Here is a 138,402-nt window from a genome sequence, read left to right as displayed (position 1 = left end):
TAGAAATGAATGATCCCTGGTAGGGAATCGACAACGAATGTGTTAGACACTGCATAAATCAGTTTGCAGGCGAGCCCGAGAAGTGTTATCTCTGAATACATGCAATAATTAAAGTTGATGCTAAATCGTGTGCAATCACTTCTGCCTATTTACTGTGGACTCCTCTGGGGACAAACTCACTCTCTCCTCTCTCGGCTCCCCCCGTCACCACTTGCAGCTTTCAGTGGGGCAGATAAGTGCGCCCCGTGTTTACCTTGGCGCACAGCCATGCGCATCAAATCTGGCAGAGTAGAGGAGGAGGAAGGCGCTCTGATAAAGTGCAACATAATGACCCCCCGACTGCACAGCACAATGACTGAGCCACCAACAGTCTCGACGGCGTGCGCGCGCGCGCGGGCGCGAGGCAGTGAGGGGGCGTACGCGAGGTCCTGCAGGGATGAGGCTCAGTGTGGGTCGGAGCTGTCAGCATCAGATATCACCGGCGAGGTGTGACTGAGTGTTGCGGTTTGGTGCTGCTCAATCAAACACGACATCCAGCGGAATTAAGCTCCGTCTGGGTGTGTGTGTGTGTGTGTCAGTGAGTGAGTGAGTGTGTGTGAGAGAGAGAGAGAGAGAGAGAGAGAGAGAATGGTTGAATAAAGTGGGGTAGAAGGGGACTCTCCTGTGTTTATAATGAAAATATTGTCCCTGGTGGCCCATTCCGACTTTTGGCAGTAAGACTGCGGTTAAAGGGGCCTTCCACCCAACCTGTTTCCTTCCTGATAAGGAGTGACACCTCCTTGTGTTCAGAGCCCCCCAACTCTCTCATAAGAGACCATTCACACAAACTAAACACAGCCTTTCACGGTCATGGGAAAAACACCAAGGGGATACAAGGCATAAGATCGCCATCTAGTGGTCACACGACGAATCTGCAAGGGGGGGATTTTTTTTTTTCCAAAAAGGACATGGACCACATAAATTCATCACACACACACAAACACACGCCCGCTCACAGAGAAGGAGATTCATTGAAACAAGTCACTCTGAAGAAATAGTAATAGTACATGAGTTAGTCAGGAATGCACTTTATTTATTTCACACTTAGAAAAGGACGTCAGAAGGCACTAGAGTGGTTTAGCACACAACCTTACATTACAGGAGATACTGCAAGGTCAAGCTAAGGTCAAAAGTCAGCTCACTCTCAACTTGTCCACTGCACCCACCATGGCAAAATTGAAACAAATCAATAAATCTTCTTCCTGCCATTTTAACTGAATGTTTGACATGAGAGGAATCAACTTTATCAACGTTTTGACAAGAAATGAGCTAAATTCCTCTCTGTAGCTTTTACGTTTAGACAAGGATGACAGTGATCCTGACCTGAGTCAATTCTTCTTATGCCACTGACTACTGTCTTAAGAATGACAACCTTTGACGTCTCTATCAAAGGTTTCAAAAGCCCCAGCCCGACCTATCTGTTATCTAGCAGTGTGCTAAAGTGCAGCTGTACAATTCATATGATCCCACTATCTGTTAGGAAATCAGCTTCTCAGCAATGAAATGCAGGGTGGACTGTTAAATGGCTAGGTCATCTTGTTGTGTCCTTGACTAGATGACAAAGAGGGAGAGTATAAGAAAGACTGGACGCCGAGCCAAGGAATTGTACTCAAGGAAGCAAGGTGCAGAAAAATGCAACTGAGGATCTGGATCAATTTCAAGTTCAGATTCTCTAATAGATTTTCCCTCAAAAGTTATATCTCCCAAAAAGATACACCCTTGACATCCAGGCAAGACATTCATGACATATCTGAACAGAAGCTAAACCTGCTGAGCAACCTCCCCTTTCTGTCCTGTCAAGTTGGACCCTTTGGGTGCGCAGGCATCCCTGGGTTTTAACTAAGGTTTGGCACTGGGTGATTAAACCATTACATAGTGTACATGTAGAAAAAAAATAAGGACGGCCACAGAGATCATATGCAGAGAGAGTGTCTGAGGAATAGTACAATGTCACATGCTGACAGTGGGCATCTGACTGGCATGGCAGTGGAGACGACTTGCACTGTAGATATGAAGCAGCAGCATTCCTGTTCCAACTGTGATGAAGCTGGAAAAGCACCAGTGGTCTCTCTTTCCTTTCCTGATCACATCAAATATGGCGGTGGGGGAGGCAATTATCCTGGCAAATTGATTTTACTTGGACAACAGCCTTTTCTCATTGCTTTTAAAAGCAAAACTGGTTCCTTTGTAATTTTCTTAATGAAAACATGAAGCATTGTATACATGTTGCAAATATGGCAGATGCTTGAAAATAACCAGATGTTCTCTGTGTTCATGTGCTGTCTCTATGGTAAGCAGCCCGTTGTAGTTTTTCACTCTAAAGCTGGCCCATTTTTTCTTCACTTTTTTGTTTCTTTAATAATCTCCCCTATATAATACAGTTTTTCCTGTTTTACTCAAAAACAAATAAGTAAAAACATGTCATATTTGCTATTAGAAATGGTAAGGAAGCACAAAATGTCTCTAGTCATCATGGCACTCAAAGGCCATAGTCAGTCCTTCAAAATGTTCTGTCTGAACAAATTTCCTCACAGCAAGAAAGGAGCAACTCCCAGGAAGGTTTGCAGCCATGGTTCAAATCTACCAGTCACAGCTAGGTAAGAGTTCTCTTCCTAAAGGCAGTCAACCACATTATCACATTTGCAGTACTCTACAATTGGACTGGGCCTTTGGGGCAAATCGCCAGCCCAGTTTCCTGTCTAAACTCCCCTTCATGTAGAGTTAGAGGAGCATAATGCTACATGGTACTGAATAAAATAACATTAAAAATAAAAATAATATTATTAGAAATAATAACATTATAATTGATTAAACTCTAAAGATAAAAACAGTACAATGCTGCATTCTGTGAGGAATAACAACACAATAGTTCATTTCAAAATGTAAACAGTCTCATCTTTCTTAAATGAAAATCATGAGTGTTCTCAACTGTACTCCGTTTCTTCCACTTTATCTTGATTCCAGGGCATGTCCGAAAGTGCTCAGCTGAATTTTCAGTGCCCGGCCACACAGCCATCCTAACCCAATCATGTTCTTCAAACATCCTGCATGACTGTGGCTACCGTTACATCACCTGGCGTCACCAAAGCAACATGTGCTGGCTTCGGTCTGGTCATCCCGGCGGCTGCAGAGCTCGGTGTGTGTACCCCGAGAGAGCGTCCCAGTTTCTCCACAAGAAGGCCAGCAGGAGGATAAGGAGGAGGGTGGAGACTGAGCGCGAGCGTGTCTTCATCAGGGGGACCACACAGTTGGCCACAGTTGAGACAAAGACCAGAAGGACAGCCATAAGGGCCAGTAGCACATTGATAAGTTTTCCCAGGAGGGTCCTGGCTGTGGCATTTTCCAGCCCCTCCAACTGGACGACCTGCTGTTGCTGCTGCTGAAGCTCCATTTTAGAGATCCTAGTCTGACAGGCCTCCAACGCCTCCTGCAGAGGACACGCAGAAGAAGAAAAGTCAGCCAAATCACATATTTCATACATTTAAAGAAGAAAATCAGAATACATCTACAAGAAGAAAACCCACAATATACCACACACTCAGTGGCCGCTTTATTGTGCTGGAATGAATTATATTGAATTGTGTTTCTAATATTCTTCCCCCTCATGTCTGTAAGTAATGTAGAATTACACCTCTGAGCATAATGCAGTCCAGTTCAACACCACTGCAAACTACAACCTCATTAATAAACAGAGTTAAATTAACACCTCTCCGATAATTTCATTTAAAACTTAACATTATCTTCCTCGTAAAGGTGGAATTTATGGCTGAACTGTTTCATTGGACTGTATTAGAGTTTACAGGCGTACCTAATAAAGTGGGCACTTAGAATATATTTCATAGACCTCTACCACCCCCTGCTGTCAGGGAAAGGAAAATGCGGCAAGGGGCAACTTGAGCTGTAAATACACCTCATACAGGTATACATGTGCAAAAACACATAAACCTGAGCCCTCATAGACAACAGGAAAGGACAGGAGAACTGTGAAGCATTTACAAGGAAACGCTTATGTTTTGAACAAACAGACACTGATGTACAGACTGGATTCTCTGTCTCATCATCCTGTTTCAAGTGTCAACATGCATAATGAGATAACGCCTTTTAACTGTTCGCGGGTGCTTGACCTCCTGAAAGTTTCGGTTTAACTAAAGACGGACACCATGACGTCTAGTCTGAGCAGCCTATATTAGCTTACCACTAAGTAAGGCAGTAAGCTAGAGAGGCTGAGCACTTTTCCTTGCAAGACCTCTTAATGTGAAATAGACATGAAGAAATATTGTGAAATAAAGAATATTTACTGCAAACTTAAACCAGCAATTTGTGATATAATTTAAATGATTAAAACTCCATTTATCATTATGATAAGACTTTTTGTCACTCTTGTTATCACAGTAACTCAGTGTTACTTGTTGCTACAGTTAACAGGAGCTACCTGGCTAAATTCAGCTGTGCTTGCTGAGAGGTAGGAGGGCGTGTGATTGACTAAAAGTCCAGGAAGCAGGGATTAGTGACAACAGCATTAAAATAAAAGCATCACTGTGAAAAACACTACATTGAAATAAACACAGACTTGAAAAATGGCATTTTGAAATAAAACTACTACATAAGGACTGAAACAAATGATAAAATATTGATACTAGTTTTAATAAAATATTGAATTATTTCAAAGATTAGTGGTTCATTTATGTGTTTCCGTGCATGTCCTGATATGTTTATTTATTTATTTATGTTTAATCTTTTCATGGAATTTATGTTAGATTGGAGGTCAGCATGTGAGAAGTGACCATAAAATTCTGCATTTAGCAGCTTATTGCTTTTTTTTAAATGTCAGAAGACAACAATTATATACACACAACTACTTCTATGATTGAATGCTTAACTCCAGTTAGTATCTTGCTATATCCATATGAAATGTCATGGAGCTTGGTGTTGTTTATAAGGTATTTTGTCATGGCCTTCAGCATGACTCAACCGTTCAGAAGTGAGGACCTAAACTGTCTATTTCAGTGAGTACTTTGCTTTACCCGCTAAAATTTCTTATCATCCTTACAGCACACTGCCATTCCTGTGTCCATTTATGACACATCCAGTTTTAAGTACAAAGACAGAATAAGAAAATGTAATTCTAACAGAGCTGATTTTTGTTCCAGCTAACTCAATTCAAACATTTGGACGGTGTGCTTGTGGACGTGAGCCTGACAGACGAACCTGGATGTCTCTGGCTCTCTCATAGGACTGGTAGGCGATCTTCTCCTCCATACTGGCAAGCTCCTGTTTGAGGTTCAGGATCTCATTCTGGTGAAGTTCTGTCAGGTCGTTCAGCTGCTCCTCCAGACGTTCACACCTGACCACACGGACATAGAAAACAAAACGCACACGTGAGTGTCGGAGGCATAATTAGCTTAGAAAAAGAGAAGCATGCAGGAATTAGTGGTAACAGACCCTGAAGGAATCTGACCACATGGCCACTGACTGAAATGATGACCGGCCCTGACAAGATTAGGACATGGTTACTCATCTGCTGATCCAACTGACCAATCAGAGACAGTCAGCAGTATGAGACTGGCCAATGGCATATGCCCAGCAGGAAGAGATGGATCTATACTGCTGTTTATTTTGGCAGGCACTAACTATCGGATGGACAACATAGGACAAGAATAGACAGAAGACAGCCTCTGTGCATGTTTGCCTAAACCTTTTCCCCTTTTAAAAAAATTATACAGATATTCTTAAAAGAGATACAGATATACTTGTATACTTATACAGGTAGGTAATATAAACATTATATAGTATGCAATGTGAGGTTCTGAGATGTGATTTAAAATGCTTTGCTTGTTTTTTTTTAATCTCACTTCATATCTTTATAAATCAAATACTTCTGTTTCTTTGACAGTTGATGTATTGTTACTAGTGACATTTCATACACATAATAAACACAATGAATCTGTCTTCAAAAAGAATCAATAGGTTAATCTAGGGCTCCAAATAGTGATTATTTTCAATATTGATTCATTTATTATATTCTTGATTAATGGAATATTTGTGTGATCTAGAAAAAGTTAGAAAACAGGGAATAGCCCAAGTTTGTTTTAGTTTAGACAGTCACAATTTAGGAAATATTTGGTTATGCTAAAGATGGATTCAGTCCCTGAGGAGCTATGTGGCAACATGATCGGTTTACGAGTGATTATTTCCCATAGGCAGGCTGAAAAGAGCTCCTTAGTGGTTGCTATTATTTTAGTCTTAGGGGACAAACACAGACTGCTCTGGATTCAGATGGACATTTTAGGGAGAAAAATGCTCTTTAACCCCCCCCCACACACACAAATTGTCCTGCCCCTTTGCTGCCCCTCTTAATCTTTGTGCCCTCTCATCAGAACATTCTGGAAGAATGTGAATGTGCTTTTTTAAGGCCAACTGCCCACTGAGTCTAAGTCTATATGCAGAGCTGGGACAAGGGCTGAAAAAACACTGAAGATCTTTGTACTTAGAGGACACTTGTGCAATGTGCAGATGTGTCTGTCCCTTTTGTGGAGCACCCAGTTTAAACGTAAACTGCTGCCTAACAAACAACAAAAACTAATATTCTCTTATATGCAGTGAAGAGGGTAGTAACAATTTAATACCCAGTTCAGAAAAATGCAAAAGCTACTTGTTAGGGGAACAGAGTTAGTCACTGTAACAGTCCTTTTTATTAAGGATACAAACAAAACAATAAGACTGCCACTCAAAATCCGAATAATGAATGTGACAGTGGCACATATGCTTTGAGACTAAGTATAAAAGCAGCACCGTTATGCAAGCTGTACATGTTTATGTAGATGAGGTCCATGTCAAGGTTTTGTTTTTATCCACTTTGAACTAGCTTTGATAAAAGAGCTGCCCAGAGCACAAGCAGAAGGAGTGTTGCCTGTGATGATACACCAGATAGCACAGTGATATGAATGACGAGTATGTGTTCAGAAGTTTCTTTCTAAATATAGTAGTTCTTCCTGATTACACACTTAGTATTTTAGGGGATTTCAGGATTTTACTGGAAATGCTTCAGGAATGTATGATACACACGTTGTTGTATGTTCTCTTTTCTCTCTGTACCTGAAGCGTTCCTCCTGTAGTGCTTGCATAACAACTGTGTAGTCTCTCTGATAGTGGCTCTTCAAGCCATCAAGGCTCTCCTCTAGCCTTGCCTGGCCCTCCCTCAGCTCCTGCACTTCCTGCAGCAGCATGTCCAGGCTGGAGCTCTGGCTCCTCTCCAGTGTGTTGCCCTTGGAACTGGGGGGGCCTCCAGGGGCCCCTGTGGTGCTATTGGCCCCCGCCGAGCCCGATGTAGCACTAGAGCAGTCATCCTCACTACCATACTTGGGACTGGACTGGAGGTGATGCCCAGCACTGCCCAGTGAACGTCCACTGGCCCCTGTCACACCTTCTTCCACTGAGGGGTCATCAAGCGAGTCTTTGAGTGAGGGGATGTTGTCAGCGCTGCCGAATTTGTTGCGAATCAGGGAGGCAATCTCTCGAGGTTTGGAGACGACGGCCCCTGCAGCGGAGTGGGTGGCCTGGGAGAAGCTGGACAGGCCTCCCTTGACGCTGTCCACCACACCTTCACTGAAGCCCGTGACTTTGGCTCCGACATCCTTCAGGCCCTGCTGCATGTCCCGCAGAACATCCTTGGGCTGGCGTGGAATACCATTGTGCTCCACCTCTCGCAGCTTCCGATGGTAGTGCTCCAGTTTCCTTTGCAGCTGCTGGATGGTCTGTGCTGACTTCTGGTTCTTTTTCTCAAAAACCTGACAGGCACAGACCAAGTTTTCATTAATGAGGATAATGCAAATGACACTGCAATAATCCACTCTACTTCCATATATTTAGTAAGCCCCCCTCCAGGCCTCTAGGGACAAACAGAACAAACAGGTTTAGCGTTAATGCACTAACTGTCACATAGGCTTACCAGTCTGTTGACTAGACTAGGTCAAAACCTAGTCTGTGGCTGGACCGCCTATTATCTGTTTGCTTCTCTCCTACTCTCTGTGCTCACGTATACAGCACTTTAATACAGCTGAATTTCCAAATAAAGCTGTTCTCATTTACATGCTTTTCTATTTCTGTTGTCAGACAATGGATCAAGTATGAAATAATGACTGAAACGCGGCCCATTAAGACCACATGTTAACCAGCAGTTACTTCCAAGCCAATTCCAAGCTGCCGCTCTATGGAAAAGTAGCTAAGGTTTGTCAAAAAGCTGCTAGATTTGTCGCTTGGTGCTTTTGTGAAGAAAAAGTCGCTAAGGGATGTGACAGGTCTGTAAATCTAGTGACAAAGGTGCTACATTTCATTAGCGCCAATTCATTTTGAAAGAGCAAAAGCCAGTGGGGAAACTCCAACACTCTGCCGGCCGACCAGTGGTGTACCTTCAGCCCTCAGTCACCTCGCATTCAGCTGACCAATGGTGTGACTTCATTACTCACTCACTCTGTCACGTTAATTCACGTTTAAAGAGCCGGCCCCATTGTTGCAGTCAGGCCAAAAATATGAGCAGATTAGTCGCCCAGATTAAATCTTTCACAAAATTGATATTTTATTAGTTTTAAAAAGAGCACAATAATTCTTAATTTTACCTGTTTGATGCGTGTGCTTTGCTGTTTGTCGGCATTGTTGGCCAGTTTGAGGTACTCAGCAACGTTGTCATCCCTGGCTGTCTGTTCGATCTTAATCTGCTCTGTGAGCTTGAGGATTTTCTGCTGCAGCTGGGCAATTGCCTGTTTGGTGCGCTGAGGGTCTGGGGTGCCATCCTCACCCCCTGGGAACGAACTGTCTGCCCCACAAGACACAGCCAGGGGTGTTTGGCCCAGCCCACTCACCTCCAGCCGGTCGATCTGAAGAGAGGACACAGGAGAAAATGAGACGGAGACTGGTGTAGGCACAGGGTCAGAGGAATGAATGAGGAATTAAAGAAAATAAAAAGGAAGTTTTGGGGGGGGGTTAGGGAAGAAAAAGTGTGAGTTGCATATTAAGGTTTCTGAGTCATTTTGCTGACCCACTGAAAACAGAGGCTTCTGCATTTCTGCGACCAGTTGCCTGGAAAGAGGGCAAATTGAGGCATCTTAAAAGGCTGCTTGCAGTTTGCAGTTTGTATAAAGAGGAAGATGAAAGATATTGATTTTTCATTCGTGGCTTTACAAAGAAAAGAAAGTGCAAGGAAAAATTAATTTTCATATTTTTCAGCACATCCATAAAAATATATCTACATTGTTTTATTTCAGGGAGCGACAATATAGGACAAGACTAGCAGGATATTAGATTGTTGTTTACAAGAGTGTCACAGATTGAGAATATTTGTCTGTGTTGCTTTTTCAGATGTTGACCTGATTTTGTCAATAGGCCACAAAGCATTTGTGGAAAAAAAAAAAAAAAAAAATCAAAGACACTATTTAAATTGTGTTTTTCCTGTATTTTCCCAAAACTAGATAAACTCAAACGGAGCAAATAAGGAACCTAGCACCTTCAATCACAGGCAGACGGTGTGATTCATTTCCTCAAACGCCTCGGGGGAAGAACACACGGATCACTGTGATACTGCGGGAGCCAATCGTGCTTCAAGGGGGGATTGTGATCAGAATACATCTTCTCATGAAGTGCATGCGTGCAAAAGAAGCAGCTAAACCAGACAGCCCACCGTGGGATTCAGAAGCCAAGCCGGGACACCGAAAAGCCGAGGGACAGGGGAAGACCTCGAGCAGAGACGCCCCGTTGACAGTTATTCACCTTTGCACGTAACTCAGCTTAATATTAACACACACGCACAGGACAGGTAAAAACATAGAAGCGCCAGAGGCTCACCTGTTTGCACATTGGTATGACTAACTGATGACACACATCGCAGGCAACAACAGAAACCACAAAGCCTCCGGGAGAAAGCCACAACTCCCGATAAAAGTTTCTCTCTACCAAGTGCTAGACGGTAAGAACTCGCAACATTCAGGGAGTCATCTTCACTCACGAACGCGACCAACATCATGCGCGAAAAGCGTCGCTCACCTTTCCGTTCGTCAAACGGAGAAATTGTTCCCAGTGCATTTTCTCCAGAGTGAAGTCGAGCTATGTGTTTTCATCTGTCCGGACGCTTTTGTTTAAGTTAAACAGCAGAACCCGAGCCCCGTAAAGTTCACCCCCGACCCCGCGCGCCGATTCCCCGAAGTTTCGCCGGACGCTCCTGCCGCAACCGACCCGCCGGGCTTGTTGTGAAAGTTGAAGCGCACCTGAAACTCAGCAAACTGGGCAGAGAGGAGAGCTCCGCCCACCTCCCTTCCCCTCCCCGCCCCTCCGATGGGATGACATCATCCTGTGAGGCTGCACGGCAGGCGGCCGCCAATCACCCGCGCAGAGAGCAAAAAATAGATCCTCAGTCAGGGACTTTTCATTTTACTGTATGAGGTTCACCGACGGACCAAAACGAAATCCACAACACTTAATAAAAGATATTGCTCGGCTACAATCGCCGCGTCTATCACAGCAAGAATCAGAATCAACTTTATCGGCCAAGTATATTGACAAATGAAAGGAACTTGACACTGGATCTGAGTAGCTCTCTTTATACTTACACACGGTGCAGAATGTAACCAAGTAGCCTACATTTAGGGAAGCACTGTGCTTAAATAGAAATTTGAGGTACTCGTACTTTACTCTAGTATTTCATGCCACTTTATACTTCTGCGCCCTTACAATTCAGAGGGGAATGGACCTCTTACTCCATTCATTCTACAGCTGTCGTTATTCCTTACGTTTCAGATTCAGATTTTACATACGAAATATATGATGACTTTATAACATATGATACACTGTTGTAGATTAAACTACCCAATAGCATATAAAATAGTTCTTGACCAACAACAGCAGGAAAATGCCACTTACACATAAAGTAAATGCATAAATATTATTCCAATAATATAATATTTAATTGAACATCTCTAACAGGGGCCAGCTTTCTGAATTATAAGTACTTTCACTCTTGATACTTATATACATAGGTAGGTACATTTAAATGATAATACTTACCTATTTTTATTTAAGTGATATAATGAATGCAGGACTTTTACTTTTAACTTTTAACTTGAGTATTTTCACATAAAAATATTACAACATGGACAATTTTACAGGACGATACAGATACAGACATACAAATAAAGATATTAAACTACACAAATGTAATTAAAATGAAATATACAGCTATGGAACAAGGAAACAGGTAGTCACCCTTGGGAATTATTACTAGGGAATATCATTAATAATTGATCTCATCTACTGTATGTGACTTTTAACAACAAACAAATGACTGAACTACAGATGAATGAGCAACAGAAACCCACACTACTGCAAAAAAACAGTTCAAATGCTTGATTATCAGTATCTCAGACTAAGATGAGAAAGTTTCTTGGCTAATTTACAACATAAATTGGTAAACAATTACAGACAGGGGCAACAAATATTTGCTATCAGACAGTTAGTGTGTGAAGTGAAATCCTATAACTGAGTTGAACAAGAGGCCAAAGGGCAGACTGGGAGTCTGTGCCGCAATGTGAGACTATACCAACACCCAGTCTCTCTGTCTGTGTCCGTTCCAGCCAATAGAGAGGAGTACAAGAGGGCAAGTAAAACCAGTCCAACATCTCTTTACCACATACACACTCACTTAGCCAAGGGCACATTCCTCTGAGTGCTAGAAAACACTACACATTTGGCAATTTATTTAAACTTTTCGGGTAATTTGGCTTTAAATCAACGATTTTGCATTGTGTTGATTACTGTAGAGCGGCATTAAATAGAGGAAGGATCACATCCATGAGTTAATTTACCTAATAAATGTGTACAGTAAGTCTCACCATTATTAAATCCTCTTGACGGGCAGCCAAGGCGATCAAATGAATCACTGAACTAGAATAGCCTGCCGGGTTGGCACAGAAGAGAACTAAGAGGTGGCGTTTCAGAGCAGCACATGGTCTGTTCTTGGCTATAAACACAACAGTATTAATAGCTTTATGAGAGCAAGCATGAATGAAATGCCCGTTTCATCCATATGAGCGCTCCATGAGGTAAATGTGAAGATGTCCCAGTTGGCTCCTGTCTCACAGATGACTCAATTATTTGAATAATCAAACATATGCCCTCTGACTAAAGATATAGATAAAGAGGTCAAAGGACGAGTCAGCTGAACCCTTTGAACTGGATTACCCTTCAACGTGGAGCAGATAGAAGTTTTAGACACTGTGATAAGAAGGCGTAATGACCTGTACACACTGGCACCAAATCAAAGCATTTTCATTGATCAAAAAATTCACTGTCAGCAGAGTTCTTCAGTTACGTAAGCGAAAGAACCACAAATGGTTGGTCAGTTATGTGGTTTCCATGAGTGTGCACTTCTTTATAGCTCTCACTGTATATTGTCCGTGATTGGTCACTGCACAGTTATCAACTTTTATACTGGCTAAGGGTACTGTTATGTTACCACACATATCAAAGAAATGCTTCATCCCCGTCCCTGTTCCAGTTAGCAAACAAATTGTCTGTACGATCAGTGTCATCTCCAAATGGTTGAGTTTTTCTCTGACTAATCGTGTATGTAATTAAAGATGGTGAGCTGAAGGATTAGGCTAATTTCCCAGGGTTAACAGAGCCAAACAGGTGGATGTACTGAGCCACTGAAGCAAGAAGCGATAGGCACCGCATCACTGGAGCCTGTGTAGCCTAATGAGGGAAGCTGAGTGTGTGTGTGATTGTAATTGGGGGGCTGCCTGATCCCACTCTGATTAGACTTTATCAGTAAGATGGAAAGACAAAGGGTCTGCATGGACCTGTCCCCTGCTCCTTGCATGCATAACACACACACTCTTGGAGGGGTGTTTTTTCTCACTCCACCCATGTCCCCAACTAAGATCGCCTGCTGGTGGGCCTGGTTGTGCAACAGCCTCTGATCCAAGTAAAGCTGGTTAGAACCATGAAAGGGCAACCCCGACTTACCTTGGATCCACCAGAGGCCTGGGAAAACACCAGCCAAACCTAAACATGCAGACCCCTGCCCATATATCTAACACAAACAGGCATTTAGTCTGCATTACTGGGCTAATGTTATTAGATATGAATCACATATAATTAGATACACAAAACAAGAACATCTTGTGCTGCCCAATTTCAATCTCTCTCAGCCACACGGGACACAAATATGCCCCAAATTCTTGTCTTTTCAATGTAGGTCATAGATGATGATGGACCGATGCTCTCACAGAGCAAAATGGACTGATGCTGTCAAAAACATATTCCTATTTTCGGGGCAATCTCTCAGTTCTTTCTCATTTTGACCCGATAGCTTCAGACATCCCCTGCTTTCCTCTCATCTGAGTTCTGTTTAATGTGTCTGTTGTTTTGACAGATGACTCAGGTGAGTTTAGGTTCAGTTAAGGCCGAGATGTTCTGAGGGACAAACAGTGGAAACAGACACAATCTTAAGATTCTTGTTGTACACTGATGGATATCGACACTCTAACCAGTTTAGGGTGAGAGGAAATTTGAACCCGAATTCTTCGCCTTACAGTTGCTTATTGTTTAAAGACGTATAGATTTTTACATCACGTTTAAGAATGAAACAAAATCATCATAACTTTATGTTTTAGACTTACAGATCACAAAATGGTCTTAAATACAGTATTTAGCGTAAACATGGCAATCATAAACCACATCATAGTGCTGTGCTGTGACTGTTTTGGATATAAACATTTTGGTCTGAAACGCTTAAGTTATCTTAACCTCTTTCTGTTTACTTTAGCATTAGAAACCGTTATGTGGTCAAAGTTGGGCTTTTGCTAGTTGCATGTGCGATTGCAGAGGAAAAGTACCTTTTTGGTTGTCATGCCTCGCATTCCTGCTGAGTGGCTGAGGGCTTCCTGTGATGTCAGCTTGTGTCTCTTGTCAAGCAGTGATTTCACAAATGAAGAATGAGACCGTGAGGATGTAAATTCAGGTTTCTTTCTGAGAAATCTGGTCTGCTCTACACATCTCCTATTACAGCATTCTCTGAAGTATGGAAGCGGTGCAGCGCTGATATGTCATGGAACAACAGATTTTTAGCGGTTGTAGGCTACCTTATCTACAGAGTCCAATATCCATGAGGGATGGGACCTTGGATCCATGGAGGACATAAGATACAGGGTTTTTAGGTGTTCGTCTAGAGCTGCAGTGAAATACTTTCTGTAATCTATCCACTTGTAAACAGTCATTTCACATTTTACAGCTGTCTCCTCTCCCTTTATACCACTTGTATCTCTGTGACTTCATCACTCACCCTGCCTCAAGGCCAATCATCTCTGGCAAACTGAACTTCACACTCCTGATTAGTTGGTCTGATCTTTAACCCTGCACCCTGGGGATCAGAAAGTGAACACTGTTGTCATAGCAACAACATGACAGTACTGAGTGATCTCGATGTATTTTATTAAACAGATAAAAACGATTGCTTTGTGGTGGTGGGTAGCAGAGTATGCATGGCGAAGGTTCATGGAGTGTGGAGCTGCTAGGGATGGGCATTATAAGCAAAAATACTATTCGATATTCACTAAGACGTGACCCCAAACTCTTTTTCTGCTGCCCCTTGACACAAAAGATTTGTTTTTCCAAAGGGATCCAAAGTGGGAACAATGAACCCCATTCACCAGATATGGAAAATTACATAACTCCATGTGATGCTGGACAAGGGGCAATTTACTCAACACATGCACTCATGAATGAACACGCAAGACAAAGTTGTTCTAATAATTATGCACAACAGATAGACTCACATACACGCACAAATAGCCGATGCCCGCCCGTGAATTTCTGAAGGAATTCAGAGGGTGTGAGAAAAGCCCTGCATGTTCACATCCAAAAGAAAGAAACTGAGAATGCTGAGAGTGCAGGTCTAGGGAGAAAGAAAGAGAGAAAAACACAGCCTTTTGTAGTGCTCCGCTATCACAACAAAGACTTTAAATCCCTGTGATTTCAAGAAAAAATCTGTTTCACACCAAGAGCTTGGTCTCAGATTCTATGGCTTCTAAGTTTCTGGAATGACTTATGGTTTCAACACAGTATTGTATTTAGTTACAAAACACATGATAAGTAAAACAGCCCTTTTAACGGGTGAGCAGCCATCTAAACTTTATACCAAACACATGTACTGGTATCATGAAATACCAGTACCAATACCATAAAATGAGTCAAAACCTCAAAACATAAACAATAGAAATGATGAGCATAAACACACACACACACACACTATAAACATGTGGAGACTCACGGTGGTGAGAGTAGGAAGTGGAGAGCTGTCAGCAGCTACCAGGTTGAGGATTACCTCCATGGCAGGGAGGCGCATGTGCACGGCTTGGACTGATTTCTGTCTATCTGTTTGTGTGTCCCTTCGGAGACGACCACAACCGGGGAATAGGGGAAGAGCGGGACCGCGGCCCTGGGAGAGCGCTCATCACTCAGGACACTTCTCCCAAACAAAGTCCACTTGACTTAAAGTCCACTGGACAAAAACTCCACTTGGCAACTTGTAGGAGTTAGTGTTGGCTTGACTGAATATCCAGAATCCATAGAGGGCTCAGTCCCTCCTGCAGTGAACCATGACTATTGATAGCTGCAGAGTCTACCGAGTGCTGTGCTGCCTGTTCACAGAGCAGCCGCTCCTCAAAGCCCATGACCGCTTCAGCATAAACACATGCTCTGCAGTACACAGCAACCAGCAGACAGTCTACAGAACACACATATATGCACTTTGACAACAAGGACTCCTCTGGAGCAAAGGGTCTGTCAGATGCAGGTTTGGGGTGACAGAGCCGAGGCGGTTAATCGGATGAAGACTCACAGGGTTGGATGGAGGTATGGTTAAAAGAAGGAAGAGTTTACAGTGAAGTGTTCAAAGAGTCCATCGGGCATAAAATCCTCAGAGGAAGAAAAGAGAGGCAGAGACCCAGAGAGGACGGATGTGAGGGGAACGGGGGAGCAGGCAGGAAAAAAAGAGCCCACCAGGAGCTGTCACTGAGTGGGAGACGGAGCGAGGGAGGGAGCAAAGGAGAAAGGGGTTTTGAGAAAGCTTCGTTAAGGGAGGAGGGGGGTGGGCTTTTCTTCTGTTGGAGTTTCTAGGCCAGCTCAGCTCCATAACAGTGGCTAGTTCAGGCAGAAAGAAAGGGAGAAAAATCTTCCACTCCCTCCTTTCAATTATCACACAGTTTGATTGTCGCAGCCAATCAGTTTGGCGAGTGATCATGCTGTAATGAATCACCTTCCGCTGCCTCAGTGCACTAACAAACAGGGTTAGACCAAGTGTGTCTGCTGACCAATAACACATACTGAACTGACTGAACTGTTTTTGAAGTGGCATGTTTTTAACATAAGTTGTATAACACTAAATACATACATGTAAAGGAATGAACAGTTTTGGTTTAAGGTGGAGAAAAAATTTCCACAGTCTTACTTACACAGATTACACAGTATTATGATGATTACAAAGCTGCCATTCAAAACTGTGCATATGTGTGCACACATGACTATGGCCTGTAGCTGCGTCACTGCATTACTTATCCACTGACGAAAGAAGTGCTTCAGCACTGCTTCGGAAATAATCTACTCCAATTTCACAGCAACAGTATGGTGATCACTTTCACTAGATGGCTAAATTATGTTTACAGACAACAGTTTGTTAGTAACTTGCCAGGTCGAAATGAAACTATCCACTTCAACTACCATTCAGTGGATATTTTCATTTTGACCTGAGGTAACTATCAAAATTAAGTGCATAGCAGTTTGATGTTGGTCACCTTCACTGCATTAAACACATGGAGATTTATACTCAAATGCTCCCCATTTTGTGAGTTTTGGTTCATTGCTCACCACAATAAAATCTTGGTGTTTTTGAGCCATCACTTCCAAAAGTGTACAAACCAATTAGGGAGAAAAAGCAAGGCAGGGAGCGTAGAGGGTAACACCGAACAAGGGCCAGTAAAGACTTCTGTGCAGAGGCCGACAGGAGGGAGGGGGAGAGGAGAACATGAATACAGGCTTTAATGAGAGAGTGGGAGGAGAGAGGGGACCGGGAGACAGGGTAGGATTTAGGGGGGAAAAAAACCTGCTTATAAAACCTGCTTATATTAGAACAAACCCAACTTGCTCAGATCAAAGTGCAAGTGTGTGAAGGTGTAGGTGTGTCCCCAGTATTGAATAAAAAGGACACACGGCAGCATTAGTGGTTGAGAAACTGAGGCCAGTCCTTCATTGCAAGAGAAAGCCAGTTATTCCAAAGCTGAATATCAATAAAGCTACTGTATATCTTCGTTATATCCCTTCACTCTCTATTCACATCTACACAGTATATTCTTTTTACAGTCTTTGTAACTTTATTTAAACCAATGGCCTTTTTAAGTTCTTAATAACTACTAGCTAGTTTCAAATTACTGATTCACTAAATCTAGTAAATTAGCTAGAAAAGACTGCAATGAGCTGTAACTCACTGGAAAGCTCCATAACGCCAAGGGGAGGCTGCAGATTCAGGTGATAATTCTCTTCAGGTTCATCACTACATGTGACACTGTTAACATTGCCACGTTGCCATTTGATTCATTTTTAATATAAAAATATTTATTATAGCTGCTTGAAGAATAGCTGGTGTAACTAGTTCATGGACTGTATGTAGTGGGAAGTAGATGGTAAGTAGAGTACAAAAATAAATAAAAGTTAAAATCATCATTAGGTCTTCTTCTTACAGATGACTTAACCGTCAATTATTAGTCACTTAGGGTAATCCCCCACTGGATCTTTTGACCAACAGGCTCTTTTCAGACATGAATGCATTACATACATTCTTTGCCCTTCTCTCTGCCTCATTCCAGCCTGAGGTCAAAATCCCCCGTGTAGCCTATGTAGCAGCTCATGGCAGTCCAGGAATACTCAAGCTTTCAGGGTGACTCAGGACATCTTTACAGTCTTTACTCTCTGGTAGCAAGCCTTAATAACATACCACAAATAGCAGAGTGGCACTGCAGTGAGGAATTCACAGGGGGGGGGTATACTCTTGTCCTGACAAGTGACTGATGCCTGAAAGGAAATAGAAAATGGAGATGCTGGCCTCAAGGGCAGTTTTACCTTATTAGTGGCACATTAGCTGGTCAAAATTATAGGATATAAAGAACAGCTGTGGCTTGCCATAGGTGAAAATTAATGTTAGCTACATGTTAATTAAGATTGTAACTATGTACTATGTAGTACTTTGTACTATGAGGCTATTACAAGGATAATTTATCTTTGCAATGTGTTCCAGAGTTTGAAAAATACACACCATTAGGCCTAATGGGGTACTATAATTAAATAAAATTAATCGGAATTAAATTTTCAACTCAATTACAATATCACAAACACAGTGTTTCAATTTATGGGGTGAAATTTGGCATAATCACGCATCTTTTTACTGACTGCCCAAACATAAATCTTTCTATATCATTCATTAGATGCCATGTTTTCTTGATCTATTCTCCACGTAATGAATCTAGAAACATCCAGTCTCTGAGTTGTGTCACAGTCCTAACACATGAATGAAGAGTTGCATTGCACTGTTAATTTAGTTAATCTCTAGAATTTACAATAGATTAACCTTTATGTGCAAGTGTGTAAAAATTTCAGGAATTTTTGTGCAAACAAGGTCAGTAAAAAAAAAAAACAACCTCTTTTGAGATCCTTTTGTGGCATCTCATTTAACGGGTTTGAGACAGACAAAACAATGACCCATTACAATCTCTCTCTCTCTCTTGCACACACATGCATTTTGCGCATTTGTTAAGGGGACACGACCTGCTGAACTGGTGATGTATTTGGCCAATCCCGAGCAGACATGCTTATCTACTTAAATAACACACCCGGCAGTGGGAGTTTAGTAGGTGATATAGCATCACGTGATCAATAGCTTAAGAGCTCCTACTGCAATGAATGGGAACACAGAACATATACTGTATGTATATAATTTTCAGGAAAAAAATCTGTCTAAAGTACCAGTAATAGAATATACCATTTGAATGTTTTAATGTCATAACTTTTAAGGCTAAGGCCTGTATTTTACTTTGAACATTTTGGAATATGAAGCATTGAATGTAAACATTTTCTTAGACAAAAAGCACTAAAAACAACCAAGATGAAACTTTAATGGACATCTCTAACAGCTACTTCATTGTTATAGTAAATTAAGACAGATTTCAAGTATTTCTATCCCTTTGTATTTCAAGTGAGGGCCGGGCTACACGCAAACACGACAAACAGTGGGAAGTATTGAAAATCAAGCATTTTGAAGACAGGCAGTTGCAATTAGGTACAAGATGATTTATAATCAATGATTTAGAGAATGTTTTTCACTTGGTTAGAATGCTGTTGTTTCTATAACCGGAAACAAGTAAGCACCAGTACCAGGATTTGGTAAAATATGACTGTTTGGAAGCAAATACTGTTGCCCTTTTCTATCAAACTACCGTGGTGAAATTATTAAAAAATCTGATGTTTTACAGAAAGCTATAGCTACATAAGATTTCTTCAGTTTGACAACAGAGATACTGTACATTTTGAATAGACAATGCTCTGGCTGATGAGCCCACAGATGAAGGCATAGAAAACAACTTGTGTGGAGATCTTTCCTCAGCCAGCAGACTGAGGCAACAAGACACACATGATACATAGTACTCATTGTCACTCTGAGGACAGAGCCCAGTGCTGAACTGAGGCCAGGCGGGTACCACACAACCAGAAAGTTCTGGAAGCATCCAGAAGAGAAAGGGAAGAGACTGGCTCTGATGTAACTGGACTGGGGTAGGAAAAAGGGTGAATTGAGTAAGCGTGATAAACAAAGACAGAGTGTATATAGAGAATGAGAGTAAAACATAAAAGTTGACTTGAATTAGGGGTGTGAGAGCAATTACTGTTGGGACAAGGTGATGCTATAAGGCTTTAGATTTTTTTTTCCTGAAAATTACACATGTAACCATAGAATTAACTTAAATTTGTTTTACTGTGCCAACACCATGGTCACCTCCATGTGATCGTAAATTGTGATGGCTTGTGCTGTGGCATGGTTTGGGGGTGTGAGAGGTTACATAAAGGCAGAAGAGCGGGTGCTTTGTCTGCACAGACGGGGGGTAATTCAAGTCTGAGAGAAGAGACAACCATGACTCGGGGATCAGGCCTTTTTGAACAATACCTTCCACATAAAAAGAAACCCGCAATCCAACCCTGGCTGTCCGGTCCTTCCGAGTCTATGCTTCAGTGTAATCAATGGCCCTATGAGCAGTTACATAAACCACTGGGCACTTTATACACAGAGGCCATTATGACTGACGAAGTGAGAGTGCGTGAAACAACTTGGTAGCCATCTCTAATATTGGCATCTACAAGAGCCAGACAGGAAGGAAAACAAAGAAATGACAATAACAACAGCCCAAACAATTAGTGTTCTCAGCCTCATTCCCTTTCTGGAAGCTGGTAACAGTGAATATAATCAGTTCTACGTCAGAGAAGTAGGCATGTTAATGCCATTAATACTACTGATTAAAATGTGTTTAAAATGTCAGCTCACCCAAATAAAAATAAAATAAAATAAATAAATGTCTCACTTTAATGGTATCTAGCCATGCAGATAGATATAGTCCCATTTGCCCAGATTTCAAGATACATAACTTGGAATTTTGTTTTTGATGCTCAAAGTGCTGAAAATGACATTCAAACAACTTAACATAGTCTATCCAGACACAATTTCCTGTTTACACTGGAAAACCACATAACTTACTGTCAACTGTTTTTGTCGGAACCACTTTCTATTAAAGACCTACAGCTAATCAATGGTAACTACAGGAGGCTACAGGTCAGTATTCATGAAAACATAGCACATGTGTACACTATGAGGGTTTGCTAATGTTCGAACCTTTAACAGCGAGTATAGTTCATCTGTTTGGGGTATTGTGCACGCTGAAAGTGTAGGTAGAAGATATTGGAAAAAAACATTTACATAGAATGCCAATTTACCTTCAGTAGAGCTAGATTGATAAATTGGAAAGGTCTCTATATTGGCTGATATCAGCTTATTGCAGATGTATTCTTATAAACATATAAGTCAGCCAATAAATAACGAGAAATTGCAGCATTGATATGCCAAAGATAAGATGGAGGTGATTTAGGTCATTCACGTCTCGCTCAGTACACATTATGGTGACAATTCTTTTAATATGACATATATCTGATATTCTGTATATCATTATCTACTGACTCTGTATCAATGAATATTGGAATCAGCCTAAAAAAATCCAACATTGGTCTGTTTAAAACCTCCAGTGTTTCGTATGAATGGATGTGCAGGCGATAGTGTGATATGTGAAAGGGTTAGTTTGGGTATATCACGTCAGACAAAGAGTGTGCGTACTGCGAAGCACTGTCTGCACGTGAAGGGATTTGGAATGGGTACGTGGGGTGACACAGTGTTTGTCATTTGGTGGTGGTTGGAATTTGTTGGAGTTGTTTCTGTTTACACTAAGCCCATCCCCGTTACACATCATGGAAACAGAAAGAGCTCTAGCCCAAAATGCAGAGTTGGTCTGGCTGGACACTGTACAATACCCAGAGTAATATAGGGTAGTATCCAAGCTCAGACAGACTGCGAACCCATTCATACGCAGGAAGATGAAGAATCTAGAACAAACAGTCCCAGCTTTTAGGCCCTGAAAGATTATTTGGTCTGGCACCTTCTCAGTTTTCTTGTCCTCCCCACCGAAACCCCATACCATACAATGTTGCCCCATGTTGACCTCACTTCCCACTGTCAAACAGTTATTGGGGTTCTCGGGTCTGAGTACTGAGTACTGGGAAGTTTTAGTAATACTCCACTGTGTGAATTAGGCCACTAGGAAGCAGTAGATTTCATGACAGGAGGACAGATAATGAGAAATGGCATTTGGCTGATAGGAAGTTCTCATCAGTGCTAGACAGCTATTATCTAATGAAAATCTTAGAGGTTATTCTCAAATTGCACAATTGCGATTATCTAACAAAACAATGGTGGCTGTCTTATGTACTGAGGCTAACTTCCAAAACCATGCTCATAGTTTATAATAATCCTGAAATTTACATTTAATTTTGAACTAGTAATTTAGGAAATACATAGCTTAATTCTTAGGATTCACCCTGGAAAATCGCCTTTTCACAGCAGACATTTTGACTTGTCACAGTGAGAAAAGCACAGGTGTAATTAATAACATTAATTATGGCCTAGTTCTGTTTAGGTGTCTCAGTGGCCGTGCATATGAGCCAGTATCCACAATAACAGGGCCACAGAAGTTGCACATGTAACTGGAATATAGCCATAATTAAATATGTTAGCACACCTGTGCTTTTTGTCTAGACGCAACTTCGGGGCCAGCCCTATAAACACGAATGTCCATGAGTGACTGACTGAGGGCTCAAGTTACATCATCGGTCAGCCGGCAAAGTTTTGGAGTTTCCCCATTGGCCGTTGCACTTTCAAAATCATTTGGCACAAACAGTTGCAATTGCCTCATCAGGGGAGGCATTTACAGGCAGTGTTACCAATTTAGAGCCTTTGTTGCTATTTTTACTGAATTTTCAAACCCTTTAGCGACTTTTCTTCTTAAAAGCACCTAGCGACAAATCTAGCAACTTTTTTGACAACCCTTATCTACTTTTCCGTAGAAGACAGTCGCCAGTATTGCCCTGCGAGCGCAAGGTCGTGGTTTCCCTCCAGGGGCACTCCTCTCTGTGCGTCTCATTCAACTGACTACACAGCAGCTGACATAGATGGGAATTAACTTCTAACCTTCTCTCTGAGTGATCATTTTACAGGTAAATACAGCCGAAATCACGGCACAGTCGTTGTCTCTAACTTATGTGAATGGTGATTTTGTCAGAGGACGTCGCGGTTATAAAATCAGGCTTATGGCAGAGCAGAGCAGCAGCTTGGAAATGGCTCGGAAGTGACTGCTGGTTAACAAGCAGTCTTAAAGCCGTGTTTCAGTCACTATTTCATACTTGTTCTGTCGTCTGACAACAGAAACAAAAAAACATGTAAATGAGAACATTTTTTGGGGAATTCAGCTATATTAAATTACCGTATATGTGAGCACAGACGGTATGAGAGAAGCAAACAGATATAGTCCAGCCATACACTAGTCTTTTTCTACTAATAACAAGTCAAAATTTCTGCTGTGAACAACTCCTGTAACCCTAGTCATGATCAGAGTTGACACCCAGTAGAACTTGATAGTTTAGTCCGTTCCCCATTCTGCTCCACGTCTGATGCATCATATCATCGTCCATAATGAACACAGAAGGTATACAGATCTACTTTCAATAATATTAAATAGTCGTAGTCCTGCCTGTACAAAGCTTGGTGAATTTCTGTTCCAGGAATGAAGTTGGACCATCATATGATTAAACAGGAAAACAGGAGACAATATAGCAAAACCAACTACAGTCTAAACCCACCAGGGGGAGCCAGACCACAAACTATGCTACATGGTGCTTCGTCTCTGCTGCACGGATATCCAACTCTGTTATTGGTCTGTCTTTACCTGCAGCCATTTCCTGTTTTTTATTGCATTCTTTCATTATCACTCCTCCTATTGACAGACATGCCGCCCTCTATGTAACATAATTGTGACCTGATGTGGCAGTCACGTCAAGGCACACAGGTGCCTTGTGGGCTGATACTGTGAACAGAGGGAAAGGGAGGATATGTCAAGGAGTTGAACAGCAGAATGAGCCAGAGGGAGGGCGGAAAATGGTGTATGGTTGTATAGTATGTCTATACAGGAGATCACGAGAAGAAATTAAAAAGGTTGGAGATAAGTTTACATAATGTCAGTTCATGAAAGATATATGTCTATGTCAGCATGCAGAAAATGCCTTATTATGATTCTGTGTCATTTCATATTGAACATTTTCAAACATCTACATTATCTGAGTGAAAAGAACAAATATACTGTAACGTTTCAGTAGTTTAGAGTTAATTTCCCGGCGGGAAAGTGAGTCTTTCTGATGGGATGCAAATGGTGAAAAAAATGAATGATTCCTAGGATTCCTACTGGCTGACACACATGAGAATGAGAGGAGTGGTTCTAGTTATTAGTGGACAGAAAATATGATGATATTTCCCTAGAGGATGTGATCAGATTTGAACTCTGTGTGTGTGTGTGTGTGTGTGTGTGTGTGTGTGTGTGTGTGTGTGTGTGTGTGTGTGTGTGTGTGTGTGTGTGTTTTCTAAGTGGGTCAGTGGAGCAGAGCTGAGCTCAGCGATCTATAGCCTCATCCATAATTCATCACAGTCACACAAATGATATAGAGTGAGCAGGGAGTGGCAGGGATGCAGAGCATGCCCTCTCTGAGTCTGTCTGCCTCTATCCTCTGCTCTGAGCAATTTCCCTTTGAAAACAATCTACCGGTCACTCTGAGTAAAGAGAGGGAAACCAAACACATCACTTTGTCGGAAAAGTGTGTGGTAGTGTATTTTGACGACACAAGTCAAAGAAGTAATATTCAGAGCTAATATTGATAACTGCCTCAGTCAAAGACCCTAGAAACGACTCTAGCTAGAGGACAGTGTCTGAAGAACAGACATGGTGCTCAAGGTTGACCAGAATATTCTTTGGTCATTCTCTGACCAAGTATGTGGCAATCCTGAAACGGCTGAGAAAACAGTATAGATACACATGCATACCCACACTAATGTCCTCTCTCTCTCTCTCTCTCTCTCTCTCACACACACACACCAACCCAAAGAGGAAGGACCAGCTGCAAGCCAAAAATAAATACACAAAGGCTGACCCATAGTGACTCATTGCTGACATGTACACATTAATGCACATGACCTCATGCACAGAAACCAAACTTAAAAATATTCATTCAGACTACAAAGTTTCCTCATAAAGCATCAGAATAACTAGTTAAACCTGCCAATAGAATATTAGGCTATTTCCTGGAAAATCAATCAGCTGGTATTGTTATCTGATAAACATGACAACATGAATGTCATTCATCTGTAGAGAGGAAAATATGTAGAAAATCTGGTTCTCAGGAGGGTAGACTGTCAATCTAAATGAATTTTTCTTTACTTAAGATTTGTTATACATTCAAATGTCCTTGAAAAGTGAACGTGACGAGCACTGGTTCAGACCTCTGTCTATTAATAGCAGCAGAGAAACAGGCAGAGAGCTGCAGCAGACTCCTTCCTCATTCAGACCCAGATTAGAAACCTATAAAACTGGCTAACAGGGAAGAATGGCTTCAACTTCACAGCTTTATCTTCCTCTTTCTTTCCCGTTTCTTCGTCCATCTTGCTGATCAACCCACCCCTCCCACAAATACACAAACCTACATTAATTTTTCAAACATTCATCTGCCCCATCTCTCATCTGAGCCATTCTTGTAGTCCATTCTTTTACACCATTGCATCCACCTTGATGGCTTCACACGTGTGTGTGTGTGTGTGTGTGTGTGTGTGTGTGTGTGTGTGTGTGTGTGTGTGTGTGTGTGTGTGTGTGTGTGTGTGTGTGTGTGTGTGTGTGTGTGTGTGTGTGTGTGTGTGTGTGTGTAGAGTAGCCAAACGCATTCCCAGTGTTGTGAATGCTAATAGTAACCAGCACCGGATAAGGGCGTTGGCCTATATGTATAATCACATGAATATTCAACAGCCTAATTAAACAGGCTGGGGCTATGCTTCAAAGGGAACACAAACAGTTGGGTGGAGAGTTCAGGCACACACAGACACACAAGCACATGCATGCATACACATGCAAGCCTGCACACAAAAGATGAGCATCTGACTCAAGGCTACGCTCAGGATTTTACATGGTACAACAACACGTTTTACAGTGCATCTATTTACTTTGTTTTGTTCATTCCCTTTGAAGTGGAAGACAGGAGTCCCATGGAGGTCTGCTAACTGTCAAACACAAACTTTTCTTTCGCCACTCCTCCACACAATTCACAACTCTCTTTTTACATCATTCAGAGGACTCAATTTAAATATGCATCAGAAGAGGAACAGGAAACAGCGATGTCTCTTCAGCACCCGAGATCTAAGTGATAAGGTGCCATTCTAACATGTCTTTGTATAGCTTTGGCAATTTAAATACTTGACGAAAGAGAAAGCATAATTATGAGGTTTAGAACAAACAGTATTTAACACAGTCTGCATATTTGGCAAATTGCACAGGGGTCTAATTTTAGAAAACACTTTTTCCACACTGTAAGAGGTTTTTCTTCCACCATGCAGGCTGATGAGGTGAACCTCTGAGCATTCAGCTGGGTAAAGGTGCTTCGGCCCTCTTTGAACAACACCCTGTTACCATGGAGATGGGCAACCAACTCCACTCTCTGAGCCTGGACACAGATGAGAGGGAGAGGGATGAAGAGAAAGTGAGAGCTAAAGAAATAGAGTCTCTGAGACATGAAGAAGTAAGACAAACAGTGAGAAGGTAAAAGGTTCAGAGCCAGAGAAGGGAAGTAAGAAACGCTGCTGATATGAGGCACAGAAATAACAGAAAGAGTAGCAGATTGAAATTGAAACATAAACCTCAATAAATGAGTGTAGAACAAATGAAGATGCTTTGGAAAGAACATGAGAGTCAATGAAAAGTTTGATGTGTATAAAAATTTTATTAGTTATTATTACTGCTATGGTCTTCACTGTCTACCCGATTGTACACAATGGGAGATTTTGGATAGATACATTTTTATGGTTTTGGGCTGTCCAAGGTGAAAGTTGACAATCCCGAGAGAGGGTGTCAATTTAAAATGGTGGTCCCACAGTAGATCACACTGTGAGACATGTCCACCGATGATCAATTTGAGCTTTGGTGACCAAAGACAGCCTGCGTCAAAATTTAGACACAAATTCTCAAAATATGACTTGTTACAACCCACCTCCACAAACCAACCAACTGGAATATGTCATGATATGACACAAAATTAACTGGCCTGCATGACAATTTAAACTCAAGTTTTGAATAGAGTGTAAGATCCACCATTAAAACACCAAATGAGGGGATATCTTTCTGTGTTTGATCCCTCTAGTAGAGTTTGGAGACATCCAGTGGATCACTAACAAACATATACAGTAAAATACATACATACACACACACACACACACACACACACACACACACACACACACACACACACACACACACACACACACACACACACTCACACACGCGCACAACCCATTGATATTAAGTAATGTACTATAAGTAAGGAGAGAGCAGAACAGGACAGGATAAAGGACCAGAACAGGAGATCCACTGTGTTTAATTCACAGTCGATACCGGTGTTTGCTCTGCTGATCAATAATTGTCTCCCTGCCACATATGTATGCCCACACTATAGAATACAAATCGACTTCAACACAAACATACCACTAATAGTTTATTTGACTTATTGCCTGTAGGTGAAATGTAGGCGAGGCAATATATACACTTTTCATAAAAAAGATAAACGAAAGAAAGGAGTATTTTGTTTGTCTGAGATGAGGGATAGAAGATGATTGAGAAAAGACAGGAAGGAGAAACAACTAAAAGGTAGATAAGAAGGGAAGGACAAGAGAGGGGCAAATATTTACAGAGCAGAGAAGTGAGATTAATACATTTGAGAAGAACAAATTTTTTGGTCTTTCTCTGAAAGTCAGTACAAACGACAGGCCACAGATCTGCCAAGCCATTCCTCATCTGACTTTAATACTGTGATGAAGTCTCATAGTTAATGTCAACAACTCTAAACCACAGAGATTCATGATCATGCACTGACAGCACACACGATTTGCTACGGGCTGGGAGTTGGCAAACACAGCACTGGGATGACATCACCTTCGGTGCGGACTAAGAGCACATGCCTCATCATCCCCATGGCTTTCTCTCTCTCCCTGCTGAAAGTCAATCGAAACTCAGTTGTTTGATTATGCACTGGTTTGACTGTGTGCTTCTGTGACGGTTTTTACTATGACTAGAGGGCAATCTGCTGTGGCAGTGGTTTGATAAGACTTGGTTGTTGTCATATGCATCTGCAGCCCTGGTTGTGAATAAGTGAATGTGACCTATCAAATCCCCCTTGTTTGTCTTTTGCAGCTTTTCAAACAACTCAGTGTCACTAAAATAGTTCCAGGACGAGCTGTGGTGTTCTGCTGAAAAAGGGCAGAAATAGTTTCATCAACACACAGCCAGTAGCCTGGGGATGAGAGCGCAGTGATGAGCATGTTAAACTAGCAAGGATGGAAAAAGAGGACCAGGTAATGTTTGACACTTCCCACTGACACTCATCCTTACTGCTCTCTTACAGGACAACAACACTGGTGGAATTATACAAGAGGACGAAATCCTTCATGAGTGAAGCTTGTCTAAAAATGCAGAAATTAATTCTTGTAATTCATTACTTTGTTCGTCATTAGTTTGTTACAAATCCTATGCATGACAGTCATTACATTTATTACAAATATGTGGTCAAAATCTGCCAGTACAGAACTAATTTCTCAATTAAAACATGGACTCAAAAAGTATGGAAACTGTAAGAGATATAAAAAATTAGAATTGAAAATATTAACTGATGAGTCGAACAACAAAAAAATAATCAGCAAGAATTTTGATAATCTATTAAGTCCATTTTTAAACAAAATTGCATAAAATTAACTGCTTTTATTTTCTCAATTGTGAACATTTACTTGTTTTCTTAGTCTTGTATGACAATATATTGAATATCATGGGTTTCAGACTCTGAAAATATCACCTTGGGCTCTAGGATTTTGTGATTGAAATTTTTTCACTATTTTCTGAAATTTTATAGACTAAATGCTTAATCAGTTAATTGAAAATATAATCAGCAGATTAACCAATAATAAAAAGTATTGTTAGTTGCAGCCCTAGAACAAACATCCTTTGTACTATGGCAAAGAAAGCCAAAATTTAAAGAGTTTTAGTCTTCTGACGGCCCTTTTAATGAAATTAACTGTATTTAATTCATCAAACGATTTCTTCAACAAACTTCTATGCAATTTCTTTTTTTTTTGAGAGAGAATATTAAGCAATAACATTTCTTTTTTGTTCTTTCCTAAAAATAATTTTACAGTATGCCATTATGGACATGCTTTTTCACTTTTCTATAATAGTTAGTTACAGAAGTATATGGACAGTGACACAATTTTCGTAATCTTACCTCTGTACATCACCACAATGGATTTGAAATGAAGCCATCAAGATGTAACTGAAGTTTAGATTTGAAGCTTTAATTCAAAAATATCGCATTAACCATTTACGAATTACAGCAATTTTTATACAGTTCCTTTATTTTCAGAGGCTTAAAAGTAATTGGACAAAACAACATAATTATAAATATGAGGATTATTTTTAATCCTCATTAAAGGAAGAGTCTGGAACCCATGGACATCACCAAATGCTGGGTTTCTTCCCTTGAGATGCTTTGCAAGGCCTTTACTGCAGCTGCCTTCTGTTGCTGCTTGTTTGTCGGTATTTCTGCCCTCAGCTTTGTCTTCAGTACGTGAAAAGTCTGATCAACTGGGTGGAGGTCACGTGACTGACTTGGCCACTGAAGAATATTCCATTTCCATTTCTGCCAGCCTTGAGACGCTCTTGGGTTGCTTTCACAGTATGTTTTGGGTCATTATCCATCTGTACTGTGAAGCACTTTGCAGCATTTCACTGCAGTTACATCATCAATAAACACCAGTGACTGAGTTCCATTGGCAGCCATACATGCTCATGCCATAACACTGCCTCCATCATGTTTGACAGATGATGTGGTATGCTTTGAATCATGAGCCGTTCTTTCCTTCTATATACTCTTCTCTTTTCATTATTCTGGTACAAGTTAATCTTGGTTTCATCTGTCCAAAGAATCTTGTTCCAGAACTGGGCAGGCTTTTTTAGATGTTTTCTGGCAAAGTCTAATCTGGCCTTTTTTTCTTTCTTGAGTCTTACCAACGATCTGCACCTTGTGGTAAACCCTCTGTTTTTAATTTATGAAGGCGTCTCTTGATTGTAGACTTTGATAATGATACGCCTACTTCCTCGAGAGTGATGTTGTGAAGGGTTTTTCTTCACAAAGGAAAGAATTCTGTGATCATCCATTTTGGTTGTCTTCCGTGGTCTTCCAGGCCTTTTGGTGTTGCTGACCTTGCCAGTGCATTCCTTCTTTTTAAGAATGTACCAAATTATTGATTTGGTCACTCCTGAAGTTTCTGCTATCTGTTTGATAGTTTTTTTTTGTTTGTTTTTTCAGCCTAATGATGGCCTCCTTCATTTGCATTTGACCCCCCTTTGACTGCATATTGAGAGTTCTGATGGACAGCTACCAAATGCAAATTCAACACCTGGAATCAACTCCAGACATTTTATATGCTTAATTTTTCATGAAATAATGAGGGAACAGGTGACACCTGGTCATGAAACTGACTGCCAGTCAACTGTCCAATTACTTTTGAGGGACTATGTATAAAAATGGGTGTAATTCCTGAATGGTTAATGCAATAGTTTTGTTAAAGCACTTGAATTATAGCTGAAAGTCCACACTTAAAACACATCTTGATGGCTTTGTTTCAAATCCATTGTGGGGGTATACAGAGACAAAATTACAAAAACCGTGTCATTGTCCAAATACTTATGTACCTAACTATATATCCAGGATTACAATGTATTAGTCCACGTCTGTCATTTTATACGCTCAATCCAAAGGCCAACGCAAACATAATCGAGTTAACTATACAGATAAATTAAAGTAAATCTGTTCCCTTCTGACTTAATATATTATTTTTCTTGGCTTTTTTAAATAAAATGAACTCATAGAATGTTCTAACTAATAAATCGGCACAGGTATTAAACGTTGGGATATTTGGACTCTACCATCCTCTAAAGACCAGCCTGATCCTTGCCACAAGACCAATACATAATATATTTTCGTGTATTTGATTTAACCCAGGTACATTAGAGAAATCACACAGTAAACTTAACCCAAGGCAAATCCCCAAAGGTACAAATCCCCACACACTCTTCCATGTAATTTGGTATTTTTCCCAAACACATATGTATAAACTAAGCTGTTTCTAAGTTTCTTTTATGTATAACACATATCTTGCATATAATAACGTTAATTTTAAGTAGTTATAATCACACGAAGAGCTGACAATTTGGTAAGGAAAAATTCACGTTAAAATGTGAAATTGTGTTGCTGTGTTTGAAATATAAGTTTACAAAGTAAGCATTTATTATCAGACCACATCCCTGAGTGTAATTTCAGTTCTAGAGAGATTCCAGCTCAGCTAGTGCTGCTGCTCCTAACTGTTTAAATTTGAGACATGTTTTGAGCTGGTTAGGGATACTGCATGAACAAAGCATGTTATCTCTAACATGGAAAACAAAGTATGATGACAGACAATAGAAGACAAAGGATAGGCAGGAAGACAGGTGTGCATGTGAAGATGTGGCCTGAAGGAAAGAGACAGGGTCATCTACCCACCCCCCCCTCCTTTCCAATATTTTCAAACATCCCACTATTGGAGGGGACAAGGTTTGCGAAAATTTGCAGACAGGCCCTTGGGGGAGGTTATGTTCTCCAAAGAAAAACACAGGTTCAGTCTTTCTCACACATAAAAATCTTATCGTGTGAGAGGACTAGCCTCAAGGCTTGGCTTCTGTTTTGTCTCAACTCTCAGCTCATATCCCACTAGAACATACTCCTCTGTTCTTCCCCATCTCCTGTCCTAAACAAGTCTTCCATCCTGACACTAAACATTTTACAGCTTCCAGCCCTTCACTTCCTCTGTCTGTTTTTACTACTGTTCTATCTCTCCATGCCTCTGAGGAGAGAAAAAAGACCAAACTAGGTCAGACTCCATCAGTCTGGGTTCAGGCCTTCTAGTCTGGAAGTTAGATTGTGCCTCTGTCTGCCCATGTGTGCATCTGTGCACGTACATGTTGATGCTCCAGGCATATGAACATCTACCAGCACCATTACACAGAGCTTAAGATGAATAAGGAGGGTGTAGTCAGTCAATCGATTAATCAGCAGCTAATTGCAATTAATCCCACAGGCTGAGCACCAGCTGCAGAACAGACCTAATACTGAGTTTTCACCCCCCCCCCACTACTCTCTTTAACAGAACTATCACCAGGGGATAGATATATCAAACTCATGGACAATTACAGAGCATGCTAAAGTAGCCCGTTATTGCAAATGAGTCATAAATGCTCCCCGATCAGCAATAATCAAACATAATGTTTACTAATAATTACATCCATTAGTGATGGTTCCTACCGACCTTTTAGGCTACCACTCTGCCGCATGAGTTACTGTTTAACAAGAGTTGAAATAAAGTGCAAAGATGGCCGCTTAGTTACTGTATGGATCGAAGTACCTAAAAGTGAATGGAAACTCAGAAGAACATCTCTGTTTACCAAAAAACTCTTGATATGTAAGAAGTCTGCAAACTATTCTTTCTCCCCAGTTGTCACGTGGATGATACTTTTTGTACATTGTTTCTGCACATGACAACAGAGTCAATTTTTACCATTTCGACTGCTGTCCTGAGCAAGAGGAGAACTCTTGCAAAAACAAAGCTCTGATCAGGTAGCCAAAAACACAAACTCTTGGCATAATTCCAAATAGCTGGAAGACAGAGAGAAAAAGGTGGAAAATGATATACAAAAGCATCACATAAGCATTATAAAAAATATAAAAGAGCTGGCAAGCAGCGAACACTTAAGTCGACTGTGTCTTTAGTCATGAAGCAAGCTGCAACATGAAGGTAGGAAGACGGTTTTAATGAAAAACAAGCTTGTGTGTTTTACGCTTACCTTGGAGTACTGTCTACGAAGACTGAAGCGCTGCACCATCCTGACTGACTGACAAACCTACAGCTGGACCCCTGTTCTACTCTTCTCTACTCATATCCATCCAAAGTACACACTGCTCACATAGTACACTCCTAAATCAGACACACACACACACACACACACACATACACTGAAAGCACACATGCTACCCTCCTCTCCAAACAGCCATGTGCACACACATTTCTAGTCCACACCGCTTTTCGTCTACTATACAAACATGAATAAGGAGAGAGAAAGAGGGAGATGAAAAAAGGGAGGGACAGCAAGCAGAGATAAAGACTCAGCTGTGTTGCCCGCTACTCATATTCACAGTGATCCCCTGAGCTCTGTCTCTTTCTCTCACAGACAAAGTCACTCACACAAGATGCTCACACCACATGGCTGTCAGTGCGCAAATAATTTCCCGTACACACACACACACACACACACACACACACACACACACACACACACACACACACACACACACACACACACACACACACACACAGACACACACACAGACACACACACACACACACACACGTAGATAAAAATTTGCTTTTACAGTCACACCGATGCACACCCTTCCACATCCTCTTCTGAAAACAGCACTGATATGACATTCACACACGTCTGGTGCTCAGCTCTCACTCATCTAGTACGAGGCAAGGTTGCCTCCTTCTTCCTGTCAGTGAGCCGAAGGGTGGGGCGAGGAGGCAGTGGTGGTAGAGGAGGAGGGGGAGAAGGGAGAGGAGGAGGGACCAGCTGACTGTCTATACTAACTCTCTCCAGGGACAGAAGGAGGGGGACAGGGAGGGAAAGAGAGAGAAAGAGGAAGGAAAGGCAAGGGAGGTTCAGGAGGGAAAGAAAAAAATAAAAGAATGAATGAAAGAAAGAATGAAAAAAAGACCGAGGGTGAGGATGAATTGACAGAAGAACTGATCGCAATATTCATCACTCCTGCCACACACACAAATTCAGGCAAACTATACAATCCTCAATCTACACTAACAGCAGGATGTCACACACCTCCAAGGTCGATCACACTGTTACTATGGCAACCCAAGCAGGGCATAGTTCTAGGCAGGAAGTTTCGCTGTAACCACAGCAACTGCTTGGATGACCTGCTATGTTGCTCTGCAGCGACGGGGCTTTGATATTAGCTAGAGGTGAGCAAGACAGGTTATCATGTCTGCCAAGGCTGAGCAACAGACCACAGAGAGGTTGATGGTCATCTATCACAGCAGCAGTAGGACTAATGGAGCACAGATTTCTGGCTCTCAGCCCTGCTTCATCATCCCAGGTGAGGTCATTTATACAAGACTGAAAGATACTTGGTTTTACAGATGAAGAGAAGGGGAATGACTATCATAAATGAGGCTCACAGAGTTAATGTGGATATCAATGCCCACTGGTCTAGACTTACTTCCCACTGCTGGATTGATAGCCAGCCACATCTGTGACAAACTGATGCGGAGACACTGGCTTGGCTTACTTCATTAACCCAAGAATCATGGTTGTCTACCACAAACATGAGCTCACAATGCAAACTCAACCTCCACATGAACCAAGCCCAGTGCTGCTCACAACAGGTTAGCTGATCCGACAGTGACCTCTGGTGGCAAAGGGATCAAACTGTAGCCTGGAATACCTACAGTAAAATGTTAAAATTAGGATTTGAAGTTAAATTTAGAGATTTGATTGTAAAAGGCTGGATTTTACTAAACCAATACCGACACACAAAAAACATCTATGCTACTTATTTTCCAATACAGTCGTTGCAGAAATGGCAGTCCATGCACTATTCTTATTAATCTCTGGATTAAACACAACTCGGTTTTAGAACAAGGCACAGCCTTCCACAAACAAGCTATATGGCAATCAAATGCTATTTCAAATAGACAACATATGTACTACATAAATAGATGATTATTCAAGCAGAATATAAAAAATAAGGACTTTGAAAGCAAACTGATGTACAGTATATTGAAGCATTTATATTTTAAGAGTAATTTGGCTTTAAAGAAGAGGTTCACAATATTTCAAATCTGTCAGGTGCCCATATGTACACTGAAACAATTGTTCATTCATTCTGTTCATAGTGGCCCTTAAAAGATGCCTTCCTGTAACACTTCCGAAGGAAGCCATATGGCAAAAAAATTCACAGTCTTTGTTTTGTTCAAAAATATATTTCAAAGTTTATCTAAAATTATTATGAGACTTCAGCAGTCTAAGTTAGTCAAATCAGATAAATATCTTCCAAAGTTAGCTGGTTAGTTAGTTTTAGTACAAAATTCCCTCTTTTTGTCAATCTGGTCTCTACACTGAGCTACAGTGAAGGGATGCTAACACAAAGAAGGAACAAAGTACTAAAAAGACTGACACTGACTTGATTTGTGGATGGACCCTCGTAGTAGTTTCAGAAGAAGACTAGCTCAAAACCTAGTATTTGGCTGGACCATGTACGGTCAATGTGCAAAATTGAGGACGTAGTTAAAAACTGTTGTGGAACTGCTGTAAACAACTACTTTCAATGGAAATTACACCTAGCCCGCTAAGTGTTGCCAGCCGATGGAAGCGTTGCATCACTTCCATTACTTCCATTGAAAGCTTCTGGGAAAGGGAGCTGTTAATGGCTGGTAACAGAAGGAATAATTACAGCAAGCAAAACCTGTTTCAGTGTTCATATGAGCAAGTGACTATTGTTTTGAGACATAGTTCAAAAACTGTGAACCTCTATGGACCTATCCTTTAACATTACCGTATCCATATGTGTATGAATGCATGTGTTTTTTATTTTTACTTTTTTTATTAAAATACAACAAACACAGACATAAACACAAAACACTCAGTACTATTAAACAAAATGTGAATGCATACGTTTTCAGTGTTTTCTTTGTTAGCAAGCTGCAACATGGATACTTGTCCTCAGCTTGGATTTTGCCATAAAAAAAACACATTTTTGTTCTTGATCAATAGTCAGTTTTGGGAAAAATCAGAGAGCAGTAATGATAGACAGCAGTGCAGGCCCGTTCCCTGCACTCCCAGCTGACACAACAAGGAAGGCCACATCAGCAGCAGGGTGAACCTCAGCATTTGATTGACAGTCCACTGACATACAAGGCTTGACAGCAGTAACAGGGGAAAGGAGGGGTACATCGATCAGCCTGTGTAGTGATAATATGATTCACAGCTGCTGTCACTTACCCTGTCTGTCTCCTCCGTTGACTGGTAACCTGATGACAGCACCACATCACTGGCAGTGTATCCAGGGGCAGGGCTGCTGGGTGTGGTGTCGGTGGTGGAAGAGGAGCGGGGGCGGCTGGTATGCTGCTGTGGATCATTGGTATTGCGGCGGCGTGGGGCCTGGGGGCTACCTCTCAGGAGAGGATCGCGGTCGCCGCTTCCTGATCCTGACCCGGACCCCTTACTGCGCCGGCTCTGCAGGCTGGTCCCACGCCTCATCATGCCCGCAGCCGCCAAGCCCTGGCTAGCTGCAGAAGGAACCACAGGAGCAGAGAGGTGGTCAGAGTCAGGACAGCAGGACCCTGAGGCATCCTCAGGGGCAGAGGGGGAGGTGCCACCTGCTGACACTACAGAGGAAGATGAAGAGGACGACGAGGAGGTGATGGTGGAGCGAGAGAGGGAGAGGCGTTTACGCTGCTGCTGGAAGAGCTGTTTTAGTCCCTGGCCAAGTACCCCCATACTCTCCCTGGCGTTCTGGCTCATCTTACTGAAAGAGGGTGGCTCTGACTGGGATGAGGCCCTCTTCATCCCTGGGCTTTGTGACCCCTCTGCATCTCTTCTAGCTCCAGGACCTGAATTGGGACCCACCCCCTTTGGCTCCCCTTGATTTTCGTCTCCATGCTGCATGTTGGAGGAATGGAGGAATTGTCCTATTAAAAAGCCTTCTAACACTTCCCTCTCTATCTTTCAGACATGCAGAGGGTCACAACTGGACAATGACTGTGGAGGAGAGAAGACATGAATATAGTACAACAGAGAACGATGGAAGTGGAGATGGGACTGTCTGATGGAGGGTTCAATCTGCTCAGTGGCGGTCAGGAAGATGAAATCCAAAGACGGATCATGCATCTTTGATTCAGGAACAAGTAGCCATGCTGGTCTAGTACAGAAAGAGAGGAAATAGATTATGAGAGGCTGGAATATTGCCTAGATCCAGTGATATGCAATCACTAATTTTCACTTCAACTTGTGACCATTTGCATCTTGGAAATTTCATGCAAATGGCAGCAAATGTGATTGCAAAGTAATCAGACTAGAGTGTGTGTGTGTGTGTGTGTGTGTGTGTGTGTGTGTGTATAAACACACAAACACACACACACAAACACAGAAATAATAGAGGAAAACAAGCTGGATCCAGGTTTGCTTGCATGATACGAAGATCACAAAATGGAACATAAATTATTTAAAGGGAAGCAGGTACATGTAGGATAAGAAAATAAACAACAGCCTAGAGGGCGATGCAGTCAAAAAGGCACAAGAAGCTGAGGAAAAGGATGCAGAAAAAGGATAGATGAGTGAGAGAAGGAAAGAGATAATGACTCACATCAGAAGAAGAAAAACCCACCTACCATCAGCTCAACTGTCAGCTTAGCGTGACTCACTCTTGTTGATTACCTGAGAGGGAGGTGGATGGATGAGGGGGAAGAAACAAAGAAAGGAAAACAAAGAATCATTTTAAGATTTGAAACTTAAATCTTCAATGTCCCCACTGACCTGAAGATACTCAAACCACTGTGTCTCATTCTAATTGCAACCAATAATCATTTGCACTAGGAGCTATGAACATGCTGAGAATATTAAACAAAACATGTGTGATACTGTGTGACACAACTTTGTGTGTGTGTGTGTGTATGTGTGTGTGATTCCTTCAGGAGCTCATTTAGTATCCCTGAAGCATCCCTTCCTTATCCTGTGGCAGTATCAAGAGACAAGGGTTTCCTCACTAGAAACGAGTGTTGTGTCACAAACACAGATCACAGTGCATGGTTGCTGCCTATAGCCTTGAAAACTGCCTGGCTGAATTTTAGTCAGTGAAAAACCCAACAGAGTAGACACATGGTAAAATACAAACTGTCCTCCTCAAGAAGAAACCCTATTGGTGGAAAAGTGATCACCTCAGATACAGACCCACAGATAGGCAGGCTGTCAGCCCAAGCCTCCCTGCAGCATCGATAGCTGTTCCCATTGAGGGCAGCAAAACAAGAGAGGCAGGAACATTCAGAGCCCGGGGAGGGACAGTTACGCACTCAAACTATATTCCTTCAGCTGCACTGTCAGGTCATGAGGAATAACACAAAATTGTGCGACAGACATGCTCACATACACAAACTTCTCACAAATGCAAGAGTTTAATCTATGCAAAAGAAGCTGCAACAGGCTTGATTCAGTTGCTATGAATACAATCAGCTGTTCAGTTTTACACTAGGCCCAGAGACAGAAGAATTAGAGAATGAGCATGAAGCTACTTGCAGGTAGCATATCACTTTTCACCACGGCCACGCTATCATTGCCAAGAAAAGGCGCATTCACAAACACATTCGCACAGAAGCTTTTACTTTTCGTACAAGCTGATGTTAAGTCTGATCTTGTCTACACTTTTCTCTTCAATAAGCAGATTCAGGCCAGCCGATACTGATTAGCTTAATACAGAGGTTGCGTGTTAATATGGTGATGCCAATCAGTTAAATGCAACTGTTGCTTGCCAGACAGAGAGAAAGAGCAGGTGTTCAACAGGTTTACTAAATTTACTCATAATACTTTGGTGACCCTTTTGACCACCTGGCAGAAGCCAGCTAGCAGGCAAGATATTGTGCTGACAACCGTTAGGCATGCCTTTCATACCAATAATAACACAGCTTCCTCTTGGTGTTTTTACGGATCAATTTTCAGTGGAAATGCAGTATATCATGATGAAAAAATGATATTAAGTTATTATAATACACAGTTCTGTTCCAAATACTCAACAATATATTTCTCAAATAATGAGATATGAAGGAAACCTGCTTGCTTACAGTACGTTAAAATTTATAAAGAAATGTTAATATTTGATAATAAAGTTTTATATTACTATGAAGTTTAATACAATACAAAAATTGATTTTATTATTCAATATGACCGTGTGTTTCTTCACTGCCTGAATCTAATTTTAGTTGTCAATGTGACTTCATGAGCCCAAACCGGTCTCGTAATTTCACCAGCACAATCACGTTTTACTACTCATGTTTTATGTGCTGTATTGCAGCAATAAATAATAATGCAGACTCATGTTTGAAAATATCTGCAGTATAAGATGATATGATTCTAGTAATTTATATTTTCTATTATTTTCTATAAGACCAAGGTCTTCAATTGAACAGTGCCTCATGGAAGGTGAACACTCATGCTTTCATGTGTAACATAATCAAGTATACAGTACAAGCATACTTGATAATGCATGCATGTATAGACCCTCACACTGAAACAATTAGTAAGTGGCATTTTCTGGCAGTCGCGAAGTGAAGTGTGATTGATTATGACAGTGAACTGTGCTGTTGTTCTGGAGCTGGTGAGTGGTGGTGGGGGTAAACCCAAGTTAATCATGTCCTGAAGCTGAAGTTGAACCTGAAGCCGTGTCCCGACTCTGGTGCCCATCTCTCCCTCTGTGTCTGTAAATCCCCTCCTTCATCCCCAGGCTGATCCCAGTGCTTGATTGGATGTTTTCTTGATTGCCTATTGTTTTATATTCAAACTAAATCCTCTTTCAGGAGCCTTTAGAGGACAGAGCTTTATTGTCAGACTTGGTGTGGATGCCTGTGTGTGTGTGTGTGAGAGCTCCTGTATCTTTGTTTAATTTAAACAAGGCTTGTCATTCTAACTTGATTAGATGATCACACAAAAGAACAAACACCAGATAAGCCTTCGACCGACGACTATCCTGTTCTGACACAAAAATGACTTCATTTCACTACATATACTACTCTGACAGTGTACCAACATGCTACAGCGTAAGGCCGCACGTCTGAGAATTTGCAATCTAGTATTCATCTGTATCTAAGACAGAATTTTGTAATATTTCTAGAAATATAACATATAGCTAATAGGTTAAAACTACTTCGATTTTGAAAATTATGAGACAGACAAAGAAATCTCAAATTAATTATCCTTTTAACCCAACACTGAAATGTTAAACAGTGTATGCTTCAGACTAATTTCAACCTAAACATTCGATACTGTGGTGATCCTCAGAGGAAAATTCTTTCTTCACTTGCTCCTCAGATCAAACTCAGAAAAATGCCAGAGATAGTGATGTATTTTGATGTATTTAATCCCTGTCCACCACAGAAACAGATGTGCGACAGACAGTGATTATCAGTGATTAACAGGTGTCAGTGACCGCCGGGGTCAGCAGCCTCTGTGAGTCAGCATGTTTCTCAGAAATTTCACAATGATGTTAAAGGTGAATGGCAAACGACCGCATGGGCAATGGCTTCTCTGGAATCGTCACCCTCACTCGTACCCTTGCATAAGTTCAAACACACACACACACACACACACATACACATACACACACACACAGACACCTTGTGACCCCTTGTCCCTAACGCTGTAGCTCATTGCATTCAGCTGAGCTGCCAGTTGTCCAGTCCTGCTGTCATTGTCTTTGGCCAGCTAAACTAGAGAGATGGTGAAAGCTCGGCAGAGCTCTGGCACTGGCAGACTGTAGAAACACAACTCACACATTCACAATTTGTCATTTTGCCAAAAGTGACAAGCATGTGTGAAATAATATGATAGATCCAAGATTCAGTTTTATAAAATAAAGCAGTATTATGATAAATACTAAACAATCATTTTGTTTCTTTAACTTCCAGACTTCTTTGCTTCATATAAACAAGCACTGTCACGTGTTAATGTTTAACAATTAATCAGAGTATCACAGCTCTTAAATGTTCACTTCAACTCTCTGGATGTAACTGCTGCAGCTTCACTCTGGCACTAAGGTTATATTGTTGAAATTGTGGCACTTAAGTGTTTTAAAATCACATCCATTATCATTTTTGAACAAGGTAGACTATCAAATGTAATTATTAAATAGGACATTAAGCCCCAGAGTTACAAATGTGAAGGTGACAGTTCAAATAGCTAAGCAATAAAGCAGACAATCTGTAATTTAATATAATGCGAGATAAATTATGTGTGTGCAATGCGCAAAGTATTATAGTCTTTGAAGGCAAGTAGTAGTTACAGTGAATAGTTACAGTAGTTCCAAACCAAATATATGCACAATAACATGACCACTGTTTCTTCTTTACGGTCTTTCTCTTGACTTAAAAAAAAAAAGTTGTAAACTGGGCATGACCAACACAAGTGGAGGTCAATCTGGCCCGTGCACTTTGACACTGAAGCAGCCATGTTGTTCACTGCTGAACATACAGTCAGTTGATTCAAAATTTGGCCATAGCTTAAACAAGCCCATGCAGTGTTTCCAGAAGGGTCTGAGAGCTAGCGTGGAATAGACTGCTCTTTGTTCCCTCTGAGCCACACACAGGCCCATCGCCGCTCTTTGTGCTGCGCCTCTTTCACTGACAGACACACATCAATAAGAGGGGAATTAGGCCAGAAAGTTCTGGCAGCGATGTTTGTGTGTGACTACATCCATGAATGTGTGTGTGTGTGTGTGTGTGTGTGTGTGTGTTTGTATCAGACAGAGACAGAAAAGGAAAGAGAAAGAGAGAGATAGCGGGAATTATACTGAGCGGAAATGTGCATATGCGCACATACGTATGTGCCTGTGTGTGTTTGTGTTGTCTCTGACCAATGGAAAACGGACCATATCTCATTCAGCAGCTGCATAATGACAGCATAGGGAGGAAACAGGAACAATCGTTATTGTATTTATGTGTGTGTGTGTCTGTGGGGCAGGGAGGCAGAGAATAGCACAGCTGTATCAGTCCTGACAGTGCAGGAGATGACTTCAGCATTCTGCAAAAAGTGTGATAAGAAAAACAACTCTTCGTATCAGCCAGGGAGAGTAAGTGAGAGACGGGTTAGACAGAAGGTTACAGAAGGAATGAAATAGGCCAGACTGGATCAAAAGCATCCACTGGTCCTCGGCGTGGTCTGCCTGGCCGTGTCAGGTTCAGGCCGGGTGCTGAGCAGAGATTGTGTCTGAATGAGAAGATGAATGGCAGGTAGTTCCCTAACAGTGGTAGGCGAAACGCCCTATTGTGCAAGATGAAACCCACAGGGAGGCCCTGCTGCCAAAGCTGCGCTCAGCTTTCCAGTAACAGGACAAACCAGGACACACACCATCATGTACTCATATATAAATGTAAAAAAAACACGTGTTCGCACAATGAAACCGCAGACTTGTTCACAAAAGTTAAAGAATGAAAGATGTTGTCTGTGTATAAAGCTGCCAGAAAGAGTGTTATTGGAGACACTCTCCAATAACACCTGGTGAAACTGACCTGTATACACTGTTTCAAAGACATTTTTCATCCTGAATATATGAGTGCTGAGTTAAAACCTTCAGGATGGATGTAGAAGTCTGTCTTACCTAATATTTCCGATTTTATTTTATCTCTTTGCCAACAGGTGACCATCTCTAACTACTTCCCTCATTACCTCCGTCACTCATATTGCTGTGAAAAACAATAAAAATGCTGATCACAAAAAACTACTACAAATATGCATATTTATACATATACTCAACACACATGCTCACACAAAGGGAACACAAGTTGGTATACAGGGTGAGAAGCAAGTCTGAGTCACCTAAAACAATGTAACAGAGCCTGTGAAGTGGGAAGCTGCAAAAACAAAGGAACAAATTACTTACAGGGTTGTACAGGGTTGTAAATATCACTTGTATCTCTGAGTATAGGCTGTACAGTGACTAAATCTAGACAATGAGAGTGATGTGAAACATAATTGAAGACTGGCTGTGAGTGATGAAACATTATGCTGAACGAGTCTGTACCTTTAATGGGGAAGCCTTGTTTAAGGGACACCTCTGCATCTGTGCTCAACACCACAGCAAGTGTCCTAATGAATAATTCACCTTGTGCATGGAACTGTCATTGGTCCTTGTTGACGACAGCTACAACAACACTCAGTGCAGACCTAATGTGTCGACCTAATGGACAGTGTATTGAGGATCTGAATCATTTGCTGTTTACAATTAAAACAGATGATCTCAAAAGGGGATTTCCAGTGGACAAGAGGAGAAATTAGCAGACTATGTAATGCATTTCAAGCCCTGCAAAGTGGCCTTCACTTACTAACCTGATAGGTGTTTAACAGTGGCCAGGCTTCAGTGGTCAACATAGCACATATTCAACCCGCTCTTGCAGAGCATCATCGACTGTCAACAGGCTGGAAACCACCTACACACCAGCTGAAATCTCACACCAGACACTATTAAAAGGCGCACAGCCATAAGGAATAAGAAAGGGAATGTGTGTCATGGTCATCGCACATTGTGTGCAACTGAAGAGAGTAACCTGCCAGGTTATCAGGCCATAGGGCGTCTGGCCCTTAATGGTGCCGGCAGGTGAGAACAACTTTACACCGTAAGATATAAATCATCTGTATTATCACCTATTTATATAACTCTTCAGTCAGATCTCTGGGCTCACGTAACGGACACCGCTCTAGCTCAGTAGGGGGTTAGTGGGGCTCAGCACATTCAAGCTCTGGTCTTGGAGCTTTTACTATAAGTATGATATTGGGCTCAGTAAGTAGGGTGAAGTAGGGTCAACAATATCAAGTCTACAATCTGAGAGAGGATTGTAGTTGTAAGATAACACCTCACCAGACCTCCAAACCTCAAAATCCACTCTTCTAAACTCCACCATCTAAAGACAACAAACTGAAATGACCAAAATGATGTTGTTTTGTGCAGAAGGTAATGTCTACATATGCAACATAATACCGGACTGAATAACTCCGTGAGCCTGATATTGATACTAACCCTAACCCACAACCCCAATGGGATGAATATAAGCTTGTGGCTGACTGATTGATCACTTTATTTTTCTAATGTTCATACAATTTATTTTAAAGGATAGGTTCACAGTTTTTCAAGTCTTTCTTGAAACAATAGTCAGGTTCCAATATCAACACTGGAAATAATTTTGCTTGCTATAATCAATTCCTCCTGTTCTTACTAGCCATAGAAAGATCCATTCTTAATGCACTTCCAATGTACTGCAAGTGATGGGAGACAAACTCTACAGTTCTATTCCTGTCCAATAATTTATTCAAAAGTTTATCTGAAAAATCAAGCAGATATTTTCCAAAGTTAAAGTCTTTTAAGTACAAAATTCCTTTTCCAGACATGGAATACGTAATATTGCTGGCTTAATTTATCTGTTAAAGTGATGGCTTTTTGTCATTCAGACACAGGTGACTGTTACGTTAATCTTATGGCCTCATTCAAATATGACAGGTATATATGAAATGCCAGTTTTACACTCTCCAAAAGTGCACAAGCACTGAATGACAGGACGTTAAGCCGGGACCCTTTTTTAATTGCTGTTTGCTCACATTCTGTATGCAAAGCATTCTGCTGGATATTCATTTATTGATTTGGGCAGTTGGCATGAATGAACACTGAAAATACATGGAGAGACTGTCGATCAGTTTATTATTGCAAGAGGGTTTTTTATGTAAAATTGACCATGGTACGTATTCTGACATAAGGCTAATAAATAAAGATTAAAGTAAAGGGGTGAATGTCTGAAAAGGGGTTTGCTGCTCAACATAGAAACACTGTCCAAGGAAACACACTGAGGAAATTTTATACTAAAAAGCCTGCAACTTTAAAAGGTACTGACAGACACACTTAAACACGGACCCCAGCCGTGTTTTAAAGTGCAAACTCTTGTGACGCTGTGCGATCCCTGCTTCTTTTTCGCCTCCGTCTTCAAAACAGGAAGGGATCAGAGGGAACCAGGCAGCTTGTTGCCACTAGAAACCACAGCCTTTATAGAGGAATTTCACCTTCGTTCTGTAAGTGTGGGAGTCAGTCCTACTGGAGAGAAGAAACCCCGTCTGTCCAGAGCTACAGCATAAATGGCAAGGATGGTAAAGACAAACCTTTTACTTTTACGTGAGTTTTGATGAACGTCTGATTGCATCAGTGATAAAGATGATCAGTCAGTCTGTGGCATCAAAATTAAGCTGCCCTATGGCCCTGTTCAGACCTGGCATTAATATGCATCTTGAGTGATCCAATCCAATCACAGCTCCAAGAACAGGTGTGAATGCACCCAAGACACACTGAGGACGCATTGAGAGCCAATCGCTCAGACCACATTCTGAGGTGGTCTGGGCCGCATATGGCCACATTCTATTAGCAGTGTGTATGCAACTGTGTCCTGGGCCCCACTGAAGGACCTTAGACTCAACTGACGTTGTCTGTGTAAGCGGATGTATGTACTCATTCACAAACAAATACAAGTTGTACAAATCACGTAAGCTGGTTTTGTCCACGACATCTGAAAATGTTTAAAAGGCCCATAGACATATATATTGAGTGCGACAAAAATCTTGGGCACTTTGCTTTCCCTGGAACACGCCAAGGAATAGACTCAGTCTGTATTGGCTTGATTTCTTCTTCTTCTTTTACTTTCCGGCAGACTAGGCACATGATGTGCATTGGTGCCTCCTGGTGGTTAAAAACAACAACACATTTGGTGTTTGCAAACGAAAATGATATACAGGTTTATTTGCATATAGAGCAGGGAGGTGAGATCCAATCACAAGTGGTCACTCGAGACGCATCAGGAGACGTATTCTAATGCCAGGTGTGAACTGACGTACTTAGAGATGTCCACTTGTGATCGGATCACCCAAGATGCAGGTATGAACAGGGCCTATGAGAACTCTGTTACCCCATGGGTCATGGGCAAACAGCAAAGCCCTGCTGGAAGAGGAAGAAGGTGAGAGAGAGAGTGAGACAGGGCGAGAGAGTGAAATGAAAAACAGTGTTTCCTTTCTGAGATACATCACTTCCTCTTTAGCCATGGGTGTACCTTGGGTTGATAGAACAGTGCCAAATCATTGTCTGAATGATGCTGAGACTTTTTTTGACTCCACTGAGGTGAAAAAGCTGATTATTTTAATCTTTTTTAATCCCTTACTGAACATTTTGCATTTTTGGGAAAAAGTACAAAGAAAATTAAAGCTACAAACCACAACTTCACAAAAACAACATTAGATGGTGGGGCATCACCTAATTCAGTATAAATGATTTTGACCAACATTTCTCAGTCAAGTATCAAGATTCTTCAATAAAGGTAAATACGCCAATACTTAAGTGTTTCAACAATAAAAATTGATATAATGTTGATTTATGATCATCTAAGAAACCTAATAGATTCCCAACTTTTTTACAAGATTTTAGCTAATAAGTGCTAAGTTATCAAGTTTTTCGCCTACCAGCAAAGAGCAACAGTGAGAGTGTGTAATCGAGGTCTGTCCAGGTTTCCTCACCAACCAGAATGAATCACTAGTGCAGCAACAGAGACATGATCCCTCACTGGCTTCCCACTCGCAAACACTGCCAATTATGCTTGTTGGAATGCACAACCAAGCTGGGGCTACTACTGCCAAGAATTTAACCCAGGCAACCCAGGATATTTTGCACCCATAGCGCAACATACCCTCTACAGTCGAGGGGAGCAACCAAGGATTAGGCACTAAACAAGGGAAAAATTGAGAAAAAATCTCCCCATTATTACATGTGGCAAAATATTCTGTAACACCATGTAAAGCATCAATTCATCCATCTTCTATACCACTTATCCTAGTCAGGGTTGCAGGGGTCTGAAGACTTTGCATTACACACACTGGGCGAGGAGTGTGGTACTTCCTGGAGACAGCACAGTCTGTCACAGGGCTAACACATCTGTATGAACAGACAAACACAGCAATGTTCACAATGACAACTTAGAGGCCCAGCATATTAGAGCACCCAGAGGAAGTGTAACTTATTTAAACAAACACTATAGTATCAAACAGTTTTGTCTCTGCAGGAGGTTCACGCTGATCATAAAAATAAATGAAACGGATTGTTGCATGAACAACAATTAATGCATTACAAAACAGTTATTTCACCTACTGATTAATCAATAAGACCCAACCACGATTGTACATAGCCCATTATACACACATAGCTTGTAATATTTCATGTAAACAATCAAAAGATTGCAGCCAGTCTACAAGAGCCATGATGTCACACACCAGTGAAACAACACTGTATGTGTAACACACAACAATCTATCTTCCTCTCCTATCAAAACAACTGAAGTCTTTACAAGTCTCCACCGATATGGTAAATAAATAAAACCATCATATGTATAATTTTAATAATAATCCACTTCAGGTCTTTATATTTCTAATCCAGTGTCTGCAGCTTTCTTGTGAGAAACGCAGGCTTCCTGTACACACAGCCAATTAATCAGCACCTGCGACAGTCAGGGGAACATTCAGTAAGCTGTGTTAATCTTGTGATCTGATCTAAGATAAGCACATCTTCGCCACATCCGATGCTTGAGTGTTGCATTAAGCTGAGCACAAATCAGATGACTTGGCAACTTCATCTTAAGAAACCACTGAGTTTGCAAACATCGTGTATGCAAACACACACATATATATATATACGAAAACAATCGCATTACACTCATACAAATACTCTCAATTCTTAGCTCCGCTCCCACCAGGGAAGGCACAACGTGAGAACAGGAGGAGGAGGAAGAGGAGGAGGAGGAGGAGGAGGGCAGCGTCATCGTGGTGGTCTGACCATCAGAGTGAGACATGAATGGCTGCGTTAGCAGAGCGCTTGAGGGGCAGCCAAGCTCTCAGCCACTTAGCAGAGTATGCTGAACGGACAGTAGGATATATCATCTCATACCGGACCCTTCCAACCCTATACATGCGTATCTACTGTACATGCAGTGCAGTGTCAAAACCACCAGGTGAAAAAAATGGGCACACATGAGAGATGGTAACTGTTATCAGAATCGATGAGCAGAGTAAGAGGATGAAAACAAACCTTCAGTCCATTATCACGACGCTGGAGCAGCTTTCCTTCACTGCTGACAACCTGCTACATCAGGCCCACAGGTCTTCAACAAAGAAGAGAAAAAGTGAGATGGAAACTGTAATCCCCTAAATGCTTCCTTGGCACACTGTACTCACTGCGTCTCTCTGCCTGCTATACGCCCAAGTGTGAGAGTGTGTATTTCTCTGTTTGTCTCCCAGACACTAATAATAAGAGGTTGCAGAAAAAAAATAAATGCTCCCCTGTGAAGAATACTAAGCATCAGATGTAGCGAGGCCTTTCCAGGCCATGAAATGTCTTTAGCCCATAAGATTGTATTAACCAGTTGAGCCAGTTGAGACTGTAATTAACCCTGCTGAGGGTTTATTAAAACTTGAGTGGGTTGCAATAGACTGGCAGGGCCGTGGATAATATCGTGAGCTGCGGAGATACATCAATATGACACTATCATAGGAACTAAAAACAATGTGTCATCAATGAACTGGAAACAAGCCCTTACTTTTCCAGTCCGTAACAAGCTGGCAAAGTCATAAAACTTGAGGATAATGTGAGAGCAAATAATCTTATTTCCGGACGCCACGAATTGTATTCGTTTTTACTGTTTATTTCCTACCATTTCCAATTTACAGGTAATGGGATGAATCTGTTGAACAATATTCTACATTTTAATCATTTGGTTATTGAAGTACCTCAGCAAAAGGCCCGAACGTGAATACTATGACACCACAGGAGATGACATATATCGTTACGAAAGATAAATCTAAAATTTCACCGTTGAGTAACACATTACATACTTCACGTTGTACAGGAATGAAGTAATGACAGACGAGCCTTTGTGCGTGTTGTGAAAGTACACGAAGCGATATGTAAAAAAAAAAATTAAAAAAAAAAGCTTCAAAAGCCGTCGAGACGATAGTTCGGTGACAGTCAGTGTGGCTGCCAGTGCGGAGCTGCTTCACGCAGCAGCAGCAGCAGCGCGTTAACGGACTCAGGTTGACAGTCCCGTCGGTGTGTCTTCGTTCTGTGCTGCTAAGACGATGAAACATCAACATCGACACTCTTGACAGCTTCTCCTAACGGCACACAGACGCGCCACACGTCAAACAGACGCATAAACGGACGGTTAAACAACCCCCCCACCCCCCCCCCCAAAAAAAAAAAAAAAAAAAAAAAAGCTAAAAATATATTTCACACTTACACGGGCGATAGCAAACTGTTGGAGCTGACGCAGGCGTTCGGCGCGCGGCACCCTACCTCTGACTGCTGTACGCCCCGCCGTCCGCCCTCCCGCCCCGTGCCGACGTCATGGCGTAACCTAGCGGGAGGTTAGCCAAAGATTGTCCCGTGACAAGATGCATCACTCGCCTGTTTAGGAATCGATAGCTTCGCCCCTGGTGCAGGCCTCGTTTCAGTAACTACATACTCACCAAATACACGCGTTTTTCTTTCTTTCTTTCTTTTTTTTTTTTTTTTTTGGTTTACCCAGCAAGCTAAATTAAAGCCTGTGCATAATATCGTTCCAAAAATGTTATGCTGTGTTTACTTATCCAAAAAACTTTTTTCTGTAACACGGATTTTGGCTTCCCTGGAAAACGCAGAAAGTCATGAAATCATCTGTTAAAGTAAGTGCTAAAATAAAGATAAAGAGATTAGCATGTATAAAACTGAAGGTATGATAACTAGTGTTTTGGCAGTAGTGAGACATGGACACTGTTTTTCTGTATGCAGTGACTCTTTGATGCCTTAGAGATTTTGTATTGAAAGAAAGATTGGCAGAGTTCTGTTCTGTTTAGCCTTTCTGGACTTTGACATGCTTTGTGTTCTCTTGTTATCTATTCTGGATTAGTTGGGATTAGATTTATTGACTTTATTACTCTCGGCTACCTCTGCACAGAAAAATACAACCAATTAGACCTGACAGAGAGCAAAGTTTGTGATACTTCTTTGGTTGACCAAAATGATATGGCTGACCTGATCCACAGGTCTGAAAATAAGCTTTTGAAACCCTAAACAATGGCTCCTTGGGACTCTGTCTACACAGTGACACTCTACAGCAGGTGTATTTTTTTAAATAAACCTTTAAAAGTTAGGTTGTTTGGCAAAATTCAGTGAGTGTCACTGACTCCTGGAAAACAAGATGGTCTACAGGGTTCTACTAAAGCGTGAAACCATTCTCTACTGCTAGAGATTTTGTTAATCTCTGCAGGGAACCAACAAAAAACAAAAGAGATTATTACATAACTGAACTGATTGCTGTCCACCCAGTGGGAAAATATGGTCCAAAAGAAGACTGAAAAGGACTGTTAAAGCTGAAAGACAGAGAGGATACTGTAAGAAATGGCACAATGGATGTTCTCCTTGACTATCATCTGTCAAAGACCTCTCTAACCATTCTCACGTCTCTTCTTCAGTACTTCTCTTATAGGGGTCAACAGGGGTCTTTATTCAGTCCATATCCATTGTATGCAAGCAGACTGAAGCTTGACATCTGACAAATGAAATGTCATCATGTGTTCTCCGGAGCACCAGTTCCACATCAAGCCTACTTTAACTTCAGCCTTCCTGTTCTCTCACCCACTCGGAAGATATCATGATGTGCCGGTAGAATCATTTCATTTCTGAATAATAAGTGCAAGGTCTCCTTCTCCCCGCCTCGGTAGCTATGGTAACATAAAAATCGTTCTTTTCATCCATACCTTTGAGATTTCAGGTCTGAAAGTGAGTTTCAAACACAAACCAACAAAAATCTGACTTCATGTTTAGTAAAGTGAAACCTGGACACACAGCGCATGCATTTTCCGTCCAAGATTAAGTATTTCTCGAGTGTCAACACACTGTGGCAACAAGGATGTACAGTATGTCAGCAGTAAAGTCAAGGACAACTTATCCTATATGAGGTGAAGAGCAGTAATTGGCACCCAGTGAAATTCGAGCCACTGCTGATCCAGGTGTACCATCTCAAGATATATTTTTATATGCACATTATCATGTTTGAAGTGTATTTTTTTATGGTTACAGTCAATCAATAAGGCCTGGCCTTTTGCCTCATAATCTTCTTTTGATCAACAATATATATATTTAATTTTTTAATTTTTAAATATAGGATATCAAAAATCAGTTTGCCACAGTTGTTTCAGAATCTGTGACATGGCTTGTTAGTCCTCAAAATCAAAAACTGCTGTAAGTATATATGCATGTTTTACTTATCTAAATGAATAAAATCCAACAGATCCTTCGTGTAGTTAGAGATATTACAATGCTGATTGCTGAATTAAATACATCTGTTGCTGGAGTTCAATGCTGTATGATGGCATTTGTTGCTGTGCTATAATTTCTCACCACTAGATGGTAACATTGACTCAGAAATGCTGGTGAGAGCAGAACATATGTAGCCCATATCTCCCTGTTCAGCTCAGTTGAAATTTAAACTTCTGTGATTTTTGTCATGTATGAAAACCACACTGAACTGAATGCTTTCAACCTGTCTGGAGGACACAATTTTTGATTTATAATCACATTTTGTCTTTTCCTTTATCAAAATTTTAACAGTAGAACTGTCTTTATTTTCATTTTTTGTCTTTGTATTTTTTTAATAGTGCTGCATTAATCCAAATTCCCACAAACTGTTTCGCACTTTACTTTTAGCCCACGTCACAGTAGTAACAGTAACATAAGTTCATAGAGTTTCTTTTGCACCTGATCCCGAACAACTGGACCTGGCAGTGTGACTGTCGTTCTTAAATTCGCTGAGCATTACAGGCACCCTGTTGATTATTAGAGGCCAACTGACTCAGAATCAATGATAGAAAAAAGAAGTACAGTTTGGATTTTAAAAAAAAATATATATATATTGGAGAAGAAGAAGAACCAAAGAAAATGCAATCTCATATTACCGTATATGCCTTATACAGTATATGCACACGTAACAATGGCCATGGCTAAAAAAAATACTTTCATGTTATTTTTCATTTATATGTTATAAACACTCAATTCATTTGCAAACCAAATAATGTGATTTAAACATCCCTATTTGGGATAAAACAACAAAATATCAATATAGTTATAATCCAGTCTTTGGTGTCGCAAACATATTTCACTGTCCTATTTATCAGTGTCAATGAGTTTCAAATTGGACTGTGTCAGAGGACATAATTCATTCATCTAATTATTTCCCTCACTCATGCTTAACTTCCTCATAAGGATCTGTGAGGTTCTTGAACAGGTCATTGTTGAAGATGTACGGTACAGCAGCAGAAAAGCTTTAACATCTCATCATCATCTTAGCCACAAAGTGCTCTTTTCAAATGATAAATCAGAACGTTTTTCCCCCACGTCGCATGCATTTACAGAATCATAGTACTTTAGAGAGAATGTCTTAAATTACAATAAGAGTTTTTTTTTCATTATTATTATGAAGCAATGCTAGTGGCTTTATGGATGGCAGTGTTGGTGGGGCAGACAGTTGACTTCTTTGGTCCAGACTGAAATATCTGTATCGGATGCACTGACATAAAATTTACTATAGATATTCATTATCAGCTGATGAATCCTAATGACTTTGGAGATCCCGACTTTTCCTCTTGCAACCCTATGAGTTTGTGGTGAAACAGAGTAAAATATCTCCGCAACCACAAGATTCATTGTCATAAAATTTCCTATAGATATTCATGGCCAACACTGGATGAATCCTAATAACTTTCGTGATCTCCTTACTTTGCATCTAGCTCCATCATGAGGTTGATGTTTTTGATTTTTATTGAGATATCTCGACAACCACTGGATGGATTGCCATTACATTTGGTACAGAAATTCATGTTCCCTAGAGGATTGATTGTAATAAGTTTTATCCATCAACTAGTGCTGTCATCAGGTCAAATTTTGATTTTTGTAATTTTGGTTTGTGACCAAATAATTGCAAAAGTAAAGACATTTCAATCGGCCTCTTCATGTTTTGTGCTAATCAGCAAATGTTAGCATGCTAACATGCTAAACTAAGATGGTGAACATGGCAAACATTATAGCTGCCAGAAATCAACATGCTAGTATTATTATTCTGAGTAGCATTTAGCTCAATGCACCACTGTGCCTAAGCACACCGTAGCTGTAGACTCTAGTTGGAGTTTTGCTGAGACAGGTCTCTCCTACAACCAGATATATCCGAACAAACATTTAACCTTGGACTGGTAGGTTTTATTGGCGCTTTCTGCCATTGGAAGGGTCAAACAAAGCCTGTTTTTCCTCATTGGTTAAAATAAACGACAGATGTTGCCTATTTCGAATCTTTAATCACAAAGACTAATAATTATCAAGGGAAGTTTTAAAAAGTTTGGTCTCATTTTTAATGTATATAAAGAAAGAAACATAAAATAGAGAATATATTTCTACTTTTTTATAATGAAATAATGCTACCCCATTTATTTTATATTATGTGGTATTTTATTTTTCTACTTTATGCCCCTTTTTTGTCTTTTGTCTTTTTTTCCCCTTATTTTATTGGTTTCACTTGCTTTACTTAGATTAGCTACTGTATGTGCTCAGATTTGTTTTGTTTTGTTCTGTTTGTTTTGGTAACTGTTCTTCAGTGACTTGCTGTAATATGCTGTTTTGTGTTGAATTATGTTTTTTTTTTTATCCATCGGAAAACATAATAAAAAACTTGAACTGCAGTAAAACCCAATAGAAAACACTTCAGACACATTTACACTGTTTTTACCCCCTCCATCCCTTCCTCCCACTACCTCCTCTGAGCGCTGCCCTGACCCTCAGTGACTCCAGCTCCCTTTTTCTGTTTATTGCCCTTGACCCAGAAAGGGTCTTATAGTTTCATCTAATTTCTCATTAGGCCGTCCAAGATTGTAACTGACCTGCAAATTATTATTATTACCATGCTGTAAATTGCTTTAATTTCTAAATGAAAACGTTCATTCTTAATGATTAAGGAATTAAATTGGACCTATGAGAAGTATTAATCACTAGAGGAGCTGTGAATGAAATGAAATCAGTCTACTACCATGTGAAAGTTCAATGGTGACACAGATGTAACATAGTTGTTTTTAGGATTTATGTTCCACTCTGCCATAAAAGCTCTTAATGAATGTGTCAAAGTTGCTCACACAACAGGAAGTACAGTGCTAAGCAGCAGAGCAAGTTCACATGAAAAAGCAGAGAAAATAGCCAGAGATTTTCTCACAACATCGTCCTAAAATAGTAAACTGTCAACAAGTGTCGTAGATAGTTGTAATGATGCTCTGTTTCTCACATGATCTGATCAGACCTGTGCTCTCATTAGCCAGAGGACTCAAACAAAGCTTACACATGGTCACAAACAAATAGAAACACGCTGAAATATGTTATACACTCCGCACACAGAAACACAAAAACCACAGGGAAGCTGTTTTTTCCTTCTCCCATAAAAGAGCGGAGGATAATGGGAAAGATTAGTGTGAGCGGCTGATACCTGGCGACCCTCTCTCTGAGAGTGCGGCAGACGAGGATGCTGGCTCTCAGTGGCCCTCGCCAATTACAGCATCCTCTCTAGCCGGCGGGGCCTAATGAAGAGTCTGGAGCATGGGAGTTGAGGCAGGCAGGCAGAGATTGATCCGCAGCCTGTTGAGGGCCAGCTGGGGGGCCAACATGGGAAAGCCTGGGGACTGAGGGACCACATCTTCTTATTCTGTCATACATAGGTCACTCTCAGGGAGACAGGGCTCCATCTCTGTCTGTGTATTGCGTTGGTCTGCGTTTGATCTCTCAACATCTTTTTCATGTTATAACTTCTTCTCCCTCTCTTGATTTCCAAACTTCTGTTGCTGATGTGCGTCAACAGTGTTATGCAGAGGTGGATGCTGGTGTTCCTTGTTATAAGTCCTTCATGCCTCCAGCATTATTATGTCAAAATAAGATTAAGGGGAGTTTTTCAAGCCGCATGTTTTTTTAGAATAATCCTGTGAGAGTGAGAGAGTGATTGTTCATCCAGACTGGGAGTTGCTACAACTTCTCATTTCATTGGGAAAGTTAATGAGCTCTATTCTATGAAGAACAGGTTGACCATAAGCTCTAGTGTCTGTTTCAAGCATATACTGTAGCTATATCAGAGATATCGTATCTGGGAGGCAACTTAAAGAATAAAGCTGGTGTTATTTTATGAGCGGCGTGGCTCTAGGGATGGCAATGGGTATATCTTGGATACTACTGGATGGACTTCCATCTAATTTTGATGTGGTGGAGGCAGTTACGTTCCCCAGAGGATTTAGCCCACTGATTTTGGTGAGCCCCTGACTTTTCTTCTAGTGCCACCAGGAGGATGACATTTTTAGGTTCCTAGTGAAATGTATCTTGATATGAAATTTGGTAATGACACCCATGTCCCCCTCATGATAATTTGTAATAAATTTCTTGATAGATGAAATTTTCTTCTAGAACCATTATTAGATCAGAATTTTAATTTGTACAGTACTTTGGTTTATTACCAAATACTTGCAAAACTAATGATGTTCCCATCAGCCTCAGCTGTAGTTTGTGTTCAGTGATAATTAACAAATGTTAACATGCTATCAACCGATATATAAAAATCTTTATATAAAGTCTATGGTACAGCCTCAGAGAGTTGTTAGCAAGACTGAAGATGCTACAGCAGTGTCATCCACAGACACATTAAAAAGCGGTACTGTTGCTTTGTTTCTGGTGTCAAATCCTATTCCTTCATGAAATTCATTGTTCTGTTAAAATAAGCAAGGCCAGTGTAGTTTATTCTGAAATAATTCTGCAACTTCATTTTCACTCTAATAAATATAAGTGTACAGTGGCCATGTTGATAGAGATGAAAAATATGTCAACCAAATGCAACGGTATAGCTTTTTTACATGTAACAGTTTTGGGTGACAATGAAGTTCCAAAGATATTTGTTAGGAGAAAAAATAATTTTTGGTTTTGTTGTTTTAATGGGATTTGTTGACAATAACAAAAAGTTAAAATAACACCAGCCAAGCCAGCCATTAGGAATTATGGACAGCTGGACAAAATTTTCCAAACTGGGCCCCTCATCCACACCCACTCCAGCACCACCACCACCCATCCACCTTTAGCTCTGATAACAGCACGGTCAATTTTAAATAACCTCTTGGACATTAGCCTTGTAGTGACACAGATGGAGTCTTTAGCAACCATTTCCAAATCCAGTGTTATAGACCCATCCAGGCCATGATCTGTTTGGCATACTTATACTTAATATGATTATAAAGCACCAAAGGTCAAGTCAGTTATTTCAAAGAATTGTCTTTCAAATTAGATTGTGACAGTTACATTCATCCTTTTACGTTAAAAGAAAAACAGGAGGGGGAAAAATGGAGGAGAGAAAAAAATACAATATAATACCTTTATAAGGGCAGTGCAGCAGTGTTTTTTTTTAATTTAGTTAAGTGAACGTGCTAACATTACTTAAAGATTAAGCTAGCTAAAGTTTCATTTGCTAGTCTGCCTAGCTCCTCACCTTTGCCATTTTCAGCTTTGCCGGTCATACCTGGTGCTTCTTCACTTTTTTATTTTTATTTTTATTTTTTTTAGCCAGAAATTTGACCATTGCCTCTCTGCTCTAGTTCACTCTTTACTCTAGCTTTTCTTTTTTTGGGACCTGATTGATGGTGACTCAGCATTTTGACTTGTCAATTTGTGGCACATGTGTGTTTTGCACGCTTGACTGGCCGAGTGTTTCCACTGCAACACTTTCACAGTAACTGTGGGGGATGGGGTATCAGATGACGAATTGAAATGTGTTTTCAACACATATTTATATGTAAATACATATAAATTGTATTGTCATTGATATAACCTCTGCATGGGCCCCCCGTGGGCCCTGGGCTGGGGTCATCTGTATCCTCTGACCCCCCCAATGGTGGGGCTGACTCCAGCCTCATCTACTATATGACACTCTGTTAGGACCTGGGACATCTAAAAACCAAACAATTACAGCATTGCTGAGCACAGTTTTCACTTTTTGTGAAAAAAAAACACAGGCTCATTCTATATTCTGAGTATGCCCACTGCTGCTCAGTCTTTGATAAGGTCAGGAACCCTCTGCCTCCTCCTCAGTGTTTCTGCATGTCCCCGGTGATCAGCATTCTAATAGGACTAATTTCCATTTCTAGTTTTAGATTAGCATTCAGAGGGAAGGGCTAGCCATCAGGGCTGACAGCTGTTATTGCTAATGCTAACTCCAGAGAAGACGTTCCAAATATATCTGTTACTGTATATACCATCAGGTCCGCAAGGTTTGACTACAGCTGTCAATAATGGCCACTGCCAAACCCATTTCAATAGCTGTTTAATGCTGCAGCTTGATTATTGCCAAAATTACCTCAATAAACCTGTCACCATGGCAATTATGGGACAATTTAGACTGACTGTCAATCACTTTTTAACAGCAACTAGTTTTGCCATGGCCACCATGGGTCCAGGAGTCTGAACACTGTTTCAAAGTGCTCTATTTCCTTGATGACTGAACTAAAATATTGTTCAGCTGGTCCCAGCATCATGGCATTTTTATTAGTCATGCTAGTTGCCCTAGGGATGGCAAGATCTGTCTGTTTGTCAGTCATTCGGTCACCACTTTGGTCCAGACTGAAATTTCTGAACAGCTACTGGATTTAAATTTTGGACAGACAGTCATGTTCCTCAGAGGATGAAGTCTGCAGACTGTATACATACAGTATGTACAGTAAATGGCTGGTTTGTCATAAACTCCCTCTGTTGCATGAGTCACTCTTTCCTTTACATGACCGTCTTTATATAACACATCTGCATTTGTGGAAATTTCTGCCTGTGTTTTGGAAAAAAAGACACAGGCAGTGTTTGACACAACAATTAAAATGTTATTGATGCCAACTTAAATGGAAAATAAATTCCTCTGCATAGTGTTTTAGAGAGACAACTGAGGCATTGGTCAAGTCAATTTTATTTATATATTGCCAAATCATGACAGAAGTTACCTCAGGGCACTTTTCAAATAGAGCAGGTCGACAATGTAATATCAGGAGCTTTTTCTGAATGATCCATTTCAATTTGAGGCACTATATAAAGGGTAGATTGATTGTCATGGAATAGAAGAGACGAGACTGGTGAGATATTTTGAGAAATACTGTGAAGATAAGGCCTACTTGCTTTTCTTAGAAGCCAATTTAAAGCCACGGGCTCTTAGGGTGTCCCCATTATCAGGCAATAGTGGTGGGCTGTGATACAAATACTTCACAATTTAGTGTGAGTCATGGTATGAGTTATATCATACCTCAAGTTAGACAAGAGGGATTTCCATTAAGGAGTCCCTTGTGGTCCCTGGGGAATCTTTGACTGCATGAGATAAACAGTAAATTAACCAAAACAACCACTTTTAACACAGGCTAATACATGAATGTGGAGGCAAGTGTACAAGATACAGAAGTTTCCCTTTGAAACCCACTGGAAAAAATATCACCATCAGTTTTTTTCCGTGGGTGGCACATAATGTTCAATTGTGCTTTACTCATGACAAAAATATGTTGTTTTAATATTATTAGTATAACATAGCTACTGGCCAACTGGTTTTAATTGGCTTTTAACCAATAAGTGCAAAGCAAATACAAGAATTGCTGGTGTGGGTTACAATGAGCAGCAGCGTGTTTTATTGATCTGAGACAATGTAATGAGAGAGACTTTGGAAGAACAGAAGAAATCCATATGGCATCGGACCAATATAATGACAGTGCAAATGGATGATTCAAAGATGAGTCATATCCTAACTGTTGCCAAGTTGCACTCACCACATTGGATTAAGTGCCAAAATCTACTTGTATGGATTAATTAATCAATGGTGAGAACTAAAGCAACGTGCAAGAAAAAAAATCAAAAAACAAATGAATGGATATATAAGAATCTAACCATTTGTTATCGGTCTCCTTGCTTTGGATCAAAATCAAGACACAGAGCGTGTTCCCCTAAGAAAGCTGGGTAGTCTGAAGGCGAAAAGAGAAAAAGTAAGATTCAACTATTAGCTTTAATGAAGGATGAGGGCTGCTATCAACAGCTGAAGCGGAAACCTCATCTGACGGTTCTAATCTGACACACACAAACACAAGGACCGCGTGAGCTCCTCATTACCAGACGTCAAACCGTAGATCAGACTGGGATTACACACTAGACTTTATTCAGGGGAACTGTCACTTAACTATGTGGGTGTAATCTGAAAGACTGCTTCAAGCATGAAGTTATCAGATTTGTTATTTCTAGGATCTAAATTGTCATAAATTTTCAGAAATGCTGAGTTTAACACTCTTTTATGCCTGTTGGAATAACCTGATTTTAGTTAATGTGTGATGTGAAGCGAAGAGGAATCAGGATAAAGACACCCCTCAGGCAGCTAACAATGCTGAAGTCCTCTTATTAGCATTACAAGCCTGTTTCAACTGGGCAAAATGTAATGTTTCTTTTTTTCTTTTTTTTTAGCCACTGCAACTTTTCTTAGTCAATAACAAATGTAGTCAAATGAGTGCGGAGTGAGAGACATTGAGTGAGAGCGTGAGTGGTATCATTCTTCTCGTCTAAACCAAAAAAGCTTATTTCCCGAAATGTAAAACTACTCCTTTAAAAACGGATACGCTTCACAGAAAAACAAATCATCCTGAAGTCATCCTCTTTTACCTCTTAAGAATTTCAACTTTATTATATTTGATTTTTCTGTTATCATATTCCAAAAGCAGCAGGCTCGCAGCATCAGTAACTAACACTGAGCTACTGTGAACTTGTTTGTAATTTAGCTGATTTAAATGACCCACTGATACACTGAATGTAAATGTATCAGCCAAACACTGAAAAATGAGCAGGAAGGAGGATAATACCTGCTCTGCATCGCCTTTACAGTTTTCAGTGACTGCCCAGGCGACAGGCCGATTTACCTAATGTGCTTCAGTCTGTGTCAGTGACACTGAGATTTCCCACTCACTTTATGTTGTGCTAATAGGACATGCCACTTTGGTTTTCAGCCACATTGTGTCTTATTAAAGTTCTTGGCTGAAGTCTTTCAAGTCCTTTTGGGACATAATGTTGAGAGCAATTAGAAACCGCGTATAAAGTCTGTTGGAGGAGAAGGCTTTTCTGAAGAAAACAGTGTCTTAGCACCTTTATTCTAATATAATGAGGATTACCACAACTACCACTACTACTACTTCTGCTATTACTGCTAATAACAATACAATGCAAATTCTTCTCCAAAGTATTATAAAATGTAACATTTACTTTACACTTTAGATTGCTTGTGTATGTTCACTCTCAGTTTCAACAGAAGAGGCTTCATAGGTGGTGAATGTCTTCTCAAAGAATCTCATTTGTTCAGATTTATTCAAAGGCAAGGCTCTTTGCAGTGGGGTGATAGTAGAGCTCACTGGCTTTGTCTTTACATGCAGATCTTAATCAGTTGACACATGACAGCTCTGACCTTCCCAATGACAGGAGCCAAGCAACTGCTCCATTCAGTACCTTATTACTCGGTCAATTAAAGTGAAAGAGAGTTGGCAGCTCCAGCAGAAAGCAGTTGTGCGCTTTGTATGTTGTAGTGTGTGTGTTTGTACGTTTATTGACATGCGGATCTATAGCACCTTTCTACTGAACACACCTCATATTCATGATTTTACTTTCAGTATCCCTGGAGGCAAAGTTAATAAAGTCATATAATTTCTGTGACAACTGGCTACACAGAGACCACAGTGGCAGCCCCTTGTCAGTTTGCTCTTGTGATCCCAGGATTCACATAAAAGAGGAGAGATTTGCACAAAGAAGACAGTCAGGTGCAACTTTTACAGGTGCAGAGCAGCTCATTCACCAAAAATTACATTAAAGCACATACTGTCCTTAGACTGATAAGGCAGAACTAGGCTCAAAGTTAGTAGTGTTACTGTACCTTGTAAGACGACTCCAGGAGTAGAGGAACATCAGTCTGGATCCATCCATCACCACAGTGCAGAGTTGGCACTCTGCGTTAGGGCCCCACGTCTCGTCCTTTCTTGGCTTGGCTCCATCTTTGAAGGATGGCTGGATGGATGTTGAATTAAAGAGTAGTTTCCTATACTAGCTACATTACGTCAGTCATCCTCTAGCTGCTCCATCATTCCTGCTCCTCAAACCTCATTAGAGCACACGGATACATGTTAACTCTTATGTATTAGGCACAAACATTCACCGAATCAGTATTATTATTACTATTTGCTCTAGGGACGGAAAGTTTGACCCATCGGTCCACCACTTTGGTCCAGACTGAAATATCTCAACAGTTACTGGATTACCATGAAATTTTGCACAGACATGCATGTCCCCCTCAGGATGAATTGTAATAACTTTGGGATTCCCCTGACTTTTCCTCTAGCGCCATTATCAGGTCAAATTTTTAATTTGTCCAATACTTTGGTTTATGACCAGTTACCCTGTTGTCACTGTGAGCATGCTAGCTTGCTTGCATTAGTATTTAGTTTCAAAGTAACGCTATGCCAAAGAACAGCATTACAGAGCCACTAGCATGGCTGTAGACTCTTATTAGACTGGGGCACATTTAGCTATAGGTACATGGATACAGTGAAGTGACGTAGGCCGCTGGCACACAAACTGTAAAGTGGCAGTGTTTGTAACTTTGGCTAAAATCGCCATTAAGACGGCAAAGAAAATACAGGTAAATAATGAGTTCAGTATTTACACATCCCGTTTTATTTTCAAATCAGCATTAGATCAGCTGATTAAAGTGCAGCTTTGAGATAGTCCTTTGGCACAAAATTGTGGTAACATATTTTACAGGTAGTTGTAGTAAGTACAGTTCAGGCAGCTTAGGTAATTGGAGTCAGTAAATTGGAGTGTCTCTCTTTCTCTTTCTCCGTGTCTCTCTCTCTCTCTCTCTCTCTCTCCCTTCCACTCACACACACACACACACACACACACACACACAATGTTGAGTAACGAAATCAGCAATCTTGTTATCATTTACCAGTTCTATTCATTTATTCATGAATTGGCTCCTTAAGGGAGCTGGGGGGGAAAACCATCGACAGAAAACTATGCTGAGACCAACAGACAAACGGAGAGGAAGGGGGAGGTGAGGAAGACAGACAGACTCAGCAAGTGGGGAAGAGTTAGATGAAAGAAGAGGTGGGATAGGAAGCGTGGAGAGGAGTTTAAAGTGACAGGGTTATTGTTATATGTGAAGTACACTGTTTGGGAGGAGTTGTGCTGGAGCGAGATATTACTCACAGGAGTCACCTTTGAATGATGTCACAGCAGACAGATGTGTGCATCTGGAGAGGCAAGTACCACCATTTGTGACCAGCTAACAGGACTTTATTTCTTTGAAAAAGTGTCTAAGCATTTGGAACTAGTCTTCTGCCTAAATTGGCCACACAATAAAGAAATTCCTTGCACATTCCTGCTCGTTATTGTGGCATTTTCTTATATTCTTCTGTACATGTTGTTGCTTTACGTGATATATTTTAATGTAAGCACATTGTAATGAACTGTGCTACATAAATAAAATTGCCTTGCCTTGAAATCTGCGCATGTATGCTGAGGTTCCAAACAACAATATCACAGAAGGCAAACAATATACCTACCTAACAAAGCAGCAAATTAATATGGATGTATATAAAATAAAGTTAAAGGAGGCAGCATAGAAGGGGGAAAAAAAGGAAAGGAAAGCAGTGATAAAGAAGGAGACAGGCGGGAGAGAGACAGGGATTGTTTGTGTGGAGGAAAAAGAAGGTGTGACTCCCCTCTCACCCCGCTGATTACAGATGGAGAGGACTCTGTAGAGTTCTGCTGCAAGTTCCCGCTGCTTTAGTGTTGAGTGTGCCTAATGCTCTCTCCTCTCCATTACAGCCCACAGCACTGCAGCCTTCACACACAGACACAAAGAGAGAACAACAACCCCTTGCTATCTTTATCTTTTTAATTCTCTCCTGCAGATGTCATACTGTTGCCTTCAAACAATATGAGATCCCACTGGGTCTTTCTCTTTTCCTCTGCAGTTAATAAAAAGTGATATGTGGGTGGAAATGGGTATCAGGGAACCCTGTTAATTATTAGTTACATGTAAGCCTACCTTACAGAAACACTAACGGTAAAGACCAACAATTATTGCTCATGTATTATACAGGGACACCTTCTTCAAACGCAGTTGCAGAAGCTGAGCTCAAGATCACTGAACGGCTCTATGTCACTATCATAGATGATACTCATATTCGGAAATTTATAGGTGATAAATGCCGTGTGTGTGTGTGTGTGTGTGTGTGTTGTGTGAATATCACATCTCTGCTTCAAAACACAACTTGGTCCCATAGCTTGTAAAAGACCAAAGAGCAGAAAGTTAATTAAAGGCAGATTCACATCCACAGCGAAGACTGCATACAGGAGCAGCAACACACACACTTAGAAGCACACAAATACATAAATTATCGATATACATCATTATCATATAATTTTAGCACGATGTAAATGCTTGGGATTTAGATTTGATTCCGTGGTAGCACAACTCATAATAACATACACATCCACATCCATACAGCTTCTAACTAAACCTTAAAACCTTCAAGAGAACGAAAAAATATTTTCCAATTGATAATAATTTATAGTGCATAAAACTGACTTTAAAAACCTACATGACTGTGGATTCAGATACAGGATAAGACACGTGTTTTGCGTTAACACTTTCAAATATCTATTAAGGGAATCTATCTCAAATATTTCAGGGGAGGCAAACAATGAAGATCTCTTTTATTCTGCCTGTGTTCCTCGTGGCACGCATCTAGAGCCGTATCTGTGCCAGCTGTGCTCATATAAAACCACTCAATTACACCTGCACCTACTGCGAGATCTGTGAACAGACCTGCCTGTGTTTGTTTGATCAAGCCTGCCTCAAATGTCCCTGACACCCTTCCCTGCATCCACAAAGTGCATCAATTTTTCAAGTATATGCAACTATACATTCATTTGGACAAAACTGGAAGAAATCTTATGTGAATCAGAAATGGAAAATTACTTAAAGCAGCTATAATCAATATATTTCTATTAACAATGGATCTAATGACTAAGTATAATGTCAAAGCAGTTGCTAGTGAGGAAGTCACAGAGAATTATCACCCAAATCTGCAGTTTCCCTCCACTCTACAGACTTTTATAGTGTCTTTTTAGCACATTGTTTTGGTTTTCCAGGCCAACAACATTACTTTTTTGGTTCACTCTCACTGCTCTCACAGCATCCTTTTCAGATGAGCTCTAAAAACCCATCGAATTACTTGCTCAGTACCAAACTGCAGACAGACAAAGTTAGCGACTAGCTGGTGAACATAGTTCACCATAACAGAGATACAAGACAGTGAATATTGGTTTTATATCATCAAGTGGCCAGATACACAACTTCAAAGGAACGATACAGAATATGACGATAGTATGTTAGGAAATTTTCTAAAATTTTGATTCCTGCTTTCTGGGATTGTTTTCGGTTTAACATTTAAAACTGGTCATCAGATACTGAGGGTGAAACTTAATTTTAATCCATTAGTTTGTGTATTTCAGGATATATTATGGGACACAGTGACATATCCAAGGAGCTGTATTATATTTTCATCAATTGTATTTCACAAACTTATCCTTAAGCATCGGCACTCCATGTACCCTGCACTGGAAAAAAACTTATTTTTTGACTGACATGAAATTATTATTTTTAGACAGAAAAGGTATTTCTTTAAATTAAATAAATCAGCTCTATTTGAAACCATATGGAGAGAAGAATGACAAGAGTACCTATAATCCCAGAGCTAGTTTGTTTTGGGTGTTTTTAAAATTGTTTTTTTTTTTCATTTTTGTTCTTTTTCTTGTTTTGTGGTATCATTTTTAAATCTTAATCTCCCGAAATCACAGATCAATAGGTGGATAAAACACAAACTTTCCGTAGTATTAGTCTCCACATTTGGTATTGTTCCTATTTTGGATGAGTTGGGGGTATTGATCGTGTACGTACTGTACTTTTAGGGGTTAAGGGTGTCTTCAGAGAACCCATTTGGGGCTTGTGAGTCATCCTGACTGTCAGCCTCGCTGTTTCTCAGCTCCATCAGCGTGGCAGCAGGCAGGCACTTGGTTGGCAGGTTGGCAGGGCAGCAGTACAGTGACAGGGGTGTCTGACAGGGAGCAGAGACAAGAGAGGGCTTGAGACTGGTCACACAACTACATGAAGTCTAGACCTTTCCTCTATGTCAGTCCAGTAAACTAGGGAGGATACCATGTGGATTGTATGTCAGGGGCATGACAGAGTAAAATAGTGATGTTACGACACACATTTTCTTAAAGGGTCATGTAATTAAGTCTGACTGAAGTGACTAAAAATGAAGTATAAAGTATAAAGTAGAATAGGTTCAATTTCTGTTTTAGTGATTTCTCCATTTAACCCATTCACTGACACCAGTTACAGTGAAACAAGCCTAAGTGCATTTTTTGAAAACTATTATCTCACCTCAGCACTCCAATGGTTCTTAACAAAAGTCCATCAAAGTTTTGACCACAGACCGAGAATCAATCTCAGCGGCCGTGTGTGAAGCATGGCCTTGGTGAAAGGCTGGAAGTCTTCTCTGAGCACTGGACCTCATCTCAAAGCTATTATCTGTGAAAGCTAAGTCACACGAACTGCAGAGAATCAACCGTCCTGCCCTGTGTGTCCGTAACATTCGGAGGCCTTATTCACCTCAATACATCAAACTGGCTGATATTGATGACAGAATAAAAGAGATACCTACGTTTGGGAAGCATCAGGAAAGAATGATGAAGGAGGCAAAACATGGTAGGAATACTAAAGAAGGTTGTTTAGACAGAATCGGGATTTATTTTTACCTTGACATTTGAACTTTTTTCCACATGGAAATAACTGCATCTCGCACAGACAGGGGAATAGGTCAACTACAAGTAAACAAGACGCCATAGACATAATTCATTTTGAGCATCAGTTTTAGCCAACAATTTGATTGATGTGTTATTTAGAACACACATTGTGAAAAAAAGAAAAGAAAATCCTATCTTATTCATAGCATCAATCTCATGAAACAGTATGTGTGTGGGAGGGCTATGTGAGCAAGATTGTGGAAAACTGTGTGTGTTGCTGCAGTACTAAACAGTACAAACACATGATCTGGACAAAAAGGAAGCCAACTAAACCTCAATCACCCGGCCATTATGTTTTCTTAAGTGGCCTTTTTTACTGAAATCAGCTTACTTTTTGAGAAGCTCAATAGTGCTTCAGCTGCAACAAAGGACCTAAGTAAAGTGATTCAGTTGACTCACATGTGATAGGATCCCATCTGTCCCACCTTTGTTGGTCTTCCCCCTCTTAACTTCCTGTCCCTAATGACAACATACCCATCTCATTCAACTACACAAAGACTCTAAATTAGTCACTCTTTATTATGAGCAGCCATCTATAGATGATGTTTTTTCAGACATTCAACTGCTATGTAATGTCCTGAATATGCTTATGATTGATTTTGCCATTGTTTTGTTAAGTTAAAATTCTAAGAGCAGGAAACAGCAGGCAGCTTATTCTTAAAGGATGAGGATCACAATTTCAACCTGATTGTGGCGCTAGATTAAAGGTCATGGGGTCAACAAAGTCATAAAAGTTCATCCTGAGGGGAATATGAACATCTCTACAAAATTATAAGGCCATCCATTCAAAAGTTGTCAATAAATTTCAGTCAGAACCACAAATGTCAACCCTGACGTGGTGCTATTGGAAAACTAAGGATATCAACAAAATCATTGGGATTCGTCCGCTGTGGGTATCTGTACCAAATTATAACTAGCCATTTTTACATCTTTACAGGAACCAATTGGCTTGGGACTTAGTTCCACAGACAGGGTAGGGAAGATGGAAGTATTGAAGGACAGACGAACGTGCTGCTGGTTCTGATGTTTTCATGGGATTTGATGAAAGTAAGAAAAATATAGAATAACACCAGCCTTATCCTTTTACGCTGTAAAACAAGGCGCACAGAGTGGTAGCCCTTATTGCAAAAAGTTGTTAATTACATGAGTCAAATAATATCCATTGCCACAAGACCATTATGTTATTCCATTTGTCTAGTATCATGTTTCAAGAAAAATGTAACTAATGACCAGCTCACTAATGACAAGAAAAAGCTGAGAGTAAATACACTTTTCAGTAAATACATTTTTCCTCCATCATGGCTCCATGTGAGGCTGCTCAGCAGGAAAACATCCGTAAATTTAAATGCTTCACTCGGAAGAGAATGGCTTGAGTTAAAGCAGTGCGGCACCTCTGATTAATGCTTGCCTGTTCTTTGTCTGACTTCCAAGTCTGTACAACTCTGTAAGCATCTTAAAGAGCTGTGAGTTCAATCATAACAAAACATGATTGTCTTACCCTTAGATAAACTCTTTGCAGTCTGACCTTTACAACCTCTCCAAACACTGCAGAGAGACAATGTATCTTCATCCACGCCTGCCGACAATTAGGTTGGTGGAACAGACAACCCTGTCAGTGCTGCTCTTTACAGTAAACAACGGCTGTGTCTTCATCCCAAGAGACCACAGACTTGCCTGATTTCGGAGTGATACAATACGGTCCAAATTCAGATGGAATGACAATAGCTGCTGGAAATGGTAGCGAGCCTCATATGAACACAACCTCATTAGCAAAGATGAAGCTGGAGAACCATAGTTGTGGCCTCATGGGTTGTGCTTTCATTCCACCCTAACATAATGAAAACAACTTTATTAGTACTGATTCAGGTGCATCTCTCTTGGTAGTGACAGCAAATGAAGATGTAGAGTATTGTTTTCCGGCTACAGCCTCATCACAACTGACAGAGCAGACAGGACCTTTCCCTCTGCTGTCTTCTGGGAATAGGTCCAAAGGGAGAATCACCACCTGCTGCGATAGTCATATATCTAAGAGGGGTTTCTCTGTGATTTGATTGACTACCCAGGTGGTCTTTCCAAGCATGAGACACCCTCAACAAGAGGATGGTAGGATAATGCAGATTCTCCTCTATATATTTCTTTATAGATGCTAAAAAGAAAGACCTCTATTCTGGCCTGATTCAATGATCCAGTTTTTTTTCATCAAGTGTGGTAAAATTTCATGACATGAGAGAGAGCAGGACTTATTTTTCTAGTTTTGTAGAGGTACATTTTTTCTATTTGGACTGGTTTCACATGGGTGCATTTTCATGGCAGCCCCAGGGCTCTGACTCTGATTGTTTCTTGTTTCTTTTTCTTGTGTCAATCTTCAGCTCACCCAGCCTGAGCCATCTTTGTCATGCGTGACGTAAATTGGGAATACATCTTTTACCTATTCCTGTCGAGGTGAGTGAGGGGGTAGAAAAGGTTGCTGCTGATCTGACATCAGATCTTGGATCTATTTGTTGTTCATCAAGTCAGTCAATTGCACGGCCTCTCCCACTGATCACTGTGGCAGACGTAAATAGCTGCTCACAGTCTGCTCTAAATAGACACAATCAGGCAGTCCTTAGCATGCCTCCCTAAATCCACCCTCTGGATGAGAGCTAAAAAAAGCCAAAAAAAAAACATGTGAAAGAAGCGTGAAGGTGTGTGCAAGTGTATGTGTTTGTTTGCTTGCTGGAAACTTTGGAGAACAGAGCCAAAGAGAGAAAAAATAAATAGATCAACTTCCTGCTGAAATAAACTTTTTGCTGAATACCTGCATTGATATACACACAATCACTTTTGCCACAGTCCGTATACTTATATGATCAGAAGACCGGAGAAATAAAACAAAAGAGAGGAACATCAGTACCAACCATGTAGAACGACGTTGCACCTTAAAGTCTACACCTCTGCTGTTTGTTTTGTTTACTTTTATTACTGCTGAAGATCTTTTTTTCTGTGTTGTTTTCACAGCATTTATTTTCCAACCCTTCTACTCAGAATCGGTGGTGGTGTTTGCAGTTAGGACTTGTATAGACTTATATATCATACACTGTTATTTATTTTTTACAACATCAAGAAGTGATTTGTGTAATTCTTTATTCTCTGGTCCCCTGCAAAGTCTGTCAATATGCTCCAGCATGCCCAAAACTGCATTGCCAATTGACTTTTTACGCAGCTCTCTCCACCAGTATATCACACTTTTTGTATCTGAATTCACTTTCTCTCTCGGCTTCAAACTAATAACCTCTCTCCTTCGAAGACCTTAAATCTCCCTTTATGATACCCTGGGGGGAAAAACCTAACCACTACATACATACATGTATAGTCTGAAACTTTGCGAAGTGCTTCTATCAAGGGTTTTTCTAAGACACCGGTCATAGCTGGAGGCTGATGGGTCAAAGTAGTGGGAATAGTGGAAGTAATAGTAGCATGGTTTGAGACGGTTTTGGGGATGTCCAGATTTCATCTTCGCTTTTTGCCAATAATGTAGTTCTGCTGGCTTAATCAGACCATGACCTCCAAGTGGAGTTCAAGGATGTTGGGGTTCTGTTCCCAAGTGAGGTAAGTTGAAGTGGAAGATTGACAGGCAGATTGGTGCAGTATTAGCAGTAATGTGGAAATTGTACAGGGCCCCATTTACCAATAACGATTGATTTTAGAAGTTAAAAGATTTCTAGACAAGTTTCTCAAAGCAGCACTTAAGTGCAAGTGCACACACTCTACACTGAGCTCTTGCAGTGATGGAACCTATAAGTTTCATGAATATCTTGAAAGTGAAACATGATGTTAGGATTACAATGAAACCCTTTGTAAATTATGAAGGTTCATAAGGCTGATTTCACAAACATTTTAGCGTTAAGATGCTTTTGTTAAACTGAGTCCTGGACTGTTGTGGTGGAGAGGGAGCTAAGGCTGAAGGCAAATCTCTAGATTTACCAGTCAGTTTATGTCACTACACGTGAACTTGGGGTTGTGACTGCAAGAATGAGACTGAAAATACAAGACACCATGATGGGTATAATCCCTGCTCTTTTGGTTTGAAATGAGCCCATATACGTGGTTCAGGTACCAGATTAGGACTCCTTCCTGTGGCGGTATTGTGGGCACATCTAACCAGGGTGACATAATCATCATTGTTTTTCTTATCCATGACCGTTCCACAACCTTAACTGTGTGCTTATTATTGTAACGATGACGATGAAGGTAATCTGAGTAGTTATTTTAACCCAAACCACGATCCTTTCCTAAACCTAACCAAGCAGTTATGTGCCTAAACTTAACCAAACCTTCACCGTTTCACAAGCTTAACCACGTATTTTTTATTATAACTGTGACGACAAAGGTCCAGTATGCCTGCCACCTTAGGGGGCGCTATTTCAGGAGACGCTCCTACGGGTTGTATCAGAAGTTACGGATCAATGACCTATGTGGTCGTTCAGGTTGGAGGACATGTTGGCTGGGGAAAAAGACCTCTGGAGTACCATTCTAATGTTGCGTTCATGTCATATCGGAGTTATTGTAATCAAAAATTTCCAATTTGTAAATAGTGTTCATGTCAAATTCCAAGTCATAATTTATGACTTGGGAAATTGTTTTTATTGAAATGTCGATATATCCAACTTGGCAAGTAATAATGTGCCTGAAAATCAAACAAATGTGGATGCCTGACATCAGCCAAAGACTGTAGTTCACTTTAATTAAACCCGCCTATAATGGATATGGTTTTATATTTTCAATTATTTTAATTCTCCCAACTCTGTAATTGAACACCTGTCTTGACGACGTGAATGCTCATAAGTCATTACCGTGGGAATCTTTCCCATCGCGCCCATTCCTCCCATATGATATATGTGAAGCATTAGACTATTACCACGGCCAACCAACCTGGAAAAGGAGTGGAAAATCGCTGGCTGGTAACACTGGTAGTAGTAGCAGTAACAACAACAATACTGGGAGTTGTTGTACTGGAAGTAATAATAGTACTAGAACCACTTCAGAAATTGTAAATTTATTGATTTTTAAAGTTACAGTAAATTACATTGTTTCAACCAGATAGATTTTATTTATTGGCAATCAGCAAAATGCAGAAAACAAACTCAAAGAAGGAAATGTGATACTAACAGCTATCGCTCCCTGACAGTTATACTTTATAACATTTCTGCAAACAGAAATATTACAAAGGCCCATTGTGCTCCTGATGAGCGATTCCTGATATCGTAGTTGAAGTATTTTTCTTGGAGTGTGTGCAATAAATATGACATAATTGCTCCATCCTTTGCAGAGGAAGGTGGTGACAATGAAGATCACAGCATTTGCATGTTGTGGCATTTACGTTTCATGATAAATATACTTTTAATATACTTTGCAGCTGCCTACCATTATCCCCAATTACATTAACTAAGCTGAAGGATGTTCAGAATGGGATAATGGAGAAGGACTGTGTGTGTCTCTGCGATTCCCTCCGATTACCTACACAAGATGGATGGTTTGCATGTGACGCCTAAACACAGCTCACTACATGCTGACTATGTGCTGATGGTGATAGATAGATAGATAGTGTTACAACCTCACACATTCCCACACAGCCACTGAGGACCACAAAAGGCTGAAATTACTGCTGAGGAACCTTAACTCAAGCACCGGATCTCTCTGAGATGATTGTAAAATATTCTGAGGGTAGTATCGCCTCATGAAGTATAATTTAGTGCAGTAGTGCTTTAAGGTTTGAATCTAAAAACTTTATCATATCATATCATATCATATCATATCAAATCTGAAGCTCTGATATTGTAGGAAAATCATAAAAGTGGCTGAAGGCATAGAAACCTGGATAACAAACTGTTGTCAGATGTAACTGTGATCATCCACTTCGATAAATGTATCAGATCTCAAGTCAGAGCGCTATGTCAACATTTCTCAGTCAAATAGCCGGACAACACAATCTGCAGAGCCTTAGATTAAAATATGTGGCTCTTTTGCTGCTGTTTAGCAAGCAATTATTCAGCATACAACAATCCCTCAATTTTCAGAGGTTTAAATGTAATTAATCAAACCAACATAATTATAAATATAAGGTTTATTTTTATGATGTCAATGAATGCCTGAAGTCTGGAACCCATGGACATCACCAAATGCTGAGTTTCCCCCTTTGAGATGCCTTGCAAGGCCTTTACTGCAGCTGCCTTCTGTTGCTGCTTGTTTTGGGGTCTTTCTGCCCTCAGTTTTGATTTCAGTGACTGAAAAGCATGCTCAATTGGGTTGAGGTCACGTGACTGACTCGGTCATTGAAGAATATTCAATTTCTTTGCCTTGAGATGCTCCTTTCAGTTTTGCAGCATTTGGCTAACTCTGAGCAGAGAGTATAGCTCTATATACTTCAGAATTCATCCTGGTGCTTCTATCAGCAGCTACTTCATGTCACCAATAGACACCAATGACCCAGTTCCATTGGCAGCCATACATGCCCCTGCCATAACACTGCCTCCACCATGTTTGACAGATGATGTGGTATGCTTTGAATCATGAGCCGTTCTTTCCTTCTACATACTTTTCTCTTCCCATAATTCTGGTACAAGTTAATCTTGGTTTCATCTGTCCAAAGAATTTTGTTCCAGAACTGGGCAGGCTTTTTTGATGTTTTCTGGCAAAGTCTAATCTGTCCTTTCTGTTCTTGAGTGTTACCAGTGGTCCGCACCTTGTGGTAAACCCTCTGTATTTACATTCATGATGCCGTCTCTTGATTGTAGACTTTGACAATGATATGCCTGCCTCCTCGAGGGTGTTCTTGACTTGGTTAGATGTTGTGAAGGGTTTTTCTTCACCGAGGAAAGAATTCTCTGGTCATCCACGTTGGTTGTTTTCCGTGGTCTTCCAGGCCTTTTGGTGTTGCTGACCTTGCCAGTGCATTCCTTCTTTTCAAGAATGTACCAAATTGTTGATTTGTTCACTCCTAAAGTTTATGCTATCTGTCTGACAGGTTTGTTTTGTTTTTTCAGCCTAACGATGGCCTCCTTCACTTGTATTGACACCTCTTTGGACCGCATATTGAGAGTTCTGATGGACAGCCACCAAATGCAAATTAAACACTTGGAATTAACTTCAGATCTCTTATCTGCTTAACTTGTCATGAAATAATGAGGGAACAGGCCACACCTGGCCATGAAACTGATTGGCAGGCAATTGTCCAATTACTTTTCAGCCTCTGAAAAAGAGGGACTATGTATAAAAATGACTGTAATTCCTAAATTTTGGTTGAGTCGGGTGATACTTCTCAGTGGGTTCATTTCTAAGAGGAACTCCTTTCACATACAAGTAGTCACTTGATGAGCTGTTGATATAAAAATATTTATTTTAGCTGGTTTAAAGACCAGTCAAAAGACTGTCAGAATACACAACATAATAACCTTATATTCTGCTGAAAGACTATTGCCTTTCAAGTACACAGCCCAAATTCCTGTCGTTCTTGGTAAATAAAGCCAAACCAGACTTTACCACTTTTTTCTCTGAACAACTTCTCCACTTCTTGCACTAAACCCCTCATCTTAACAAGCCATTTTGTCTGTTATTGAGTACTAAAGCAATAATATCTTTAAAAAAGTTCAATTCTGTGCGGGGTTGTAAGATTGTTGCAGCTTGTTTTGGACACAAATTGACTGGTTTCAACAATTTCTAAACAGAGAGTGTTTGAAAAGGACAGATACAGCCAATCACTCCTCTGGTATCAAACTAACACTTGCTTCTGACAAGTTAATTCTTGAAACAAGTTAATTTGTATTGGCAACAAGTTGATGGTTTCCTGGGTTCAGACCTGAATCACTGCCCACATCTACAATTTCTCAGCAATTCAAATAGTGATTCTAATGAATGATCAAGTGGAAAGAAATGAGAATTCATTCTGATTACCAGGCTGACAGGTTGAAATTTGGGGTTTTAGGACTCAATTACAGACAAAGTGGCTTGATAAGATGAAGAATTTTTTCTGCAGTGCTCTGATTAAGGTCTCTTTATGGAACTTTTTTTTCCGTGAAATATTTTCCATTTCATCACTCCTGAAGAATGAAATATTTAAAACCTCGCATCTGCCATTTCAGCTGGGCGTGAGACCGAAAGATCAGCTCAATCTACCACAATTACGGCTGGCTCCAGACACTACCTGACTTTGATGGAGGGGTGTGAAGATGAGGGAGCACAGACGCGGAGGGAAAGAGCAGGAGCGCGATGATAAGTGAGCTGTAGCATGTGGTAGTACTGCACTAATCATGGTCTCCGGCTGAAGAAACACACAGGCGCCTCACAGGTTATTGAGAGATAATGGGATTCTCAGGGCAACAGACACACAGCTAAAAACAGAGATGAAATTTGAAAATAAATAATGCAAAATCCTCTTTCTCTTCTAGTGTGTGTGCTCGTGTGTGTTTGTACCTATGTCTATCCATGTGTGTATACTGTATATTGTGACTCCAACTAAATGTTCTGTGTGATGAAAAATAAGGAAATAAGGCATAAGCCAATAAGGGAACAAAAACAAACCCAGCTTTTGAGCACTGATTTTACAGTCTTAGCCACAAAATGGCAAAATAAAAATCCCTACTAGAAGAAATAGTTGCATAAAAAAGGAAAAAAAGTTTCTGATATCCAGTGACACCCATGACAGCTACTTCTAGATTTGGCACTAGTGAGAAATAGTACAAAACTTTTGTAAATACGTATGTGAAGGCTAAATAGGCTCAATGGGAATATACTACTGGGAGAAAAGCTTTGTTTCACTTTTTGTCAAAATGGTCAGGTGCTACCTTAATATAAAAGATGGTTTTCTAAACCTTCACTGTGTTGATATCCTGCTGTAGATGGCAGGGTTAGTTTTGTGACAAACAGCAAATCACTTGATGTCACAGCCCTCTGTACAGCCATTTTGCAGCTGCAGTGTGCAGGATTGTGATGGATCACGGTCTTGATACAGTGTTGTTATTTCATAAACAGCAGTAGGGGGGCTGCTGCAAAATCACCCACTGTGTGAGCACTTTAAGAACCCATTGTCATATTTACTTCAAGTATATTGCCAGTGAATAGACACTCTCTGACGCAAATTGCCCCTGTCCCTCATCCCCTGTTCTCACATGATTTAAATGTGGACACCCACTACAGGTCAAAGATTACTCACCAACAACTCCAACAATTCAGCTGGTACGGCTCTCAAACAGAGCATAAAGGGTAAAACAATCAGCACAGGTGAGAACCTGTATTCTTTTGTGAAGTAATTTATCAATCTATCTTTAGAATATGCAAAAAATACTTCTATTGACAGTAGTAAGAAATCATTCATACAAAACAAATCATGCCCAACCAAGAACAAGTGCATTTGAACGAACATGACATAAGATTTCTAGGGGAAAGAATCACTACTGAGAGGCTTTCCTTTGAATTTCTGCATGCTATTAACATGCAAGACAAAGACAACAAGCTCCCCACAGAGGCTGAGTCTGTCTTCCTGACCTGTGACACACTCCCCCTCCACACATATACACACACACTTCCAGCCAGCCATCTGCACCCTGAAAACTGTCACTCATTCCCCGCTGCAGTGACCTCTGTCAGGCCAGTGTCATTTTTGGGAGACAGGGTTATCGTGCCATCCACACACACTCGCTTGTCCATTTATTTATTTATTTATTTGTTTGTTTGTTTGTGTCGCTTTTTTTTCTGGTGTCTGCCTTCATCCTGTCCGTCTTCTACTCTCCGCTCCTAACACGCCCTTGCAGTACCAGTCAGACGTCTTGTCTCTCAACTTGACACCTCTGACTGATTTGCTCTGAAGTGTCTATGAACACCGATAGATTGGTTTTCACCTGTCTACAGATCTACTCTCTACTTCCAGTGAGTTTGACAGAACTTTGCGGAGACTTCTTTTTAGTGACCATCCTTTTCTGCACTCATTTGTTTTCATACAACCAGAAAATCCCTCATTCTCTGCATTGAAAGAGATACTAGAAGATTATTAAGCAGTAAGTCATGACGGGCTGTGCTTGAATGTGATTTTAGAACTTCTAAGAGGCATTGTTCACCACTCTGGCTTATGGCTCACTGCAGCATTATTCTTGAATAGTATAAACTTCATGATTGCTAATTCTCCTAATACCCCCTGAATGCATAATTACAGAAATAAACCCTAAATCTACTATAATAAAGATTTTTATATTAAACATACGTCGGTTGAATACATGTAATGTAAAAGAGGTTGCTCCTGGTGACAAACCCGCAGACAAATATTGCCTGACTCTGCAGTTCCCCTCAGCCATACAGAACGTTTTAGCATCTTTCAGGTCATTATTTTGGCTTTACAGCCCACAACCTCATTTCCACCAACACCAACTCTCTTGCTCTATAATAACTCTACCTTATTTCCTCCTTTGCTCCAGTCATAATTACTACAGCCGCTAATGAGCTTAGTCATTTGAACGTAAACAGATTTTGTTTTGGAGCACTTGCTGAAATGACAGATATAGTTATTTTCTTTGCAAGGACAGTCTCCAGCAGGCAGCTGTTTCAGCTAAAAAGGTCTGCACACCTCCCACTCAATATCAAGTGGCAAACAATCACAGTTAGCGACCAGAGTCAGCAAGATATTCATTTCAGGAATTGGTGGAGACCAAAAACCGAGCTAAAAGCAGAGTGGTTATTGGACTTACACTTGTCCGGCAGCCTGAAACACTACTCCAAATAACTGCTAATGTTGCTCCATGTCTGCCCGATGTGTGTCAATAGGCAACTGTTTGCTAACAAGTTTGCCATAACAATTTTTTAAAGTGATAATATGCCAGTGTTATCTAATACTTTGCCTCATAGTGGCAAAAAACGTCAGTTATTTCAGATTTAACTATTAATGCACTATTTGCGTGTCACCACTCAGACTGCTACTTGGTGAGAGAGATGAGGATCAGAACTATCTGTTTTATGTGTCCTGACACTTGATAAAATACTGCTTACTGAAATTTATGTCAGTACAATTTCCTCTCCGAGATTATTTAAATGCCATCAGTCAAATGCCTAATTATGCTAATCTCTCTAGTTAAGTGGTTCAGTGTGTGCGATGGTCATGGTGATATTACACTGTACATGTGTGTTATGTTTTCTTTGAGGACATTTCTTGAGCACAGCTGCCTTTGACTTCACAGTACTGAAACTGCAGGGATCATCAAGCCCTAAGCTACAGATGAAGATGTTTCATTCTCTTGAGCTTCAAAGGGCAGACGGATAACAAAATCTAGGGCCTGTATCACAGAGAAACTTCAATTTAGCCTGGCTCTCTTTAGATTAACTGTCACTGGCTCAGTTAACTATGGGTTTTCCAATATAGCTGGAGTTCTCAAGCAACATAATCAGAACCATGAGTGGAGTACTTAATATGAAATGAAACTGAAATGTTGGAAGGGAAATAGGTAAATGCATCAGCAAAAGGTGATATTCACCGAGGTTAGATATACTGTATAGTGTGCAATATAATCACACAACTAGAAAAGAACAAGACACTACAAGGGGACAGGGGGTATAGGTTTTCTTACAAGAGTACTTCACTGGTTTAGCAATGCACTCATATAACACTGTCGGACCCACAATGAATATTTTTTTAAAAAAAAGATCAAAATCAATGCAGCAGAACGAAAGATATTGTCTTTCTTATTTCCCGCATGCTTCCTTATTGTCAAGGCACTTACATTACCCGAAATGCAACTTGACCACCGACAGGTCTGGTAAGCTCACTTCTTTCTAATACCAAACTACAACATTTTTTTTTTTTTTTAACTTTCAGACAGCAGATGCTGACTCAAGTGACATCACATGAGGTAATATATCAGCTTTCACGCAGCTCTCTCTGGAGCTCTAATCCTAGGACCTGAAAAGAGACTTTAATGTATAAAATCAGTAGAATTCCTCTTTAACAATTATTATCTCGTTGAGTCTAAAAAGATTTAAAAATATGTCTTACCCTCTTTTTTTAAAGATTTCTTTGACATTTTGCCTTTATTCAGACAGTCGGAAAACAGAGAGCGATAGGAAATGTGGGGCAAGAGGTCGAACTATGAACGTTGTGGTTACGTGATATGTGCCTTAACCGTTCGGTCACCAGGTCGCCCCATACTGCTCTTTATTACTTGCTTTTATTACAATTATAAACTCTTTAACTATACTATTACATTATAATGTTCTTGTAACAGTTGAATTCTTCCAAAAGGCAAAAATGTTCTGCTAGAGTGGACAGAGCTAAGCGGTTTGATACAGTTGCTTGGTCAGCCATGTTTTTTAGTTTAAAAAAAGTCTTAATTTACCCAGATTATTTGGAAAATTTGTCCTACTTAAGATAGTGAAGAACTAGGTAGATCTATGAACTCATTATTCATTAATTCGTGAATTTAGACATCTATGCTAAGTCTGATTATTAGTCTGATTATTAATCACAGTCAGAGTCTATTTTTGTGAAACCGGCCACTGATCCTCTGAGGTTGATCTGCCGTGCAATAGGTTACCATGGTGATCTAACCTGGTTAAAAGAAAGGACAGCTTTGTGACCTGAGTTAAGACCAAAGATAGCTGCTAACCCAATAATACAACATCTTGGTGATACAGGCATTAATCTGAATACACACACAGGATGATATGTAGCTTTACAGAAGCTTCCTTTACACTCTAAAGAAGTTCACCATGACTGTAAAAAAATATATATATAATTAACACCAGCAAGAGTAAACAGAGGATAAAGGCTAATGAGACTTATTATTTTCTCACACCGCACAGGCTGTATACTTAACCTGTCCTCTTCCTCAGTACACTAGCTACATAATACTGACCGGAATACTAATTGTTGTGATTTCCCAGCTCTGAAAGACTCTGATAGCAAGCTTTTTTTTTGTGCAGGCAGCCTGAGACTGAATCAAGAGAAAGGAGGGCGTATTTTAATCACAGCCTTACAGTGGTAAAGGGAAAAAGGCGACAAGGTAAATGCTGCAACACCTGCAGCAATCACTCCATCTGCTTTAATTGTTCTACATCTTCAGTATCAGGACCACTCATTCTCTGAACAGATTCTGCACACCTTCACTTGTTGAAGCACACGCTGACTTTTTAAACTGCTTAAAATCCAACACACACACACACACACACACACTCTCCTGGGCAATTAATTGGTTCCCTTTGGGCATGTCCTTACACACTTGGCCTAATAGGAGGGAAGGGACATAAATGACGGACGTAAGGGGGTGGTTTCCTATACAGATCAGACATGTCTTAATTGTGCCAATGTCACTTTCTGTGTTTGTCTAAGGCAATTCAGTGCAGAAAGAACACACTGCCAGACAGAGAGTGTGGTCTCACGGGGAATTATTCTTTCTCCTTCACACTGTAACTGAGTTTAACTGAGAAGAGAGACATTGCAGTCAGCTGGTTGGGTTTAACAAAGTACTCTTTTAAAAAAATGTTTAGCCTATTTTAACTGCAGAAGTGCATCAGTGCTCATGAGAGGATACTGATGTGACTTTTTTTTTTTTTTTTACATCAAAGGGGATGACAAAGAGATATTTATATTGTTTCCTAACAAAATAAATTAAGATATGTAATTTTATAGCTATAGATGAAATGAAGAAAACTAAAAAAATCTAAAAACTAAAAATCTATCATAAAGCATACCTAGGGATTTCCACCATGATATTAATGTTTTTAACTACAGGCTCAGGAGGAGCCCAAACCCGCTTGAAGTATTGGACATGACAGCACGTTGAAAGCAAGTAATTATAGAATTACAGGGTCAACTCAATTCACACCGACAGTCACCACTGACTGAGTGTGACTATGCAGGATTTCATCCTGATGGTTGGGTGATTTGACTCTGCATAATGGACAAGGATATATCTGCAGATAGTTTCATACAGGTAATTGTGCTGAGATTTGGATTAAGGCCTTGAGACTCATATTTTAATTCAGTGGTGCTCAACAATATATAAGGTTTATGAGCACCAAATCTCCTTAAAAAAAAAAAAAAGAAAAAGTATTTTCTGACTAGGAATTGAGGCAGTTAAAAACAAACAATCTCAGTTCTCATGACCGGTTCAGTTTTGACAGCACTCAAGTGAACTGACCTGACATTCAGCTGAGACAAAAGCCATGTGTTTACATCCACCTCCATGTCATTGTGTGTTTTTGTGGAGGTCTCAATTTGCTGTGCACAGAAATAGACAGCTGGACACAGATCTTTTTTAGACAGCGGGCATCTGCAGACACTTTCAGACCTCCGCAAATCACATCAGTGCTATCTGGATGGAGAGAGAGACGTTTGTGTAAAAAAGGAAAAACTGGGTTGCTCTGCTTGTATGAACTCAGGCTTTAAAGTGTAACTGTCATCCCTATGTTTCCTTCATTGCACCACCTTTCTTTACCCGCAGAGACATTGTTGCTGCATGAGGCATCAACCCCCCCCCCAAAAAAACAAATTTGACTAATTATGTTAACCTCTTAAACTCCAATCAACTAGCTCTGGCTCAACCATTAGAAATCCTTTCTGTGCAGCCAGAACTTCATCTAAAATTCTAGTGGAGATCATAAAATGTCCAAAGGTACCAAATATTTTGGGGTGAAATGTGAATAAATCGATGCACAAGATATCTGGAGTTTTTTTTTTTTATCTGATGCTTTGGTACTACTGCCAAAAAAAAAAAAAAAGGAGTCTTGGATTAGAATATTTCACTATCTTTCCACCATATAGCTTCAAAGAACAGCTGAAACAAGACGATACACAATTTATTATACTGTCAGATAGAGCAGAATAAAACGATTTTGACAATCTTAAAGCTACTTAAGGGGAAATTGAAGGGGGAAGTGGATGTTGAGAAGTTAATAAATATTTGAACTTCAGAAGTTACCACACTGTGCTTTTTCTGGTTGCTCGATAAGATACCAAGGCGAAGTCCCCTTGCTCCCACTCCATGTAAAACTTGCCTCTGATCCATTCAGCTGTGTTGCATCGTGACCAGAAAGTGCATTATTTGTGCTTAGAAGAACCAGATGGGTTCAGCTCTCCCTCCTGAGTTCTGTGACCTTAGGGTATTCATGAAAAATACGAATACATCTCTCTGCAGCCTTTACTGGTGCCCCACAGGAGACCTTCTGATTTTTTTTTTGTTAAAAATATTTGGACCGTTTATGTCGCCATCTGAATGGAAAATAGCAATTAAAAAAAAACAAAAACATAGCAGCCTGTTGTAGGGAGACACGCTCAATACAGAAAATGCAGAAATAATGAATCAATATTAATCTACGCCAAAATGAAAGATCACTAAACTTAAAGGGGAAATGATTGGGAGGCTTAGTATGGATAAAGAACGTGTGCATTACGCAGCCCCAAACTTAGTTATTTATTTTCTAATGAATGAATTAATCATATCCAGGCATTCTGTAGTAGAGCCAGCTGTCTATCTCAGACTCGGTCCTTCATATGTTTTTCAAATGAGAAATCGGGCAGCGGCCCCCTGCGAGGGGGATCACTCACCGCCTTCAGTTGCCTACGACTTGGTGACATCAGTGGGTACGAGGGATACTTAAAAAACGACTCCGGCGTCGGCGTGACGACAGCGACCGGTAAGTATAAATGCTGAGGCGGAAAGTTGTCCGCTCACACCCCTAGACTTGGCCTCCGAGGGTCACCGACCGCCGCCAGAGGCCGAGAGCAACTGTCACCACCGCCGGCGAAGCGCCCAACAGTGGCCGGGAGAGCGCAGAATTTGGATACTTCCCAGGTGAGTCGGGCGCACTTCCGAATGAATTCGTGTGCAAGTTAAATTTGTCTATCTTTTGTTTTAGAAGTCCCGCTTGATCATATCTGGGCGGATCAAATTGATGATTCATTCTTCAAATTTATTTCTGAGGTTTCTTAGACCGCATGACCTTCGGTTTATGTCTTTTCTTTCTGTAAAACACGTTTGAGCTGCTGCTACTTCAGGATTTTATAAGCACTTGTATGAGATCGGAATTAAAGAGTAGCAATCAGCTTTGAGGGGGGAAAAAATGCCCATAACAACCTGAAATAAGATGCTGTTTGCACTGGTCAAATGATCTCCATTTGACATTTATTTTCAGAAAAAAATAGATTTTGGATCTTGATATTGGATCAAATAACTTGGGAAATTCACTTACTGCAGTGTAGCCATATGTTTATAGACTAGATCACTTTTCTCCAATACATTTCCCATCGACCATGATCTATTTCTTCAACAGACGTCCAACCAACTTACCATGAAGTCGACATGTCTTCTCATCTTGGCTACTCTCGTGCTCTGCAACTTGACGGTGTCTGCGGGACAGGGCATCCCCGCCGAGGAGACTGATGAGACGGACCGAAGGACCATAGACGACATCATACTACAGAGAGCAGAAAGTCTCCTGCTACGGTCCATTCTCAGAAAGCTGCAGGAAGACGACGACAGAAACGGTGCGTGAAACATAAGCTTTGGGTCAACTTTACAGACGGCCAAGGCACTGATTTGAAAAAATGGTGCCGTAACGTACTTAAACATGTTTGATTAACACTTTCGAGTCTGTCAGTAATTGTATTTCTACTAACACGACATAAGACATTTGGGTTTTTGTTCAACGTTTTGAGCTGAAATCTTACAGTAAAGTGGCAGCAGCGATGGTCAAGGCAGTTCTGAGCTTTACGCCAACTTTAGGGTGTTTTCCGGTGAGATCATTTTAAGTAACGATAATAAATAATGTTCGAAAATGTGTTTTAAAACGTGAAAATTGGAAAGAATCTACCCCCATTTTAATATGATGCATGGGATGTGGTCCACCAACTACGCTCATTTGTGCGCAATTTACGCACGTTATAGGCAAGCTGGTGAGGCACATTTTTGCAGCACGGGGATACTTTAAGTGTTGGGCCTGCTCGGAGCAATCTAAGTGGTGTTCTTCTCTCTCCAGAGGGACTTTCCTCCCAGCCAGAATGGGTGACAAAACGACAGCATCCCGGTAAGAGATACAGCGAGGATTTGGAGAAGCGGCAGCATCCGGGGAGGAGAGAAGAGGACGAGGATGATCAGTATTTGGATGTTCAAAAGAGACAGCACCCGGGCAAACGCGAAGACGAACTGCACTCGTTCATGGAGCTCCAGAAGAGGCAGCACCCGGGGAGGCGCTCCACGACGGGACACGTTTCTGACGACCCCGTGATACTCCTGAGTGAACTTTCTAAACGGCAGCACCCCGGCAAGCGCTACCTGGTGCTGCACAGCAAACGCCAGCACCCAGGTAAGCGCCACCCCGAGGGCGAGGATGGGGATGGGGACTGGGATGCGGACGGAGACGAAGACCTCCCAGAGTTGGAAAAGCGTCAACACCCCGGAAAACGGTTTTGGGATAACTCGAGTCCGGATTTGGGCACAAACAGTCCGTGTGATGTATTGGACCCTACGAGCTGCAGCAAGGCGAGTCTGCTGCTCGACTTTTTAGACAACATGAACAAGAGTCATGCCGAGGAGAAGAGACAACACCCGGGTAAAAGGTTTGCACCCGAGGAGGATTTCGTGGAAGGAGAGTAGGTTAAAGAAAACAAGCTCCGCTGTGCGTACACTACTGTATTGTAAACAAATAAATGTTTAAATTAGTGACCATAATGAATTATTAAAAATGAAAAAAGAATTGACACCATGTAACCTTTTGTGACAGTGTTTTTTTCTTTGGCAGACAATTACTGTATCATCGCAAAAACATTAATCGTGCTGTTTGGTTCCTTGGGGAGCTTGTGCCTAATTGTCCTCCAAACTGACTACACCGCTGTAAATAAGGTTTTCATAAGAGTGCGCTCCCTTTGTCGAACTTTACTAATGAATGATTATTTTAATTATCACCACTTCATGTTTATTCCGTTAATCAGGCTACTTATGCCGAAATCAAGTCCAAGGATGAAAGCATCAGTCTGCTGGCTTTTGCGATGACGCCTCCGTGAGGCAACACACGCTTGTCAGTGCAGCACCTGACTCGAATTACATGCGAGTGGCCACGTTTACACTTATGCATAGAAATCGCATTCCCTGACTGATTTGTGTCTCATTCTTTTCTACTTATGTAAAATATAACGAAAACCACAGCAAATAAATGTTGTCATTGATTATTTTTCTACACGTTATTGCATGGATCATGTTGTGTTGTAAATTAAAAGTCTACCACCAATGTTTTTGTGGGACAATAAAATGCGCTGGTAAAAATGTATTGTTTGCTTTAGTTGCAGTAAACGCATGCCTCGGTGAACTAAAGCCTATTAAACTGTTGATTCAGCCCAACTAGGTCTAACTGGTGTGTAGACCAACAAAGCAGTCGCTCTGATTTAGCCTCATCTAGAATGATTAATGCACCTCAAGAGCAGACAGGGAGTGTCAGGTACCCGCCTCTTAATTTAATTGGGCTTATTCCATCAGAGCCTTGGGAGCAGCTGTCCACGGGCCTGATCAATATGCAAATTATTCACGAAGCATGTGAGTTAGAGACGGAGATCTAATGGTAGAGATGCTCCGCCGAAACACACACACACACACACACACACACACACACACACACACACACACACACACACACACACACACACACACGCACAGACACGCACAGACACACACACACACACACACACACACACACACACACATCTTTCAACTCCATCAGTAATGTCCAGGGGTCCATGGATTGAGAGACCCTTGAGCAGCATCTAATACACAGTATGAACAAATTCAGATCAATTATATTTTATGCATGAACTGTTTTAGATTATCTTAAATTCCTCAAGGACAGAAGGCCACAGGAAATAGATATAATTTATATTAATTACTTGTGGCTTTGGAGTTTTTTTCTATGTTTCGGTCATAAGATGTCTTTAAAAAGTACATTAAGCCCATCTGTAAAGTATGACAGCGATAGGCACACACCCCGACAAATGCACTTCACTGGCTCTGCGGATAGTGTAGTTCAGTGCTTTTCAACAGTTTTGGTTATGGGCCCCCTGAAAATGGTGCAAAGTCCACTTGTGACCCCTTATAACAGCTAATTGTCTCAGTGTGGACGTGAGTTTTGAGCAGTTCAACCCAAGACATATTTTTCCTTTTCAGAATGTTTAATTCAAATTAATTTTAGAGGCCCGAAAAGGTAAACGCATCCAACGATTTCGCAACAAAGAAGCCAAATTCAAAGAAAAGTTTTCAAAGATTATTTTCATACAAAACATAAATTTCCATTTTTCCGTATACTTTCAGTCATCTGTAACACCTCAGATTCACAGTCCTGACCCCCAGACTGAGGACAGCTGAGATAGTCCCAGAGTTACACTTTAATTTGCCCATGACTGTAACAACCCGTGAGTGGGCCCCGGGGCAAAACCGGGAGAGCTAATCATTTTTTGGATGGATATTCGGCATTTGCCAACATAATTGAGCTCATAGCAAGCACACTCCATTCGTCATGCCAAACTTTTGTGCAGCATGAACTGCTCATGTTTGTGTCTTAAAGAGGCTGAAAGACTGGATCATTGAAATCGGCTGTTCCACTAACAAGGCCAACAGGGCTGGATCACCAACTGGGCAACCACCCAGGGTCCCCAGACCCCTTGGGGAAACCAAAACCCCAGGTTCACCACGAATCATTTGGGTCTACATTGATTTAATAAATCACAAATTTATTAGAAATTTTCACCACTGAAATACAGTATCAGCTATGGCTCCTTCATCCTACATGTTGTAACCTTGTCGATTTGAGTGACTCTGTGTCAAAATCTAGTTTTAAGATCTTAATTGTTTTAGTTTATATTGTGATTATTTGTTGTAAAGTGTTTTATCAGTTTGCTTCCATTTGATCTGTGCTTCACGTAACTGACACGTAGAAAACCTTAGGCAAGGTAGTATTATACCATCATAGAAGTACCTTAAGGCTGCAACCAACAATTATTTTCATTATCAATACGACTGACAAATGTTTTATTTAATACCCGATTTATTGTTTAGTGTGTAAAATCTAAAAATAAAAATAAAAATGGTGGTAAAAGGCCCATCATTGTTACCTGAGGCTGACGATTAACATATTCAAAATGCTTTTTTTGTCGAACCAACAGTTAAAAGCCCCAAATTCACATTTTACAAGCTGGTAACAGTGATTTTTTTTTTGCTGTCAAATTTCTAATTAATTAATCAACCAATCATTTCCTCACAGGAGTACTGGTTGGTTTCTGGGTGGAAATAATGAAACTACCATGTAGCCTATAGATGGGGGGTGCAATAAGAGTTTTCCCTCCTAGCATATTAATCCAGCCATAGATGCCAAGTGTAGTACTCACATTTTGATCCGGAGTTGTGATGGGGCCCAGTTCGTGTGCGTTTTGTGCCATTTGTCCCTCTTCTCTTCTCGTACAGACTGAATGCTAATCACATGACCAGGCTGCTGCTGTTGCTGCTGCTGCTGCTGCAGCTGGTGCTGTCGAGCTGTCAGAGAGAGTCCAAACTGTCAACAACACAGTTATTGTTGGATACATTTGTAAGTATGAATGATCCATCGTGTTGATAAGTCCGCGAGTATATTTTCTGTGAAGCTGGGAGTCATTTATTCCCGTGTCTTGAACGACGAGGCTGGAGAAACGATGCCAAAAGAAAGCCGAGACCCGCTGTTAGCATTGTCCAGCTAACGTTACATTATCTGTGCAGTATCACGACGGCCGGCGTTACACGTATATTAGGCAATTTAAACTCACATGCAGATATATAACACCAAATAAAATAGTGCTCGCTATAGCTGCACGTAAATTTAGGTTTGCATTTCGCTGACTGCGTGTGTTGGATAAACAAAAGGAGTTGTTTAGGTAAATGAACTCTTAGTTAACGTTAGCTGGTAAACATGTAGCGTTCATTACTTAAAAAAAAGGACCTTAAGGTTTCTGCGAGCGGACAAAATTAAACCTTTTACTTCACTCGTGAAAACAATATTGCAAGATAATGAGCGACATGTGTACAGGTGGAATAACCCCAACTATATTCTTTTATACCAAGTAAGAAATTTAATATATTTCAGCGTCACAATCTTCTCAAACTTAGTGTGCCAATTTAAAAGGTGACTCTCCTTCCGCCCATATTTTAATCATATCAAAGTCACGTTGTATCACTGTTGCGAAGGATGCATTGGTAGGTCTGCATAAAAGACCAAAAGTGGTTGAACTACACACTCCCAACTGGAGTACATGTGAAACACTTTGTTAGACTATTAGGAAAGTTAGTAATAACATTAATTCTCTAAAAGAACTGCAGTTCGTTTCTGTGTTTTGTTTAATTTATGTAGTTTCAGTCTACTTTGTTCTTCACTCCAGTGTCCCAGGATTTTCTCTGGCATGATGGAGCTAATATGGGGTGGATTGCGCACCCCATGACATGTGGGCCGAAGCAGGATCCTCCCACCTTGCACATCTTCTCCGACAACACATCCCACTGCTGTCATGGCCTCCGGCTACCCTCCCCCCTTTGAGGGCACAGGTGAAGTGAAGGAGGGCTTTCTTTGCCCATTGTGCCTGAAAGACCTTCAGTCATTCTACCAACTCCAAGACCACTATGAAGAGGAGCACTCTGGGGATGACCGCCATGTTAGGGGACAGCTCAAAAGTGAGTCCCATGTGTTTTATTTGTTGACTTCGCTCACAGCCACAAGCCATTCGAGGCTTACCATGTTTTAGTGCAAAACAGAGTATAAAGAAAAAAAAATAACTTTGTACCGCTTAGTTTAGAAAAAAATGAGTTATTTCTTTTAAAAAAAAAGCAGTGTCAGTGGACCAGGGGAAATTGTTGCCGGCATGAGCTGGCAGAATATGCTGCTGCACCTTCTCAGGGAGAGACAATAGATGAAAAAAGGAAAATGATGACTACTCAAATAAAAGATTAATCAGCACCCATGTATACTGTATAATAGCCTATCTGCAATTTCTTTACATTTGTGGACAGGTTTGGTTCAGAAGGCAAAAAAAGCCAAAGACAAGCTGTTAAAGAGGGATGGAGATGACAGACCGGATGCTGGCAGTTATGAGTCCTTCTACTATGGTGGAGTGGACCCCTATATGTGGGAGCCTCAGGAACTGGGTGAGATTATTATATTATTGCTAGAAAATGTATGAAGTTTTAGCAGCTGTATAATATGATACACTGACAGTAATCATTCTCATTTCTTTTGTAGGAGCAACTAGAAGTCACTTAGACTTATTCAAAAAACACCGGGCAGCCAGGATAGATCATTATGTCATTGAGGTCAACAAGCTTATCATCAGACTGGAAAAGGTGTGCTTACAATAGCAAGTCATAGCTCATTCAAAGCATGATTTTCTCCCTGCTGTTGTTGAAATTAGACATGAGATGGGCTTAATTGTGCCAACTCATGAAAACTCTCGTTTCAGTTGACATCGTTTGATAGGATCAACTCAGATGCTGCCAAAATCAGAGGTTTGTCCACGTGTTTCCATTACAAGTCTGGCTCCTCTCAGTGTATCTGAACATTATTTATTTATTATTATAAAACTAATGAGTGTTCATCCTCCTTTATAGCCATTGAGAAGTCTGTAGTTTCATGGGTGAATGACTCAGATGTCCCGTTCTGTCCTGACTGTGGAAACAAGTTCAACATCCGGAACAGACGGCATCACTGTCGTCTCTGTGGGTCCATCATGTGTAGGAAGTGCATGGAATTTGTCCCCTTACCTTTGGCCCGTATGTATGAGCAAAATTTAAAAACTCCAGAAAAACAATCATAAGATATATCTTGTTGAAGTCAAGTTTTGCCATATGTGCCTCATTGCTGTGGATTTTTTGCCTTTTGTCTGCTGACAGAAAAGCTGATTAATGGGACACGAGAAGCCCTGTGTGTACATGGAAGCCCCAGTCAGTCCCAGTCTCCCCCAACAGGAGGTGGTAGCAGTGGTATGGGCTCCAGGAGAGGCAGCATCAGCAGCCTGAGCAGTGTAACCTCCATGCTTGAGGAGAAGGACGACGAGAAGATCCGCTGCTGCCACCACTGTATGGACACACTGTTGAAGAGACAGCAGAAGTTGGAAGAGAAGGACCACATGCCTGATATAGTGAAACTTTATGAGGTTGGTAAATGAAAACAACATGAAAAGGATTATTGCAGAACTCAAAATCTGCCTCCTATTCTGGTCCCAGTTGGAGGGGAGTAAAATCTGTGTTTTCTTCTGAAGCTGTCTTGAGTTTACTGTGTTGTATCCTTCCCGTCAAGCAGTGTTTTTCTTTTGGGGTTTCCTGTTGTTCACTTGCTCAAAACTTGTCTTCCGGTCAGAGGCTGAGGATGTGCATGGAGAAAGTGGATGAAAAGGCGCCAGAATATATCCGAATGGCTGAATCTCTCAAGTAAGCCTCATATAAAAAGCAGTTATTTAATAAGCATGACTCATTTTAGAAACGGTCTTTGATTTCAGGGACTGTTTTATTGCTTACTGTCATGGCTGTATGCTCTCACAGTGCCGGAGAAACCACATACAATCTTGACACTGCTGGCGGACTGAGACTGGAAGTACAGAAATACTATGAACTAATCGATGCTCTAAGGTACATATCAGTCCTGAACAACTGTTTTTCAAAACTGAATAGAACTCCTTTTGTCATGTTTGTCAAAAATGAGTTTTTAAAAGATCAAATGGAGTTCTCTGTTTTCTTGTCAGTAAGAGGATTTTAACACTGGGAGTTAAAGATGATCCACCACCGCATCCGAAGGCGCTCCAGCTGCAGAGGATGGTCCGGTATACAGCCACACTATTTGTTCAGGTGAGACCAGGTTCAGACAGTACTCAGTGTGACAAAAGACATACGCCACGTTCAGACGGAATAAATATTACGCACATCAAAATTGTCCTTTGTCTGAATTTCGATTAGGCTGCGCCTTTTTAGGTTGCCTTGCAAAGCCAGAATCATCCATAACGTGACATTACAACAGCCCATTAGATAAGCTCGCGGGTTGTTGGTCACGTTTTCCTTCATCGTATAAGTTGACTGATGTTAGCGAGTGATCTTTTAGATTAGTAAAATCCTTTTTTGCTTCTACTGGAGTTGTCACACTGTGCGCTGAGCTGATGAAACACACCAGCTTGTATAACAACTCAGAAAAAACACCCCAAAAATGTAAGGTGTCTCTCTAGACATGACTTAAATTATGGGAGGTCCAGGGAGTTTCCTGCAAAGACAGCAAGGAATGAAAATCACTGACCAGCAGAGTTAATACTGAAATCAACCCACCTCCCCTAGCGAAATAAATCCTGTTTGAATGGGGCTATATATCATCTTCCAGTCATCATTCTGTTACATTTATACAGTATTTCTGCTACATAAGTCTTTCTCCCTTGATCCTTACTTTCCCTTAATTCACCCCTTCTTTGTGTCCTCCCTGTTTTAGGAGAAGCTGTTAGGTCTCATGTCTTTACCCACTAAGGAGAAATATGACGAGCTGAAAGAAAAGAGGAAACAAGAACAAGAGAAGAGACTCCAACAAGAGAGACTGGTGAGATTGTGTAATGATACTTCTCTATACATTTTTGTTATCAGTCAAAAAGGTACTATATGTATGAACTTGATCTGCTCTCCTCATCAACAGGCAGCCCAGGAGGCCCTGAAGAGAAGGCAGGAGTCTGAGAGAAACCGTCCACCTGTCAGCACCAATGGAGAGCTGCCACAAGCCCCTAGAGACCCACGCATGACCAAAGCTGGTGGCTGGTTGCCCTCCGCAGACTCTGTTCATACACGCAGCGAGCTGGAAGATCCCCTACTACAGCAGATTGAGAACATTCAGTCATTCCTCCGTCAAGCGCGGCAGGCCCAGAGAACAGACGAGGTAGCAATGTTGGAGGAGAACTTGCGTCAGCTGCAGGATGAATACGACCAGCAGCAGACCAGCCTGGCCATCGCTCTCTCCCAGAAGCTGGCTGAGGAGGAGAGCTTGCAGCAGGGGGAGTTCCATCGCTTGGAGGCCAAGGAAAGGGAGGAGAGGGAGCACTGGGGCCCTGCTGTTGTCTCCACCCAGCCTTCCTTCACCTGGGAGAGGTCTCTGGATATCAGACCGGTAGGAGGTTTCCAGGAAGAGGAAGACACTGCAGCAGAGGATCTGACTCCTAAAGCTGAGAGGAGCCCGTCGTCTGTAAGAGCATTCCCCGCTCCCTCAAGCCAAGAGGATTCACCACCTAGGTTGAGAAGCTTAGGGGGGCACGTAACACCCCCTGGTGTTGAAGGACAGAACAACACCTCCCTGAACCCTTTCGATGAGGAGGACTCTACTCCCATTGAGGAAGATCCATCCAATCCTTTTTTTGAAGACATCAAGAGGGAACACAAAGAAGTGACCAATGGGAAGAAAGAATACAACCCTTTTGATGAAGACATTGAAGAGGACAAACAGGCTGAGACTGTACCTGGCAACCCTTTTGAGGAGGATGACGACATTGACCCAGGTAACCCTTTCATGGAGGCCTCTGGGAATTCTCCAGGAGACTCGACCAACCCCTTTGAGGGGGAAGATAATGACGAGGTTTTGCCCGATTTGGACATGATAGAGGAAGAACTGCTGCTGCAGCAGATTGACAACATTAGGGCCTACATTTTTGATGCCAAGCTCAGCGGCCGTCTCGATGAGGTGGAGCTCCTGTCAGAGAACCTGAGAGAGCTGCAGCACACCCTACAGGAACAAAAGAAAAAGAAGCACTGACACCTTTTCTCCAAAAGTCCCCTGATTATGTGCTACTTACCAAGTCCTGCAAGGCTAGCTCACATCACACGACTAATGAGCCCACTGATTTTAGTCTGGGTGAAGTCTGCTGTACCACAGAAAGATTAGGTTAGTCCCAAAATTAAATGTACTTGACATCAGTAGTCTGGAATGACTCAGTTAATTTCCCAACGTCTTTCAAAACCACGTATCCTGCAGAGAGTCACAGAGAGCTGGAGCATATCCCAGCATGCACAATTTTTAAGCAGCAAAAGTAAAAATCCATTTGTACAGGTAGTGCGAAGTGCTGAGGATGTTATCCTCTTGTATCAGTGCAAACATGAATAATGTAAGACAGAAGAATGCCACTTTGAAGATTTTTTAATGGGACTCTCAGATGGTTCTTTGAGTTGATTCTGGCTGCGGTCTTTTGGACGTCAGAATGTGTGATTTGGCTCTCTGTCAGATGCTATGAATGAAGACATAACGTAATACCACGGCTAAGGTTGAATAAATCCATGGCTGAACAAACAAGCCAGGGCAGCAATCGATTGATGCACAAAATCCATACTTGAGTAGTAAGTCATTTCAAGAGCTTTTTTTTTTTTTTTGCTGCCAAATTCAATTAAGAGGACTCCACCGAGCATTGCACTGATACAAAATTGATGCACCAGAACCTGAGATATCGTCTTGTTTTATTCCACACATTCTTCCTACATTACCCACAATGTAACTGCCCACAGTTCCGTCAGAGATTTGGCTGTGTTATACCAGTAGTGGCTAACAAAAACTCGAGTCGCTAGCCTCATACAGAGATGAGGAGCAGGCTTCATGCAGCTCTCCCTGGAGCCACAAGAGGTTTTATGCAACTTCTTTTCACATATGCAGTAGTACTCCGCAAGACCTGTAAACATACTTTGATGTGTAAACCATCTGATAATGTAATGAGAAACAAATGGAAACAGACTTTTTAGACCATTTTTGGGCAGCCTAGTATTTGAAGGAAAATTGTTAGATATTAATGTTTAATCATAGGCCTAAAGTACTAATTCAGTCTCACCTTTTGCACCACTCGTCGTTGCAGCACCTATGACCCTTTTCTCATAGATTTGAAAGGGAAATTAAAGGCCATTACACAGAATTAAGCCATTTTTGTTGCTTGTCAGTCCTGCCAATACTGGTGTATCTTTGTGATCTCATGATTGTAGGGAAAAGCTTTTAATCATTAATCACACTGCTAATAACTACAGCTACATTTGCAGTATAATATCCATGACAGTAAAGTTTTTGTTCTAACAGCTGTTAATTTGAGTTTCAGTGAAAATAGTTTCTTTCTGTAAAACTGAATTCAAATGCACATGTTAACCTAATGCTGTTATGCGACATTTTCTCTGTCTGCATGGTTGAGATGATCTAGCTGATTGTTTTTTTTCTTTTTTTGTGCATCTGGTGCAAGTCATTGCTGACTTTGCCATTGTTGCATATGAGATCTTTATTTTTACTGACTGCATCATAAATGCCACAGCAAGCCAAGTGAACAAAAGTTTTTCCGCGTCCTAATGTGCGACTTCTGCAGGTTGTGATGCTGTTGTTCACAGTGGCTCTACTGTTCCAACTGAGCACTTGGGCTGCATGATTCGTGTGTGTGTGTGTGTGTGTGTGTGTGTGTGTGTCTTTGAAGTGCTGTTTGATGCGGATCTTATTATCGAGCTTGCGGCCAAGCTTGTCTTCCTGCTTTTGTTTTTTATAAATTTGGACAAACTGATAAAATCTCTCAACACTTAACTCTTGTTCCGTGGTGTTGGGTAAGATCTGTATGTAAGGCATGTTAAACGTTAAGTAGTTTCATCTAAGAAGTTCCAAGTTCATCCAGCCAGCTCACCCAGCACTCACCATGTACATACTGAACACTATTTGCCAAGGCACATTGTAGGCAACTTTAAGTCAAAAAATAAGGCACCAGAATTCACTGAAATCCCAGTGTGCACAGAAATTAAATGATCCTTGGGTCATAGCAGCATTTTAGACATATTTACACTACATGAATGCCAGCAAGTATTATCACTCACAGTGCTGCTAAAACTATCGCTACATGAATCTCATTGTGCTTTCCTGTCAGTCAGACTGTCCATATTTCTCTTCATAGACCAAAGTATTGTCTGTTATTCTCAGACTGCTTATCTGTGACGTCCACAGAAGCAAAAGATGTGACACTAAATGTTTTGTGACTGATTTCATAACTCCAGGAGCTTCTTCATGTCTCTTAGCAGTTCGTTTTTAGCTTTGGAAGTAATTTGACTAACACCTCTGCATTTAAAACAATAACTGCAAAACAAAACACAGACATCGATTTATTAACTTTAGAAAATTACATCTCAGCACCAATAAAAAAAAAAGTTGACTACAGTAAAATATGGTTGAATTTCTCTTTTTTTCATAAATGTCATAACCCTGTGTCTAGTCAATCTAAACTTGATCCTGCCTCTAAAATGAGAATATTGTGGTTGTGATTACTTTGGATTATGATTTTTTTCTACAAGTGGGCTGGTTACTACTGCCGCTCGGGTAAATATTGGTTTTATTTGAATGTTTACATTGCAATATTCAGCTCACATCCGGATGTGAGGGATCCCTGACCGGGTCACATCGTGTACAAACACAAGGTGTGATGCCAAGTTTATCCAAACTGCCCCAACACTGACAAGTGTTTATGCTGGATTTATGGTGGAGTGCAGGGTGTCAGTCCAGGCATTAACGATCCTCAATGCACACAGAATAGTGGGGCCCATTCACTTGTGCACATTTACAACAAAATATGCAATGTGTTAGTCCTTTTATGTAATTGTACAAAATCAAACGTAACTATAATAATAAAATAAAATAATATTGTCCAGTAAATCAACAATACTCTGCTCTCCTTCTCAGCGTCTTACTCCTGTGACGCTGCCATCTGGGTTCGATATTTGCCTGTCATCTCCTTGGGCAGCGGCGTGGTGCCAGGACATGGCACCTGGCCCTCCACCTCACAGATACACTCCCTCAGACAGTACTTCTTTGGCCCAAAGTTGGCGGGGTTGGAGGCCTGCATCTTGGCACGAGCCTCAGCTTGTAACACTTCCCTGTGAGCCGAGAGAGAGAGAGGGTAAAATAAACACAAGAACAGATTGTCTGGTCACGGTAGGAAAAGGCGTTTTTCACAGAAGGCTTAATTACAGTTAAGTGATACGGGTTTCTGAAGTTATTCGTATTTATTGCTCCAGCCATGTGAAATTAAAATATACATCCACATAACTCATGATGTTCTGGATGGACTAAGAGCCCTAATCGCAAGCATATAGTCATGTAGGCGTCCTGAAACATGGTTCAAGCTTAGAAATAACTCTGAATATCTCACTCTGATTTGCCCAAAATCTTCTGAACATGTTGCGAAATTTGTTTGTGGTCCTTCCCTTCCACATCCACCAGTACTTGCTCCCCATCATCTGCAGGAGAGACAGGAGATTAGCCCAGCCTGTTACAATATTTGCAAAATTACACAGTTATAATGGTAATAATTATTAATAATACAGGTGAAAAAACAGCGCCAAGCTACGCACCCAGGTAGAACTTCAAGAACGGTGACGGTGTCATATTTTTGAACATCATTATTTGGACCCATGGGTTTTTGTACTGAATCTGAGGAATATTGAAGAACACAAACTTTCTGCAAAACAAAAGGGAGAGTTTACACGGGCATTCAAACTTTCTTCAAATGATACACTCTTGAGAAACAAAATATAATACATATGGGGCATTTTTTCCATTTCCAGTTCTGTTTTTCAAAATTCTTGACCCTGAATGGACCGAACCATCTTCTGTAATCGCCATGTACAGAAATTCTATGAGGGGTCTTAAAATGAAATACTAAATCGACCAATTAAACTATTCACAGAATTGACTAAGAACAATCCTTCTACCTGTTTACATTCTTTTTAGATTAGTGTGTTTGACTTTAAAGGGTCATTTGAACTTTTTATGTGTTAATTTGGGAGAAAACAGGTGCTGGTACTCAACAATTTGAGACATGATGTTTGCAGTATTTTGGTTTTGTTTGTTTACTTTAAAGCATGAGATTAGCTCTGATAGCTAAATAAATAGACGACTTACTCTGTGTTTTAAGTCAACTAAACAAATTAGGGCTGAAATAAGTGGTGGATTGATCTATTAGTCGGTCAACAGAAAATAAATTGGCGAACTATTTTGATAGTCTATTAATTGCTCAAGATCTACTGCTTTTAATTGTCTGCTATGATGGGAGAATGAATATCTTAGGGTTTTGGACCGTTTATTGACCAAACAATGAATCGATCAATATGCTAATCAAGAAAACAATCAGTAGATTTATTGATATTGGAAAGAACTGTTAGTTGCACCTCTATAATCACAGTATTGACAGTTAAGTGCCTGCCACGTTTCATAGTGATGGCTGCTTACATACAGCCTGAGACATACTATGATATGAAACTGAGGTTGGTACAGTTATGCATGTACAATACTGTTAGTGTGTTAAAAACTGATACTGTTACTCAACATGCTTCTGAGACATGTATACAGTGTTTTAACTGTTGCTGGGATGAAATGAGTCATGAACTGACACGGAGAGCTGAAGCAAACATATGGTAAAAAAAACAAAACGCACCTTTCTTCAAATGTTAATGTCCTGTTCATTTTTATTTATTATTGAAACTAACTGTGGCATGTGCAAATGTTTGGGCACCCTACTAAGCAGGTTCTTAGTCACCCTCCCCCCTTTGGCAGATATAATAGCTTGCAAACTTTTTGTAGCCAGCTAAGAGTCTTTCTGTTTTTAAATTTAGGGATTTTTAACCCACTCTTCACTTCAAGTTCTGATGTATTTGTGGGCTGTCTTGCACACAGAGCATGTTTAAGATCTGCCCACACATTTTTAGTGATGTTCAGGCCGGGGGACTATGAGGGTCGTTCCAAAAGCTTCAGCTTCTGTTTATGTAGTAGTTCATGGTGGATTTTGAGGTCTGCTTTGGATCTTTGCCCTGTTGTAGAAACCAGCGTCTTTTTTCAGAATCTGCTCATAATTAGAAAAACCTATTCCTCCCTCCATCTGTGCAATGTTTTCCGTGTCACTGGCTGCCACGCAGCCCCAAAGCAAAATATTTCCACCCCCATGCGGAACATTTGGTAAAGTGGTTGTGTCCAAACAGCTTAATGTTAACTTCATCTGTCCAAAGCACTTGTTTCCAGAATTACTCTGGATTATCCAGATGTTGCTTTGCAGACATAAGACCCTGAATTTTGTGTTGAGGTTACAGGCAAATTCTCCTCTGCTGACCCTGTTTGTGCATAAGCGCTGCACCACCACTCCTCTGTCAGCTAAACCTTCCTGCAGCTCTTTTGCAGTCATACGGGGGTGACGTGCAGTTTTCACCTGGAAGTTTTCTTCGTCTTCCAGATCTTGTTTTGACTTCCACAGATCCCCTTGACTGGCATTTCTTAATGACATTTCAGACAGTGGAGAGTCCAAGCTGGAAGCGCTTCGATTTCTTTTAATACCCTCCTCTGTTTTGTAGGCATCAGTTAGCCTCACTTTCAGATTCTCAGTCAGTTGCTTAGAGGAACCCATGGTTGTTGAGTGTTGCCACAAGGTTTGAAGATCAGTTCTTTAATTGCCATCAGCTGACAGTTTCCAGTGACGATTCTTGACTCCCTGTACAGGCCCATTGAGTTAATGGAGTAGTAGGAAGGCCAAACGTGTGCACAAGCCACAACTCCTGTTTACTTTTTTCTATTTTTTTAAGCTTATGAAATCTAAGTTACAGTGCACTGAAATCTGAGAACATAATGGCTCATTTGTTAATGTCTGTTTGCTGCAGAGCTTATATTTACTTCTTTTCGCTTCAAATAACAACAAAATATCTAATATTCCACCTTTGAATCGAGACAGACACACAGATAGCAGATAGATAGATAGATAGATAGAGAGAGAGAGAGACCACACAGCTGCCTGTTAGCGCTGACCTTGCTCCGTCGCTGAGCTGCCCATGTGTGTTGTAATTCACCGTCATGATCTTCACTCTGTTTTTAAAGATGATGTCGCCCTTCTGCAGGTATTCCAGGGTCCTCCTGATCGGAAACCTCCCTTTCATAGGCATTTTAGACTCCTTCAATATTTACAAAATACCATTTGAAACCTGTCGCCGCCTGGAGCGAGTCGCAAAAGCACACGGACGCGCTTTGATGACGTCGCAGGTGATTGTCAACCCGAGCGACAGAGGAGCGGACTGGTAATTGTAGTTTCTACCTACGCTGTGCCTTATTCACTTTTACCGCTAGAACAAGAGCTCACAGGCACAGGTGCTAACACTGCTTGAGAAGAAAGTTGAACAAAATTAAAACCCTACATTCACATAAATATTTATTTTTATACTCATCATGAATGCGTTATATATTAAATATATTATATTATATAACTGCCTTCACTTAATTGATGAAGAAAAAACTTGCACGGTGTTGTCCATGTTGTTACCAAAGCTTTATTACTAGGATAGCTGATTCTGACAAAAACCCTTCAAGGTTCAAGATTAATTTTATCGTCTCCTATAGGGGAAAATTGTGTCAGATTAAAGGAATTGCTGCAAAAAACTAAACTAAAACAAAACCCAATAACACACTTTAAATGAGAAAACACACAAACACTAGCCTTAGAGAAAAGAGCCAAATTGGTCACCATTCGCTGTTAAAAACTACATAAATTCTACACAATTCTACAAAGCATAAACACCTTAGTTAATAAACTACAAGCAAACAAACACATGTAATTTTAAATGCTTACAACCGCACGACTGGTAAAAAAAAAAAAAAAAATCCAGTTATTTGAGGGCCTCCCTTCCCTTCTATCTATCCTCCAATAGTTGCCCTTAAATAAACTTAACTGATAAAGGACAAATTCCCGGAATCTTCCCAGTGTTCTTGCTCAGACCAAGGACTTGAGCTTTAAACCTGACCGGTAATACCATAACATAAAATGGACTATATGCTAGTTCTATAAAAAAAACTAGTATAATATTTCTGCAGACACCAAAAACTCTCACTGTGCATAGACAGTTTCACTTTAGCTGTAATGTCCAGGTATTGACTGAGATCTGCCAGAAACACTCCTCTCATCCTCAGTCCCCAATATGAACAGACTCAAGTCGTCATATTTCGTGAATAATTGTTTATTTCTTTTATAATATGTGGCTTCAGAGAAGCCGGCCCCAGAGACTGGAATGCTGATACAGGAGCTCAGTCGTTAATACACTTGTTTTATATCTTCATTGGTGTGAGGTAGAAATGTAGGGTTGTGACGAACTTGAGCAAAAACATGAATGTTTGAGTTTCTCAATCTCAATGTTTGAAGAAATACATTTTACATGCGCAGAAAATATTTACATTGTATAAAATTTGAACCATGGGATACTCGATCCAGAAAGCTGAAAAAAAAAAAATTGCTCTGATATCCTCTAATGTGGGAGCTGCTCCTGGTAGATATTTAAAAGCCACAACATTTAAATCAACATTTTTCATACAGCATTTAATAAAATGCACTTAAGCAACTTCTTCATGCACTGCAATGCACTATAAAAATTATAACAATGCTCCTTATTAGGGCAGACAGCGTCAAGATTATAAAACCCCGCTTTTAAAAACAACATGCACTCATTTTAATGAAATTACATGTAAAAGGTCATTTCACACCAGTGCCTTTACAAACAGTCTGTATGGGTTTTAAACCCAATTATTACAATTGGCATTATTTTCAGAAGACATAATCATTGTTAACTTCTTTACATCCCCGTTATCATTCATGTTACTGTGGATGCTGAACCATTATACAAGTGGGTAAGCCAATGCATATCGTCATATGGTCTTTAAGACACTGATGCACTTGAGATTGACTTCCCAGAAGATCTCGTTTTTTTTTTTGTTTTTTTTTTTCTTTTAAATCAGGGAAACCTGCCCAAAAGTACTTTAAGTACACTTAGTATGCAACAAGCAAATTTGTTTACAACAAATTAAAGTTTTTAGAAAACATACAAAACACAAAGTTTCAGTCAGCATCAATTCAGTGGAACGCCACAAAAGCTGATTGATGTGCACTTAGCAGAATACAAATGCAAAACACAAGTACAAAAACAGTAGCATAGCTACACATAAGTAACATTTCTGAACCCAAAATTTTTATGATAATCTAATTCTTGAAGAAATACTTGCCGCTGATAAATACACATAGAAAATGCAGATTGAGAAGAATAGATGTGATGCTAATACGACAGAAGGAAATAACATATAACTGATTGTCATTAAGGGAAAAGTGATGAGGTGATTGCACGGTTTATAATAGCAACATATTCATGATAACCCAGAAAAATAAGTGTACCTAAACATAAAAACACTCCCAAACTTAGACTTTCGGAAATGTCATTCAGTATAAAAAAGGACATGTGGTCAGTTTAACTGGCTAATTTGGCTTAATGAAATGAATGTAAATTAAAACTGAAAGACAGGATAAAATCAGACATTTGTCTCGTTGTAATGAGCTATGAACGGTGTGATAGCCAGTGCATATGAATACTTCTACTGCAAATTAAGGATTGAGCTTTGAGTTAGCTCATGCACCTGACTGAAGTCCTCTTTCCAACTATTATTTAGATTTAATTAGAGTAAAGAACTGTTCATTCATGTCAATTGTGTTATTTTCAAAGTTTAAATAATTACAAATAAATTATACTGAGTCTTTGTTAAAGCCTGATTTCTCAATTTAACAGCACAGTCATTACCCATACAGGATTGTACTGTGACAATGCTTGCAAAAGCCAAACTAAATAAATACTTTACAGCTCCAAGTACACTTTTGAAGTAAATACTCAGATTTACTTAAGTTTTAAGATCAAACTTTTTAAATACAAAAAATTCCAATTACACTTATAAAATTTCTGTTTGTGATACTCAGATTCTGGACTGTGTTTGTTAATACATCCTCATCCGATATCTGCAAATTATGTATGTGATCATCATGAAAGCATGGTGAGGCAAAGATAAGACTACAACAATTTGAAAGGCTTAGGCCAGTGGGTGAAGTTCACATGTAATGAGCTTGAAGTGAGCTAGTTGCAGCTGCAGAGAATTCCTTTTTCATTTAATACAGAGCGGCTGAGTTTAGGTCAGAATCTCAAGATTTCCACACTGCATCAGCTCCATGGGACATTCCAAGGGTCACCCTGGCTCTCCAATGCCAGATTATCTAAATCTACCAGGGATACCTGAATGACTTTGCATCATGCATTGTTAGAAAACAAGGGGCTGCTGCAGGCTTTTGGACTGGGGTTCAACAGCAAAACCCTTTGAGTGACAAAGAGAGTACCACCTTTAAATCAACAGTTCTGAGTGCTGAAGTGCTGGCGCGTCATTCTGTAGGGTCAGAGTCCTGGCTGTTATACTCGGCCGTCTCCATCTTGAGGATGTAGGGAATGATGCTGTCAATAGAGACGTTACCTATTAAGCCAGTGAAGAAGAGCTCCTCGGTGATACTTGAGTTCATGAGGCGCAGGGCGGGGAGACGAGTCAGGATACGGGTCAGCCTGGGGAGGCAAACATACAACAGCTCCAGTCATCCTGATATTTTGTTCTTACTCGGTTGCTTGTTTATTTGCAAATAAGATGTTCTTATAAGCTCCTTGTCTTTTTCCTCAGTGTCAGTCATGGTTTTCAAGAGCCAAATTTTTGTCCGTTAGCCAGACACTTAAATCCTCTATAACCGTAATAATGCCAAGATCGAAAAGCGGCTGATGATACCAACACTAGGGCAGAAAGTGAGAGTAGAGATGCTTGAGAATCATTTATAGATTCTCATGTGTCCATGAGAGTGGACGCATGAGTGGCGTGCCACAGATGAAAGTAAAGAGTAACTTTTCGTTGAGACTGTGATGAATAAAGCATGATAAGCCTCATCCCTGAAGTCTTGTGGTTTACTTTTTTTCTGCGTTTATTTGTCAAACTAAACAAATTCAACTCAATGAACAGTTGATTAAAAGAGAAAAGAACCGGGGTGGGCTGGCCCAACCATGTAGTCAAGTGAGCAAAAGTGCAAGGCACAATTGGAGCCACATAAGACAGCCAGTCGAGCAATGGCTTCAGGTAAGGCCTGCATCCTTTTCTTGTTGACTGGCAACTGAAGGCATTTCTCGTATGTACGGCCTGTTTGCAGCTGGTGCAGCCATAAGGCTCAATACAAATCAGTTTACCAGTACTGCCTGTGCCGTGACATATGGCACATGAAAGCAGTATGTCACTGATGTACCACTGGCTAGCTATATGCCCATGGGCAGTATGTCTTCATGGCAGAGAGGTTGTGTGGCTCAGGTCCTATCTATGTCTTGACATCCTCCCAGATCTTTTTCTTCATCTTCATTTACAACATGTCTGTCCATCCTGGAAAATCACAAATTTGTGATTTGTGATATTGGGCTTCATCTTTATATATTCATTTATTTAATGCAAAAACTGCTATACGTCAGTGGAACAGCAGTGATATACCATGTAGTAGACATACTGTTATCATAGCAACAACATACAGCAGTAACAACTGTCATGGGCCGGGAGTGGTATGTGGCATATGACACTAAAAAAGAGAGTGCCATACCCTTTATGCTGCTGTTCCAGTGAAACAGTGGCATATGTCAATAAAAACTGGTCCATGCCTTTGAGAAGTGGTATCTGTTGGCGGAACATGAGTGATATACAGTTTCTAAGTGGCTTAAGTTGGTCGAACAGCAGTGTCATTCCAAAAACCGACAGTACATATCACAAAGAATCAACATATGCCACTAGAAGAGTGGCCCACCGTCAGTCATTTTTTGATCCTGGCACTGCTGTGCTTTACCGTACTCTGTCAAGGTATAGAGGAATGATTTCAGCTTGCCAATTAGGCAGTAATTAATTAATAAAGTAAAAGTATTATTGTGAAGATTTTACAACAAATAATGTGGAATCACTTTCTACCTTAGAAACCTAATTCACTATGTGTTACTGCTTTGAAATGAGGGGAGGAGGCTGTGCTGCCTGATTAGATTGGAGGTAAAATGTACCTGTATGTGTCATCTGGATAGGTTTTCTGCACGTAGTCCTGCAGCTCCATCAGAGCTTTCTCCTGGAACTTCTCAATCTGCCCGCTGCTGTCCACACCCGGGTGATCTGATGAGTCAAACACACAACTATCACTCCACAAAATACAAATGCAAATACAGGTTGTTTATTCAAATTTCAGTCACTCTTCTATGGTGCTCCTTTCCTTTGACTTTTAACAGTTATAATGTCTATCGCTACATTGATTATGAAAATCAGACACTCCTCTTAGCAGACTCACCAGGGCTGAACAACACTATAGCCTTCAGGTAGGCATATTCGTAGCTGTCAGTCTCCAACCTCGTCATGCTGTTACAGAACTCCTGAAACTTCCAGATATGCTCCATCACCTGCTTCACCCTCTCCCCTGAAAGTTTGTCTGAGATGGAAGAAAATGCCCAGTTTAATGTATCAACATCTGTAATTTACTTATTTTTTTAGTTGTTTGTTTTGACATAATGCATAACTGCCTCATTAAGCCAATAAGACAGCAGATGGGAGATGCATATATTCTCCAATTTACGTCGAAATTCTATCTGGTATCTGAGCTGTCATGTATGACATATGGACAAATAAAGGAATCGTGCTAACTCGGGCTTATAAATGTAATCCTGGAAATGTAACAGCAGGGTGGTAAAACACATAATATCTCAAAGTTTCATCATTATGTATTCAACAATGGCAACGATGTCAAAAGTGCCTGACAATTGAGTGAAGCAATGGGAGAAAACTTATCTCACCAGCAGTTTTTCTATTCTTTAGGCCTATTCTGTTACAGTAACAACTTTAAATATCACATTTCTTCTCTCCTGTTTATATGCGTTTGTCCTACTGTGAAGTGATGACGAGGTCTGCGGTCCATACCATCCTGGATGCTGCTCTGAAGGTGGTTAATGATGGCAGCGAGGATGGTCGACAGGTTCATCACATGAGCGCACTGAGCAAGACCCAGAGTGAACAGCTCATTCCAGCAGGCTCGCACCAGACTGGTGTTTGCCTCCTGACTGAAAAAGACAGAGACAAAGAAGGAAAGACGGGTGCGAGCTTAGAGATAGCATTCCTGTAGACTTCACAAGATTATATACTGTAAATAGATACGAGCTTGCATGTTATTTCCCTAGAGTGTAATTTAAGCCTTCATGTGTAATATACATTCTCACCCGAGAGCTGAGAAGGCAGGGATTGAGCGTGCCCAGTGCATGGAGAGAAAGAGAAGCCTTGATGCCGACTCACAGATGTAGTGAACATTCAGATACTCTGGCATGGGGTTGGGCATGGTCAGCTAGAGGAAAGAAGCAAAGTTAGAGATGGAGGACACAGTAAATGATATTCAGGGAAAAAAAAATATTTTAAAAGTATCTGATAAATGACTACCAACAGATGAATGCCTAGGAAAATAAAAAAATCTCTTAATTGGGGCGCCCATGGTACCACAAGGTTTAAGGAGCATACTGCAACTGCAACGTCAACAATTTGACTACTGCCCAAAGGACACTCATTGCATACCATAGACTGGAAATGTGGGAAGAGAGAAGGGGTTTCTCCCCACATTTCCTGTCTCTAATTTTACTACTACTATCAAATAAAAAAACGCCAATCAAAAAAAAAAACAAAACTTAAAAAAAACGATAAAACTATGTTTTAACAGAGTTATACACCACTGTGTGGTCAATATACATACATGTATGTATTGCTCTTCTCTTTGGCATTATACTCGTGTGAGTAAAGACTTTAGCCATGCCTTGAATTCTCTTAGGATCTTCAACAAGTGTGTCAGTTATTTTGGCCATTAGCTTTATGAGTTGACTCCACCCACCTTAAAGCCAACATGGCTGTCAGTGAGCAGTGGTCCCTCCACCTCAATGATTGGGGTCTCCTGGTCTCGACCAATCAGCTGGATCGTTGTTCCACCGACACACTGCGACTTATCTGCCAGACTCTGTCCGACCGCTACTTCAGGTGGGTTGAAGACTTTGGCCAGGGTGTCAAAGGCACTTTTCACAACACACACACACACACACACACACACACACACACACACACACACACACACACACACACACACACACACACACACACACACAAATTTTAATTCACTGATTTAAAATTGAAGTCTGCAACATAAATATATGTTTCTTTCTTGTATACACATCATTTTATGCATACCTGAGTGACAAAAAAAGGTACAAACATCCCCACACTTATTTTCTTTGCATCAAGTGTATAATCTAAGCTTTCAGTCACTCTTTACTTAGCATCCAGCACCTTCTTTGGTGGTTTTGCTGTGTAAATAAACAATGAAACTCAAACTAATAACTAATCAAAATAAAATTTTATCATGTAAATAAAATGAGAAAAACAAAATGACTAAATTGAAAATACAAGATAATCTATATATTACTATCTAAACTGCCCAGAGTAATATTAGTGGTAAAATCATTGCAGATGTTACAACCCAAAACTTTATGCAAATGACTTGCATTAAATATTTGCTAAATATCAAAAAGAAAAATAAGGTAAATGTATACATTTATATTTTTTTTATTTATATACCCCCTCATTTTTAAAAAATCTGAATGCCAGTTTGAGTTGGTTAACTGTGGCCTTCTAAATGGGTAAAATGATACTTCATTAACTTGAACTTTTTTTTAAATTAATTATACAGAATACATTACACCTGAAAACACAAGTAAGAAGGCAACCCTTGAGGAATTCCTTGTTGCATCTGTCATTTTAACTTTTTTTGTAGTAGAGACAAACATGTCCCCTTTTAAATACTCTGCTTCTATAGAGGCCACTAACTTATAACGTGATGCCGAGTCAGACCTAAGAAAAAAAAAAAAGAAATTGCAGAGGGCCTGTTAAAGTGAGTGATGAAACATTGCTGATACCTCTGACAAACACATTCCCCTCCTCTCTGTGCACTGCTGACTGACCGTGTTATCTCGCTGGCAGATTGCTCCTCATGTTGGCCGTCTGAGGTGTCCCCATTGTTTATGTTTTCTTTCAATGAGTCACTCAGGTTGGCCAGTGATGTCACCACATTGGCTAGTGTCCCCAAATCCCCATGCCCAGACTCAATCTGAAGACAAAAGAAACAATGCAGGTAATTTTACATCATGTAGGCCAAGATCGCTTGCCATTTGATCCATTCTAGACACAAAATATTCAAGAATTATTGTCATGCGATGAAAAGGTATGTCAAATGCTTTTTAAAATACATTGAAAGGCTAAATGAAGACTGAATCTACTCTAAATCAGTGGAAAACAGTAAAATCTAATCTGGCATACAGTTTTCTGAGCAAAATTGTAAATGGTACTTATATTACAAATAGCACAAGGAAAAAGGCAGCAGACCAGAGTAGACAGATGTTATATTTACTGTATCTGCAGAGACATACGTACCTTTGAGTCAGAGGCCAGCAGCAAAGTTCCATCACTTTGGATGACTGGCTGCTGGATGTTAACCAGCATCCCCTGCTCCAGCAGGCTGGATCTGCACATGACACAGAGCATCATCAAAATCCAGTTCACATAACATCAATAGCTGAGAAATAGAACAAAGCATAGAGCCCAAGCCTGAGGTTTGTGTGAAGTCCTGATTCCCACTGACCTGGAGCCATCTGTCTCTGTATCAGAGATAAAGGTTGGTGTGGCGATGAGCGGACTATTTAGGTCTTTACGAATGTAGATCTTTTGGGTGGAGGCAGCACAGTTGGCATGCTTCTCTCTGGGCACTATATCGATGGGTTTTCTCTCACTCTGGACAGCTGAGGACAAACAATAAGCAGACAAACCCAAATTACCTCTTTTCTAATGGTTATAAGTGAAAGGTTATAATAATAAAATTGATCCCAGAGGAATGTTCTTTTTGGTCGCTCCCTCAAACGCACATCACCATAGATAGACAGACAGAGTAATAATCCCAAAGGGAAATTGCAGATTCTACTAGAAATTCAGTGTCTTGCTGAAGGACACTTCAGTGTTGCTGCAGACACAAGGTCCTTTCATTTTAATTGGTTAAATGGCATTATCAGGGTGTTTCTGCAGTATTCACCAAGTTAGATTTTAGACTTTTCAAGACTTTTTTAAAACAACAGAGAATGCAATTTAATGCCTTTTTCATGTTTGTAGTGGTCAAATAATGTCAGGAAACCAATAGGGATAATAAGGTTTACAACTATTTAATGAATATATTAATTTATTGACTTTTATATCACATTTTATTCAGTACTTCCCAGCTATATATAACAATAATTTCCAGTAATAAAATTAATTTATTAACATGAGCTTTCTGTGGCAGAAAATTGATGGATGGATTAAACAATTAAATATATAAATTAATTGATCAATTAATTAATTACAGTTCCTCGTCACTGTAGCTAGCAAGAGTCACAGTATGGCTACAGATCTGATGATGATGAGTGAAAGCCTATTGCGTAAATAATCCACTGTCACAAGTAGTCTCATTTGTAGGTTATAGATGCATGATGTCTCCCAACAGGAAGCAAACATTAAAAAAAAAAAAAAATTATAACCTAAGTTACTGTCTACGGCAGGCAGGAAAAAATATTCAAGACCTTTGTAGATAAAACACAAGACTTTTTAATACCTTCTAAGGATTTTTTAGGGGAGCTTAGTTAACTGTTATCAAGATTTTTCGAACAGATACCAAGATAAAACCTGACCTGTTTTTCGGAGAGGAACTGTATTTTTTTCTCCATGTATTGTGTAATGGATTAGGATGCAAACTCACACTCAGTCTTCATCCCCATGTTAAGGCATTTCCGCAACCGACAGAACTGGCAGCGATTGCGGTGGTGTTTGTTGATGATGCAGTCCTGTTTGCTGCGGCAGCTGTAGGTCAGGTTCTTCCTCACGCTCCGCTTAAAGAAGCCTTTACATCCCTCACAACTGACTGCTCCATAGTGACGTCCTGAACACAGAGAAAACTAGTGTCTGAGTCACTGTGTGTGCGTGGGTGAGATTGCTGACACTGTGAAGCTAAACATACAGTGCTATTGGATTTGACATCAGGATGCATCAGTCAAAAGACATACAAAAGATCACATCTTCAGGTAATGCAGTTATAAGCTTTAGTACCTGAAGCCTTGTCCCCACATACCACACAGTACTCCACTGGCTGCGGTCGGCTCAAGTCCCCCGACTGCCCTAACAACCGTTCCATTGACACTGGATCTGTGACGATCTGAAAAGCAAAGTCAAACACAGGCCACTTAGTCTGTGTCTCACCTTAATGTCTGTATCATACTTATAACAATGTCTGAAATTCTGACCATAAATGGAAGAATCTTTGTGTCTGTCTGTCTGTATATCTACTTTCTGAACAACCGCTCATTTGATCAACCTCAAACTTTGCAGGTGTATTGCTGAGGACCCAAACACATGCAGTGTTGACAGTGAACAGAGTTTTCTCCATTTATTTGAAACTGCACTTGCTGTTACCATGATGATCATGTTTTCTTTTGAATTGAGACACAACAAGGGCGGTCTTGCATACAACAGCAACTGCTCAGACAGAAATTTTTTATTTCAGATATCTCAAGAAGTGACACACCAATCTGAGAGATAGAAATCTTTGAACAGACAATGAGAAAATACCACTGATAGCGATAACAATGACCTTTAGAGCGATTCTATCAGCCTTTGGCTCCAAGAAGGGCTGAGCAGCTGAAAGGCCGTGAAATAGAAAACTAGGCTCTAGGTACCCAGGTCGAGGTGTTGAAGGCTCACCTCCAGAAAACAGAGCAAAATAATGCCTGTCAGGAGGAGAATGTGAGCTCTCTACTAGGCTGGAGACATAGACTAAGGAGATAAGGTGTCTGTAAAAACAGGTAGAGCATCTTATCACCGAGATCTAGAAGGAGCAGACCTGGATACTGGAGCTAAGTGAGCAGTTGCAGCAACAAAAAGACACCCATCAGTACCAACTCGAGAAACAGGTCTCATGTTGACAGAGTGAGAAAGGATCTGGAGCTGATCCAGGGACTGAGGAGCAAGAAGGCCTGAAAGCAAAACTGGAGGAACTCACCTCAACCAACCTCGAGCTTGTCACCAAACTCAAGGTTGACCAAGAGGGCAGTCAGGCCATCCACAGAAAAAAAAATAAGAATCTGGCACTTCCTGGGTTTGAGGAAGAAGAACAAGAAGAGGCAGGAGAAAGAGTCCACAATCCACCAAGACTCCAAAGTCTCAGTGGCTCAGTAGCCTTATTAAACACTGTTTAATGAAGCTGCTGAGTGGCCCAGTGGCAAAGTGCTATGTCTTCATGTTCCACAGGAAGGAAAATTAAGTTCAGGTGAAATACACACCGTAAATTGCCCCCCATCCATCGACTTTAAAAAAAAAAAAAGTCCCCCTACAAAAAATTCAAAATAAAAGTCCTGTGTAGCAATATTTTGTAGTAGTGTTATTTGGAGGAACGGTTCTTGACAATAATCGAAAATACAAACCTAGACAAACCTACTACATTAAACCCTACACAACCATCCAACTGACAGAGGGTTCTACGATATTACAATTGTGTTATGGATTGTGTCACAGGAATTTGACATCATGGAATATTGCACTGTGAAATCATAAATTAATGGCAATGCATTAGTATTACAAATGCTCTGCAACCATCAGTGACAATGCAAATTACGATGATTTATTGTACGAATCCCATGTAGAGTAAAATACATATACAATACAATACAATATATGCTGTCACCAATTAATTTGAACTCTTTCGTAGTGTTAACAGTCAACACTAAAAAATACAGTATGTTTCATTTAACACTTATGGAATTGATATTTCAAAACACTACAAAGGTTTTAGGTGAAAATGACTCCAAAAAAAAAAAAAAACACCATATTGATTTCTACAAATGTCTTAGTTTTATTTAACATACCCAAACCTCCATGCTGCACGGATACTTATTTGTGTAACAAGTTGCATTTTGAATGTAATCATGTTACAGCAAACATTTACATTTAAAGTTAAACTGCTATTAGGGCAGCTTAACAGTTGGAAAATTGTGTGGTCAAATGGAATATATATCATATTCATATATGAATATATTTCATCATATTTCAATAAAGAGGAATTTGATGATCTTTGTCCATGAGAAATCAATAACGAATACCTTAAACATGGATGAATTTGTTTGAATTTTTGTGGATGGATGGAGAGATAGATAGATAGATAGATAGATAGATAGATAGATAGATAGATAGATAGATAGATAGATAGATAGATAGACAATAAAGACATGGATATATGAGTTATAGACTGTACATTCACCTTTGGGATACTAGTAGTGACAAATATCAAGACCACAATATTGCCAATAGCATCATCACACTATGTACCAGGGGTAAAACTGTACCTGTATCCTTCCTGGCATCAGGCTGTCTGCAGCAGTGAAGATGAGTTGCTTAGTGTTGTGGCTGTCTGGAGAGGCCAGGATAACCTTGCCTGCCCCTGAGCCGTCTGCCGTAGTTAGAATGAACTGCTGCTTAGGAGCACTGGACGGGTTCATCGCTGTTACTATCTGGATCTTCTGACCTGTCTGCTGGTCAGTTACAATCTGAGGGTAATCGAGATAGAAGAAGGAGAGACACAAAGTGAGGGAGATGGAAATGAACATACACCAATGGTGGTTGAACAAAAAAAAGAGAAGAGAGTGACATTGAAGATGGGAGAGCTTAGTCACATGTCAACTTGTTAACTGCTGCTGCTAATGCACCAAAAGAGAACAACATCAGGTAGGAGCAATGTCACACTCTCTGAAGCCAAATAAAGAGTACAGCGGTTACCTGTATACGCTGTGGTGTTACGGCAGGCTCAGTGGAGATGACCTGAAAGCGCTGTGGAGACTCACTCATCACTGAGTCTGATGGAGAGGATGACACCTACAATTTTTAAAACATTTTAACACAGTTAAACACGTGCAAATTGCAATCAATACAATCAATATGTTTGCAACACAAATATATTTCAATCGAGTGTATGTAAAGCATATAAATGTTATTATAAAACACTTTTACAAAAATACAACAGGGAACTGTCTGGAGAGGTTATGTCTCTATGGCAACAAATAAAGGCAGCTTTTACTAACCACACAGCCAGAGAGAGTAGCACGACAGTTTTTTTTGTTAAAAAAAAAAGAAATACTTCATATGGCTTTATATGGAACAACTCAGACAGCCAGGAAACTGTACATCATGACACTCTCACTCTGTACACTCACCTCTGCCTCGTGCTCAGAATCCACTTTCTGCTGAGAGAGCAGATTCAGGTTGGTTGTCATGATGATGTAAGGTCATTAGTGAGGTCTGTTTGGAAAGATGCCACAGACATTAATCAACCAGAACCGTCACGGAACAGCAGGATAACACTCTGACATTTTTATAAATATAATGTTAATGCTGGAGCATCATAGAAGATGCATTATGACATTAAAATTAAAAGTTCTGATTTAGTAGGGACATTTTGTCTGATTTATGTGACTTGCCTTGGCTTGGATTACATTGTTCTTATTTATTGTTAGAAACATATGATCAATTATGAGAGGTACTGACACAAACACCAAAATTGTGCTTCCATTTGCAAAACACCAAATGCATGCTCCAGAAACTTCTCAAAACTCTTCATGCAATCATCAACGTGACATACTGGTGTCTAAAAATAAAAAGGCTGTCACAAAAAAACTCTACATTCAAGACAGAAAAATGAAAAACAACATTCTTTTTTAACGCAAAACTGAAAATAAATTAAAGCTGTTATAATCTATATTTTTCGCAATAAAAATGTATCCAATGACAAAAACAAAACAAACAAACAAAATAAAACAGTTGTTGCAGGTTTGAAAAAATATTTTTACCAGTCTGTCTCTTGATCCATATCTGTTTTTTTTTTTTTTTACATTTTTCATCCAGATCACAACTACTGAAGTATTCTCCATGGACAGAACCCTTAAACAAAAAAGTTTGCGTGACAAATCCAGTCTTGGCATGACTACAGTGATATCATCACAGGACAATGCAATGTGACTGTGACCTGAACATGAGATATGTGTTTCACTGAAGGAGAGAGAACACTGATAACCAGACTGCACTATAGTCTGTGGGATCCTCACATTTTCTAATATGATACTGTAACACCAGTGGACAAATGATGTCCCTCCATAGAAGTGTATCACCTTTTATATACACTACATCCTACCTCACAGCTGCTCTCCCTACTCTCTTTGCTTCCATTTTCTTCAGCAAACAGCAGGAAACCAACATGGTTTCGTGCCGCAGGAAACCACCTGTTCTTTTACAAGTGATTTCATACTGATTATTAAGTCAAACGTTTTGTATCTCTGCATATTCACACATAGAGAATGAGGTGACACCTCAGAAAAAGATTCCTTTTCATTGGAGACAACATTGAGAGTACTGCAAGCAGAAAACTCTCAGATGAAATCTGAATTCAGTGTCTATACTTTTGTTAAATGTTTTGCAAACGGTGCTTCCTATGTGACAGTGAAAAGCCAAGAGAACTATGTGAAAAGAACCAGAAATGATTAAAGGTTAGGGGAAAACAGTTGGAGTTGTGATCATAACCTTCCTGCCTTTGCAATCTTTAAACATAAATGACAGAAGTGCGTCAAAAAAGTGCACAAAAACTGTATTGAAGTACTGTCTATACTACTGTATGCAAAAGCTTGGCCAACCCTTGGCAAATTACTTATTTTATTGATTTGTGAAGTGAAAAGAAGTAAATACAACCCCTGCAGCAAACAGACATTAATAATGAGCTATTCTTCAAATGTCAATGGACTATTACTTTTTAATTCCTTAACTTAAAAAAAAGAAACAGAAATTGTGGCATGTGCAAAAATGTGGGCACCCTACTAAGTCAGTTCTTAGTGACCCTCCCCCTCTTCGCAGATATCACAGCTTGCAAACTTGTTGTAGCCAGCTAAGAGTCTTTCTATTCTTATATTTAGGAATTTTTACCCACTCTTCACTTCACCTCAGGTTCTGAGATATTTGTAGGCTGTCTTGCATACAAGACATCCTACAAATATCTACGAGACCATCCCATAGATTTTCCAATGTTGTGACTTGATGTTCAAGTCAGGGGACTATAAGTGCCGTTCCAAAAGCTTAGTGGTGGATTTTGAGGTCGGCTTTGAGTCACTGTTCTGTTTTAGAAGTCTGCTGCCCCTTGTCAGCTTCCCTTTCTAGAGTGACTGAATGACTTCTACACAAATCTGTTCATATTCACTTCCCTTTATCTGTGCCATGCTTCCTGTGCCACTTGACACAGTGTGCACAAACTTCTGCCATAATTACTGTTTAACTTTTTTCTATTTTTAAAAGTAATAGTGCATTAACATTTGAGAAAGACATTTTAAAAATGAGCCTGTTTATTATAGGGGTTGTATTTACTTATCTTCACTTTGAAAAAATCAACAAAATATGTAATTTGCACAGGGGCACCCAAATTTTTGCATCCATCCCATTTCAATACAATTTAAATTTAATACAACCCTTACATTGTCAAAATAAGGGCAATAAATATCACCCCTACACAGTTTGAAAACCTGTGTATTAGCCACCCATCACCACACTGCATTTTGGCATCTTCCTTGGCAGGATAAGGTGATTGCATCTAGGGTAGCGCTTAACAATTATTTACATCATTGTTTATGCTGATTTTATTGACTAAAAAGGTGGTGCTTTCAAATGTCTTGTTTTAGCCACCCAACAGTGCAAAACCATAGATATTCAGTATCTATGTGTACAATATGTGTCAAAGAAAAGCAGAAAATCCTCATATTTGAGAGGCTGAAACAAGAATGTTTGAGAATGTTTCATTATCTTTGCTTTGCATTATCTTACTCAAGGGATTAACAGATTATGAGAAGAGTTGCCAATTATTTTTCTGTCAATCAACTAATCAGTTAACTGACAAATCGTTTCAGCCCTAATAGTATTTACTCCTTCCATCATTCACCTCTCTGGACTTTCCATTTTTTTCTCTTTCGTTTTTTATCTGGGATTATATGAAACAATACACCAACAGCATTGGTGAAAACTGATTAATGTGCCTGCAGTGCTCTACAAGCTCAGGGACCTAAGGGGGCGGCATGCGGCTTCATATTTTTTTTTTACTGATTGGCGCAACACAATGTCCATCGATAACTCCTTCCCATAACGCATCACAATACAGAACAAAATGGAGAATCTGGCAGTCAGCCAATAACACTGGAGACGAATCCTTATGATAAATATATTAGTGACATTTTCTTCCCAGACAGTGCAGTGGCCGAATGTTCGTGTGTTGGTAGTATACGTAAAAATGCAGCTTTGGTAAATAAAGTCATAGCTGTTTCAGCCCACTCCTGTCCCCGGGATGGCAAAGGTAAAAGGGTCGAGTTCATCTGCATCAGCTACATCTTTCCAATGCTAGCTGTTTGAGCTAACGCTAGCTTAGTATGAGTAAACCAAACAAGGGCTGCACCAAGAGTCGACTCTACCCGTCTCTCCCCCTGGATTTGTCATTTTGGCATGCATAGATTCATTCAAGTTAAGTCGACAGGGTTGCCACATGTCCACAATTAGTTTAATTGTCGGTAAAGAACATCCGCGTAGCCCAGCGTCCTTGCCCGGATCCCGAGTTGCCGGAGACGGGCAGGAAGGGAGCTCTGCATCGGCTAGCTAACAAGCTAGCCGGGTGATTAGCTGCGCTCTTTTTTATCATCCGGTATCTCAGAGAGCTTCCAACGGTTTTCAGTCCGGGACTGAGACTTACCTCCGGGAAACGGCGGTCGCGGAATTAGGACGCTCTGCTATTTTATAAAATATTTGTTTTGGTTTTCTTCTGTTAAAGGTCATAGTTCGTGACCCCGCACCGCCGGCGCGTTGATGATGGTTGAGGTTTTTTTTTTTTTTCCTCCTTCCTCTCTCGCGTCCCCGTGCCCCCCACCCGCCCCCTCCGCGCGAGCCAGACAGCACTGACGTCACCATGTCTGGGGACTTTGTTATGAAGTTATAAACAGTTGTGGAAGAGGGATTCAGATCCTTTACTTAAGCAAAGGCTCCAATGCAGCGATGGAAAAATGAAAACTGTGATGGGAATACTTCACAGTGTTTTGACATTTTATTGACAAAACAGTTGATCAGTTAATCAGGTACCGATTAATCCACAGTCAAAGTTATTGTTAGTTGCAGTGCCAAAAATCAAATTCTTCTCTAAAGCAGACCTGCCTGTTGATTGCAACAGTGTCCAGAATGACACCCAAGCATTTTTTTTTTTTTTTTTTTTGGTGTCATTGGGTATCACTGCTTTTCTGTGAGAGGTCACATGATAAAAATAAAATATCTTAATGTTGGACACTGAATGTGTGTCGTTGTCTGTGTAAACACCAGGGACGATGATGGAAATAAGACCCGGACTTTATCGTTCTATCCCTGGCAATGTTTGATACATGGTACTATTTTTGCAGATGTATTGTAGTGTCGTCAGTAAATCTAAACCTTTAAAGGTTGGAACCCACTGCTTTAATCCCTTAACAATGTGTTGCATTTTATATGCTTGTCATACAATCCTGATACAATCCTGATATGAAAAGTAACCAGTAACTGTAGCTGTCAAATAAGTGTAGTCGAGTAAAAAGTATATTTCAGACTGAAATGTAGTTGAGTAAAAATATATTGTAACAAAAAATGGGAAATACTCAAGTAAAGTACAGGTACCTCAAAACTTTACTCGTACTTAAGTACACTACTACTAGTTATTTTCCACCACTGATTATGTCATTAACACGGTGAAAGAAAAGGGTAAAAATAGGATGTATTAAAGACAAACTCAAAACCATTGTTTCTCTATCATTAAAGTCTCTCTGGTCTGTTGTCTTCAGTGAAATAGAGTAAAGCTCGGGAAAATTGTGCACTAATTACAAAGAACTTAACAGTGACTTTGACAAATGTTCTTGTATATTATGAATGCTATAAATGTAGATGTTTTTAATTACAACATTACAAGTATGTTTTTTTTGGACTGAACAAGTAAAGCATCAGCCACTTTCATTTCTTTCAGTATATTTACTCCTTTTGGATTGAGCTTTGTGACATGAGCGCCACTGAATCTTTTCCGTGCTTTGTTTTATTTTGAGAACAACATGACTGTAGTTGTTTTCAATTTTTAAATTATTTTATTTATTTATTTATGGCATGAATTTAAATATAACCAATACAATATTTTTCTGTTCATTTGACTTTAGAAGAAATTACATTTGTCTTTGTCTGTACAATCATTGTATTAAAAAAATTCAATGTTAAATGTTGTATGAGCAAAACGAATGATTAATATGTTTCATCATGGTTCCTCTCTCTGTGCCCTTGTTGTGCATATTTGCCAATAGATTTTCCAGAGTTCAGTGCAACTGAATAATTGAAGTGTCATGTTGCAAACAAAGGTCAACAAAAGCAATCATTAAAATATACTGTCTATATGACTTTATTTAACCAGGAAAAGGCCTCACCGAGGCAGTCGGTCCTGGTCAAGATAGCAGCATCATATAAAACATAGAGGTAACATAATACATACCACATACCTATATAACACCCCCATTTTTGTACACCAGACCGAAAATAATGTGCCCAAAATAAAAAGGTTACTGTTCTTCAACCCTTTTGATTACACTTTGGAGCCAAAGCCACAAGTCTGAACCAGTTTTGTGCAATTATCTGTTGATGTCTAATGGGTATCCTAAAATACTTTGCACAGACAAAGTCAGGAGACTTAGAGCTTGTACATTGTAGAATTTGTCATGGTTGTGTGAAGATTGAGTGCAGTAAAGACCAAAACACAGCTAAGGTAGCGCTACCAAGGCCAAAATGTCCTACGGGTGGGATGGCATCTGACCATCACATTTAAATAAGTGTCTTAGTCATGCAACTTCCTTATTGTAATCAGCTGCCAAATTCACAGATCTTGCTACAGGAACTTGTGTAAAGCCTCAGATCTAATTTGACCTTCTCTGACATTTCTATGAAATTTCCACTGGACGGTGAATAAGTCGCCCTTGTATATGTGGATGTGCACTCAGGCATGTAATGTTTTACCCACTCCGTTTTGGGAGCTAGAGCAGTGAACTACTGGTAGTTGTGTCAACAGTGAGGAGGCCACCCACTCTGTCTCTACCATGGCGGCAGTGTATTTACATAAACACCGACCTGTACAGTATAATAGCATTTGTGGTTATTTGTAAATTTGTTACATTGACCTTGAGCTGCCTATAATAAAGAACAAATGAATATATATATATATATATATATATTGAATAAACAAACACTTCAGTCCAACCTCAGCCAAAACAAAAAGAAAGAAAGAAAGACACAGGAAAAGAAGGAAAAGAACTAGAACAATGATAATAATAATAATAAGAAGAAGAAGAAGAAGAAGAAATCAAAGAAGGAAAACATGCCCATATGCAGAATACTTAGTAGGTGGAAAACATTCATTGCCACTAAACGACCACCACGTGTCGCCCTGCACCATCAGGTGTGGCACCACCCGAGGTGGTGGACAGGCGTGCAGCAAAGACTCCCAGTCAAATGACGGTGATACTAAATCAAGGAGCTAATGAATGAATGAATAAATAAATAAGTATTTAAAAACTGATCAGATATTTACCACGGGGAACTTAGTTTTAAGTTGGATGTTCGCCCGAGGACGGATGGATCATCTCCAAGTCCTGCGCCCCGCGGCTTGACTTCAGGGACCAGAGCGCTGTGCCCTCTCTGAACAGATTGTGAACCCTCGGGTCACATGACAAGAAAGCTTTCTCTTTTTTTACATATTCGTGAATAAATATTATTAATAAGTAGACACATTACTAATATACACTATAAACGATGTACCCTCTTTTTAAATACCTTCCACGGCACGCGAGCCGGTGGTCGCAATCTTTCTGAAAATGTGATGCTGCAACCCCCCGGCGGTAAACTGCAGGGTTCGGAGTGGACACATATTGTCTCGCTTTTTCTCACACAGGGACGTCCGTCTTCTTCCCACTTGACTTAGTGCCGTTCGCGGACTCCGTTTGTATCACGCACTGCTGCTATAATCGGAATCCGAGTCCGTGTCAGTGCCATCTGATAAGGAGTGCTGTTATTTACCGGCCTAAACAAAGGACTATACAGTGCGGGCAAACATGAAAACCTTTATGCTTTGGTTACACATTTATAGCTACGGTATTAAGCAAATGTGAATTTGGATGTCTAATCAGATCTGTGTATAGTAAGCTGGTTTTTCCAGAGGACGATCACGAAACGCGCGGCAGGATGAACGAAAAACAAAGCTGCTCATCATCAGGGGGAACATAACCAGAGCATCTGGGGAGTCTTTCAGGCGGAGTAGCCTACAGAGCAAAAATAGCCCCCGGCTGCTGCCGGATCGACCGTTTCATTTGCGCAGCTGCATAACCCACTTTGTAAAAACTGACCCAGCTGCAGCATCAACACAAGAGAACCTTTACTGCATCCTCTTCCCTCCGGCCGTGCTGCTGCTGCTGCTGCTGCTGCTGCTGCTGCTGCTGTGGGTGGGGATCCCTGAGCCGGAGCTACGAGGAGATCGAGAGCGGAGGAGACGCGCAGAAGCGCAATGAAAGAGCAGTGCTTCTAGTCGCGGAGACAAGGGAAGGAGGGCAAGGGAGGAACGGGGGAGTTGTGGCAGCCACAGCGGTCTTTGGAGCTGCGCATCTGTAGCGGAGGTTGGTCATGGTCGGACGGGGACTGTGGGTATGTAAACCCCGGTTTGGAAAGCGAGGGAGCAGGCCGGGGGTTTTGCCCCTCTTTTGCGCGGCGACAGCGAGCGCAGCCCTGCTGGCTCTGCTCTTTGTGGACTTCATCGAGTCATGGGTCACCTCCATGAGCATGAACACGGTAGTGGAGCCGCACGCAGGCATCATCCCCCCGCAGAGCGTGCCTCCCACAAGACCCGAGGAGTTCTTGCTCATGCCCAGCCCGCTCGTGTGCCAGCGTGCCAAACCTTACCTCATCACCATGGTTACCTCGGCTCCTGCCAATCAGAGGGCACGCCAAGCCATCAGGGACACCTGGGGAGGGGAAGTGGAGGTGAGGGGCCTGCGTGTTATGACCCTGTTCATGGTGGGTGTGGCCTCTGACCCGGGACTGGCCAAGATGCTGATAGAGGAGGCCCGGGAGCGAGGAGATCTGATTCAAGGGCGGTTCTTGGACACCTACTCCAACCTCACCCTGAAGACCCTGTCCATGCTGGGCTGGGCCCGCCGGTTCTGCCCTCAGGCGCACTTCATGGCCAAAGTGGATGACGACGTCCTGTTCAATCCCAGCGCCCTCCTGCACTTCCTGAACAAGAGCCGTAACCCCTATGAACAAGGAGACTTGTACCTTGGCAGGGTGCATCTCCATGTGGCTCCGGACCGTGACCCCGACAGCAAGCACTACCTCCCTGCAGGGGCCTACCCTCCATCTGTTTTTCCAGACTATTGCAGTGGTACAGCCTATGTTCTGTCCCGCTCTGCATTGCTCAAAATTTCCCTGGCAGCCTCTGCTTCACCTTTATCCACACCTCTGCCCCCCGAGGATGTGTTTGTTGGTCTATGTGCTCGGGCAGCTGGGGTGCTCCCCTCACACTGCCCTCTTTTCTCTGGTGGTCCCGGTGTTCCCTATGGGCGCTGCTGCTATCAGGCCATGGTGTCCATCCATCACATTCCACCCAGGGAGATGCTGCAGTTTTGGGCTGACATTCATTCGTCTCCCACCTGCTCCTGGCTGAGTCTACGCGCTTCCCTGGGGATGTGCAAAGTCAGGGCTATGCTCGGGTCGGCTCTGGGCCTGGAGCAGGGGTTGTGAGGGTCACTGAGAAGGAAAGCTGGAGTCAGCGGGGCTGTGCCAGACTTCGATACTATGAACAGCACAAGTGCTCTTCAGATTGTGAAGCTACACTGTGTGCACTGAGAAAATGTCAGTTTATTTTTATAGCTTATTTTTTTAAACACTTAAATGTATTTAACCGGCTTTTTTTTTTTTCGCAGAAAAGGGGATGAGCAGCTGGTAGTATGAAGAACGGACAGAATAACCTTTAACCTATCTTTAGACTGTTAAAGCATCCTGTATTATTAAACTGACACAAACTGTAGATGTAGCACAAACAACATTGGCATGCTGATAGTATATGGCGAGGAAATACAATTGTCTATGTCATGAATGCACATTAGAACAAGTACTTCTATTAACACATTACGTCTGGCATCTATAAGCTGCCACGGTCATATATGTGCTATATCACCAGGTACTTAAATTGTACATCTTAGTCTAATAAGACGCTTAACTGCATGTCTCCAAAAACAGTATAATATCAAATCTCAAAATGCATATACGAAGTAGGAAGTATATGATAATTAATCAAAACCTGTTGTGTTCAAAAAAAATCACCTCAGTACATGAAATGAATTCATGTTGTTATTCAGTAATAAGGACATGATGATACATGCATCGGCAGGGCATTAATTGGTCCGTCTGGAGAGAGCGAGATGTATTCGGCCAGGTCTGAGAACAGAGAGCCGGTGAAGCCGCTCCTCTCACGTTGAAGGCTCTGTAATTCTGCTTCCGCGTACGGCTTTCCACCAAAATACAACCGCGAAGCTGACGTATTACACGGCTGTAATGCCACTGAACAATAGTATGTATAACCTTTGTCTGTAATAGTGAGATGAAACATGAAGTAGAGTGTGAATGACAGTTTTGTGAAGATGTGTCTGGGATGGGGTTTAGTCTCTACTAGGCCAGTCTGGGATGAGTACAGTTTAAAAGACAGTTCACCGTGTGTCAAAGATTAAGCCTCAGGCTGTCTGGCTCCTCCCACCATGTATACATTGAGAAAGTCAGTATTTTTATGCTCAGGAAATGTATGTTTGAATCAGATACTGTCACCAATAAACCACTCTGTATATTAATTTAGGTTTGTCTGGTGTCTTTTTCAGAAGACACACACACACACTTTATATTCAAGCATGTTTTCCATTTTGACATGATGTCAAAAAACACTCTGGATTCGGAGGCTTTATATAGGCATAAAGGCATTATGTTGTTTATTTTTAGAACATATTAATATAAAACATTTGACGTTTTCTCAGTCAGTTCAGCTACCAAAGCAACCCCATTTGAAAAGAAAATTAGTAATAATTTTTGTTTATCAGTAGAGAAAAAACAAAAAACAAAAAACAGCTTGACAAATATTCTAGGCGATACCCGCGCCAGCCCTGGCACCTCACATTATCCGTCCGTGTAGACAGCAGTGCTTCAGGCTACAGGCATTAAATAGAACTGCCCTAGCACTGCTCTCAACATTGATTACAGATGAACTGCCCTTATTAGCAGACTATATCCAGAATTTCAGCAGTTTGTGTTTTGTTCCCACAATGGAGTAATGTGTCCAAAAAAATGTGTCCTTTATATGTAGTTCAAAAGGTCACTCCCACAGAATGTCACTGGGGTTTGGGTGGCACAAAGGGTCCTCCTTTTCTATTTTTTGAATCTGTCCAGAGCGGATTTTGAGCTAGATAATGCCGCCTTCTTCTCCTCCGTCTCCTTTCTTTCTTTTTCCATCTTCATTTTGTCCTCTGCAGTTTTCCTGATTATATCCTGGGGGGTAAACAAGTCAGGAAAGATGAGCCAAGCACTGTAGATAAAGCAGGAAAAAATATCACCCTGCCACTTAATCAGACTTTATTTTATATTCTGGATTACTCACCCTCTGGTCCTCGTGAGCTACTTGCTTCTTGCGCCTTTCAACATTACCAGAAGAACTACGACCTTTTTTCTTAAACTTGGGAATAAATCTTTCTTTGGCAAGCGGGTCAAAACCCTGAGGAGGCAAAAATTGCTTTTAGAAGGCTATAAACAATACTAAAGAAATATTTTTAAAAAGTACAGATTCTTATCGTAAAATAAAATAAGGTGTGTGCCAATAAGATGCTTCCCGACACTGACCAGAGCTTGGACCCTGTCTTGGTGCCTTTGTTGAAAGGTGGCGTGGTCAACTTGTCCCAGTACACTGGGGTCCAGACTGATGAGCTCTGGCTGGATCTTCTCCAGCAGGGCTTTAACCTCCCACTCCTGCCTCTGCTTTGCATTGCGGTACGGATTTGCCTCTAGACCATCAAAGTTAGGCTCTCCTGCACCTGTGAATTGAAACGGAGGACGACAGAGGTAAAGAGCGAATCAGAGCATTTTTAAAACACAATGTAAATCATGGATTATTTTCAAATTAAAAAAAGTCAAATAAAACATGAGTATTGAGTTTAGTGATGGCATATGTCATATGATCATGGACATTTTGACCTTGATCTATTTGGTGCTCCCTTTGTTGTTCAGTCTACTTTTAAATATGTAGGGTGTGATGTGAAATCAAGTCGGACCTGGTACGAGCATGCTGGTGAAACCATCTCCGTGTCCGACACCGAGGACATCTTCAAAGGGACAGAAGTGCAGCCCTGACACTGATCCCCGAACTCTGTGAGCCACATAGGGTTTAGTCACTGAAGTGCTCCACACGTCCTTGTACACCTGCATGGACAGTTTCCACAGACACAAAACTTAGTGATATGTAGGTTAAAGGTTTACAACATGTAAATGGGTCTGTTATGTATCACCATTTTAAGTGATGACACCTGTGCTATAAATATAATTACCATTTGGTTTATCATAGGTAAAAACATATCGATCATGTTGCATTTTGACTGGCAACACTTTACAGATTTGTGTGGCTTCCTTCCTCAAGAAGTGGCATGCACCACTTCCTGAAGAAAGAAGTGGTGCATGCCTGTGTGTACCACTTCCTGAAGAAGGAAGTGGTACACACAGAAAAAAAACACAATTCAACATATGCAGTTTTCAATAATAAATAGAGATGAATGAATATTTTTACTTGGAATGAAATTTATCTGGAAATCAACAACTGTTATTAAATTATAACAACTAATTAAACTGCAATGTCTGTCTCAGAACTGTCTCTCCATTTGCCCTATAATTAGTACCAAATTAGACGGTTCTCTATAGGAAACTTCCTTGATCATTATCTGGAAATTGTATTACCGCCCAGTGATGTCACCAATACTGTGACCCTATAGCGTACTGTAAGGGCGAGCAAGGCAGGCAGTGCTTGACCAGTTAAAGCTAAGAATATACATCAATTACAAGATACCGAAGTGGAAGCGATATCTCTCCTTACATATCAGAACAGTGCTCTGTCTCACAAAAGATCTGACATTGCCTGTTTGCATTCCTCTCGTAACTTACTGTCCTCTCGTGGCTACTGTCGTGTAGGCTATTGTCTCTGGAAGCTAGGTTTACTACCAGCCACTGCATCCATCGTTTTCGTCATTTTCATGGGCCCGCCAATGTTCCACTGACAGAGGCTGGGGTTTGTCAATCAGAGGGTGGAGCAGCACTTTTTTGGATATTTGCTCATGCGCATTTTGGATAGTGTAGATGGTTCTTCGGCTCAGCGTGCCTGTCTGTAAACATCACCACGCACCACTACTGAGTATGTGGTTAGTACTTTTCTGTCTTTACCATTTTTTTTTCTTGGCTAATCATGCTGCTATCGAGCTATGTGCATCAAAAACACACCACCTCTTCAAATGTAAAATGCACGACTTCCTGTTTGCCGGATCGTTTTTCAGAACAAATCCCTAATCGTGGAGTGTGGAGACGATAATGACCTGAACAATATCTCCTGTGGCCGCAGACAGCAGACCTCTCTGGCTCAGTGACAAACAGGAAGCTCCAGCAGGGAGGAAGTAGGACTTGAGAGGCTTGAAGGCTCTAATGTCATACATCTTCAGCTTTTTATCCATTCCAGATGTCACCATGTATCTGCCAAAAGAGAAAAACCATAAAAGACTGCTCCCTGGTGGACATTGGGGGAACTGCAGTTCATTGGTCACCACAGAAAACTTAACAGTTATTCAACCTGTCAATGAAACTGTTTATCATTTATGGATTTCTTCTGCTAAGTTGTTAATCTCTGCAATGTGCTCAAGCTAATTACACACAAACAATAATAATCTTTCATTTTTATTTACCATTCACAGCGACGGTGGAAAATGTAAGTGAACCCTTGGCTTTAGTATCTGGTTGAACCTCCTTTGGCAGCAATAGCCTCAAAACAGCGCTTCCAGTAGCTACAGATCAGAGCTGCACAATGTTCGGGAAGAATTTTGGACCATTCTTCCTAACAGAACCGTTTGATGTGAATGTCTCTCTTGAGGTCATTCCACAGCATTTCTATTGGGTTATGGTCTAGGCTCTGACTGGGCAACTCCAAAAGCAAAGCCACTGAAGCCATTCTGTGGTAGATTTTGTTTTCCCAGTCCTACTCCTGCTGCATCAGCCAACTTCTCCTGAGCTTCAGCTGCTGGGCAGCCACCCTGACATTATTCTTTAAGATACCCTGATACACTTGGGAATTGATTTTCCCCCGCGTTTGATAATGGCGAGCTGGCCAGGCCCAGAGGCAGCAAAGCAGCGCCAAAATCAAGATTTATCCTTCCGCCGAACTTCACCATTGGGATGATGTTTTCATGTTGGTACACAGTTCCCATTTTCTAGGGGAAGCACCTATAGTTCTGAATTTTCTCCATTTAAAGACAATTTGTCAAACTGTGGACTGATGAATATCTAAACTCTGAGTTTAGCTCTATTCCACAGCTCGAACCTGGTTTCACTGATTGGACTCCAGGTTTAATAGCTCCTAACGCCAAATGGCCTTTATTGTCATTAGCTGAGGGGTTCACAGCCTTTTCCCAACCTACACTGTAAATCTTTGAATCATGTACTCAATATGAACAACAATAACACAACGATTTGTGTTATCAGATAAAATAAATTATGTTTATTCATAAATGTATTTTAGATGAAGATCTGACCCTATTTCAAGACAGATTTATATATAAAAGAAGATAATTCCAAAGGGTTCACTTACTTTTTGTCACTTAATGTATGTTGTAACGCTGTACTGATTAGACTCATCTTTCTGTCATTGTAGTAATTTTCAAAAGGGTGCCCTCTCCATGTAAATTAAACAGACCAGTATCCAAAGCTTTCTGCCTCTAAAAGATATAAAAAAATCCATGTTGTCCTACATGAGAATTTCAGACTTAAGGTGACTCACGTGCCCGTCTTGTCTACAGCGACAGAGCGCACGCCGCCCTGGTGACAGAGCATCTTGACGAGGGCTTCTTTCTGGTTGGGGGACCACAGGGTGACCGTGCCGTTGGGGTGTCCCAGGTGGATGATGGCATTATAAGGGTTCTGGCACATCACATCAAGCCGGCCAGTCTTGGTACAGATGGCTGCCACCTCCTTTCCCACAGACACGTCCAGGTACTGCAGGAAACTTGTAGCACTCTGAAGACAAGAGTGACAACAGGAAGGGTTGGTCAGAGCTGATCAATGTTGGTAAATTCAAATCAGTTTTAAAGTACCTGGAAAATAGTACTCATCAATGTGTTTGATTTTAATTCTTCTTATTTTACTGTGTATCAAACTATGAGGTGCGGAGGGAACGACATGAGGCAAATATGTTGCGTGAGGTGAAAGGGACAGGTGTTTTAACACAAATCATGGAGGCATTTAAGGTACTTAAAAATGCTAAAAAAAAAAAAAAAAAATGATTTCCACAATTTATGCCAAAATTTGTACTCCACTTTGGAGTCAAACTCAAATCTAAACACAGACATGATACATATTTTCAGATCTAGTGTGACTTAAACTTCCCACTTAAACCCCATCATTATCTCCACCATCTACAAATCTGCTCAGAAATCACAGAAAAAGGCGCTCCTTGTAGCTCCTGAACGTGCCTGATAATCATCATGTTTTCAAGTTTTCTTCAGTATCGAAGTAATCGAGTAATAGTTATCTGTACATCCATGGGTACACGTCAAACAGGAACTGTTAATAGCTAATTCAGCATACTTTTAATAGTGAAAATGCTTCGATTTTGTGTAACTATCTAGTTGTCAAAACTACCCTCTAGATAGATAGGCGTTTATGCATCTTAATTGAATATTGTCAATATTCTTATGTAGTGTGTGATAAGTTTTCTTATACTGTTTATTTGTATTTAATGTCATAGAGCCCCTGATACAAAACATCAGGGTCTGTGGCAAATTCAGCGTTCAACAAAAGACAACTTTTTGATACTGTGGTAATATATTTAAAATAAACATGGAATACATCACTCACTAAACCTCTGAGAACAGTGTTAAAGAACCCACCGCTGTGGCTAGCAAAAAGTGGTAGGGGAGGAACTGCATACGAAGGACATCATTGAATTTGCGGATGCAGTGAAGCTCTATTCCATTGGAGTCATAGATATGCAGCCACTTCTTCTGAGCCACTGCATACATGGTCTCGCTATGGAGCCACCTAAATAAAAGCAGGTATGTATTTTATTTACAGAGAACATGTTCACAGTTGCTGGTAAGTGAAGCACATCTGTGAAAGATGAACATCTGTTCCTTGTGTGGCGCTGCACAATGTTCGAGTGGATGGCTTACTTTACGTCATTGACAGACTCCATCACGTTAATCTCACACATCAGCTGTTTGGACTGCCAGTCAATGCAAGCCACATGGCCTCTCCTCCCACCGAGCAAAAGGTGACTGAAGAAAAGAGAACACTATGTTAACAGCAAACACACAACTAAAACATTTACCACAGATAGACACAGTTGGTGAGTAGTCGGAGAACAGCCTAAGAGCCAGATATTTCCAAAACAGAGCTAAAGGAGAGTGAATATTGGATTTACATTTGTCTGGAGAACGCAAACAACACTCCAATTAAATGATAATGTTGTAGTGTGTGTGCTGGCTGTGTAGATTAGCAACTGCCATTTGCTATAGATTTGATTATTTGACTTGTCTCAGAAGTTAGAGCACAGGTGAGATTGATAACATTTATGCAAGTGCTTCTTTTCCACTTACCCCTTAAATGCACAACTGTTTTTTCAAACACTCCTGCATACCTCGAGTCGTTAGCAACCCAGCACGTATATAATGTAGATTAAGCCATATATTAAAATCTTATTGCTTGTAAACTTTTCAGAATGGATTATTAACTATAACGAACACACAAAATATGGGTCATTTATTAAACTTTTAAAATAATTTATAGGGGTCAGAATTTTTTTTTTTAAACTCATGAATATTTCTCAGTGTAGACTGATTTATTTCAGGTTTATATCGTCTCATTTTACACACAGCCCGCTGTAACTTCTCATAGACTATCACCTACCAAATCCAAATTAGGCGGAACAGTGATGACTCATTACAGTCACTTGCTCGTTGTTACCGAAACATGGGTGTGTGCACAGCACAAAAAGTATGGCTGGCCAGATGTTGGTACTTAAGGTACTTAAAAATGCTAAAAAAAAAAAAAATGTATTTCCACAATTTATGCCAAAATTTGTACTCCACTTTGGAGTCATAACTCAAATCTAAACACAGACATGATACACATATTTTCAGATGTTACAACTTCAGCGTTTTTGTGGGAGTTTTTCAGCTGAAGAAAATCCATCAGCTATTGGAGGTCATGGAACCTCTTTCCTTCTCTCTAGCCATGGCCACAACAGCTGAATGCCAAAGTATTTCCAGAGACTGCGCACTTTTAAGATCTGCTGGTTTCCCGAGTTGGAAATTTGGCAGGGAAAACTACCTGCTCATTAATAGCATCTAGGCCAGAGGCACCTAAGGTGATTTTATGAGCTTCACTCATCAGTCCTGACTTCTACTTGGGCGTATCCTGACCATTGTGCCATTCAGAGCACGTACTGTCTGAGCTAGCTTCTTCATTGTCATGCTCCAGTTCTGCTTTTAACTGATGTGATTCATGAATCGCACAAAAACTAATTCCTCACCATCAGTGGTCTCATGTACATCTTCATTTCCAGAGCTACTGTCATTAAAACCCTCCATCCGCAAAGGATATGCCGCTCTGCACTATACCTGTAACCCAGGTGCTGCGCCATCATATTACTTGGCTACTTATTCGTAGTGACAGTGAGACAACAGTGTCATCATGAGGTCTAACTGGAAAACACAACAGTACCCATCATTATTTGCATTATTTTCCCATGGGGAAAAAAAAAAAAAAAGTTACACTCTTACATACCTCAGGTTGTTAACAACCCTGTAGACTTTTTATCATTTCTGACACCAGAACTTATGTGGTGTCAAAAAACTATGGACCAATAAGACCTTGTTTGTACGCGCCCACACAGCCCGGGGGGGGGGGGGGTCCTAATCAGGCAACGTAAGTGAAAACACCTTTGTGGGTGGACTACAGGCGTGTAGGGGCTTTAAGTGATACATATCATTAACTGTGGCACTCTGTCGCTTTCACCTTCCTATTGCTGAATGAAAATACCTGTTGTCCTCCATTCATATTGAACCAAGATGACTGTGTGTTGATTTAAACATGAACAGCATGACAGGCAAACCCAAGACAAACACTTCATGCACTGCGTGATACTGACCGTCCAGTTTTGGTGTAATCTACTCGATATGGTCCAAACTGAGACAGTTTCAGATTAAAATACTGAGGAGGAAGAGGGAGGGAGAGAATACAAAATGAATAAAAGGATACAACAGAAGAAATGGGGAGTCATTGATACGAGTGCTTTTGGAATTGAGTTTAAATGTAATCCACACATCATTTTCCATGGTATGCTTATGCCTGATTCAAAACAAGAGGCAGCTGAATTACTTTATGTTCCACACATATGCTCACAGCCCTAGTAGTAAAAAAAATTAATTAATTGTTTGTTCCCTTCTGAACACACAGCGCTCTACTTGTTTTCTACTATAATGCCTCTTTAAAACTAAAAACACATTGGATTTGTCAAGTTTAGCTTTCACAAATGATCTAGTCATAAGTAAATAACTAGGAACTTGTGCTGTGAATTGCTCATGATGATTCCAACCCTTTGTAATACTGTAAAGGTCAGCCTATGCACTTTGTTTTTTCCCTTTAGGCTGATGTGGGTGGGAAACCTGCAGTGCCCAAGTACCTAGCAGGGAATTAACATACAGGAAACTAGAAACTAGGATTTGTGTAGAGATAAAAGATCAATTCTTATGCTACAGAAAGTTTTTTTCAATGAACAGCTACTTTATCATTGGTTTTTGCTATAAATCATTTTCTAATGTAACACACGACTTTAACAAGGTCAAAATAGAGCTGTTTTAATAAAAATTAAAAAAAAGCCCCTGTATTAAGATGTCAGAGGTGAAATCTTCCAACACCTGCACTAGTGTCCATTACGTGTCCCCACCTTTGCTCCAGATGTTATGTCCACAGCATCTGCGATATCCTCCTGAGAGATTGTACATGTGTCTTCATCTTCGTCTCCTTCTAGAAACCTGGAATCGGAATAGTGTTGGCGTTTTCACAACCAGGCTTTTAATCGAATTAATTTTTCATCATTTTATCTCCATCACATCATACACAGTGGCATGAAGAAACCAACAACTTTTAGATGGACCTACCCTACGTCCTCTGGGAGTAGGAGGTCAAACCGGGCAGCTTGTTTCTGGGCCATTTCTGAAGCTTCTTCGGAGCGAACTATCATGTCTTTCAGCTTGTAATGCTGGTGGCGAGACTATGAAGAGACAAATCCAAAAAAAAAAAAAAAAATGGAGATGATGGCTAGTGGCAACAGCTAACTTACTTACCAGAAATAGTAAAAAAGAGACATCAGAGTGTTTACCCTTTTAAATTTATCTTTCCTCTTGAACTTCTGCAACCTGTCTTCTGGAATAGGAGCAGGACCAGGGAAAGGGTCTGATTTCTGAGGGGAATATGAACAATAATAAGAGAAAATACTACTTGAACAAAGGGCAGTTACCTTACAGCTGGGAAATACATTGATATACAATATTACCGATACTGGAGTATAGAAGCATTTATTATTTAGAATGTGGGGTACTGTAAAATTGTCGTGTAGCTTCTTCTGAACATAAAGGCTGCCTCACAGTTAAAGGATGAACTGCAGCATTCAGTACATTGCTCTTAATTCAACACATGGGTTTGTTTAAACACCATTTTTTGTATTAAAAAAAAAAACTCATAACAACCTTTGCAGTTCTAAAGACACTAAATATGTCGGTAAATTCTCAGTGTAAACATTACACTAATACAGTGGTAATACTGCAATAAATGTGACATTTTGGAGGCTGTAGCTGCTGGTGTTGTTGAATTGTACTGCATTATACGGGGATGTTTTTCTAAAAGTCCGTCCACCCCATTAATATCCATGAGGGTACTAAACATTTACTATATTTAAACTACCACAGGACTGGTAGACTGCATTAGTTTTAGCAAGGGGTACCTAATAAACTGGAAACTGAGTGTCAGTGGCAGATTGTAACTAGGAACATCGACTCAAGTACTGCACTCCGGTACAAATTTGAGGTACTTGTAATCTCCTGGAGTATTTTCTTGCCATTTCACTTTGTACTTCTACTCCACTGGATTTATCTGACAGCTGTTAGTTTCTAGTTACATTACAGCATTAAATTTTTAAACATTTCTCACTATTTTCTGAATTTCTACAAACAAAAGAATCAATCACTTAATTGAGAAAATACTCAGGAAATGAATTCGTAATTAAAATAATAATTAGTTGCAGGCCTATTTAAATCCACCTACAACAGTGAAACTGCTGCAAACACATTATTGCATCAGTAATAATAATCTAAGTATATAATATAAACTCACAGGGGGGCATTTTTCTAAGTAAAGCCTCTGAATACTCCCTCCACCACTGCTGAGTGTATATGACTGTCACACAGTGTGGATCAAACGTTCTGCAGCCGTAAAAAAAAACCATAAGGGGAAAACTGTTACGGGGTAAAAATGATCTACTCCTATATAATAAATGTACTTTTACTCAGAATCTTGTCATGTTGTTGATACTGAACAAAAAATACAGTGATACTCTGTAGACATATTTCCCACCGCGCTATAGTAAAGGAGTGTAGGTTAATCTTAATGGTGACAACAGTTGCTTGTGTTTCAGTCACCGTTTGTCCTTTTTTAATATACAGTGAAGTTTGTAAATGAATTGTTTTAAAGTCAGAACTCTGCTAGCTTTACTCAGCATCATCGCCCTGAGAGGATATAAAATGAGTGACAGTTGCACTTTGATGCTGAGCTGGTGCCACAACAAGCACTTACATTCTCTTATAATAACAACGACAATAACACATTTGCAGAGCACTTTTGAAGTTATAAAAAGACAAACAAAAACTGAGTAAAAACTCTTACCCCTGATATGAATTTCTTTCCATCTCTTCGAGGCCCCTCTTGCTTTCTTTTCTTTGCTTTCTGTCTCTGGCGCTCCCCCTGCTGCGGACCCTCTTCAGTCTGCCCTCCGTCTTTTCCCGCTTTGGCTTCATCTTTCTCCTCCTCCCGTGGCTCCTGCCAGTACCGAGCTGGAGGCTGTTGAAGAGGAGCAAACGGTGAGAAAAGTTAGCGGCACTGACTTGAGGGGGACGATAAACAGTTTAGTGTATTTGTTTGGGCACAGAGAGACGGTCCGCTCGCCTCCTCCAGGATCCCGCACGTTAGCGCTGCTAGCGCTAACAAATAACCACCAACTGTTGCTTTGAGTCTGTCAGCATGTGTTTAGCCCGTATTATCAAAAGCCTGACACGGTTCTAGCAGTGATCTTTCACTAAAGATTTAATTAGCTCTGTTACCTTCTTCTTTTTCCCCACGTGTGACTGGCTCACGGTAACCTCGCCGGGAGACGCCATCTTTGTTGTATACGTTTTTCAGTCCCTTTGACGTCACTAATGACTACGTCACTTCTGGTCCTATGTTTATTTTATTTTATTTTATTTTATTATTAAATTATTTATTTACTTTTTATGTTAAGTATTAGTTATAAATAAACGAATTAATAAAAAAAAAAAGTCATTTATTAAAGGCACGTCTGGCCCAAACGATTCATAAGTACATAAAATATAAAAACAAACCATAAACAAATCATGCAGTCTGCAAACTTACACAGTGGGCCCAGTAAGGCCTGAATATAGCTGCATTTGAATGAGGATGTATGCCAATGATGTGATTTGTAGATGTGTGTTTCTCGTTAAGGCATCAAACTTGCTTGTTAAAGGTTTTTTTTTACTCTTTATTTATAATAAAGAGGTACAACGATAGTCATACAAACACGTTGTATCTCTGTACCAGCCATGGGAGTCCATTGAGTCCATTCATTGATGTTCACTTTAAAGTTCAGTTTCAGTTATATTCATGATGACTGGACATTGAATATTTTTACAATTCTAAACATTCTAGAATTTATATTATAATAGGAAAATGTTGTGCAATTCAAAACTTCAAAACTTCAAAATTATTGAAGAGGCTTCCCTTTGTGTAAATACACTCATGGGGTACTTTATTAGGACAACTTGTACGCCTGCTAATTCAGGCAATTATCTAGTCAGCCAGTCATGTGGCAGCAATGCAATGCATACAATGATGCAGTTTCAGGTCAGGTGCTTCAGGTAATGTTCACGTCTAACATTGGTATGGGGAAAACATGTGATCTCACTGACTTTGACCTTGGCATTATTGTTGGTGCCAGACAGGCTGGCCTGAGTGTTTCTTAAACTGTTGATCCCCTGGGATTTTCACACCCAACAGTCTCTAGAGTTTTTACTCAAAATGGTGCCAAAAAAAAAAAAGAAATATCCAATGAGCTGCAGTTCTGTGGACGGAAACGCCGTGTTGATATGAGAGGTCACAGGAGAATGGCCTGGTTTGGGCTGACAGACAGGTTACGGTAAATCAGATGACCACTCTTTACAACTGTGCTGAGCAGAAAAGCATCTCAGAATGCACAACACTTCGAACCTTGAAGCTACAACAGCAGAAAACCAGATCAGGTTCCACTCTGTCAGCCAAGAACAGAAATCTGAGGCTGCAGTGTGCACAGGCTCACCAAAACTGGACGGTTGAAGACTGGAAAAACGTAGTGTGGTCTGATGATTCTGGATTTCTTCTGAGGCATCAGATGCCTCAGGTAGGGTCAGAATCTGGGGTCAACAGCATGAATACATGGACCCAACCTGCTTTGTGTCACCAGTCAGGCTGTTGGTGGTGGTGCTATGGTGTAGGAAATTATTTTCTCTGGAAATCATGTCAACATGGACCAGAATCTTACAGGAAAGTTTCCAGCATCTTGTGGAATCCATACCATGAACAATTGAGGCTGTTTTGAGAGTTCTGCTAAACAAATATGTGATTCTATTTTTGGAAATTTCCCATAAACTTTGCTTTTGTATGAAATGTGGGACAATTTGACCTCTTAGGGCCTCAGAAATATTTTAAATGAAACTATGTAAGAGGTTCACTGCGGAACTCAGCCTTTAGTGGAACTGGTAACAACTCATAGACATCTGAAACTAGTGACAAGGGGTCTCGAGTAGATACTGCTTTATTGTGAGGGGGATTTATATTGAATTTCATGAGATTATTGTGTGTTTTTTTAAATGTAAAATCTCAATTTGAAAAGTAACTAGTAACTACAGATGTCTGCTAAATGTAGTTTCCCTATGACATGTAGTGGAGTAGAAGTATACTGTAGCATAAAATGGAAATGCTCAATAATAGAACAAGTACCTCAAAACTGTACTTAAGTATAGTACATGCAGTAGATGCACTCCGTGACTTTCCACCACTGCTTTAAGGCTTGTGGGTCTATAAACAGTGATGGTGTCTGGACAACTGAGCGGGCCATGGTATTCACATTAAACTGCCCATCAAGCCAAGGCGTCCAGCCAGTGTAATTTAAATTAAGCTGTACAATGTGGGTGTAAGGCCAGGTCTAGCCACAGAGTACCTGCTCTTTGCTTTAGGATTCAGAGGTTGTTAACGGTGTTTTAGGTCAGGGATAGAGAAAGGTTTCACGTGTCAGAGGGCTTAGTAGATTTATGACGTCACATCTTTATACCCACTGCAGGGCCTAATGATTGGTCCAAATATCTTCTAACATGAATACTGAGCTTCTGTAGGAATTCACATCCAACTTTGGGCATATTTCACCCTGTGTATTGACAACTTTTCACAGTTGAGAGGGTGAAAGCTACGTTCAAATGAAAACTGTGAAATGAAATTTAAATTTGAAGTACAGAAATAATTCAGTGTATTGTGCTGTTTTGTCCTTTTCTTTCTGATTATGTCCTCAAATAAATATATGCTTTACTTTTGCACAAGAGCAGTACTCCACATTTAACCTTTTAAAGTACACCGTCACACCCGTGGGACGCTTTGGCCACGGTAGTGCTATTTTAGGTGTGTTTTGGTCTGGACCAGACTCAGTCCTCACATAACCTTGACAAATAATACATTGTTTGAAAGCTCTAAGTGTCCTGATTTTATCTTATCCCCATATCACTGCAACAGCTGATGACACATGACATGGCTACAGGCTCCAGAGTGTTTTCCACAGAACAGGCACTTTATTGGTTGTAAAATTTCGAGAGTTACCTCTCAAAGAAGACCATGGTTATGACTGTAATCAAAATTTCATAGTGTGGAAACATTATTTTTAATGCTTGTTCACAAAAATAGGGGTGTTTCTTAGGGCTTGGTCCTTCATCTGAAAGTTAATAGTTAACTTATTGTGTAAAACAATGGCCTGCATGCCACTGAGTTGAAAAAAACTGACTCTGATAATATTCAGATGAATTAACTATACAGTTACATACACCATGTGTGCTCTGTATGTTTCTGAGAGAGAAGGGGACTAAAGGGTAAAGAGGGCTGGGCTTTCAAATTACATTTGAGGCTGAGCCTAAAGTCACGACTGAGACAGTGTTATGCAACCAGAATAGAGAGATAAGTATATACTTTGTCCTGGAAAAATTACAATACGAGAAGAGAAACCAGCAGCAATCAGAATGTCACTTAATCTGGACAAGGTATGTCTGATGTCTCTAGATTAATCTTTTTTTTGAAGAGCTACAGTGGGCTTTACTTTCATGGAGTTCATTTCTTGTTAAGCATGTATTGTTGAGCTAAAGAGATGTATTTGTAAATGAAAGTGTTTTAAAATGCATGCAAAAGCTAAGCTATGTATTCTCAACTGCTTGAACACACATAGATTGCAACCCCTTCAACCCCCTGAAGAGTTCAACACTTCCTTTCTTCAACAGCACATTTTTTTCTTGAGTGAAACCTAAGACCTACTCCTTGAGCACACCACTGTCCTTTTGGCCTGTTAACTATTTGTTGTCTCTCTGCTCTTAAAAAGCCCTGTAGATGTTATTGTCTAGGACCATCTGACTTCAGTTTCTATAACTGAGAACAGTGTTGTTAACATTCTTTCCCCTTCCCTTTTCCCCATCATCAAATTGCTGCAGCTTGTTGATTCTTTTCTTTTCCTTTTTTTAAGAAGATGGATTTCCCTCCTCGTGGAGAACTTCTGGATTTTCATGGAGTGGGGATGACTCACTATTTCACAGACAACTGGGAGAACATTCAAAACTTTCAGGCCAGGCCGGATGATATACTTATAGCAACATACCCCAAAGCAGGTCAGTCCACAAACATGAATAGTCAGTGTGAATGCTTTATAGCTCTTAAAAGATGTGATTCTAGAGGTGAGGAGTTGATGTTATTTTATTTTCCTCTCTTTCTCTCTCTTTAGGAACCACCTGGGTCTCCTACATCCTCGACCTGCTGTACTTTGGTCAGACATCTCCAGAGCGTCAGACGTCCATCCCTATTTATTCAAGAGTGCCTTTCTTGGAGATCAGCATCCCGTCTTTGGTTCCAGGTTGAACAGACGATCAAACACACTCACAGTATTTCTTGCATGAAAAACATAAAAACACTTAATCTTACTTAATGTCCTTTATATCATAAGCTAATTTTCCACCTTTTGCTTCAACTTTCTCATTCTATTTATATTTAGAAAGTTCATATGCCTTTATTAGTATCATATTTTTTTAACAAGACATTATTATTAACACTGTAACATTCTAGGAACTTTTAAGCACTTTGCAGGATCAGGGTTTCGCTTACTCCATCTACACCTATTCATACAGGAACAGACCTGGCGGACAAGCTCCCCACCTCCCCTCGACTCATTAAAACCCATTTTCCAGTCCAGTTCGTGCCAAAGTCCTTTTGGGAGCAAAACTGCAGGGTACAGTCTCAATCTAACTCCATGTATGATCACAAGAAGTCTAGATAGCAGATGATACTCATGTAGTGCAATCTCTGGGTTTATACTGTTTGGTTATACCAGTAATTGAATTGCATGGTTAACAATTACACAATAAGGCAAACCATTGCTGAAAATTGTCAGTCACACCGTGTTGTTATTTTTTTTAACCTTTATTTAGACAGGGAAGCTTCGCTGAGAATAATGTTAACCCCAAAAAAGTGTTAAACCTGAGCAAACCAACTTCTGAAGTCTTTGGGTTTCATATTTAATTTAAAAGCTAAAGAACAACTAACAAAAACAATATAATCTGTCTGCCTCCAGTTACTATAACAAACAATCGTGATGTTAATTCTCTGATAATTTTAAAGTTTAAGTTTTTTTCGACAGGGAAGCTTTGCTGAGAGCAATTTTAACCGTAATTGCTAATCTGAGGGATGTCTAGCTCCAGTTACTAATACAAATTATTTGTTATCAGTTGTTTGTGAATACAAATTATATCACGTTTCATGTGATGTTCGTCTCCAGATGACTTTTTTTTTCTTGTGTAGATCATTTATGTGGCCCGCAATGCCAAAGACAATGTAGTGTCTTATTTCCACTTTGATCACATGGCAATGATCCAGCCAGAGCCTGGAGACTGGAGCAGCTACCTCCAGAGATTCATGGAGGGAAAGAGTATGTAGGAAATAATAATAATAATAGACTTATTTTATTGGAACTGAGATGCACAGATTTCTTCTGCATTACTGAAGTGTTTTCATGTATTATTCTGTGGCCTCAGTGGTGTGGGGATCCTGGTATGACCATGTGAATGGCTGGTGGAAGAAGAAACAGACTTATTCAAAACTCCATTACATGTTCTATGAAGATATGATTGAGGTAATTTAGTTGTTTTTGGGGGTCACTTCCTATTCAGGCTACTTTTCTAAAGCTGGTAATAATGCAATAATGATATTTGAACAATGTGTTTCCAGGATACTGGACGGGAAATAGACAAACTCTGCTGCTTTCTTGGTTTGTCTCCATCAGCTGAGGAGAAGAAACAAATTACAGTTGGGGTGCAGTTTGATAATATGAAAAAGAATGACATGGCCAACTATTCTACATTCCCAGTTATGGAGTTCAAAATGCATTCTTTTATGAGAAAAGGTATGGTGAACAATAATGTTACAGTAAAAGTAACTGACTTTCCACATCGAGCTAATATACTGTACCTGACTGATGCTCTGTGGCTCCACAGGGAAGGTTGGTGACTGGAAAAACCATTTCACTGTGGCCCAGAGTGAAGAGTTTGATGAAGACTACAAGAAGAAGATGAGGGACCCCACGCTTCAGTTCCGCACTGAAGTCTGAACAGTGTGGACTGGACAGGCTGTGTGTATATGTGAAGATGAGCCCATGACTGGATGGACATGTGGCATTTCTGTGAAAAAAATCAAGTGTAGTATAGCCTCAAATGTGATGGCGACGGCGCACAGTGTGTCTTCTTGCTAACTGTGCCTGAATTAAGGCTGTCAATTACATACTGTGAAGCTCAAAGGAAATCAAATGACTAACATTGTCTGAAGGTAAATATTTCTGTCAGGAGTATGTGTACGTAGAAAAGACAAAAATTAACCAACGATGGCATAAACCAAATAATTCCTAATTAAAGGAAGCATGTGGGCTTTGAGTCAGTACATCCACCATATTAACCCAACATTTATAAAAGCATGTTGATGCTGTATGACTACAAATGTAACCTGATGATCTCAAATAAAACTATGAGATTAGCGTGATCAGTAAAATTAATCCAAAGGTATTCATTCATATCCATTTTTTTGTTCATATTTTAACATTAATCGGTGGTGGGGGAAGTATTCAGATACTTTACGTGAGTAAAAGTACCAAAAAAAGTACCAACAATGTAAAAATACTCCATGACAAGTAAAAGTCTTGCATGGAAAATCATACTTAAGTAAAAATACATATGTATTAGCAGCAAAATGTAGTTAAAGTATTGTAGTAAAATGACTGGTTTGGTCCCTCTGTCTGTCTTTCAAGTAAAAGGGATATGAGACGTTTTTAGTCAGATGATATATTTAATACATGTATAAAACTAAAGAGTGATGATATTTACAGTAGTACATTTGTAGGCCTAATGTGTGATGCCTATCTTGCATGAATTTAACAAT

At 40.5% G+C, this 138,402-nt stretch overlaps 8 protein-coding genes across 20 annotated transcripts; 4 read left to right on the top strand and 4 right to left on the bottom strand.

The window, feature by feature from the left end:
- Positions 1-1,060: 1,060 nt before the first annotated feature.
- tmcc1a (transmembrane and coiled-coil domain family 1a) lies at positions 1,061-49,317 on the bottom strand. 9 transcript variants are annotated; one of them, XM_040152275.1, is made up of 8 exons: positions 49,244-49,317; positions 48,037-49,118; positions 37,565-37,610; positions 36,177-37,095; positions 8,655-8,912; positions 7,135-7,826; positions 5,248-5,383; positions 1,061-3,466 (listed from the first exon to the last, which is right to left on the bottom strand). In XM_040152275.1, the coding sequence occupies exons 4-8, from the start codon at positions 36,840-36,842 to the stop codon at positions 3,152-3,154; spliced, it is 2,067 nt and encodes a 688-aa protein (XP_040008209.1). In that variant the 5' UTR covers positions 36,843-37,095; positions 37,565-37,610; positions 48,037-49,118; positions 49,244-49,317; the 3' UTR covers positions 1,061-3,151. The 9 variants fall into 9 exon arrangements, with proteins under 9 accessions (XP_040008209.1, XP_040008210.1, XP_040008211.1 ...); XM_040152276.1 differs by having other exon boundaries at positions 48,037-48,109; positions 49,244-49,311; XM_040152277.1 differs by lacking the exon at positions 49,244-49,317 and having other exon boundaries at positions 48,037-48,109; positions 48,840-49,150.
- A 32,415-nt stretch (positions 49,318-81,732) lies between these two features.
- trh (thyrotropin-releasing hormone) lies at positions 81,733-84,192 on the top strand. The gene is made up of 3 exons (XM_040152539.1): positions 81,733-81,779; positions 82,258-82,471; positions 82,963-84,192. Exons 2-3 carry the CDS (start codon positions 82,276-82,278, stop codon positions 83,577-83,579), a joined length of 813 nt encoding a protein of 270 aa, XP_040008473.1. The 5' UTR covers positions 81,733-81,779; positions 82,258-82,275; the 3' UTR covers positions 83,580-84,192.
- A 2,190-nt stretch (positions 84,193-86,382) lies between these two features.
- Positions 86,383-94,007, top strand: LOC120803726 (rabenosyn-5). The gene is made up of 12 exons (XM_040152538.1): positions 86,383-86,550; positions 87,374-87,662; positions 87,999-88,133; positions 88,228-88,328; positions 88,445-88,490; positions 88,593-88,754; positions 88,875-89,137; positions 89,341-89,411; positions 89,523-89,609; positions 89,723-89,825; positions 90,451-90,555; positions 90,649-94,007. The coding sequence occupies exons 2-12, from the start codon at positions 87,500-87,502 to the stop codon at positions 91,750-91,752; spliced, it is 2,340 nt and encodes a 779-aa protein (XP_040008472.1). The 5' UTR covers positions 86,383-86,550; positions 87,374-87,499; the 3' UTR covers positions 91,753-94,007.
- An 83-nt stretch (positions 94,008-94,090) lies between these two features.
- mrps25 (mitochondrial ribosomal protein S25) lies at positions 94,091-98,046 on the bottom strand. Its single transcript, XM_040152541.1, has 4 exons — positions 97,786-98,046; positions 95,349-95,455; positions 95,147-95,234; positions 94,091-94,871 (listed from the first exon to the last, which is right to left on the bottom strand). Exons 1-4 carry the CDS (start codon positions 97,917-97,919, stop codon positions 94,682-94,684), a joined length of 519 nt encoding a protein of 172 aa, XP_040008475.1. The 5' UTR covers positions 97,920-98,046; the 3' UTR covers positions 94,091-94,681.
- A 624-nt stretch (positions 98,047-98,670) lies between these two features.
- On the bottom strand, positions 98,671-114,856 carry nr2c2 (nuclear receptor subfamily 2, group C, member 2). 2 transcript variants are annotated; one of them, XM_040153346.1, is made up of 15 exons: positions 114,743-114,856; positions 111,186-111,270; positions 110,752-110,847; positions 110,322-110,522; positions 108,034-108,139; positions 107,687-107,866; positions 106,544-106,700; positions 106,336-106,426; positions 105,867-106,012; positions 104,747-104,924; positions 104,091-104,212; positions 103,795-103,934; positions 103,172-103,309; positions 102,894-102,999; positions 98,671-101,387 (listed from the first exon to the last, which is right to left on the bottom strand). In XM_040153346.1, exons 2-15 carry the CDS (start codon positions 111,243-111,245, stop codon positions 101,213-101,215), a joined length of 1,896 nt encoding a protein of 631 aa, XP_040009280.1. In that variant the 5' UTR covers positions 111,246-111,270; positions 114,743-114,856; the 3' UTR covers positions 98,671-101,212. The 2 variants fall into 2 exon arrangements, with proteins under 2 accessions (XP_040009280.1, XP_040009281.1); XM_040153347.1 differs by lacking the exons at positions 98,671-101,387; positions 102,894-102,999 and having other exon boundaries at positions 103,178-103,309; positions 103,763-103,934.
- A 3,685-nt stretch (positions 114,857-118,541) lies between these two features.
- b3galt4 (UDP-Gal:betaGlcNAc beta 1,3-galactosyltransferase, polypeptide 4) lies at positions 118,542-120,089 on the top strand. Its single transcript, XM_040153348.1, has one exon. It carries the CDS (start codon positions 118,714-118,716, stop codon positions 119,827-119,829), a length of 1,116 nt encoding a protein of 371 aa, XP_040009282.1. The 5' UTR covers positions 118,542-118,713; the 3' UTR covers positions 119,830-120,089.
- A 955-nt stretch (positions 120,090-121,044) lies between these two features.
- Positions 121,045-131,862, bottom strand: wdr46 (WD repeat domain 46). Its single transcript, XM_040153120.1, has 14 exons — positions 131,748-131,862; positions 131,314-131,487; positions 129,755-129,835; positions 129,534-129,646; positions 129,320-129,407; positions 128,522-128,583; positions 126,543-126,647; positions 126,261-126,411; positions 125,153-125,388; positions 123,702-123,855; positions 122,397-122,544; positions 121,969-122,159; positions 121,730-121,843; positions 121,045-121,620 (listed from the first exon to the last, which is right to left on the bottom strand). The coding sequence occupies exons 1-14, from the start codon at positions 131,802-131,804 to the stop codon at positions 121,501-121,503; spliced, it is 1,794 nt and encodes a 597-aa protein (XP_040009054.1). The 5' UTR covers positions 131,805-131,862; the 3' UTR covers positions 121,045-121,500.
- On the top strand, positions 131,403-138,182 carry LOC120804012 (cytosolic sulfotransferase 3-like). Of its 4 annotated transcripts, none has more exons than XM_040153123.1 (8): positions 131,403-131,507; positions 135,452-135,593; positions 135,707-135,835; positions 136,107-136,207; positions 136,777-136,903; positions 137,010-137,107; positions 137,203-137,377; positions 137,469-138,182. In XM_040153123.1, exons 2-8 carry the CDS (start codon positions 135,455-135,457, stop codon positions 137,579-137,581), a joined length of 882 nt encoding a protein of 293 aa, XP_040009057.1. In that variant the 5' UTR covers positions 131,403-131,507; positions 135,452-135,454; the 3' UTR covers positions 137,582-138,182. The 4 variants fall into 4 exon arrangements, with proteins under 4 accessions (XP_040009057.1, XP_040009058.1, XP_040009056.1 ...); XM_040153124.1 differs by having other exon boundaries at positions 131,410-131,507; positions 135,455-135,593; XM_040153122.1 differs by lacking the exon at positions 131,403-131,507 and adding an exon at positions 134,862-134,978 and having other exon boundaries at positions 135,455-135,593.
- Positions 138,183-138,402: the final 220 nt, after the last annotated feature.

This window comes from Xiphias gladius, chromosome 18 (assembly GCF_016859285.1).
Source record: "Xiphias gladius isolate SHS-SW01 ecotype Sanya breed wild chromosome 18, ASM1685928v1, whole genome shotgun sequence".
NCBI lineage: Eukaryota > Metazoa > Chordata > Actinopteri > Istiophoriformes > Xiphiidae > Xiphias > Xiphias gladius.
This window is presented reverse-complemented; position numbering and strand designations above follow the sequence as displayed.

Excerpts from the sequence above, each read along its gene's own strand:
- trh (XM_040152539.1), top strand. The coding sequence starts at position 82,276 with ATGAAGTCGACATGTCTTCTCATCTTGGCTACTCTCGTGCTCTGCAAC. Across the intron at positions 82,472-82,962 it reads GGAAGACGACGACAGAAACG|AGGGACTTTCCTCCCAGCCA; the intron begins GTGCGTGAAACA and ends TTCTCTCTCCAG.
- LOC120804012 (XM_040153121.1), top strand. The coding sequence starts at position 134,958 with ATGTCACTTAATCTGGACAAG. Across the intron at positions 134,979-135,451 it reads TGTCACTTAATCTGGACAAG|AAGATGGATTTCCCTCCTCG; the intron begins GTATGTCTGATG and ends CCTTTTTTTAAG. Across the intron at positions 137,378-137,468 it reads GCATTCTTTTATGAGAAAAG|GGAAGGTTGGTGACTGGAAA; the intron begins GTATGGTGAACA and ends GTGGCTCCACAG.
- nr2c2 (XM_040153346.1), bottom strand. The coding sequence starts at position 111,245 with ATGACAACCAACCTGAATCTGCTCTCTCAGCAGAAAGTGGATTCTGAG. Across the intron at positions 103,310-103,794 it reads TCAGAGCAGCATCCAGGATG|ACAAACTTTCAGGGGAGAGG; the intron begins GTATGGACCGCA and ends CTTCCATCTCAG. Across the intron at positions 103,000-103,171 it reads TATAGTGTTGTTCAGCCCTG|ATCACCCGGGTGTGGACAGC; the intron begins GTGAGTCTGCTA and ends TTGACTCATCAG.
- tmcc1a (XM_040152275.1), bottom strand. The coding sequence starts at position 36,842 with ATGCAGCATGGAGACGAAAATCAAGGGGAGCCAAAGGGGGTGGGTCCC. Across the intron at positions 8,913-36,176 it reads CAACGGAGGAGACAGACAGG|ATCGACCGGCTGGAGGTGAG; the intron begins GTAAGTGACAGC and ends TCCTCTCTTCAG. Across the intron at positions 5,384-7,134 it reads CTACAGGAGGAACGCTTCAG|GTGTGAACGTCTGGAGGAGC; the intron begins GTACAGAGAGAA and ends CCGTGTGGTCAG.
- mrps25 (XM_040152541.1), bottom strand. The coding sequence starts at position 97,919 with ATGCCTATGAAAGGGAGGTTTCCGATCAGGAGGACCCTGGAATACCTG. Across the intron at positions 95,456-97,785 it reads CAGCTCAGCGACGGAGCAAG|AAAGTTTGTGTTCTTCAATA; the intron begins GTCAGCGCTAAC and ends TTTGTTTTGCAG. Across the intron at positions 95,235-95,348 it reads GTTCTTGAAGTTCTACCTGG|ATGATGGGGAGCAAGTACTG; the intron begins GTGCGTAGCTTG and ends TCTCTCCTGCAG.
- wdr46 (XM_040153120.1), bottom strand. The coding sequence starts at position 131,804 with ATGGCGTCTCCCGGCGAGGTTACCGTGAGCCAGTCACACGTGGGGAAA. Across the intron at positions 129,647-129,754 it reads GGAAAGATAAATTTAAAAGG|TCTCGCCACCAGCATTACAA; the intron begins GTAAACACTCTG and ends GTCTCTTCATAG. Across the intron at positions 121,621-121,729 it reads TAGCTCACGAGGACCAGAGG|GATATAATCAGGAAAACTGC; the intron begins GTGAGTAATCCA and ends TTTACCCCCCAG.
- b3galt4 (XM_040153348.1), top strand. The coding sequence starts at position 118,714 with ATGGTCGGACGGGGACTGTGGGTATGTAAACCCCGGTTTGGAAAGCGA.
- LOC120803726 (XM_040152538.1), top strand. The coding sequence starts at position 87,500 with ATGGCCTCCGGCTACCCTCCCCCCTTTGAGGGCACAGGTGAAGTGAAG. Across the intron at positions 88,134-88,227 it reads GTGGGAGCCTCAGGAACTGG|GAGCAACTAGAAGTCACTTA; the intron begins GTGAGATTATTA and ends TTTCTTTTGTAG. Across the intron at positions 89,610-89,722 it reads GAACTAATCGATGCTCTAAG|TAAGAGGATTTTAACACTGG; the intron begins GTACATATCAGT and ends TTTTCTTGTCAG.